The sequence below is a fragment of the Rana temporaria genome, chromosome 4, assembly GCF_905171775.1.
Source record: "Rana temporaria chromosome 4, aRanTem1.1, whole genome shotgun sequence".
Classification (NCBI taxonomy): Eukaryota; Metazoa; Chordata; class Amphibia; order Anura; family Ranidae; genus Rana; species Rana temporaria.
In genome coordinates this window covers 117,276,846-117,421,024 of record NC_053492.1, presented here as the reverse complement: position 1 = coordinate 117,421,024, position 144,179 = coordinate 117,276,846, and the positions used below count along the sequence as shown (strand labels likewise).

At 44.2% G+C, this 144,179-nt stretch overlaps 2 protein-coding genes across 2 annotated transcripts; one reads left to right on the top strand and one right to left on the bottom strand.

Moving 5' to 3' along the window:
• Positions 1-50,773: 50,773 nt before the first annotated feature.
• LOC120935316 lies at positions 50,774-54,479 on the top strand. Its single transcript, XM_040347447.1, has 2 exons — positions 50,774-51,223; positions 54,198-54,479. The coding sequence occupies exons 1-2, from the start codon at positions 50,841-50,843 to the stop codon at positions 54,427-54,429; spliced, it is 615 nt and encodes a 204-aa protein (XP_040203381.1). The 5' UTR covers positions 50,774-50,840; the 3' UTR covers positions 54,430-54,479.
• A 27,218-nt stretch (positions 54,480-81,697) lies between these two features.
• BOK (BCL2 family apoptosis regulator BOK) lies at positions 81,698-139,514 on the bottom strand. Its single transcript, XM_040348884.1, has 5 exons — positions 139,248-139,514; positions 114,132-114,475; positions 100,061-100,189; positions 89,818-89,981; positions 81,698-82,773 (listed from the first exon to the last, which is right to left on the bottom strand). The coding sequence occupies exons 2-5, from the start codon at positions 114,355-114,357 to the stop codon at positions 82,648-82,650; spliced, it is 645 nt and encodes a 214-aa protein (XP_040204818.1). The 5' UTR covers positions 114,358-114,475; positions 139,248-139,514; the 3' UTR covers positions 81,698-82,647.
• Positions 139,515-144,179: the final 4,665 nt, after the last annotated feature.

Sequence of the window (144,179 nt, the reverse complement as noted above, 5' to 3'; positions counted from 1 at the left end):
TCCTCCAATCAGCTGTGTCCCAGTGTAATGCAATACTACACTGCTACTGCTGCATAAGGAAGCGAAAATTCTAACACAATGTGCACTTTCTAAACAATAGATAGATCTGAAGACTTGTATGGAGATTTGTTTCATCTCTGTGTATCATCTGAGGCTGTTCACTTCACTGGAATAATGTTAGAGATAACATCCACTTTAAGGCCCTTCTATGTCACGCTTCTGCACAGTAATTTATCCTATTAATTAGCAGTAAACTATTTCCATGGTAATGCACTCCTCAGCCAGTTGCCATGTTGACAGGCACTGCCTTAGGGCTCTTTCACACGTCCGTTCAGTTTTTCAGATCAGTTTTTTTTTCATCAGTTGATCCGTTTTTCCATCAGTTTTTCGTCAGTTTTTGCATCAGTTTTTGCATCAGTTTTTCATCAGTTTTTGCATCAGTTTTTCCATCCGTTTTTTCATCCGTTTTTTTTTTTTTTTTTTTGGGGCTTTTTACATAGAAAAACGGATGTTAGCGGAACGGATGATAAACGGATCATCCGTTAACGTCCGTTTTTCGTCCGTTCCGTTTTTTAGACGGAAGAAAAATAGGGTTTTCTTCCGTCCAAAAAAACGGAACTGAACGCAGACGGATGCTAACGGACGTTAGCGGATGCTCATCCGCTAACGGACGCTAGCCCATAGGGAAGCATTGCGGTCCGTTAACGGACGTCCAAAAAACGGACGAACGGAACGGACGTGTGAAAGAGCCCTTATTTTCCATAGCAGAAACTCTGACTTTTAGCCTGTTAACCGTCCACATCTATTTAACCACTTAAGGACTTGCCTGTTTTTCAGATTTGGTGTTTACAAGATTTGCTAGAAAATTACTTAAAACCCCAAACATATATATATATACATATATTGTGTGTGTGTATATGTGTGTGTGTGTGTATATGTGTGTGTGTGTGTGTGTGTATATGTGTGTGTGTGTGTGTGTGTGTGTATGTATGTATGTATGTATGTATGTATGTATGTATGTGTATATATATATATATATATATATATATATATATATATATATATATATATATATATATACATATACTAGAGGATAAAATGGCGGTCATTGCAATACTTTTAGTCACACCGTATTTGCGCAGCGGTCTTGCAAGCGCACTTTTTTTGGAAAAATTCACTTTTTTTTTATTAAAAAAATAACATAACAGTAAAGTTGGTCCAATATTATTTTTTTTTTTTTTTTTTTAATATTGTGAAAGATAATGTTACACAGAGTAAAATGATACCCAACATGGCACGCTTCAAAATTGCGTCTGCTCGTGGAATGGCGTCAAACTTTTAACCTTAAAAATCTCCATAGGCGACGTTTAAAAAATTCTATAGGTTGCTTCTTTTGAGTTACAGAGGAGGTCTAGGGCTAGAATTATTGCTCTCGCTCTAACGATCGCGGTGATACCTCACTTGTGTGGTTTGAACACCATTTTTATATGTGGGCGCTACTCACGTATGCGTTCGCCTCTGTGTGCGAGCTCGTCGGGACAGGGCACTTTAAAACATTTTTTTTTTTTTTTCTTATTTATTTTTACACTGAAAAATAAATAAAAAATGGGTCACTTTTATTCCTATTACAAGGAATGTAAACATCCCTTGTAATAGAAAAAAGCATGACAGGTCCTCTTAAATATGAGATCTGGGGTTAAAAAGACCTCAGATCCCATATTTAGACGAAAATGAAAAAAAAAAAAAAATGTGTCATTTGAAAAAATGACAACAAGAAAATGTCACTTTAAGAAGCATTTAAGGGCCATCTTGCCCTCACTCGTATCCCAGCCGAGCAGGGGAGAGGACCCGATCGCCTCCGCCAACGGCTCCGGTAAGCAGCGGAGGGGGCGCCCCTCGCTGAGACCACCGTTATAGTTTACAGGACCGCTCAAAGAAAAGATGGATATCTCGGTTGTGGCAGCAGCTGCTGCCACAACCGAGATATCCATCTTTAAAGTACTGACGTATATGTACATGAGCGGTCCTTAAGTGGTTAAAAAAAAAAAACACAACCAGTTAAATTACTCTTTTCAATTCCACAAGAAGGGGTGGTGACGGTTACATTTGAAGAGGTGCAGATAATACAAATGGCTGCTTGCGTGGGCATATGGAATTACACTTGAGGAAGGTGAAGCGGAAAGCACCCTGTAGTAATATTAAAGCTTAAAAAAAATTATTATTGTAAAACCTATTCAATTAAAATCAAATTTATTCATAAATTTAGGCCAAATGTCTTTTAAAAAAAAATCCTAATGAGTGTTTGCGTGAAAGTTAAGCCTCATACACACAACCAGATTTTCTGACAACAAATGTGTGATGGCAGGGTTTTGTTGGAAAATCCAAGTGTGTACGTTCCATCGGACAATTGACGGATTTTCCACAACAAATGTGGGATAGCATGTTTTAAATTTTCCGACAACAAATGTGTGCTGCTGGATTATCCGATTGTTTGTGTGTGTGTGTACACACAAGTCCGTCTGCGGAAAAAAACAAACAAAGTACAGACACGCATGCTCCAGAAGCAATTCTAACCGTAGCACAACATTAGCAGAAGTTGCCCAAAGGGTGGCGCTAAAAAGCAGAAAAAAACACGTGGTTTCGTATTTGTTAGCTGATAAAGTTTTGCCGTCTGTATGCAGAACAAGTTCATGGCCAACGCCCTTCGGACAAAATTTCACGGATTTGTCTGATGGAAATCCGATCGTGTGTACGAGGCTTAATAGCATCTACAAACTATAGTGTGTGTACTGAAATTTAGTATTTATTTTTATACTAAAAATGGTGGTGATTAGTGACTAATAGTGTGGTGGGAAATCTGCCACGAATTTACACTGGGTGGGAACTGACACTACCAGTGACACTAATACAGCAATAAGCGCTAATGCTAATCACTGTACTAATGACACTGGCTGGGAAGGATTTAAAACGTATGTACCTTTCAACTTTCAAGATCCCAGGAAAAGCTGAAAACCCTGAATCTCGTGACTCCTGCACTGTTCTGGAGCATCCTCTTGCTACTCGACATTCCCTGATATCTTGTTGGTAGTAAAGTGATATCACTCTTTGCAGTACTGAAGTCAGGGGAAGGGTAAATATGTTATTATAGTTATCTTATCTTTTTAAGGTATTTTCAACAAAGTTGTCCCTTTTTAAACCTCAATACCTTTCATATTTAAACCCTTTACCTTGATACTGTGCCTGCATGAATAAAAGAACTGAAATCCAATTAATTATTGGGGTAGGCCGGGAACAGTAAAGCCTCATATACACAAAACGAATTTTCCGATGGGAATTGTGTGTTGACAGACTGTTGGCCGAAAGTCCGACCGTTTGTGCGCTCCATTGGACAATTGTCGGATTTCCCGCGGACAAATGATGGCTGGCAGGCTTTAAAATTTTCCGTGGACAACGGTCTGTTATGAGGATTTAGGCTGGGAAGGAAAGAACTAGATGAAGCTGAATGTCCTCTAGCCAGAAAATGAGTAAGGGCGCTTTCACACGGGCGGCCTGTTCAGGTCCGCCTGCCAGTTTTTTAGGTGGACCTGATCGGGCGCTCCATGCTCCTCTATGGAGCCACGGATGTCAGTGGTGACATGCCCGCTGACATCCGACCCGCCAAAGTGTGACGGAGGAAAAACCTACTTTTCCCATCCGTCTGACGGATCGGGTGAACACGGACAGACGGTCTGTGTTCATCCGATCCCCCCATAGGGGAGATCGGTGAAAAGACAGGGCGGTCCCTGCACAGTGTGCAGGGACCGACCTGTCATCCGCCGGCTCAGCGGGGATCAACGGAGCGATCCCCGCTGAGCAAGCGGAGGTTCACGGGGCGGATCATTGCTGATCCGCCCCGTGTGAAAGGGGCCTAAGGCTCCATCTAACTTGCTACAGCTTCTAATGTACACTGAGAAGCTCTGGAGACTGAAGGTAAGTCAAGAGTTTTTTTTTCCAATTCAGCCTTAAAGAATAAGTTCACTTTAAAAAATAAAAAAGTAAATGCACATTTTTTTTGCAGGTAAAAAAATTTGCATTTGCTTCTTTTTTTTTTTTTGGAGCCTGTAAAGCAGTGGTTCTCAACCTGGGGTCGGGACCCCCTCAGGGGTCAAATGATGATTTTCCAGGGGTCACCAAATCCTGGGCTGTTCCTGAAGCCTGCACTGTTCTCCCAGGAAGGGAGATAATAAGAGGTGGAGGAACAAAGAAAAGGGGAGAGAAAGGGGAAAAAAAGAGAGAGCAAGAAAGACAGAGGGAGGGATGGGGGAAAAAAACAAGGAATTAGGATAGAGAGATGAAAGGAAGAGCAAAGAGAAAGAGTTGTACATCCTAAAATGTACCATAAGGGGTTTTAATACTGTACGAGTGGAAGACAATCGGGGAACGCTAAATGTCCGCGGGTTAGGGGTGCAAATTACTTGTCTTGTCTTGGGTGCTTTCAATCCCCCCTATGAAAATAATTTTACTGTTAGGGGTCCCCACAACTTGGGAAATTTTATCAAGGGGTCACGCCACTAGAAGGTTGAGAACCACTGCTGTAAAGCATTGCACCAATGATCAGCAGATCGCTGGTGCCATACAGGTTTCCTCCAGATTTGTCAGTGTATCTGTACATCCTGTACGGGCAAGCAGATACACTGACGGGAAGAATCCATGAACTATGACGGCTCTCCAAAGCGCCGTGGTAGTACATTAACCGCTTGCCGACTGCCTCATGCACTTATACGTCGGCAGAATGACACCGGCAGGCAAAGCAACGTATTTATACTGTGAGGGTTCTGAACCTCAAAGGGGTTGAAATAGATTTCTACTGATGTTCCGAATTGTAGAGTGTAGATTTGCGTTCACGCCGGGAGTAACTCACCGACACATCTGTTCAGTTCAATCACTTCCTTATCTATGTTTATTACAGGCAGTACCAAGCTCTTTTTACACACAGCACGATACGTCACTATTATGTTAATGTGAATCTAAAAAGCACATCTGATTGGCTGAAATACAAGAAGAGTACAAAAACGTTATGGTCAAAGCTTGATTGTCCTCTGGTCTGTCTTCACTTCCGTATAGTTCAGGACGCGTGGGTACAAGGGGCAAGCGCCATATTTATCTTCAGTCATCCTTGACTCAGTGGGAGGGGGTGTTATTAGAGGCTCTCTTGAGTAAGGAAAACTTAAAGCAGTTGTGTACATACAAAAGCAATATAGACTTATAGTATAGAAAGTAGGCATTTTCTGGTTATCATTATACTCATCACATTCCTTCAAAATACGTTGCTTTGAATCTTCCGCCTAGTGGTCTCCGTGACCGTGCCTGTGGGACCCGCAAACTCAATGTCCATGTCGTGTTACAGTAAGGCCCCACACAGGTAGAATCACTTCGTAGGACACCCTTAACCCCTCCCCCGCCCTCTACTGGTTAACCCCTTCACTGCCAGTGTCATTTACACAAGTAATAAGTGCATTTTTATAGCACTGATCGCTGTATAAATGACTGGTCCCAAAATAGTGTCTGATGTGTCCACCATAATGTCGCAGTCATTATAAAAATCACAGATCGCCGCCATAACTAGTAAAAAAAATGATACAGTAAAACCTTGGTTTGCAAGCGTAATTCATTCCAGAAACATGCTTGTAATCCAAAGCACTTGTATATCAAAGCATTTTTTTTTTTACAGGGTATAAAAGAGAAGAGAGGCACCTCTAAGTGTAGCAATAAGTTGCTAAATGTTGTACCTTCATTAAATGTAACCATATTGCTACACTTAGAGGCTCCTCTCTTCTTTTTTTTTTTATACTCGGTTTGACATGACGCTACTCTTATATCAAGGCAAAATGTATTAAAACATTTTGCTTGTCTTGCAAAGCGCTCTCAAACCAGGTTACTCTCAAACCAAGGTTTTACTGTAATAATAAAAATGGCATACGCTATAACTTTTGTGCAAACTAATCAATATATGCTTATTGGGATTTTTTTACCAAAAATATGTAGAAGAATACAGATCAGCCTAAACTGAGGATTTTTTTATATATATTTTTGGGGGTATTTATTATAGCAAAAAGTATTACTTTTTTTTTTCAAAATTGCCGCTATTTTTTTTGTTTATAGCACAAAAAATAAAAACCGCAGAGGTGATCAAATACCACCAAAAGAAAGCTCTATTTGTGGGAAAAAACGGACGTCAATTTTGTCTGGGAGCCACGTCGCACGACCACGCAATTGTCAGTTAAAACGACGCAGTACCCGAATCGCAAAAAGTGACCCGGTCATTTGGCAGCCAAATCCTCCGGGGCTGAAGTGGTTAAAAACTTGTTTGTAGTTTATTCATACACAAAGCTCTGTGTATGAATGACGCATCCATGTGGACGGAGCTCCACGTGGCTGAGCTGATTTAACAAACTGACAGCTAGTAAGGGAAACTTCTCCCCATACTGCTGTCATGGGGAGGGTTGCGCAACGGCTGCAGCATTGGGAACATGTTACATGTTCCACCCTTAAAACAGGGGGAACATGTAACTTGTTCCCAAAGGTGAACTTATACTTTAAAGTGGTATTAAACCCCAAAACAAACATTTATTATCTTGCAGTCAGCTTACCATTTCTTAGACATAATGGCTGCATACATTTTATATTTTAGGCTTTCTTTTTTTTATTTTCATCTGGTGATCTGGCCAGTAAATTTGCATTTTTTCAAAAGAACAAGCTGTTCAGCAGACTATTTATCGGTTCCAGACATGACAGACCAATCTAACACTAGCGTTTTAGCTTCAATTTGTTTTGTATCTAAATCTTCTAGTACATCTAACACTTCCTCCCCCCCAGACTGACAATGCTGCTGTCCATTGGTGACCCCCTGTGCTCCTTCACCCACAGTAGGGGCACTCTAATACATGAGGTACTGTATGTTACTAGCCATATCACCAGGTGAAAACAGGGGGGAAAAGCCTATTAAAAGAAAACCAATGCAGCCACCACATCTACCGATTGGTAAGCTGCAATATATTTATGATTTTGGGTTTAATTCTGCTTTAAAGAAGTAGGGCCACAGGAGTGCACTTTGTTCTGCACCCTTGTCACCTGTCCTCAGCCGACAGCAGGCTTTTACATCACTGGAAAGATCTTGAATTTACAGTCAGATCCACCCAGATGCCTGTACCGGCATCTGACTCGGCTTCTCAGCAAGCGCCTGAGCCAGCCCCTCCACAGCCTGGCACTCCAGTGAGGGGCAGAGAAGAGAGCCAGTGACTGACAGTCACTGCTTTTTGTTGAGAGTGGAGGGGAGAACTGAGCGATCAATGCAAAGGTGGCTGGATCCGATTCTGCATCCAGCTAGGTGAGTAGAATTTTTTTTTTTTTTTTTTTTAAACTCCATCATTTTTTGTAAACTATACATTTAAATCAAAGTTCAGCCAGTAGGAGGCAATAGAGTCTCATAGTTGTGAATAGCTTTTTTTTCAGCGTGTCTTGGACAGTAAGAACTAAACTTCATACCTGGACAGTTTTTCAGTACATGGCATTTTTTGCCAGCACAATCTGCCTGCAAATAACTAATAAATACACCTATTGACTTTCTAACTGAATGTAAGTCTGTTAATCACTTTTAATAAAGCATATAATAAACATACAGTATATATCAGATATCACCTTGTATATCACCTTGGATGCTTAAAGGGGTGGTTCCCCCTAAAACAAATTTCTAACCATACATTCGTAAGACCCGTTACACTGCGGGTAGGCTGGCTTTTGTTTTGTTTTTTTAGTACATACCTCGATATCGGCGTTTCGTCCCTTGGCGGTGGGCGTTCCTAGTTGATTGACGTTCCTCCGACGGGCACATACGTGACGTCACGACTTTCCGAAAGAAGCCGAACGTCGCTGCGCAAGCGCTGTATAGAGCCGACTCTATACGGCGCCTGCGCAATGACGTTCGGCTTCTGTCGGAAAGTCGTGACGCGCAGTATGCGCCCGTCGGAGGAACGTCAATCAACTAGGAACGCCCACTGCCAAGGGACGAAACGCCGATATCGAGGTATGTACTAAAAAAACAAAACAAAAGCCAGCGTACCCGCAGTGTAACGGGTCTTACGAATGTATTGTTAGAAATTTGTTTTAGGGGGAACCACCGCTTTAAAAGTGAATGTAAACCTCAGACATGAGCATATTCCTCCTTTTTTTTTTTTTTTTTTTTTTAACAAAAAGTTTTTTTATTGATGTAAACACACAGAGCAAATATACAGTTGCCAGACATTGTACATACATAAATCAGCAGTAAATACAGCTTTGAGTACTAAAGAAGTCAAAGTGAATTAACACAGAAGGTGATCGTCTGTGCATGAGCACATTCTCCTTGTAATATAGCCAAAAAAAAATGTTTTTTTTTTTTTTTTCTCCTGCAAGGCAAAAGTCATAATGAGCTAATATGCACTGCATATTAGCTCATTGTGAAATACTTACCTCGGAACGTGGTGTGTAGAACTTACCTGGTCCATGCCGAGCGAGATATCATCTTGACTCGGCGTGTCTTCCGGGTATCGCCACTCCAGCGCTGTGATTAGTTGGAGCGGCGATGACGTCACTCCCGCTCATGCGCGCAGGAGATTTAAATTCGGCAAGGTCCGGCGGCGGCCGGTCCTTTCGCCGTAGATCCCCCCTGCGCATGCGCCACTGCAATCAGCGGTGCATTGCGAGGGGAATATCTCCTAAACCGTACAGGTTTAGGAGATATTCTTTATACCTACAGGTAAGCCTTATTATAGGCTTACCTGTAGGTAAAAGTAAAAAAAGTGGGTTTACAACCACTTTAAATGTTGCCTACACATTTTCTCTGCAATAAAGTTCCTTCGATTTGATTCATTTAGGAGTGTCATTGTTAAACTTTGACATTATTTTATGCCATTAGAGTTGCACTGTACCTCATCTTAGGCGGGATTTTTTTCTTTATGTCATTTAGCATTCACTGACCATTCAAATCTTTGAACACACTTTTAATAGACTTCTTCATACAAGTGTAAAGTTTGGCTGTACCATTGGCAACCTGCCACTAAATTAACACATGTGTGTCAAGATATTGTTATCTAGAATTGAGGATTTTGTTAAGAATGTAATGTTATATTTTTTACTAAGCATGTAAAGCAGCCATTCTCAACCAAGGCTCCACGGAACCCCAGAGTTCCTCCAGAGGTTGCTAGGGGTTTCTTGAGCTGTGGCTATTTTACCTCACACCTGAGAGTGCCGGTATATTTCTAAGTCTGATGCCACTTGGTAGAACCAGAGACGTGACACCAATATCCAGTGAGCGGCAGTCAGAGATCAGAGGACAATGAGCAGAACAGTTCGATCGGAAAGAAAGGCAACAATAACACAAATAACCACTCTTTACAACCAAGATATGCAGAATACCATCTCTGAATGCACAACACATCAAACCTTGAAGCAGATGAGCTACAGCAGCAGAAGACCACTCCAGATGCCACTCCTGTCAGCTGAGAACAGGAAACAGGCTACACTTTGCACTGGCTCACTAAAATTGGACAATAGAAGATTGTAAAAATGTTGCCTGGTCTGATGAGTCTTGGTTTCAGCTGCGACATTCAGATGGTAGGGTCAGAATTTGGCGTACACAACATGAAAGCATGGACCCATCCTCCCTTCTATCAACGGTTCAGGCTGGTGGTGTAATGGTGTGGGGGATATTTTCTTGGCACATGTTGGCCCCTTAGTACCAATTGAGCATCATTTAAATGCCACGGCCTACTTGAGTATTGTTGCTGACCATGCCCATCCCTTAATGACTACAGTGTACCTATCTTCTGATGGCTACTTTCAGCAAGATAATGCATCATGTCACAAAGCTCAAATTATCTTGCCACTGGTTTCTTGAACATGACAATGAGTTCTCTGTACTCCAATGGCCTCCGCAGTCACCAGATCTCAATCCAATAGAGCATGGGTGCTCAACCTGTGGCTCTCCAGCGGAACTACAATTCCCATGAGGCATTGCAAGCCGCTGACAGGTACAAGCATGTCTCCCAAAGGCTGAGGCATTATGGGAATTGTAGTTTTGCAACAGCTGGAGAGCCACAGGTTGAGCACCCATGCAATAAAGCATCTTTGGGATGTGGTGGAATGGGAAAATGGCATCATGGATGTGCAGCCAACACATCTGCATGATACTTGCTATCATGTCAATATGGACCAAAACCTCTGAGGAATGTTTCCAACATATTGTGGATTCACCTTGTGAATCTATGCCACAGAGAATCGAGGCAGTTCTGAAGGCAAAAGGGGGTCCAACCTGGTACTAGCAAGGTGTACCTTATAAATAAGGGTTTTCTGAGACCTAAAAATTCTTTTAGCAGTTCCCCTGACATAAAATGGTTGGAAAACGGTGCACTAGCCCAATATATTTAAGCTTTTGCTTTTTTTTTTTTTTTTCCAAGAAATTTTTTTATTGAGTATTTATGCAATACAGAATTGTTCATATTGAAACAGTACATAAAATAGTGAATATGTAATTTATCATCAACAAGCTTATAAAAGAACAATACAAATAAGACAAAACATCCTCAATCAGATAATACTTCAGAGAGTGAGAAGTGAGAAGTGACTCCCCCCATCCCACCCACCCCGTAAAGGGGACAATCTGTGGGTGACGAGTAGGGGAATGTATCTCTTAGTGAGAAGGTTTCTTTCTCAAAAATATCAGCACACGTTTGCCTAATGCTACTTTGTATCCATACTCAATGGTTCCTTTCTGCTCTTTGGGATTCAATTTAGGGACAACAAAATAGAACCCCCGCAGCGAAAACATTGATAGATTTGTTAGAAAAAATAAGACATAGGAATTAAGGTGACTGACCTATGAACCATATGAAAGAACCGTGAAAATAAAACCAAACATCCTTAATCAACCAATATTTCTGAAAGTGAGAAGCGGCTCCCCCCAACCCACCCACCCCCCAAAGGGAACAATCTGTGGGTGACATGTAGGGGAACACACCCTTCAGTAAGAGGGTTTCTTTCTCCGAACCATCAGCAGACCTTTGCCTAATGCTACTTTGTACCCAACTTACTGGTTTCTTTCTGCTCTTGGGAGGACAGTATAGGGAAGTGGTGAGGGGGAATAATGGCTAAGAGGGAGGTGAGAATACCGGTCAACCAACGTCACCCCTTCCCGTTGTCGATAAAGGATCTGTAGGACTGGGGACCGCTAGTTGTGTAAGGGAATCTATGTAGTGCAACCAGTTTGCCCATATGGGTCTGTATTTTCCATGTGAATCTTTAGCTTGATGTATTAATCTTTCCATTTCTTCTGTTTTATTTACCCTTTTCAGCCAGTCATCAATTGTCGGGGGGGTTTTGGATCTCCAGTACAGAGGGATGCACTGTGTGGCCGCATTTATTAGGTGGAGCGCCAGAGAATGTTGATATTTCGATTTTGTTATGGGAGAATGATGTAGTAAGAATTGTTCCGGAGAGCAAGCTATTGGCAGGGTGGTGACCTGGACTATGCGTTCGTGTACCGTTTTCCAGAATTGTGTCAATGAGGGGCATTCCCACCAAATATGTAGAAATGAGCCCTCTGCTCCCTCACATCTCCAGCAATTTGAGGACACAGTCGGGAAAATTTTATGAAGCTTGTCAGGTGTCCGATACCATCTAGTGCATATTTTGTATCTATTTTCTTGTGCTGTTACACTAATAGAGCCTTTATGTGTGTATTCCCAGGTAAGTTTCCAGTCCTCGTCAGATAAGCGTAGGGTAAGGTCGGTGTCCCAGGCAGTTCGGGTGTTAGTGATAAGAATTTTGTCCTGGGAGAGCAGGAAGTATAAAATCGAGATTAGATGGCGCATGGGTACCTTCGAAGTACATATCTGCTCTAGGGGTGACAGATCTCTACACCACGACGATTTTGACCGGGTAGAGCTAAAGAAGTGTTTAAATTGGAGGTATTTAAAAACAGAAATAGAGATGTGTGGAAGCTTGGTGACCAGGTCCGGGTATGCTAACAACTTGCCACTTTGGTAAAAATGGTGTGCTCGGAGTGTCTGAAGAGTCGGGTCCGAAACTGGGTGAGTAAAGGTTACGTTGGGAGGAAAGTCTGGGCTAAGTGATAGAGGCGTCAATGGACCAGGAGAGGGATTTATTTTGAGGGTTTTACAAGCTGCTTTAAAATTTAGTATCGTGGGCCCGATTAATGGATGTTCTATGCAGTTTTTGGGTATTGAACCAGGTTTTATCCAGGGTAAATGGGAGATGGGAAATTTAAGATATGCATTTTCCAATTCGACCCACTCTTTGTTAGCCCCATGGAGGTGCCAGTCAACAAGTCTCGTAAGAAGGCAGGCTTTGTGGTAAGTGGATATGTCAGGAACGCCTAGGCCGCCGCTGCACTTTGGTTGGATCAATTTGGCCCAGCTTAGTCTCGGAGCTTTACCTGCCCAAAGAAAGTTTCTGCAATGCCTCTTGAATGTGTTGAAGAAGGTCTGTGGGAGCTTAATTGGGATTGCTTGAAGAAGGTACAAAATCCGTGGGAGGACATTCATTTTAAGTACTGATGCCCTGCCAAACCACGAAATCTTACCCTTATTCCAGTCCGACATGTCTGTCTTAATAGACATCAAAGCGGGCAGAAAGTTGAGTTCGAACAGTTTATTTAAGTTTTTCGGGACTTTGATACCTAAGTATGTGATATGTTCTGTTTCCCATTTAAAGGGAAAATTCTTTTTACATAAGTCTGTTGTTGTGGTCGGCAGGGTGACGTTTAGCGCTGTTGATTTATCAAAATTTATTTGGAGATTAGATAATGAGTTGAAAAGTTTGAAATCCAAAAGGAGGTTAGGAATCGAGGTGATTGGGTCAGAGAGGAACATCAGGACATCATCCGCATACGCGGCAATCTTATACTGTTTCCCCCGGATCTCAATCCCCCTAATAGCGGCGTTGGCCTGCAATCTTCTGAGGAGGGGTTCCATTAAAAGGATGAAAATGAGGGGGGAAAGAGGGCAACCCTGACGAGTTCCATTGGCGATGGAGAAGGCATCCGATAGGTGGCCGTTAACCCTAATCCGCGCCGAAGGAGCAGAGTATAGCAACAGGATCATTTGGACAAGACGGACCGGAAAACCAATTCTATACAGCACCGCTGTCATGTAATCCCAGGCCACTCTATCGAATGCCTTCTCAGCATCCAGGGACAAAAAGAATCCAGCTTTATTAGAGGTTGTTAGCCAATGGTGTATGTTGAGAACTTTGGTGGTGTTGTCCCTGGCTTCTCTACCCGGGACAAATCCAACTTGCTCTGTTGAGATTAGACTGGGGATCAGTGGAGTAAGACGGTTGGCAATTATTTTGGCGTATAGTTTAATGTCCACATTTAGTAGTGAGATTGGGCGGTAGTTGGGAACGAGGGTAGTATCTTTACCTGGCTTGGGGATTAGAGAAATATGTGCCTCCAGGAGGTCTTTATTGTAGGATGGGGAGTCAATGACGTCATTAAAAGTTGTTAAAAAGTTTGGTAGTAGTAGGTCGGTAAAAGCCTTGTAGTAGCTGACTGGTAAGCCATCCGGGCCCGGGCTTTTCCCAGGTTTAAGTTGTTTTAATGCTTGGGTGGCTTCTTCCATGGTGATTGGGGAGCCAAGATCCTCAATATCTTCGGGTGTGGAGAGGGATGAACAATGCACAGCTAGAAAATCCTCGATCAAGGTTTTTCTATTTGGCGTTGTAAGTGATGGTGTTGGAGGATGTAGATTGTATAGGTTAGATAGATATTTTACGAACTGTTCAGCAATTTCATTATTGGTTACAATGGACTCTCCGGTCGCTGTTGTGATATTATTAATGGTATAAGAGGCTTTTTTCTTTTGTAGGGCGGCGGCCAAAAGTTTGCCCGACTTGTTACCGTGTTCGTAGAACAGTTTGTTAGTTAGGGTATATTTACGTATAAGCCTTTTTCCAATCTCCCCAAGAAGTTCCTCTCTTGCGTTCACTAAATCCTCCTGTACCTGGGATGCTAACGTGCGTTTGTGTGTAAGTTCCAAGGCTTTGATCCTGTCAGACAACTCAACAATCCGTGCTTTGCGTGCTCTAGCCCTTTTAGCCATTATGGAGATAAACGATCCTCGAACCACACATTTGTGTGCAGCCCACACCAGTGGAGAGGGGGAGTCTTCTATTGTGTTTTCTCGGAAGTAGTCAGCTAAGACCTTCGAGATGCTCGTAATGTTGGACTTGTCTAACAGGATGGAATCATCCAGTCTCCAGATGGGTGATCTAGCCCGGTGGGAGAGGATTGAAAGTGTGATGGTTATTGGGTGGTGGTCGGATAATAGCATGGGGTCTATGGTTGCATCCACCAGAGCTGTAAGGTCGGCCTGTGATACAAAGAAATGGTCAATCCTTGAGTACTTCTTGTGTAAGGGGGAGTAATATGTGAAGTCTTTTACATTGGGGTATAGGGTACGCCAAGCGTCGTGGAGGGACAATGTGGTTAGGCAAGATTTGATTGTCCTTAGGGCATTAAATTTAATGCATGAGGATCCATTGGACGTGTCTAGAAATGGCTGCAATGGGACATTAAAGTCTCCGCCTACGATAAGTGTACCTCTTCGAAAGGCCGTTAATTGGTATGTTACGGAACGAAAAAAGGCTACTTGTTTCGTGTTTGGCGCATATATGTTAGCGATTGTGTATGTTAAGTTGTGTAGAGATCCGCGGATAAAAATGAATCTGCCATTTGGGTCTCTTAGAGTTTCTTCGACCTGAAAGGGACAACGCCGTGAGATCAGGATCGACACTCCCTTAGATTTCGCTGTATTGTTAGGGGCGTGATATACCAAGGGGAAATTTTTATCGGTAAGTTTTGGAATTCCGTCAGATCGGAAGTGCGTTTCTTGTAGAAGTGCAATGTGAATTTTTTCCTTCCATAATGTATACAATAGGCGTGATCGCTTTTCAGGGGTATTCAGGCCGCGGGAGTTTAGTGAGTATAATTTGATCCGCTCTAAGGGTCCTCCCGTCCTATCTGTGGATGGAGGGTTCAAGGTTGAGATCATTTTGTATTATAGAGGATCCCCGATGGGGGGGGGGGTAAAACACTAGGAAGGATCTGGGCAGGATGGGGGGGACCCAAGAGGCCTCAGAGGGAACTGTAGTGTTACGCAGAGGTCTGATGGGGGGTCTCCAACCCCTTATATTTACAGTAACCGATTAAGTGGTGAAATGTACTTCACCCACTTCCTATATATACAAATTAATCGGATTAGTACGGTGAGCACCTCGCTCCCACCCTCCCAAGGGAGCCTAGAAGCACAGGTGCACCACCGCTGTGGGGTTGACCAATACCAAGACAATGGAATGAAACAGTACTGAAATACTAAAATACTTAAATATGGTTTCGAGAACTGATCTACGATTAGAGATAACAAAAATTCAAACATGTCCGTGCCACCCCAGAATAGAGTCATGCTGAGAGAAGGCAGATATTACGAGCATAAATTCGAATAGCACTGTGTGCAACAAAATTGAGTATTACTTTACCAACAAGCCGGGATTCGGTATGTTGTTTTGAGGGGTCTCTCAGAATGAGTCCATTTTTCCGAGGGGCATGAATAATGTGTATCCTTACTTAACATCTAAATGAGTATGTATATCCAGCCACTTTTATAACTTTTCAGGACTGACAGACCCTCCTTCTCCCTCCTAGGTTAACAACTCGGGGTGCCCTTCTTCCCCCATAAGGGAGGACGATTGCCCTGTATAATGTCAAATACATCTTCTCAGTACCCTTTGTCTATACTTTGAACCATGTGTAACCTTATTAAAAACTTATCTGTATGGAACGTCCATTCTCTAAGGCAGTCTTTGTGGCACAGCCATTCCGTTAGAGGAGTGTTTTACTCCCATCGAAAGCTTGTGTCTTCGATTGGGGTGTCATTCTGAAGAGTATCGCGTAGACCTTTCTTGACTAGTCTCTTCAATTGACGAAGGTCTAAAAGTTGGGTGTTCTGGCCTCAGAAAGTATTAGAGAGAAATGTTACTTCACTTATTCTCAGTTGTCGATCCTGGCCCTACGGGCATCCGGGGGGGTCGCCTGATCTTGGTCCCTTCTTGCACCACGTGAGCCTTGGGGATGTCTTGGGGTGGACGGGGATCTTCTCCTTCGAAAATTTGTCGTTTGGGTCTCCATAGGTGTTTCAGGCGGTTTGCCCCATCTGCCTACCGAGCGGCGGTATGGTGCATACCAATCTGGTACAGAAATTGGTGGTAGGCCGAGCGTTTCACAAAATTTAGGCAGGTCTTCCGGCACTCTTAAAGCGGCGTTGCGGCCTTGGTGAGATGCAGCTAGGCAGAAAGGGAATTTCCACTTATATCTAATTCCTCTCGATATTAAGGCTTCCAGGAGTGGCTTGAGGTCACGTCTGTGTTGAAGAGTTATTCCTGAGAGGTCTTGATACAATTGGACTGTGGTCTCTCCGCAATAGAGCCTTTGACCCCTTGCTCGGCGCAGTATTTCTTCTTTTAGCTTAAAGTCAATTAGGCAACAGATTATATCTCTAGGGGGATCCGTGTCTTTTCCCCGGGGACGAAGAGCGTGGTGGATCCGTTCGAAATTAATGGCTGTCTGTCTGGGTTTCTCTAGTATGGAGTTAAACAGGGCCGTAATTTCATTTTGGATTTGTTCTCCTTCGACTGATTCGGGTAGCCCTCTCACACGCAAATTTCGGCGGCGGCCCCTATTGTCTAGATCTTCCAGTTGACGGTTCACTTCCCTTAGCTGGAGGGTGTGGTCGTCGATTTTTCTTGTTGATTTCTGGAGAACTGTATCATGTTCATCCAGTGTCTGTTCGGTGCGAGTGACCCTATCAGAGAGTGAGCGCAGGTCAATGCGGAGCTCAGCAATGGCCGCCGATAGGGTGTCTTTGATATCTGTTGCCACCGCTTTCAGATCTGTAATACTGAGGTGTGAACCTGTAGTGGGCTGCAAATCACCCTGGCCTCTATCCGGTGGCGATGGAGGCACTGCATCTGATGCACTAAGCACTATGTCCGCTTGGTCCTGTGCGGTGTTTTGTATTAGGTCTTGAGGGGAGCCCCGGCGTGTCTGCGCCAAGTTTCCTCGGGGCGTGCGGAAAACTTCTGGAGTATTTTGGTTTTGTGGCCCGGTGTGACCTCGTGGGGAGCGGGACCGAGAACCTGAGGAACTATGGGAGGCGGTCCCCATGTTATCCAGTCTGTCAGGCAGTTTTACTTTCAATGACAGGCAGTTCTTTCCCTTAGGGCAATTAGGAATGATTCAATTGTGGGTATCCTGACAGTGGACTGCAAAAGTGTTGGGTGTTAGCAAGGAGGGGGGGCGGTATGGTAAATATTGGGTTCTCTGAGGGTGAATCAATATGGCCACCGACCTGAGGGCTTATATGAGTCCTTAGCCCTGTCTGCAATATGCTCCAATTGCTGATAGAGTCACTAGGGCCCCTTAATTGCCAGGTATCCGTTCTACTGGATGAGGGAACGGTGGGGAGTCTGGAGGAACAGGTAATGTGTGGGAGAAGTCACCCCTGAGAGAGCCAATATGGCTGCCGACTCTGGCTGCTGGCCGGGTTTGCGGCCCTTCAGGTGTCTGTTACCTGGAGAGAAAGTCTGTGGCGGCGTCCTCGGGTCCCTCTGTTGCTGTTCCGGGCGTTGGTGAGGCGTAGGAGAGCTAGGGGGAGTCTGTGGGGCCGTCCGGAGCTATTTAATCAAGGTGCAGTATGGCCGCCGTCCTCCGCTCCGCGACTAGGCCCAAGCCGCGGTGTTTCCTGAGGCGCTTCCCCCGGTCCGGAGCGCTGTTTACCGGCGGTTTCGGGCGGTGGCGGTTTGCGGTCTGGCGCTTCTCAGGGTGTATGGCGGGTAGTTGTGCTGAGCCTGTGAGGTGGTTTTGGGCAACCGTTGAGGCTATTAAGTGCCGTTTAATCCACTGTGCTTCTCTGAGGTGGCCGGAGAGCTGCACTTAGGCGTCCATCTCCATTGCCGGCTTGGCCACGCCCCCGCTTTTGCTTTAACTACACACTGTCACCACTTTATTTAACTTGCCATTTCCACCTTTTTCTATCTAGGGCAAGATCATATGAGACTTGCCTTTTATTGATGGAGACTGTGACGGTATTGGTATGATATCCCCGTCAAAGATTCCCTTCTTCCATAAGAACGTCACCCAATATTCCACTAGGAGGAATATTCCTGAGATCGCCCATTAAGCCACACATTAGTCCAGGCTTACTGCTAGAACAAGACAGAGTTTAATGTTATAACACACAGCTTATATGTCATTTCCAAAACTGTTACAATGACAAATCTCCGCCCCCCTCACACTGGGGCTTCCATACAGATGAGTAGGCAGACACGACGGAGCCGAGTCTGAAAACACATTTTCTTTAGACAATGACATCAGTGGAGTTGAGTACTAGTTGTACTGAATACATTAACTAGACAACTCGACCCCGCATATAGAGAGATAATTACCACAATGAAGCAATCAGAATAATTAACACAAGCCACATAAACACAGATCTCTTTCACACAACACAATAGATCAATTAACCTTTAGAAATAGTGAGGGGACATTAGCACTTCAATAACCGGATGGTAATCACAATGGCAAGCAGGGAGAATTAAACTGAGACATATAGGCAAATGTATCACAATGGCCCCCCTTTTTCTCCCTGCTCCGGAAAACCCGGTTGGACCTTCCCTGGTCCAGTAGGGTTGACGGGTTTAGAGCTTTTAGTCCGAGGTTAACTCCGTTTGGCATGACTGACCTCCCTTGGCAACTGGTTCAGACTCAGGTATGCCACCGGGTCGTCAGATCACACGCCGGTCAGTCCCCAAGTCTTTGTGCGATCTACAAAGTCACTAGAAGTCAGTGTGAAGACGGCGAATGGGTCTGTGCGCCGCCATCTAGGTGTCCCGCTATGGGAGGGGCAGGTTATGGCTCTGAAGTGACAATCACAGGAGATTCATAAAAAGAAAAAGTTATATTTGTTGAAATGCTGTAGCACTGGTGCTCAGAGTCCGGGGGGGGGGAGGGGACTCAGAGCCCCATAAGGTCAGCCACCCCCTGCTCCCTCCGCAGCCGCCGGTTCTCCTCTTTGAGCTTCTCCAGCTCCATCTCCAGTTCATGGAGCCTGGGGGGGTCAGCCCGCTGTGACCTCAGGTGGTTGTTCTCCTCCTCCATGCGGCTTATGCACTCCTCCAGCTCTATGTACTCACGGATCAGATCCTGCTTGCTCATGTCCTGCAGGCTTTCCACGTGGTCCTTCATCATCAGGAACTGGGTGGTGGTGTAAGGGGCCACCGGTGGGCCCTTGGCGAACATCTCGGCCCGCATCTGGGGCGCCCGCTGCGATTCCATCTCCTCCAGTCGCTTCTTCTCCTCCCAGGTCCGCTGGTTATATGACTTCCAGGACCTCTTCTTCTTGGAGGGTAGCTGGCGGTGCCTCTTTCTGCCCAGCTCCCTCCAAGGCCCCTCCGGCCCATGGCTGTCGCCCATGACCAGCTGACAATGGTGTTCCCTGTTGTCCGTAATAACAGATTGTACCATGAGGGCTTCGTAAGGGGTGCTCAATGGTTCTTCCTGACCCAGCTCCTGAAGATCCCAAGCCAAGTCTACACATTGGGTTGCTGCTGGTGGGCGGTATCCAGGTTGAGACCAATTTGACCTGGTGTTGTCATTCATGGGGCAATTCTGCTTGAAGTGACCCAACTATTTGCACCGGAAGCAGCGTTGTTCGTTGTCCTCCTGGCGTGGATAGTGAGGGCTCGATGTCATCGGTCTGTTAGGCGGTTGGTATCTAGCGGCTGGTGGGTGTGAGGGCGCCGTTGGTCGTGGAGGTTGTTCCCGTGGTGTGACCTGGTTTGTCTTGCGAGTATCCGCATATTCATCCGCCAACTTCGCAGCCTCTGGTAGAGTCATGGGCCTGCGATCTCTCACCCAGTCTTTGACATCCGTCTGGATGTGATTGTAAAATTGCTCCAGGAGCATTAGTTGCAAAATGTCCTCTGCGGTGGTGGCCTGGCTGCTGTTAACCCAGTTAGAGGCCGACAGGGACAACTGGCATGCCCATTCCGCGTAAGAGTCTTTCGTGGTTTTGCGTGAGTCCCTGAACTTCTGTCGGTGGGACTCTGGGGTTACTGCATAACAAGCCAGGAGCACTTCTTTAACCCTGGCGTAGCTATGGATATCCTGATCTGGCACGGTCCGGAAAGCATCAGAAGCTTTGCCTGACAGTTTGCCTGACAATATTGCAACCCACTCTCTTCTAGCTATTCGGTGCAGGTTACATTGTCGCTCAAAATCCGCCAGGTAGTTATCAATCTCACAGTCCTTTTCATCAAAAGCTTTAAAAGCGCTAAACGGAATCTTCCTTGCGTCTGCTGTGCTGTACTCACTGTTCGGAGAAGGTGCGGCTGCTTGTTGGACTGCTGCCAGTTTTAACTGTAGTTCTGCGTCCCTTATTTCTTTAGCCTCCTGTGGAGCCTCCTGGCACCACATCTGCCGTTGGGTTCGGGCCGAACCATGCTAGCTTCTCTCTCATTAGCTTGTTGGCTGGCGATTCCTCCTCCTGAATCACTGGTGTCTCCATCTCTTGTACCGCTGGCGTTGCTGCAATCCCGTTCTCCTGGTCTATCTCCATTGATTCTGCTATGATGACCCGTTCGGTTTTGTTGCTAGCAATCCTTCCACGAACTTCCAGTAGTTCTTCCAGTGTCTGCTTGGAATCCCAGGTGTAAAGCAGAGTAGAAGGGAAAATCCCGCTGCTGCCAACCAATTTGTGACGGTATTGGTATGATATCCCCGTCAAAGATTCCCTTCTTCCATAAGAACGTCACCCAATATTCCACTAGGAGGAATATTCCTGAGATCGCCCATTAAGCCACACATTAGTCCAGGCTTACTGCTAGAACAAGACAGAGTTTAATGTTATAACACACAGCTTATATGTCATTTCCAAAACTGTTACAATGACAAATCTCCGCCCCCCTCACACTGGGGCTTCCATACAGATGAGTAGGCAGACACGACGGAGCCGAGTCTGAAAACACATTTTCTTTAGACAATGACATCAGTGGAGTTGAGTACTAGTTGTACTGAATACATTAACTAGACAACTCGACCCCGCATATAGAGAGATAATTACCACAATGAAGCAATCAGAATAATTAACACAAGCCACATAAACACAGATCTCTTTCACACAACACAATAGATCAATTAACCTTTAGAAATAGTGAGGGGACATTAGCACTTCAATAACCGGATGGTAATCACAATGGCAAGCAGGGAGAATTAAACTGAGACATATAGGCAAATGTATCACAGAGACCATACAAAACTTTAATCTTGTCAGATAAGCAGACTTTGGATAAGATCTCATTGTCTTGCAGGACTGTAGTAATTAAATTGTGTACATCTTTGGCACATGTGGCGGGTGAATATAGGTAGGTACCCACAATCCCAACACTGCTTCAGGGAAAAAATATGCATAGAAGTAGCAGAAATCAACTCTGTAGGAAATAGGAAACATCTGACAAGCCTGCTTCTAGATTTGCATACTATTTCATAGAATTTATAGTATGTGTCAGTAACTGTTCCTGCACTGTTTACAGCAGTGGCCAAGGGCTATTCTTCTCAGCACATCTGAAATGTCACATGTCATTTCATTACTGTGCTGTCAAGGCTTTGATACTCCACTACCCTGCTGCAATATACCTTTTATCTGTGTAGTATGTGAAAAATGCTATCTTATTAGGTCCTTTAGTTACGAGGCCGTCTGGCTGCTGTGCGTCCCTCCCTAGAGTTTTAGTGCACCTGGGAGTGAAAGGTGCAACATCCAGCCCCGCTACCTACAGCCTATAAAATACTATGGCAGGCTGCAGCTCAGTTTTGCCAACCTATCAGATTGAAATTTACTGACACAACACCCATAATTTACTGGCAGTTCCAAAAGTTACACAATTACAGTTTTAAGTGCAAATTCCAACAGCATCTAGATAATAATAACCCATAATTTGCTCGATCCATTTCAATCGGCTTTTCGTCCCGGTCACAGGACAGAAACAGCACTGCTCAAAATATGGGATGATGCTCTAGAGGCCGCAGACGAAGGAGAATCTTGTCTTCTAGTACTGTTGGACCTAAGCGCAGCGTTTGACACGGTAGACCACAAACTATTACTGACTCGGCTAGCTGAAGTAGCCAGAGTCGCGGAATGTGATCTATCCTGGTTCTACTCCTTTTTGGAAAACCGATCACAAATAGTAAAATTGGGACGTTTCACTTCTGAAAAACGCACGGTGTCATGCGGATGACCCCCTGTCGCCGGTGCTGTTCAATATCTACCTCCGCCCTCTCTTTGAAATCATCAGTAGCCAAAAGTTACTTTACTACTCTTATGCAGATGACACACAATTGTACTTTCGCATCTGCAACAAAAAGGATCATCATCTAGATCTAGAGAAATGCCTCTCTTTGATAGAAAACTGGATGACAAAGAGTTATCTTAAACTCAACGGATCAAAAACAGAACTTCTCCTGTTTCACGCCAATCGAAAGAATCAACTTGCAACAACATGGACTCCCCCGCCCATTCTGGGTAAAACTATCACCCCCAGCACCAAAGTCAAAAGTCTCTGAGTCATCTTCGATACCCACATGACAATGAATGCACAAATAGGGTCAGTAGTCAGCGGATCGCACCATCTGCTACGCCTACTACGCAGACTTATTCCATTTATTCCTAAAGAAGACATAGCAGTTGTGGTGGGAACAATTGTTAACTCCAGACTTGACTATGCAAATGCCCTTTACCTCGGACTCCCAAAGTACCAAATAACTCGTCTGCAAGTCGTTCAAAATACGGCTGCTAGACTGGTGACTGGGAAAAAAACATGGGAATCAATCTCTCCTTCACTGAGAACCCTTCATTGGTTGCCAGTAAAAGACAGAATTACTTTTAAAGCACTCTGTCTGACGCATAAATGTGTTCAAGGAAATGCCCCCCAATATCTATGCGAAAAACTAAAAGCTCACAACACCAATCGCGTTCTGCGATCCACCAACCAAAATCTACTCCAAATACCCAAAGCCAGATACAAGTCCAAGGGAGAACGAAGATTTGCGCTCCAGGGCCCCAAGCTATGAAACGCTTTACCAACCAGCATTCGGTTGGAGGAGAATCACCTGACCTTTAGAAGAAAGATCAAAACCCATCTCTTTTTTTTTTTTTTTTTTTTTTCCAAAATCTTTTATTCATTTTTTTTATACAAAACAGTACAATTAATACAACATAAAATCAATATACAGACTAACATATATGGTCTCCAAATGTACCCTTTTCATTGAAAATTGAAAATATATTAAAGACTATATCTTCTTCTACCGATATTATGTACTACTCCTGGATTTCTCCATCCTTCCACCCCAGTGCCTATCCTTCCCTTTTCACTCTTCAAGGGAGATACCCAGGGATAGGACCCCACTACCTATACCTACAATGAGTGGAGGGGGGGAGGACGTATAAAAGAGAGAGATATGAGAGCGAGAGAGAGAGAGGGTAGGAGGGAGATATGGAGAGAGAGAGAGAGGGAAAAGAAGAGAGAAAAAAAAAAAACATTTTTTCCTATATTGTAGAGGAGGAAAGAAAAAGCAACACTTTCCCCTGTGTTGTGAAAGAAAAAAAAAAAAAAAAGAACACATTGAATCCAACTAGGATATAGTGAGAAGTGTAGGGGTTAACCCCCTTATTGTGTATTTACATGAGTGTACAAAACCCGGAGGGGGGTGTTAAAAAAAAAAAAAAAAAAAAAAAAGGGAGGAAGAATAACACTAAGTCTCTCTAAAATACAGTGAAAAACATAGGGGTTAATTCCCCTAATTGTGTATTTGCTTAGGTATAAGAACTAAAAAAAAAAAAAAAGACACTACATCCTACTAGAATGTAGTGAGAGATATAGGGGTAATTCCCCTTATTGTGTATTTACATAAGTGTACAACACCAGGCAGGAGTTGTAAGAAAAAAAAAAAAAAAAAAAAAAAAAAGAGAAGAAAGACCCTACGTCCCTCTAAAATTCTGTGGAAAATATAGGGGTTAATTCCTCTAATTGTGTATTTACTTAGGTATAAGAACAAAAAAAAAGGACACTACGTCCTACTAGAATATAGTGAGAAATATCGGGGTAATTCCCCTTATTGTGTATTTACATGAGTGTACAAAACCAAAAAGAAGTTATAAAAAAAAAAAAAAAAAAAGAAGAAAGACACTACGTCCCTCTAAAATATCGTGAAAAGTCTAGGGGCTAATTCCCCTTATTGTGTATTTACTTAAATATACAAAAAACAAGAAAGAGTTGTAAAAAGAAGAAGGAAAGAAGAAAAACAAAAAACAAAAAAAAAAAAAGAAGGACTCTAAGTCCGTCTAGAATATAGTGAAGGGTGTAGGGGTTAATTCCCCTTTTTGTGTATTCACATTAAGTGTCAAAGGTAAGAGGGTAGAAGAGAAAAAAAAAAAAAAAAAAAACGCGAGGGAACCAACGGTCTCCTCTATTCCCCTCCACTCTCTTCCTCCCCACCACCCCCCTCCCTCCCCCCAGCCCTAAAATCCCTCCATCCCTTCCAGGTCCTTTCATATCTTGGCCCAGACTCTACCTGAAAGGACCACAGCTCCTCCATCACTTGCATTTTATCAATTTCTTGGAGCCATTCCCCTATCGAGGGTACTCTTTTTTCCCTCCAGTTCCTAGGTATTAGTGCCTTGGCTCCGTTCAGTAGGAACGGGACCAAGGAACCTCTATATTTTTTCCTGGACATACTTGTAGTGTGGAACAAACATTCCCATGGATCATATCTTATCTCGTATCCACTGATTTTTTTTGATCAGACCTAGTATCTCCCGCCAATATACCTGTATGAGGGGGCATTGCCACCATATGTGGGCATGAGTTCCCTCCATCCCACACTCCCTCCAGCATAAGGGGGACGCCTCACTGTTCATTCTGTGCAGTTTAATTGGTACATAGTACCATTTAGTAAGTAACTTATAGTTGGTTTCTTTTACTTTTGCATCCATCGTTGTAGCCTGCACATATTCTAGCACCTGCCTCTTCTTCTTATTGGATATAGTTTGATTAAGTTCTATTTCCCAGCTTTCTATCATTTTCAATTTCCCTACCTCTATCTTGGTTGTCAACATCTTGTAGAGACTTGATATTCCCCTTTTCCCAGGTTCTTCTTGGGTCATAAGTTTTTCCCATTGATTTAGTTCATTCATAGCTCGCAGGGGCTTCGACAAAGTGCCAACAAAATGTTGGACTTGTCTGTGTCTCCACCTATCTCCTGGGTACTGTCCGTATTTCTCTTGAAGTTCTCCCACCGGACGCACTTCATTTCCTTTTATTATATCCTTTAATCTTGGAGTGTCTGAAGTTGCCCACCTCCGGAATAATCCCCCCTCCTTGCCAGGAGGAAAGAAATCCGTACCTGTAAGCGGCAACAGCGGACTATTATAGGGCAATTTATTTTTCTTATAAACCTTATCCCATATTCTAAAAGTTTCTTTTGTTATTACAGGAGTGTCCAGGGGTAGTCCTCTATATTGCCTCGGTACCCATATTATATTTCCCAGCTCTTTCTTACTTAAACTTTCTTCGACTTCTACCCACTTTTTTTTACTTCCACCCTCCCCCTGCGCCCAATCTGTAATCCTCCTCAGTACTGCCGCCTCATAGTACCTTCTGAAGTCTGGCAGCTGTATTCCTCCTTCCTCTTTAGATCTAATCAGAGTCTCCACTGCTATACGCGGCTTTTTCCCCCTCCATATGAAACCTCCTATTATCTTATCCAGGATTTTAAAATATATTTCTGGGATTTTTATCGGAAGTGTTTGAAAAATATAAAGAACTTTAGGCAAAATCATCATTTTTATAGTATTCACCCTTCCCCACCATGATACTCTATCTATACTATATCCTTTTAAATCTGATTTTACCTTATTCAGTAGTAGTATATAATTGTCTTCATAGAAGCACTTTTCCTTGCAAGACAAGTATATACCTAAATATTTCATCCTCCTTTGCTTCCATTTAAATGGATAGAGCCCCTCCAATTCCCTACGATCCTTTGGACTTAATGATATACTTAGTATCTCCGTTTTGTCTTTATTAATTTTGAGATTCGAGATCTCCCCATACTGTTCATATTCCGCCATTATTTTAGGCAGTGTCTCCCTAGGGTTAGATACAAACAGCATCATGTCATCCGCGAAGGCGGATATCTTGTGCTCTCTTCTCTCTAGTTTTATCCCTTCTATATCCTGATTCTTCCGTATTGTTTCCAATAAAGGCTCCAATGACAGGACGAATAGGATAGGCGAAAGCGGGCAACCTTGCCGGGTTCCATTATACAGTGAAAAGCTATCAGAAAGGGTGCCATTCACCCTCACCTTAGCCGAGGGATCCGAATACAGAGCCCCTATCCACCTAAGCATACTTGGACCAAATCCTATGTGGGATAAGTTTGCAAGCATAAATTCCCATTCTAGCCTGTCAAACGCCTTTTCGGCGTCTAAAGACAGGAATACTACTGGTTCTTTGTTCTTTTTAGCTTTTTGCAACAGAAATATTACTCTTAAGATGTTTTCTCTCGTTTCTCTCCCGGGTACAAACCCTGCTTGATCGTTATCTATCAGGCCTGTCAAGAGCGGCCTAATTCTCTCGGCAAGAATTTTAGAATAAAGTTTTATGTCCACATTTATTAAAGATATCGGCCTATAGCTGGCACACAAGGAGGGGTCCTTATCTTCCTTCCCTATCAAAGTTATGTGAGCGTTCAGAGCTTCCTTGCGTATTGCCAAGCCCCCCCCTATTGAGTTCATATACTTCTGAAAAAAAGGCACTAGTATCTCCCCAAACCTTTTATAATATAGTGACGTAAACCCATCGGGGCCGGGACTTTTCCCCATTTTGATGCTCCTAATCACTTGACTTATTTCTTCTTTTGTTATTTCTTTCTCTAAGTCACTTATTACTTCCTCTGCTAGGCCTGGGGTCTTCACCTTTTCTAAGTATTGTTTAATTTTTTCCCTTCTATTCTGAATTTCTATGTCCCCTTTCCCCTTGTTGACATTATATAGGTTTTGGTAGTACTCATAGAATGTTTTAGTTATCTCACTAGTGGAGTGTCTCATTTCTCCATTTCTATCTTTTATTTTCAGAATAGAGTTCAGTGTGTTTCTTGGTTTTAAGGTCCTTGCTAGCAAACTCCCTGGTTTATTACCTAAAGCATAGAATTTATTATTCACATTATTAAAGATCCATTTCGTTTCCTGCTCCAGGAGGTCCCGGAGCTCTTCTCTCTTGCTAGTTAGAGCCCTTAGAGCCTGCTCTGCCTGTATTTTTTTATGCTTCCATTTGAGGACCTGGATTTCTTCTAATAATGTTTGTTTCCGTACCTGTCTAATCTTCCTCCTCTTGACTTTCTCTGCTATCAACCGCCCTCTCACAAATGCCTTGTGTGTTTCCCAGAGCGTGGCTGGATCGATATTTTCTATATCATTTTCTTTGAAGAATATACTCATATCCCTACCTAGATCATCGGCTGTCTTGGTGTTATTTATTAGGGACTCATCTAATCTCCACACTGGACACCCAGCCGGGATCTCCCCTACGTCTAAGGATAGTACCACTGGGGCATGATCTGACAGTGTTATAGATTTTATTTCTATCCTTATCAGTCCTTCAAGCAGCCGATGATCTAGGAGGACATGGTCTATTCTTGAATAAGACCCATGGACCCCTGAGAAATATGTATAGTCCTTATCTTTTGGATGGAAGATTCTCCAGGCGTCCACCATTTGCATCTGATATAATTTATGTTTAACCATTCTGAGATATTTCCCCTCTGATCTCAATGAGATCGGTTGAGTGTCTAATAGAGGATCAAATACAAAATTTAGGTCGCCTGCCAGAATCACCATACCTTCTCTAAATCCTTCTAATTTATTTAAAATCTTTCTCAGATAGACGGCCGGCCTTACATTAGGACAATACACATTTACCAATGTGTACCTCATATTCATAATTGTACCCTTGACAAACAGGTATCTTCCATCGGGATCTACCTCTGTGGCTTCTAGGGAGAACCCTGTGTTTCTATCGAACCCTATTGCGACTCCCTTTGCCCTTTTATTCGGGGAGTAGCTATGAATCCAAATGGGGAATTCCTTTGAGTTTAATCTAGTTTTTGATGTTATTTTTAGGTGGGTTTCCTGAAGGAACACTATTTTGGCCGAGAGTCTCTTCATCTCCTGTAGTATTTGATACCGCTTACTTGGGCTGTTTAGCCCTCGTACATTGTATGTAACAATCTTTAATGCAGCCATTTCCTATATTTCGCTTTTTTTTCCCCTCCTAAATAGGGAGGACATATCATATCTCCACAGGACATGAGAGACTCAAGGCCCTTTCTCAATATATATAAAGACCAAACCAAACATCAAACTCATATCAAAATAGGAAAACTTAATCCGAGTACCTTGAGACCATATATATAACATATACCCCCCACCCTCTCCCACCCTACCCCCAACACATTGAACCTCAATGCTAAGACTCACTCGGTCTGTGCCCATCCAGGCCACTTGCCGAGTGGGCCTTACTTTGGGATGTCTATCATGACCCCCCATTACCCAGGCCTCGTCCACTAAGTTGGGACGGCTCCTGGTCCAGGGACGGCATATCAGCTCCATATTACCCCCTCCCCAAGTGACAGCCATTTATTCTTTCTCTAGACATTAAACCTACTAAGATCCTTTAGCAAGAGGGAGAACGGGTAATGGGCAGGTAGAAGGCAGAGGGCAATCCCCGCGGGTACCTGATAACCAGCCACCCTTGTTCCCCAGCCTCCCACCCCACCCCCCCGCATCCCCATGACCCACAGCATACGTCACCCCTCATACATAAGTTTAATAGTCTATGCCCTATTCCATTCCTGTTCCCTCCATCTTCTCCATGCTGGAGGTCTCTTTTCCCAATTATCTATTTGCATTGGCTGAATATTCAGCTTGTTACAGAATTCCTTTACATCTTCAGGAAAACGAATAACTGCTGAGACCCCCTGATTCTTAACCGACAGGCAGGCTGGGAAGCCCCATCTGTACGGGATATCCTTTGACTGTAGATGACTGGTTAGTGGCTTCAGTGCCCTCTTTCGTGCTAATGTCTCTGGTGCAAGATCTGAAAACAGGAGTAGCTTGCCTCCCTTGTATTCCATAGTAGCAGAGTTCCTTGTGCTTTGAGATACCAGTTCCTTTTGGTTATATTCTAGGAATCTGACTATGGTGTCCCTTGGTAGGTCTCTCTGTGTGTTATACAGTTTTTGTATTCTGTGGACCCGTTCAAAATGCAATGGAGCTGTCAAGTCTCTTTTTAAGGCTGTATTGAATATCCCTCGCAGCACCTCCCCCAGTTCTATATCTTTAACTTCTTCTGAGAGACCTCTTATGCGCAGATTTTTTCTTCTGCTGCGATTCTCGTGGTCTTCTAATTTATAACGAGCGTTTCTTATTTCTATCCAATCCATGTCAGCCCTATCTCTTAATTCCATTATTGCATTTCTATGGTCCTCCAGTTGTTCCTCTATCCCTTCCACTCTCTGTAACACGCTCTGTATATCTCTTCTAGTTGCTCCCATTTCCCCCTTGATGGTTCCTTCTAGGCGTAGTATCATTTCTGTCATGTCCATCATATCCTGCCTAGTTGGTGGGGCTTGGGAGTCTTCAGGGGAGGTATTAGGATACAAATTGGGCTGTTGTTGACTCTCAGGGGTCTTTAGGACTTTACTCTGGCCTTTTACCACTGGGGATTGATCTTTATTTTTCTCCTTCTTTTTCCCTGAGACCTCCCCCTCAGACTGTCCTTTATTCTTTATAGGTGTCCCAGATATACCATTTTCGCTGTCTCCTTTAGGGCTATCCAATGTACTCTCCAGACCTTCAGACACAAGATATGATCTCATTGTGCTGCGGCTTGATCCCCCCCCCTGCGTGTTTTTTGGGGCCTTCCGTACCATCTCTGCCCTTTTTCCAAGAACCTGTTTATAGAGATATTAATGAGCTGTCTAACCTTCACAGGCTGACCAAATGTGTAACAGAGGCTAGTGGAGTGTGTGACCAGGACTGACAGGATGTGTGTAACTGCTCACCCACCTGGGCACCCCTTTCCCCTGGCCCCTAATTTTTTAGTCCTGCCGTTGGGGCGACAGGGAGCAGCCAGGAAAAAATAGAGGATTCTGTAAATAAAAAAAAAAAATATATATGTGTCCGTTTTTTCCGACCTTACAGCCCTGCTTCCTTTATCAGCTGGAGCTGGGGATGAGACCTCTGTAGACTTAGAACAATATCTCATGGGAACATTCAAGTTAAATAGGCAAACGGTTCAACAGGCAACCTTCCCCTTGCATCAATCTGTCTCTTCAAGAGCTGCTGCTTATCTCATACAGATTAGAACTCTTATTTCAGTATAATTTAGACAGTCCTAGGACCACTTCAGCTCAAACAGACAGACTCTTTCCCATTCCACTTTCCACCTCTTTCCATCCCTCCAGGGGGCTTGTGTTCGCCTGAGAATGTGCCTAAAAGGTTCTTATCATTGCGTTACTATGAGACCTTAATCAGCATTTTTCCTTTAGCATCAGCAAGTAACCGCAAGAAGATGGCAAAATATCAGTTCAGTTCAGTGGTGCAAAAGCCAGCTAGCAGTATTATTCACCTTACCATCTCCTCGCTGTCAGCTTCTCACTCACCTCCCCTCTTATTCCTACACAGTCCAAGGCGGGCAATGGAAGGGAGACCTTCCTCCGTTTTTGTGGAGACAGCAGGGGTTGAGCGTGCTCATTCCGCTTTGTCCAGCCGGTCATCCCCCGGGTCCCTAGCCTCTGCAGCCTCTCATCTGTAGTGGGGCACAAATCGGCGTCGGCGTCCTGGAGCGGCTCCCTGCGAGACCTCTTGCAGTACTCGGCTATCTCCTTCGTCTCCTCCTCCTCTTGCGTCACTCCATCTGATGTCCAATCACTGGGTGCTTTGGTCCCCGAACACCAGGAACACAGACGCTCCCCTTCAGTGCAGCGGTTGCTTGCCGGGGATTCCCCCCAGCCCTGCGCACGGAGGACGCCGAACGCACCGGACCAACGGCGCACACCGCAGCCAGGCACCCACGCCGTCAGCCTCCCCAGGTGGGTCAGTACAGACCGGGATTAGCGATGGTCTGGGATAGTTTCTGCTTCAATTTCCCATTGTCTCAGTCACTTAGAGAGGAGCATGGAGCTGCTGCTGCTGCCGCCCTGAATCCTTACGGCGCCATGTTGTTGCTCCGCTGCTTCCTAGTGTTCAAAACCCATCTCTTTTGAGTTCAAAGGAGAAAGGGACAAACGAGCGCCCAGAGGCGATTTAGTTTGCATGTGTAGTGCTATAAGTTTTTCACTCACTCACTCAAATTCCAGTATTTATGATACAGTACAATATGCAATTAGCAATGTGATTTAAGGTAGATATTATGGCAAAAAAGTATATTTATTGAATTTTTTGGTAATAGTAAGTAGCTAAGGGACAGGACTCAGGAGGTCAATAAATTAGAATGGGCGATGCACTCATGAAATTGACTCTCACAGTGATTCTGACAGCAGTGTGCAGCAGCATAGGTGATGCTGACACCTCACCGACACGACACATAGTTTCATAGTCAGGTTGAAAAAAGACACAAGTCCAATTAAGTTCAACCATAACAAATAAAATAATAATAATATCGTACAATCGCATATACCCAATTCTATACCCACAGTTGATCCAGAGGAAGGCAAAAAAAAAACCCCCAGCAAAGCATGATCCAATTTGCTACAGTAAATTCCTTACTGATCCCCCAAGAGGCAATCGGATTTACCCTGGATCAACTTTACCTATAGATGTCAGTACCCAGTTATATTCTGTACATCTAGGAAAGAATCCAGGCCTTTCTTAAAGCAATCTACTGAGCTGGCCAGAACCACCTCTGGAGGGAGTCTGTTCCACATTTTCACAGCTCTTACTGTGAAGAAACCTTTCCGTATTTGGAGGTGAAATCTCCTTTCCTCTAGACGTAAAGAGTGCCCCCTTGTCCTCAGTGTTGACCGTAAAGTGAATAACTCAACACCAAGTTCACTATATGGACCTCTTATATATTTGTACATGTTGATCATATCCCCCCTAATTCTCCTCTTCTCAAGAGTGAATAAATTCAGTTCCTCTAATCTTTCCTCATAGCTGAGCTCCTCCATGCCTCTTATCAGTTTGGTTGCCCTTCTCTGCACTTTCTCCAGTTCTCCGATATCCTTTTTGAGAACTGGAGCCCAAAACTGAACTGCATATTCCAGATGAGGTCTTACTAATGATTTGTACAGGGGCAAAATTATATCTCTGTCTCTGGAGTCCATACCTCTCTTAATACAAGAAAGGACTTTGCTCGCTTTGGAAACCGCAGCTTGGCATTGCATGCCATTATTGAGCTTATGATCTACCAAGACCCCCAGATCCTTCTCCACTACAGATCCCCCCAGTTGTACTCCCCCTAGCATATATGATGCATGCATATTCTTATTCCCTAAGTGCATAACTTTACATTTATCAACATTAAACCTCATCTGCCACTCAGTCGCCCAATTAGACAGAGCACTGAGGTCGGCTTGTAAATTGGAAACATCCTGCAAGGACGTTATTCCACTGCATAGCTTGGTGTCATCTGCAAAGACAGAAATGTTACTTTTGATCTCAGACCCAATATCATTTATAAAGGTCTTAAAAAGTAAGGGTCCCAGCACTGAACCTTGGGGTACACCACTGGTAACCTTGGACCATTCAGAGTAAGAATCATTAACCACGACTCTCTGAATTCTGTCTTTCAGACAGTTTTCTATCCATTTACAAACTGATGTATCCAATCCTGTAGACCTTACCTTACACATGAGCCGTGTGTGAGGAACAATTTTTTCGAACGCTTTTGCAAAATCCAAATATATCACGTCCACAGCCACGCCTCTGTCCAGGGTTTTACTTACCTCTTCATAAAAGGAAATCAGGTTTGTCTGACAACTTCTGTCTTTCATGAATCCATGCTGTCTGCTGCTTAAATCGTTTTTTTCCAGCAAGAACTCATCCATGTGGTCTTTTATTAAACGTTCCAGTATCTTCCCAACTATAGAAGTTAAACTAACAGGTCTATAGTTACTTGGTAAAGACTTTGTGCCCTTTTTAAATATGGGCACCACATTGGCCCTGCGCCAATCCAGTGGTACTATTCCTGTCTTTAATGAGTCCCTAAATATTAGATACAGTGGCTTTGAAATTACAGAGCTCAACTCATCTAGGATCCGTGGATGGATGCCATCAGGTACAGGTGCTTTATTCACCTTTATTCTGTCTAAATATTTCTGGACCATATCACTTTTGAGCCATTGTGGATTTGGTTCTGTGTCACTCCCACCCCCATTATGGACACAAGCTCCCCCATGCTCCATTGTATACACAGAGCTGAAGAAAGCATTTCATAAATTTGCCTTCTCTTTGTCCCCAGTCACCCACTCTACATTATTTTATGAGGGGGCCTACATGCTCAGACTTCACCTTTTTACTCTGGCTGCTCCGCTCGGCTCCCTTGCACCATGACATCACACAACACGCTCCGACACCACCTCCACCAGACCCGCCCCCCCACGTCACTGCCCGAACACACTGTAGCAGGCACTTGGATGGTCTCAGCTGCTCCAGACCCGAGCTGCATACGCACAGTTCTGAGCCGAGTGTTACAGCCATATTTTTTACTGGCAACCTTTTTCTCTTACTGCCATTTACTTGCAGCAGAAAAGTGCCCATTTTTTACTGGCTGCCAGTAAAAATACTGGCGGTTGGCAACACTGTTGCAGCTGGAAGGGGCTGAAAGCTGTATTAAGTGGTTTGGGGCCCTATGAGTACGGTTAAGGGCTGAATGCCTGGAATGAGAGAAGATCACACGGTACAATGCTCAGACCCATCCATTTACAGCCTGCCATAAACTTTAACAGGTTGCCGGCAGCAGGGCCAGACGCTGCACCTGTCCCTCCTGGTGCATTAATGTATCATGAGGGACACACAGGAGCTAGGCAGCCCCATGTCCAATGAGCCTTCATTTAAGTGTAAAAACTAATGTACTATCCTTCACATTTCAGGGACTGAGATGTAACAATTACACATTTAACTTTTCCAGTAGACTGATCGCCACACACGCAGTTCTTTCATGGCAGAATGATGTTGAATTTAAGAAGATACACGCAAGTGTTGTTTTTGCCAACTTTTAGTTTTTACTGACGTAAAACATTTAAACACTGTTGTGTCTTAAAGGGGTTGTAAAGGTATTTCCCCCCCCCCCCCTAAATAGCTTCCTTTACCTTAGTGCAGTCCTCCTTCACTTACCTCATCCTTCCATTTTGCTTTTAAATATCCTTATTTCTTCTGAGAAATCCTCACTTCCTGTTCTTCTGTCTGTAACTACATGCAGTAACGCAAGGCTTTCTCCCTGGTGTGGAGAAAGCCTCTTGAGGGGGAGGGGGCGAGCAGGAGTGTCAGGACATTCTCTACTTTGCAGATAGAGAAAGGAGCTGTGTGTTAGTGGGCGTCCTGACCCTTCTGCTCGCCCCCTCAAGAGGCTTTCTACACATTACGGTGTGTAGTTACAGACAGAAGAACAGGAAGTGAGTATTTCTCAGAAGAAATAAGGACATTTAAAAGCAAAATGGAAGGATGAGGTAAGTGAAGGAGGATTTCACTAAGGTAAAAGAAGCTATTTAGGGAAAAAAATAAATTCCTTTACAACGCCTTTAAAAATAGGTGTTTTGGACCCTGTAAGTTCAATAAGGTTTGGGACCTTTGGCAGGACTCAGATGCCACCACTGGTTCCTACGTGACCCCCTCCGCTCCCTTAACCGAGCTGCCCTTTTTGCATGTAGTGTTGAGACAGTTTGGTCTCCCTCCTGCGAGTAGGACCCTAGTATGACTATGTTCTTTGAATTCTTCCTGCCTAAGGAATGTAATTATAACTGTATGAAGAGAGGGAAGATTGTTTTATTGCTCTTGAGTCCTATGCCTGGAGTTGTAGTTTGATTTACCTTGTAAATGTCCTTCACATTGGTACTGAGCACTGGTTGTTCTGTTTTAGTAGTTAAGTTGTATTGCAACTGTGATTGTAGAACTGTCCCTCTGCCCCGTTGGGCTTCAAAGCGGAGCAGGTAGGGCGGGCTGTGTGGGAGGACCCCCTCACACACCCACCATTGCCACCCAGGGCATGGAGAAAGGTGGCAGATTGCCTCTGGGGAGGCCTGCCTACTCCCAACTCCTGCAGTCCGGCTCCTCTCTCGAGTACACGCACAAAATACACTTTAAAAAAAAAGAAAAGAAAACACTTACCTCAAAACTTGCGGCGGCGTATCGTAAATCCCCCGGCGGAATTCAAATTCCGCGGCTAGGGGGAGTGTACAATTTAAATCAGGCGCGTCCCCGCGCCGATCGAACAGCGCATGCGCCGTTCGCGATTTTTCCCAGTGCACATGCTCGAATTTCCGCCGCAAGGACGTCATTGGTTTAGACGTGAGCGCAACTTACGTCCAGCTCGTTTCTGAATCGACTTACGCAAACGACGTAAAAATTCAAAACTCAGCGCGGGAACGACGGCCATACTTAACATAGGATACCCCTCACATAGCAGGGGTAACTATACGCCGGAAAAAGCCGAACGCAAGCGACGTAAAAAAAATGCGCCGGGCGGTCGTTCGTTTCTGAATCGGCGGAAATCGTCATATGCATATTCGTCGCGTAAAAAAAACCGAAGCGCCACCTAGCGGCCGGCAGGGAATTGCAGCCTAAGATCCGGTGTAAGTCACTTACACCTGGCGGATCTTAGGAAGATCTATGCGTAACTGATTCTATGAATCAGTCGCATAGATACGACGGCCGGCCACTCCCCTCCCTCGCATGCGTCGTAATGATTCGACGCATGCGTGGAAGTACTTACCTTCCAGCGTCGCGCACGTCGCCGCGTCATCGTCGTTTATCCACGGAGATTCGTCCGGCCGGTCCATTTCAAGCGGATAGAAATTTCTTAGCATGCTAAGAAATCTATCCGCTTGAATCGGGACCAGCGGATTGATCCGGTGGTCTGTACAGACTCACCGGATCAATCCGTCCGCTCCCCTCCCTCGCATGCGTCGTAATGATTCGACGCATACGTGGAAGTACTTACCTTCCAGCGTCGCGCACGTCGCCGTGTCATAGTAGCGGCGACGGCGTGACATGTCACCGAGGAGGAATTCCGCACGGATTTTGATCCGATGGTGTGTACACGCCATCGGATCCAAATCCGGAGGAGGAATCTCCGCTGGAAACGGTCCAGCGGACCGTTTCCAGCGGAGATCCAATCGTGTGTACAAGGCCTAAGGCAAGTAAAGCAACAATTTACAATCACGAGAAGCTTAACTTCATTTGGATAAGGATTAGCAGATTAAAGTCTAAAACTAAAAAAAGATGTAACTCCTTGACTTTTAGTAAGAGAGAGTGGATCTTCGCTGTTGTCCACCACACTTGAGACACTAATGCCGCGTACACACGATCGGTTAAACCGATGAGAATGGTCTGATGGACCGTTTTCATCGGTCAAAACCGATCGTGTGTGGGCGCCATCGGTTATTTAACCATCAGTTAAAAAAAGCCAACTTGTTTTAAATTTAACCAATGGATTCCTAACCGATAGGACAAAACCGATCGTTAGTAGGCACGACCATCGGTTAAAAATCCACGCATGCTCAGAATCAAGTCGACGCATGCTTGGAAGCATTGAACTTCGTTTTTTTCAGCACGTCGTTGTGTTTTACGTCACCGTGTTCTGATACGATCATTTTTTTAACCAATGGTGTGCAGGCGCGACGGACCATCAGTCAGCTTCATCGGTTTTTCGATGAAAACTGTCCATCGGTCCGTTCTCATCGGATGGACCGATCGTGTGTACGCGGCATAACATCCAACAATGAGCTCCACAAGTAATGATGCTATTAGTATTTTGGGAACAACACCAAACAAATGGTTTAAAGATATCAAATCACTGGAATATGAGCATACTAGGGATTCACCGATACCACTTTTTTGGCAACGAGTACAAGTAACGATACTTTTTTTCAAAGTAAACGATAACACTTTTTTGGCAATGAGTACGAGTAACCATACTTTTTTTTAAGTAGTCGTCGATACCAATTAGTGATACCTATTTCATTGCAGTCGTGGTGGGAACAATCATCAATTCCAGACTCGACTACGCAAATGCCCTCTATCTAGGACTCCCCAAATACCAAATCACTCGTCTGCAAGTCGTTCAAAATACGGCCGCTCGACTAGTGACTGGGAAAAAAACATAGGAATCCATCTCACCTTCACTGAGATCCCTTCATTGGTTGCCAGTAAAAGACAGAATCACTTTCAAGGCACTCTGCCTAATACATAAGTGTATTCAAGGCAACGCCCCCCAATATCTATGCGAAAAAATAAAAGCCCATAACCCCAATCGCATTCTGCGATCCACCAATCAAAACCTCCTCCAGATACCCAAGGCCAGATACAAGTCCAAAGGAGATCGAAGATGTGCAGTCCAGGGACCTCGCCTGTGGAATGCACTACCAACCACCATCCGACTGGAGTCGGACCACTTGGCCTTCAGGAGAAAGATTAAAACCCATCTCTTCTTAGGTCAAGGGGTTCCTTACCCATGAAATGGATACAGCGCCCAGAGGCGATTCAGTTCGCATGTGTTGCGCTTTACAAGTCTCTCTCTCTCTCTATTTCCGGCATTTAGAGAAATCAAGAGATCAAGGAAGAGCAGGGTGGGGGTCTCCATCATCTATGAGTGTGCTTTCTAATATTACCATCTGGATGAGACCAAGTGATGACTAAACACAGCACTCCCAACACTCGGCACCGTTGGCCCCAAAACTACGAGGACCATGCGGTAATCCTACGTCCTCATCCTTCTCTAATCCCGCTGACAACTGAACCAGAAGGTATTGGTTTCAAGTATCGGTGCATTTTCACGACCACCAATACTTGTGTAAATGCCTAGTATCGGCACCGATAGAGCACACTATGCAGTTTCCAACTGGCTGAACAAACCCTTAATGTCCTGGCCCAAACCTGGCCCTGACCCTCAACAAAACTCTTATGCCGCGTACACACCATCACTTTATGTGATGAAAAAAAACGACACTTTCTGTGAAGTAAAAAATGACATTTTTGAAACTTCAATTTTCAAAGGCGAAGTTGCCTACACACCATTGTTTTCTCACAATGATCTTGCAAAGTGAGGTTACGTTCCACCACGTTTTACCATTGAAGCTTGCTTCATAAGTAGCTTCTGGGCATGCGTGGATGAAAAAACGTCTTAGAAAACGACGTTTTTTGCTACACATGGTCAATTTCTGTGAAGTAAAAAGTGCACTTTTGAAAAACGACACATAAAATTGAAGCATGCTTCAATTTTTTTTGGTCGTTTTTTACAAGACATAACGACGTTTTCCCCCACACACAGTCAATTAAAGTGACGTTTTTAAAAACGTCATTTTTTTTCATCACATAAAGTGATGGTGTGTACGCGGCATAAGGCCTAAAGCTCAGTTGAAATTTATCCTAAACCATTATCAGTGAGATACAGTAAAGTCTTGGCAATACTAGCACAAATATTACAACCGGGCTTGTATAATAAAACACATTTGTTGTAATATGGCAACATCAAAAATGTTGGCTCCCATATGCAGTGCAATAAAAAAAAAAAAAAATCCACACCCAGATCAGCTTATGCCATCTGTAAAGAAATGCTGAATTTCAAACAAAACAGGACTTGAACCCAGGATCTGAAGTTCAGGAAGACGGAAGTCTTTTTTAATGAGGTAAACAGAGCATCTGGGTAGAAGCAAGATTGTGTATATATTTAATGATGTCAATATGCAGGGTATGAGCCTGTAATTATAAAGCTGGGAAGTAGCTGCATGTTTATTTGTGTCTAGAACGTATGTGACACCAGCAATTACTACATGCTATTTATTGCCAACTGCTGTGATGTACAGTAGTCAGGGCTCAAAATGTCAAGTCCTGAGCTACTAGCCATGCCTCAAGGGTTACTCGCCACCATTTGCTCCACCCGCCCCTAAACATGCCCTCATAAATGATCTCATGAAATGACACGTAAATGTCTTATGCAGGATTAAGTTATAAAAATAAATATTAACAACCCCACCTGCCTGTGCCCACCAATGCAGCCAGCCTGTGCCCTCCATGCAGCCTACCTATGCAGGCGAGGAGAGGAACAGGAGAGCCGTCCGAATGATCAGAGAGCAGTGAACACAACGATAACAGCTTTTTTTCCCCAATTGATGTGTTCCCGCCGCACAACGTCACATACAGCCCTGGCCGAGGGAATTTTGATTAACAGATCGTCCGTCCCAGGATTGGATGGGCGATCTGTCCATCAATGTCCCGGGAACAGGAGGAGGGGCTGTATGTGACAGTGAGCAACGGGAACACAACAATTGAAATTAAAGCTGTTATTGCTTGGAAGAAGGTCTCACATTCAACCCAGATTGCCAGGAAGGGCTCGTCCCCGTCCCCCCCGCTCCCAGGCAACCGATAGCTCGCCAACTCTCAAAATCCACTCGCAAAATACGAGCAGGCGAGTGGAATTTTTGAGGGCTGCAGTAGTCATGATTTTTTTTCAGCGGAAACATGGGGGACGCAACGCTAATTGTATATAATGGCAAGGGGTGCTGGGGTGGCCTGCAGGGTCTATTTATAATGACTCCTGGGAAATCTATTGTCGCCGGAGGGGATCTATTAATGCGATGGGTCTATTGTTGCTGTGAATGTCCACTGTTGCAGGCGGGGGATCTAATGTTACTAGGAGGGATCTACTGTTGAGGGAGGGGTCTATTGTTGTTGGCTGCTGGAGGGTCTATTGACACTGGCTGCAGGGAGATTTGTTGCTGCCAGGGGTCTGTTGTTGCTGGCTGGAGGTAGCTATTTTTACTGCTTTTCTTGTCATCATTAACAAATTCCATACAAATTACATACAAAAGTAACTTGTTACTTGAATCTGTATTCTCTAAATAGGGCAGTACTAGGAGGTGGGTAGGGGATGGAACCAAGGAATGGTGCTCCGAGGTGGGTAGAGGGCAGAGAATAAGGGGTGACATGGAAAGGGGGAGTTTCTGCACCTGACAGTAGTGTATTATTTATCTTCCAAGTATAATTATTTAGTGTAAAGTGGAAGTCCATTATTCATTTTCTGTATAGCTGATTTGCCAAGCTTAGAAAGTCTGATTAAAGCCAAACAATCAGCTTCTTCCTGTTCTTCAGAGACAACCTTATTTCCTTATTTCTGAATTCTGCAGGCTGCCTCTCACTTCCTGAAAACGTTGTCCTTCTCTTCTACACATGCACGCCTTCTGTTCATTCTTACCGCCAGTCTTGCCCAGCCCCACCCCCATCCCTCCTCTCCTTCACAGATCTCCTCCTGTCATCATAGCCTCGTTTTGGATAGCAGTTTCTTCAGAGAGGGGGAGGGGAGGCTTTGGAAGTAGGTTATGTTTGTTAGAAACTATAAGATAGAATACAATGCAACATGCTGCAGATTTTCTACAGTGTAGAACCACGTGGTTGTTTCTGCATGGCACTGTGGTGGCACTGTGTGCATGGTGTGGCACTGTGATGGCACTGTGTGCATGGTGTGGCACACGCCCAGCTGAGGGAGCTACATGTGAGTAATGAGTTTAAGGCTCCGTTTCCACTAGTGCAACGTGTAATGCGACTTTGCATGCGCGAGAACGTGCGGTGCATGCTGGTCACTCAGTTGCACCGTGACCCGGAAGATAGTGCTTGTGGGCTTCACATGCCCACAAGCAATATAGAAAATGCCAGCAAAGCAGAATATAAGTCATCTTACTTTATAAAATCGGCAATCGAGCGGCGAGCCATCCGTAAAACGTGAGTGCTATTATTAAGAGAATTAAAAGAAACGATATTAATGAAACATTTTTTTTTTTTACACAGTTGGAAATCCGCTTTAACCACTTGCCGACCGTATAACTTGCATATACGGCAGAAAAGTGGTACTGCTGCGCAGGATCACATACCTAGTATATGATCCTGCACTTCCGATTAGGGGGAGCTGATCGGCGGGTACCGCGGACTTGATGCACCCACCAATCCTTCGGTATTAAGGGAGATTGGCGGTGTGCCTATGTTAACAAGGCAGATCGTTGTTCTGTCAGTAGTGAAGGCATGGATCCTGTGTTCCTGCAAAGCATGGAAGCATGGTCGCACCGATTCAGAGAGTGCCGTTGCTGGCAAAAGGCGGCGATTTGACATGCGATTTGACAATCCGCAATGTGTGGCAGGTGACGTGACAATCCACATCTGCTGACAGGTGACATGGCAAGTGACAATCTGCAATTTGTGGCAGGTGACGTAGCAAGTGACAATCTGCAATGTGTGGCAGGTGACGTGGCAAGTGACAATCTGCAATGTGTGGCAGGTGACGTGGCAAGTGACAATCCGCATCTGCTGACAGGTGACGTGGCAAATGACAATCCGCATCTGCTGACAGGTGACGTGGCAAGTGGCAATCTGCAATGTGTGGCAGGTGACGTGGCAAGTGACAATCCGCAATGTGTGGCAGGTGGCGTTGTGGCAAGTGACAATCCGCAATGTGTGACATCGTGGCAAGTGACAATCCGCAATGTGTGGCAGGTGGCGTTGTGGCAAGTGACAATCCGCAATGTGTGACATCGTGGCAAGTGACAATCTGTAATGTCTGGCAGGTGGCATTGTGACAAGTGACAATCCGCAACCTGTGGCAGGTGGCAAGTGACAATACGCAATGTGTGGCAGAGGATGTCGTGGCAAGTGACAATCCACTAAGTGTGGCAGGTGGTGTCGTGGCAAGTGACAATCCACAATATGTGGCAGGTGACGTCGTGGCAAGTGACAATCTGTAACGTGTGGCAAGTGACAATTTGAAATGTGTGGCAAGTGACAATCTGTAACGTGTGGCAAGTGACAATTTGAAATGTGTGGCAAGTGACAATTCACAACGTGTGGCAGGTGACAATCCACAGGTGACGTGGCAAGTGACAATCCGCATCTGCTGACAGGTGACATCATGGCAAGTGACAATTCTCAATGTGTGACATTGTGGCAAGTGACAATCCGCAACATGTGGCAAGTGACAATCCGCAACATGTGGCAAGTGACAATCCTCAACATGTGGCAAGTGACAATCTGCATCTGGTGGCAGGTGACGTGGCAAGTCAAACACACGGGGCTCCCACTTATTCTGCATTATGGTGAGTTTAACTATTTTATTTTATATAACAATGTAATAATAGAAATAATGCGCTTCAATATTTTTTTTGTGATTCGACACTGCATTTTACTGACAATTGCGCAGTTGTGTGATATTGTACCTAAACAAAATTTACGTCCTTTTTTCCCCACAAATAAAACCTTATTTTGGTGGTATTTGATCACTTCTGCATATACAAAATAGAGGATAGATTTATGGCATTTTTATTATTATACTTTTTTTTACTAGTAATGGCGGTGATCTGTGATTTTTAGCGAAATTGCGATGGACAGATCGGACACTTTTGACACTTTTTTGGGACCAGTGACATTTATACAGCTATCTGTGCTATAAAAATGCACCGATTACTGTGTAAATGTCACTGGCAGGAAAGGGGTTAAATGTGTTCCCTGGGAGGTGTTTCTAACTGGGAGGGAGAGATCTCTGGTCCTTATCACTAGGAACAGCAGATCTGTCTTTTCTCCCCTGTCAGAATGGGGATCTGTCTGTTTACATTGACAGATCCCCATTCTGGCTCTCTGGAGCGATCGCGGGTGGCCGGCTGACATCGCGGCCACCGGCCAGGCACAGGTCCTTTTATACTCCTATATACATGTATAGAGCCATGACAGGTCCTCTTTATACTCCTACATACATGTATAGTGCCATGACAGGTCCTCTTTATGCTCCTATGCATTGTATAGAGCCATGAAAGGTCCTCTGTATACTCCTACATACATGTATAGAGCCATTACAGGTCCTCTTTATACTCCTATATACACGTATAGAGCCATGACAGGTCCTCTTTATACTCCTAATTACATGTATAGAGCCATGACAGGTCCTCTTTATACTCCTACATACATGTATTGAGCCATGACACGTCATTTTACACTCCTATACACATGTATAGAGCCCTGACATATCCTTTTATACTCCAACATACATGTAAATAGCCATTAACGGTCCTCTTTATACTTCTATATACATGTATAGAGCCATGACTGGGCCTCTTTATACTTATAGACATGAATAGAGCCATAACAAGTCCTTTTTATAGAGCCATGACAGGTCCTCTTCATATTCCTACATACATGTATTGAGCCATGACACGTCCTTTTACACTCCTATACACATATATAGAGCTATGACATGTCCTCTTTATACTCCTACATACATGTAAACAACCATGACAGGTCCTCTTTATACTCCTATATACATGTATAGAGCCATGACAGGTCCTCTTCATATTCCTACATACATGTATTGAGCCATGACACGTCCTTTTACACTCCTATACACATATATAGAGCTATGACATGTCCTCTTTATACTCCTACATACATGTAAACAACCATGACAGGTCCTCTTTATACTCCTATATACATGTATAGAGCCATGATAGGTCCTCTTTATATTCCTATACATGTATAAAGCCTTGACAGGTCCTCTTTATACTTATATATACACGTATAGTGCCATGACAGGTCCTCTTTATATTCCTATACATGTATAAAGCCTTGACAGGTCCTCTTTATACTTCTATATACACGTATAGTGCCATGACAGGTCCTCTTTATACTTCTATATACACGTATAGTGCCATGACAGGTCCTCTTTATATTCCTATACATGTTGTCACCATGAGAAAATATAACGGATCTATTGGCAGAATAAACAGGTAATAGAACTCTATTATGGGGGAGCTCAAACAAAAGCTGCTGTGTTAATTCTAGTGGCAAGCTGCAGCAAATATATTATATTTATCTTTGGCCAGAATTACACATAAAAGCAGGCTCAATTATGGGGCATTGAAGAGGCAGGAAAAAATATCTGTTGACTCAAGTGCCTGTGAGCTGGTCATGTGACCTCCTGTCACATTAGCCACTCCCCCTTTTGCCTGTTGATGACCTCACAGTGGGGCTCAGCCTATATAAGCCTCATCTCACGGGTTCCTCTCACTTGTGCTGGAGACAACTGAGAGTTCACAGTGTTCACAGCATGTGCTTCAAAATGCTTTTCAAATTCGTATTATTTGTTCTGCTTATTCTACCATTCTCATCAGGTATGTACATGGATTGGATTCTAGAATTAACCACCACAAAATGACTTTCATTTAATATCATTTGGGACATTTTCCACTGGATTTGTGATGAGTTCACTTTAGAAGCATTGCTAAGTGCTACTAACTGCAGTTAGTTTTGTATGTTATATAGGCTCAATCTCACAAGCTTTTCACAGCATAATAGCTAACATTATTATTTAAAAAAAAAAAAGTCAGTTATTTTTAGCCGGGTCTAATGAGATTTGAATATTTCAGTTACATGGCTAAAATAAAAATGTGAATCTTTGTGTTTCTGTTTGTTGAATTGAGCTCTATGTGTGTGATCAGGGCTAAAAACAGATGGTCACCAGTCATCTCTATGACCGTCGGAGGCCCGGGCGCGACGTTATGACGTCACGCCCGGTACCCGGAAATAAACAAAGCCGCAATCGCGGCTGTCGGCATCTGATCTGTGATTTTTTTTTTCACCGATTTCATGCTTGTAAGCCTGGAGGAGAGATGTGGGGTCTTATTGACCCCACATCTCTCCATAAAGAGGACCTGTCACACTGATTCCTATTACAAGGGATGTTTACATTCCTTGTAATAGGAATAAAAGTGATAAAAAAAATGTAAAAAAAGTGTAAAAATAAAAAAAATTAAGTCAAATATATATTTTTTTTTTTCAAAACGCCCCTGTCCCTGTTATCTTGCGCGCAGAAGCGAATACGCATGCAAGTCCCGCCCACATATGTAAACGCCGTTCAAACCCCACATGTGAGGTATCGTCGCGTGCGTTAGAGCGTGTGCAACAATTCTATCACTAGAACTCCTCGTTATACGTCCTCACTTTAAAGATGAATATCTCGGTAACGGCAGCAGCTGCTGCCACAATCGAGATATTCATCTCTTCTGTGGGAGGCCGTGTAAACGATAATGGCGGTCTCCGCGGCGGATTCGCTGCGAGATCGCCGTTATCGGTGGCGGGAGAGGGCACCCCCCTCCCGCCGCTCTCCCGCGCCCTCCGCCGCTTACCGTAGCCGTCGGTAGCGGCGGAGGGGATCGCGACCGTTCGCTAGCTGAGCGGGGACGAGACTGAAGGAAAAATCTCCTTCGCCCATCCCCATAGCTCTGCTGGGCGGAAGTGACGTCAAAACGTCAGTCCCGCCCAGCCTCTTAAAGAAACATTTTTTTTTTTGTCATTTGAAAAAATGACATTTCCAAATTTTTTTTTTTTTTTTTGCATTTAAGCCTAAATATGAGATCTGAGGTCTTTTTGACCCCAGATCTCATATTTAAGAGGACCTGTCATGCTTTTTTCTATTACAAGGGATGTTTACATTCCTTGTAATAGGAATAAAAGTGATAATTTTTTTTTTTTTCAGTGTTAAAAATTGTAAAATAAATAAAAATAAATGCGAAAACCCCCAAAAAAATTTTTTAAAGCGCCCCGTCCCGACGAGCTCGCGCGTAGAAGCGAACGTATACGCTAGTAGCGCCCGCATATGAAAACGGTATTCAAACCACACAAGTGAGGTATCGCCGCGATCGTTAGAGCGAGAGCAATAATTTTAGCCTTAGGCCTACTCTGTAACTCAAAAAATGCAACCTGTAGAATTTTTTAAACGTCGCCTATCAAGATTTTTAAGGGTAAAATTTTGACGCCATGCCACGAGCGGGCGCAATTTTTAAGCGTGACATGTTGGGTATCATTTTACTCGGCGTAACATTATCTTTCACAATATATAAAAAAATTGGGCCAAATTTATTGTTGTCTTATTTTTTAATTTAAAAAAGTGAATTTTTTCCAAAAAAAGTGCGCTTGTAAGACCGCTGCGCAAATATGGTGTGACAAAAAGTATTGCAATGACTGCCATTTTATTCTCTAGGGTGTTAGAAAAAAATATATATAATGTTTGGGGGTTTTAAGTAATTTTCTAGCAAAAAAAAATGGTTTTGTCTCGTAAACACTGACTGAAAAACAGGCCCGGGGCTAAAGTGGTGACATTTTTTGTTTTTGTTTTTTATTGCATTTTAGTGTAAATATGACATCTGAGGTCTTTTTGACCCCAGATCTCATATTTGAAAAGGTCCTGTCATGTTTGTTTCTATTACAAGGGATGTTTAAATTCCTTGGAATAGGGATAAAAGTGACACATTTTTTTTGTTGTAAAAGAACAGTGTAAAAAAATAAAACAAAAGGTAACATAAATAAGACATTTTTAAACGCTCCCTGTCCCGCCGAGCTTGCGTGCATAAGCGAACGCATATGTGAGCAGCGTCCGTATATGAAAACGGTGTTCAAACCACACATGTGAGGTATCGCCGCGATCGTTAGAGCAACAGCAAGAATTCTCGCCTTAGACATTCTCTGCAACTCAAAACATACAACCTGTAGAATTTTTAAAACGTTACCGTTTACCGTTGCAGGTTACCTTTCGTTGGCTCTGATAGGCACTTCCGTACAGCCAACCAGCTGCCGTTATTCAGATGGCCGGACATGAGCGCCGACCATCTGAATAGAACAGCGGCAGCGGAGATAATAACATAGATTTGTGCAATGCATGAATCGATGTTATTAGACTCAGTGGCGGTGAGAGCCAGAGGGGGCGGCGCTCCAGCGCCCTCTATGGACGAACCGCCACTGGCGGGGATCGCTCCGTAGATCCCCGCTTAGCCGTCGGATGACAGGGCGCTCTCCGCACACTGTGCAGGGACCGCCCTGTCTTTTCTCTGCTCTCCCCTATGGGGGGATCGGATGAACACGGACCGTGTGTCCATGTTCATCCGATCCGATCAGCAGACGGAAGGAAAAATAGGACATTCTTCCATCTGCAAAATCGGATCTTTGCGGAGGCGGGTGATTACGGGTGTCAGTGGATGTTTATGCGCTGTCACCCGCAATCACATAGGGACCGATGTATGTCCCTTTTTCATCCGCAAACGGATGGATGAAAAAGCGGACATACGGTCCGCACGTCTGAAAGGGCCCTAAGAGAAATATGGAAATAAAAAAATAAATAAAATGCTTCGGCCCTCCTTCTCCTTAACCACTTCCATACAGGGCACGTATACACCTTCCCGCCCAAGCCAATTTTCAGCTTTCAGCACTGTCGCACTTTGAATGGCAATTGCGCGGTCATGCTACACTGTACCCAAACAAAACTGGCGTCCTTTTTTTCCCACAAATAGAGCTTTCTTTTGGTGGTATTTGATCACCTCTGCGATTTTTTTTTGTGCACAACAACTAAAAAAAGACTGAAAATTTTGAAAAAAAATATGTTTTTATTTTTTTCTGTTACTTTTTTTGTAAATAAGTACGTTTTCTTTCAATTACGGGCACTGATATGGCGGCACTAATGGGCACCGATGAGATGGCACTGATGGACATCGATGACGTAGTACTGATGGGCACAGATGAGGTGGCACTGATTGGCAGAGCTTGTATGCGGCACTGATGGGCACACATAGGCGGCACTGATGGGCACACATAGGCGGCACTGATGGGCACACATAGGCGGCACTGATGGGCACACATAGGCGGCACTGATGGGCACTCATGGGCGGCACTGATGGGCGGCACTGGGCACTCATAGGCGGCACAGATGGGCACTCATGGGCGGCACTTATGGGTGGCACTGATGGCTACTTATGGGTGGCACAGATGGGCACTGATAGGTGGGCACTGGGCATGGATGGGCACTGTGGGGTGGCACTGATGGACACTGTAGGGTGGCACTGATGGACAATGTGGGGTGGCACTGATGGACACTGGGGCGGCACTGATTTAGCTATGTTGCCAGTCAGTGCCCATTTGTGGGCACTGATTGGCATCTTTTTTTTTAATGCTTTTTTTTTTTTTTTTTTTTACAGACTTTTTTTTTTTTACAGACTTTTTTTTTTTTTTTTGCCCACCCTAGTGGTCCAAGGTGGGCTTCCCTGGTGGTCCATGTGGCGATCCGAGGGGGGGCTGCGCTGATAAACAATCAGCGCGAGCCCCCCCTGTCAGGAGAGCCGCAGATCGGCTCTCCTATACTCGCGTCTGTCAGACGCGAGTGAGGAAGAGCCGACAACGGCTTTTCCTGTTTACATCGTGAACAGCCGTGATTCGACACGGCTGATCACGTGGTAAAGAGTCTCCGTGAGAGACTCTTTACCGAGATCGGTGTTGCGGGGTGTCAGACTGACACCCCGCAACAACGATCGCCGCGATGCGAGCCCCCGGGGGCGCACAGCGGCTCAGAATCCTGAGGACGTCATATGACGTCCGGTCAGGATCAGACAACCACTTTGCCGCCGTCAATATGTCATTGGCGGGCGGCAAGTGGTTAAAGCTTTTTTCCTTAAAAGACTTTATTCCATATCACTTTCCCCCACATTTCTGCCTCTGCTGACATATAGGTGGAAATGACCAAATCGAGGCAGGATATGCTAGGCCGGGAGGGGTGGGGTTCAGAACTGTACAGTGTTTGATATAAAGGTGGGAGGCAGGGCTAGTTATTTGCTAGTTATGGGCAGATGTATGTCTTCTGTAGTAGTTTTGGGGCATTTTAATTGATTATGTTTTTTTCTCTCAACAGCCATGAAAATTACGAATATTCAAATGGACGATAAACTCTACATTAGTACCGGATCACAGCTGCTTATCCCATGCAGCTTTTATGCAGATGAACCCGTCCAGAGGAGCGCCATCACTCTGGAATGGGGAAAAACAACAGAAGAGGGTGGGATGTACACCCGCCTAATCTACCTAACTGTAACCACCTCCAATGTTATCCTGAGAGAGCAACACCATGACACGAGGGTGCAATTATTTATCTCTCGCGTGCCCCAAGGGAACTGCTCCTTGGTCATAGACAACGTCAATGAGGAGGACGGTGGAATATATGAACTTCATCTGAAGATCAAGGGGTTCACAAACAATCAAATTTCAAAAGTCAGAATCATTGTCTTCAATCAAAATGAAGTGACAGGTAAGTCTTACAGAATAAAGCCAGCCATACATAGAATGAAATTTGGCCCAATCAGCAGGGACTGGCCTAATTTCAATCCATGTATGGGCATTGTGATTGTACAGAAGTTGATCTACCGACCGCTATAGCCTGCAACACTAATCAGTGTATTCTGATGGTAGGGAAGTCTCCCCGCTGTCAGAATACAATATCTCATTGGGGGGGATTCCCCCATCTACCATGAAATGTGCAGATGAGGGAATCGTGTCCGTTTTTTTTGTTCAATCAGCAGGTTGAACAAAAGAAAGATCTATCTATAGGCTGCTTAAAGCTCAACTCCATCTTTTGACGTACTTTACATAGTTTGTTTGTGACACCTTGGCACAAATGAACTATGTCCCTCACTAACATGTGAGGCCGCTAGATGTGCGGTATAAACTCTATGTAGCATATAGAATACCGTGCTGTGTTTTCTGGGTTCAAGCCAAGACTTTCTGTCTCATACTTCAAGCTTCCTCTGATTGGCTGAGTCAATATCAGCCAATCTGAGGAAGCTTTGTATGCATTGATAGAATACACCGCTTTCTGTGAATAGCTTAGCGTCGCTGTGATAGAATCTACTATGTTCCGGGCATGAGACAGGAAGTCTTGGCTCGAACCCGGAACAGCCATGGCTATATACAGTTTATACCGCACATCCAGCGGCCTCACATGTTAGTGAGAAACATAGTTGGTTTGGGCTAAACTGGCCCAATTGGAATGTAAATGTAAAGTGTGTCCAAAGATGGAGTTGAGCTTTCAGGCTTTAGAGATCATAAATAAAATGTAACAGGAAATTGTCTGTTTTGGCAATAGCAGCCAAAGGCCAGTTTACATTTGTGTGGTGCGTTTACATGCGATTCAGGTGCATTACCATTGAACGCTTGATAATATGCATTTTCCTAAAACGCACAGGAGTAAATGGGGCCTAAAAGTGCAGTATTAACAAACTGTGGAAACCATACAGACTTCACACACTCTAGCTGCATATACCCCCTTCCTTTACCAAAGTTACTTAGAAGGATAAATGCAATTTGAACTAATGTCACAATACATATACCAAGCATAGTTACAGAATGTTTTGCATCTTTAGAAAGAATGCAATGCATTCTTTGATTGGATGAGGTGCAGAGCATGACGTCACCACCCTACCTAGTCCAATCAGAGAACACTTTGCATTCATTCAGAAAATGCAAAGTATTCTGAGTGCAAAGCATTCAGGAAATTGTTACTCAGACTGCGGACAGATAGATGTGAAAGGATCACTATTACCAACTTTTCTTACCATTTGTGAATTTACTATTTAGAGGATGCCCAGACTAATTCTTCCTTTACCACTTTTGTTTTTTTTTATTATCCCCACAGGAATGCTTCCAAGAGAAACAGAGAACCTGAGATCCTTGGTGAATTCTGACGCCGATGAGAACACACAGGCCTCATTGGACCAAGAGGGCTCTACTGACGCTGTCACTGGGACCAGCCAGACAGTGACCGAAAAGGAAGTTCACCATGAAATGGCCACTAATGGCGAGATCCTTCCGTCAGACACTCAGAACCATAATGGGGGTGCTCTGTATTTTGACATGCTTTTACACAGCATGGTTAAAAGCGGAAAAATCGTTTACATCGCTATCCCAATGGCAATCGGCCTTGTTCTTGTAATAGTGGCCTGTATAGGAGGATGCTGCTTAGGGTAAGTGCAACACTTTCATACTTTTATCTTGCTATAAACATATAGCCAGATTCAGAGAAGTTTACGCCGGCGTATCAGTAGATACGCCGTTGTAACTCTGAATCTGCGCCATCGTAAATTTAAGTGTATTCTCAAATAGAGATACACTTAAATCTAGCTAAGATACAACGGCGGGCGCCGTCGTATCTTAGCTTTCTATTTAGGCCGGCTGCTAGAGGCGTGTACGCTGATTTACGCCTAGAATGTGTAAATCAGCGAGATACGCCTATTCACGAACGTACGCTTGCCCGTTGCAGTAAAGATACGCCGTTTACGTAAGGCATTTTCAGGCGTAAAGTTATTCCACCAAAAAGCTGGCCTAGCCAATGTTAAGTATGGACGTCGGTCCCACGTCGAATTTTGAATTTTTTACGTAGTTTGCGTAAGTCGTCCGTGAATGGGGCTGGGCGTCATTTACGTTCACGTCGAAACCAATAAGTCTTTGCGGCTTAATTTGGAGCATGCGCACTGGGATATGTCCACGGATGCGCCGTTCGTAAAAAACGTCAATCACGTCAGGTCACGATTCATTAGCATAAAACACGCCCACCTCTTCACAATTTGAATTAGGCGCGTTTAGGCCGGCACATTTACGCTACGCCGCCGTAACTTAGGACGCAAGTGCTTTGTGAATACAGCACTTGCCTCTAACTTACGGCGGTGTAGCGTAAATGAGATACGCTACGCCTGCCTAACGTTAGGCGCGTCTTTTTGAATCCAGCTAATAGTCTTATGATGGCCATAAATTAAACAATTTTGTATAGAATCATATTTTTCATTGATTTACTGTCTGATTGGAAATATGACCTGAAGTATCCAAAAGATTGTTTAACTACTTGCCGTCAATTACACGCACTTTTTACGTCGGCAGAATGGCACAGACAGGCAAATGGGCGTACAGGCACGTCCCTTTAAATTTGCCACCGGAGTGCCCCCTTGCCGTGAGCTCCATGACCGTGCCGCTGGATGTCATGAAGTGGCAGAACGGGGGGGGTGCCTGTGTGAACAAGGCATCTCCCTGTTCGGCCTAGTGAAAGGACACTGATCGTCTGTAAGCCCAGCCCCCACACAGTTGGAAGAACTCCCTAGGACACACTTAACTCCTTCCTAGCCCCCTAGTGGTTAACCCCTTTCCTGCCAGTCACATTTATACAGTTATCAGTGCATTTTTATAGCCCTGTTCGCTGTATATATGTGAATGGTCCCAAAATAACGTCAAAAGTGGCCGATGTTTCCGCCATAATGTCGCAGTCACGATAAGAATCGCTGATCGGCGCCATTACTAGTAAAGAAAACAAATATTAATAAAAATACCATAAAACTATATCCTATTTTGTAGACACTATGGTCCGGATTCACAAACAGCGGCGCATATTTATGCCGCCGTAGCGTATCTTCTTTACGCTACGCCGACGCAGTGCATAGAGGCAAGCACTGGATTCACAAAGCCAGTGCTGCCAAATCTGCGATGGGTTTCCTAGGCGTAAGTGGGCGTGAGCCATGCAAATGAGGCGTGACCCCATGCAAATGATGGGCTGAGTCTCAGACAGATACGTATAATTAACGGCGCATGCGCCGTCCCGTGGATGCATCCCAGTGCGCATGCTCATAATCACGTCAGAACAACTGCCTAAGATACGACGGATCACTGCCTACGGCGTGAACGTAACCTACGCCCAGCCATATTCACGTCCAACGTAAACAAAGTAAAATACGACGGCTTGTGTTCCCTGGTCCATACCTTTGCATGGGTTGCACCTCATATATGGGGAATAACTTTACGCCGGACGTACGACGTACGCAAACCGCGTATATTATGCGCCGGGCGCAAGTATGTTCGTGAATCGGCGTATCTCCCTCATTTGCATATGTGCATAGAAAATCAATGGGAGCGGCAAATGCGCCCAGCGTAAATATGCGCCCACTCTACGCCGGCGTAGACAAGTTACGTCGGTCGGATGAAGCCTGTTTTTAGGCGTATCTTAGTTTGTGGGCACAGCGCATAGATACATCGGCGCATATTTACACTTACGCGGCGTATCTGGAGATAGTGGCCGGTCAATTGGCAGCCAGATCCTCCGGGGCTGAAGTGGTTAATGCACCATATGCTTAAGAATCATATTGCGTTTTCTACTTTCCTACAATTGGATTTTCCTGCCCAGGCCGATCAGCATAATTTTGATAAAATTGATCGGTTTTACTTAAATTTGTTTGGTGAACATGTGTCTTTCACAATGAATAGATCCAATCATATTATCCGATTCTGTGAAGAAGTTTTCAATCAGATCGTTACGCGTATGACCATATTGTCAAGCATATCAGCTTTCTCCTGGAGTCTTTGATGTATATTCCGTCATGACAGATTCTCATTTTGTAGTTACAGAGCTTGCAAAACAATACATATAATAATAATATAATAATGACTATTTAGCACTAAGCTTCCCAATCCCACAACTGTCAATGACATAACCTCAGGGAAAGTAGAAGCTCTGGCACTGGAGAATGGAGAGTTGAGTGTCAGGAAGACTAGTGTGGGAGGGCTCTGGTTTATTTTCAAACTGGGTTGGGACTGTTCATGTACTGACCAAGCCAAGGATCCAAAGAGGCTGTAGAGTAATAAATTCCACCTAAGCACTGTTGCTACCCTGGAGATATTTTAGACCAGGTAAAATTTATATTAAAGAACCCACGGCCCACGCAAAACTGATTTCTCAGTGTGTGCTAGATATTATAGAGTTAGATGTGACAACTTGGTATAAAAGCAGCTTTTAGACAATTACACGGGCTAATTTGGGAAAAACGTTTTGGGGACTTTTAAAGGAATAAATAACTGCAGTTTTTATAAAGTTTCTTAATTTCTTAATTTTTAGATTTTCTCTACACATCGTTAAACATTAAATTAAACTTATTTTTTTCGTCCCTTCTTTACCCACAGAATTCAGTGCTACAAACGCTGTAAAAAGCCTGAAGATAAGTACAAGGCTATGCAAGAGAGACGCCCGGTTAGAGATTCATCAGACCCAAGTGGATCAGAAGAGACCACAGGAAGAGTGTCCAAAGATCTATCTTCAATACCACCAGAAAGGACTACTGTCATTAATATGTCATCGCCTTCCACAGCCTCAGCTTCCTGCCCGTCATACACCATCACCATGCCTTTAGAATAAGATTGACATCCTGCCCAATGTATATGTAGTGGCAGGGCATGTGTGACAGGGGGGGGCAGTATGTCAGAGGGGCAGTGTGACAGGGGGACATTATGATGGGGAAGTGTGACAGGTGGGGGGCAGTGTAAGAAGTGGCGGGGCAGTGTGACAGGGTGGGGGCAGTGTGGCAGGGGGACAGTATGGTGGGGAAGTGTGACAGGTGGGAAGGCAGTGTGAGAAGTGACGAGGCAGTGTGAGAGGTGGTGGGGCAGTGTGACAGGGGGACAGTATGGTGGGGGAAGTGTGACTGGTTGGAGAAGGGGGCAGTGTGACAGGTGGGGGGCAGTGTGACAGGTGGGGGGCAGTGTGACAGGGTGAGGGGCAGTGTGACAGAGGGACAGTATGGTGGGGGAAGTGTGACAGGTGGGGGAGCAGTGTGAAAAGTGGCAGGGCAATGTGACAGGGTAGGGGGCAGTGTGACAGAGGGACAATATGGTGGGGGAAGTGTGACTGGTTGGGGGCAGTGTGACAGGTCGGTGGGCAGTGTGATAAGAGTAGGCAGTGTGATAAGAGTAGGCAGTGTGACAGGTGCAGGGGGCAGAGTGGTAATAGGGGGCGTTGTTACAGTAGGACACACAGTATACTCATTCTGGTGCTAGGCACTGCTATGGCAGATAATATATTTTCTTCTAGGGTACCAGGGGAGTGGCTTTGGGGGAAGCAACTCTCTTGCCTTACCCAGCAGAAGAAGCCTAAAGGCAAAAAGCAGGAGTCGGGGGGGGGGGGGGGGGGGGACAACCGTTCTAGCAGTTGACGACTGCCAGAAACTGCCTAGCACCAGGCTGGATAGGAGGGGTGGCGGGACAGCATATAGCGTAATCAATGCCCTGTGCAATCGCGACCTGGCCCCATAACTCAGGAGGCCCATGTAGCCCCCCTGTCACATTTGTCTACACCTGAATGAGAGGGGCAGCAGGGGTGGTGGCAAATAATGGAACTGATGCCCTGTATTTTGATCCTGCAGCCGCTAAATGTCTGCAGGAGGGAGAGGAGGAGAAGCAGGCACTACAGGGGAAGTTGGGATGGCAGGGGAGGATGTAGTTTGATTATTTGTTTCTCTGTGGATCCCCTGCAGCATCAAAAACTGGGGGAAGGTCAGAGGAGGGAACCCAGAAGCTGCAGGGAAGGCACAGTGGATCAGTTCTGTGGCATGCAGGATCGGTGCGGGGGTGTAGAGAGAATTGGTGCTGTGGGGATTGGTGCGGTGGGGAACAGGGGAATAAGAGTGCCAGAGGGATGCATTTTAGGTGACTGCGGGGGGAGAAATGTCAGTGAATTAGCAGTGGCAGCGCGGGATGGGGTGGTCACATTTTAGTTTAGAAGTTCTGATCAGCGGATTGTCATATAATCCACCTTCTCATGAGGCCCAACAAATATGCCGAAGCATGGGGGCAGGGGTGGAGGGGCGATTTGTACCTAACATTAGGGGCGGATTGCCCCATGCTTCGGAATATATTTTTTAGGCACAGATTGCGTTAAAAAATGTTTTATTTTTACTATGTTTTATTGTATTTGCTTTGCAGGTATGGTATGTCTTAGGCCCCATACTCACGAGCAAACATGTCTGCTGAAACTGGCCCGCAGGCCAGTTTCAGCAGACATGTTTGCTCGTGTGTAGGCGCGAGCGGGCCGAATTCCAGCAAACATTTGCCCGCCGGGCCTTTTCCCAGCAGACAAATATTCCTGGACTTGTTTTAAAACAGTCCGCTGGAATTCAGCCCGCTCGGACATGTACGGTCGTCAGTACAGACCTACCGTACATGTCCAGGCGCCCGCCGTCCCTCGCATGCGTCGAATGACTTCGACGCATGCGTGGAAGCATTTTAAAGGCGGGCCGCGCACGTCGCCGCGTCATTGTCGCGGCGACACCGCGTCATCGACGCGGCGACACCGCGGACACGCCCCGCGTATTGTTTACGCGCGGACTTCTGTACGATGGTGTGTACAACCATCGTACAGAAGCCCTCTGGCAGACATGTATGGTGAAAACGGTCCGACGGACCGCTTTCACCATACATGTTTGTCCGTGTGTACCCGGCCTTACTGTTATACTGTAATGTTACTTTGTTTTATTGTTAACCATCATTTGCTTAGCAGGTACGCCATTCAGCTGCAGCACTGATTTATATATCTTGACAGCAACAGCGTTTGCTCCCACGATACGTAAATCAGTGACTCCAGCGCTGTAGGAGGTGATTTCACCATCACAGTTAAAAAAAAAGAGCATGTATGCCGAAGCATGGGGGCAGGGGTGGAGGGGCGAATTGTCCCTAACATTAGGGGCGGATTGCCCCCATGCTTCGGCATATATTTTTTTTAGGCACAGATTGTTTTAAAAAAATATATATTTTTACTATGTTTTATTGTATTTGCTTTGCAGGTATGGTATTATTTATCTTGACAGCAACAGAGTTTGCTCCCACAATACGTAAATCAGCGACTCCAGCGCTGTAGGAGGTGATTTCACCAGCATAGTAAAAAAAAAATGGCCATTATTAGAAGTGGGTGGATGAAGGGCGGTATTCTAATGGTGGGCATACCCACCGATCAACCTCTTTTTTTCATTTGGTCCACAGGCTGCATGAAAAAAAGAGCATTATAATGTATGCCCAACAAGGACTAGCAACGTACTGGTATGTTGCTGGGCCTTGAGTGGTTATACCAGAATGATGACTGCGGGTTTAGGTATCATCTTGGTATTATTCATTCAGCCAGCGGTCGGCTTTCATGTAAAAGCGACCTGGCCCCATCACTCAGGCGGTATGATGGTGCAGACACAAGGGACACTGACATGGTCACCTATACCTGGCAGTTAGGTAGTAGGACTCTCCTGCAATCCTTTGCTTGTGTCAGTTGTACATATTAAGGAATCTTAATGTTATTTCTGTTGAATACTAATGAACGTTTATTTACTGACACACTGTAATGGCATGCACTGACCTACACTAACAGAGGACGTCCAGATGTACATAAACTGACTGGTCCATGCTTTAGAGAGATGCACACAGACAGACAACCCAAATTAGGAGAGAGTAGATGGCGCACACACAGATTATAGGATGAGGCCTACTACAAACATACACCCAACATTAGAAAAAGGATGACTAGCATCCAGTAGGGTATCTTTGTGTAGTTAGTGTAGGTCCTGCCCTAGAAGAGTCTACCTTGCCGTGGTGGGCAGGCTTGGAATCTCTTGGTCAAAAGTGTGTCAGCGAATGGGCGACAGGAACACTAGATCTTCACTTCAGGCCAACTGATTTTACCAAATGACTCTTGGTTTATTCAGAGTATATATAGTTGAAAAATGAAACAAATGTGTATAGGTCCATAATTATACTTTCATAAACACACAATACAAATTTGGTATATTTACATTTGAATTTCTTCCTCTTTTATTTAATCCTTTCATGACTGGGGCTCATTACCACTTGGATGCACTGGCCACATTTGCAAGGCTGGAAGGGGCTCTATGGCTACTTCTTCCTCTTCTGGTGTGTGTGTAGGGTTGTGTAATTGATAGGGTTACAACGGATCAAAAAACTCACGGTTTGGATCGTTCCTCAGATCAGAGTCACGGTTTGGATAATTTTTCGGATCACCACCATATATAGTCCCCACTGTAATGTCCACATCTCCCCCACTGTAATGTCCACATCTCCCCACTGTAATGTCCACATCTCATCTCCACCACTGTAATGCCCACATGTCCATCTCTCCCACTGTAATGTTCACATGTCCATCTCCCCCACTGTATTGCCCACATGTCCATCTTCCCCACTGTAATGTCCACATGTCCATCTCCCCCACTGTAATATCCACATGTCCATCTCCCCCACTGTAATGCCCACATGTCCATCTCCCCCACTGTAATGTCCACATCTCCCCCGTCAGTGTGCCGCTCTGGGGAGCTCACCTAGGCCGCCGCCGGGTGTACCAAGATGGCCACAGCTCCGGAGCTAGGCCGAAGCCGCAGCCTTTCCTATGGGCTCAATCGCGTAGTGTGTCGATCCGCGGATGTTGACCCATTCGGATCAATGATGATCTGTTGCATGTGTCCTAACCATGTATATATTTATGTACTGACAAGCCCCTTATGTGACAGTAGTGACAACAATGTCCTCTCAATGGAGACATCAGGGGTCTTCTAGCTTCACCCCAAGAATAGGAGATATGAATAAATCCTCACAAAATATATAGGGAATTCTTTCCTGATTTCCAGGGCTAGAGGATCTGCTTTATTCAGAAAAAGTGTTTTTCTGCCCTCACAATCTAAACTTCTGCACTTGGTGACTATTAACAGTGAAAATAATTTTGACTCTCAGAGAAAGCAACACTCTAAGATGTGTTTAAATACATCAACACCCAAAGAAATGTCACTATAGCTGGTTGGGTGCGCTGTCTCTTAAGAGAATACATTTCTTTGCATTTAAAAAGTGTCTGGCGCCAATGAATCTACCCTGCATTACACCCACCATGCCTCGGAACCCACTCTACATAGAAGGATGTTAGATCTCCCTTTAGCTGAGCTGTTTAAGATCAGCCCGCAACTTCTCTAGATTTTGCGCATCTCCTGGCATTAAATGGGCCTTATGTTTGATTTCTATTTTATGTATCTCCTCTAAATGTTAGTTCTCCCTGACTCCCTGACTCCCTGACTCATAAACCATAGTTTACTTTCTTACTTTATGAAGTCAGCAATCGAGCTGCGATCCATCCGTAAATGCTATTAATAAGAGTATTAAAAAAAAAATGATATTAACCACTTAAGGACCGCCGCACGACAATACAGGTCGACAGAATGGCACGGGTGGGCACATGGGCCTATATACGTCCCTGCCTTCCCGCGGGTCGGGGGTCCGATCGGACCCCCCTCCTGTGCCAGCGGCGGTCCGTTCTTCTGTGGGAGCGATCTGAGGTGATGGGGCGGCCATTGGTTTCTGGCCACCCCCTCGCGATCGCTCCCAGCGAATCATCTGCTTCCTCTGCCTGTGTAATATAAACACAGGCAGGAGGAAGTGATGTCACGCTCCACGAGGCAGTCTTTTTGACCGGAGCTTGTGGAGAGAAGACATCCAAGTAAGTGCACCAACACTACACTAACATGTAGGTACACATAGGCACACAAATCACCCACCAGATCACCGCCAGCACCCCCAGTCACAGTGTCACTGATTTCAGTGATCATTTATTTACTGATCACTGCATTTAGTGTAATTTGTGACTATAAAAAGTGTCAGGGCAGTTAGTCTTAGACCCCTTTAGGTCCAGGGTAGCCCCCTACCCCCCCAATAAAGGTTTAACCCCTTGATTGCGCCCCCAGTTAACCCTTTCACCGCCTATTGCCAGTGTCACTAAGCGATCATTTTTCTGATCGCTGTATTGGTGTCGCTGGTGCCGCTAGGTAGCCAGCTATTTTTTTAGGTTCGCCGCCAGGTTTTTATAGCGTCAGGTACCCCCATGAATTTTCTAATAAAGGTTTTAACCCCCTGATTGCCCCTAGAGTTAACCCTTTCACCAGTGATCACCGTATAAGTGTCACTGGTGACGCTGGTTAGCCAGTTAGTTATTTAGGTTCGCCGCCAGTTTTTTTTTATAGTGTCAGGTACCCCCATATATTACCTAATAAAGGTTTTAACCCCCTGATTGCCCCCTAGTTAACCCTTTCACCAGTGATCACCATATAAGTGTTACAGGTGATGCTGGTTAGTTAGTTTGCTGTTTATAGCATCAGGGCACCCGCTGTATATATAACCCAATAAAGGTTTAACCCCCTGATCGCCCAGCGGGTGATATCAATACGATTTTAGCGTCAGTCAGGGTCTGCGTCGCCCCAGGCATCGTTAGGTTAGTGCCAGTAACGCTTACACCCACGCGCAAAGCATACATCCCCCTTAGTGGTCTAGGGCCAGATTCACGTAGAGCGGCGCAAATTTAGTTTGTCCTAACGTATGTCAGTTAAGTTAAGGCGGCTGAATTTTGTGACGTAAGTGCCGTATCCACAGAGCATTTGCGCCCAAATGTGCGCCAGCATAACGTAAATACCGAGGCGTAAGGCGGGGTTATTGCAAGTGGGAAGGAAGTGGGCGTGCTCCATTGAAATGAGCCGTGACCCCATGCAAATGAAGGGCCGGCCGTACTGCGCATGCGCGCAAGAATCTGCACCTCACTGGGCATGCTCAGAACTCGGGCCGGCGCAATCAGTGAGATAGGAAAAAGGCCAAGCAGACTCAGGCCCCGTACAGGCGAGAGGATCCATCCGCTGGAATTGATCCGCGGACCGGCTCCAGCGGATAGATCCCCTGGTGTGTACAATCCAGCGGATCTGTTTCCGCGGATTTTTATCCCCTGGGATGGATTTCCAGCGGATAAAAATTTGAAGACATGCTTTCAAATCTATCCGCTTGAATCCATCCCAACGGATTGATCCGCTGGTCTGTACAGACTCACCGGATCAATCCGTCCGAATGAATCCCCCGCATGCGTCGTAATGATTCGACGCATGCGTGGAATTCCTTATATGACAGCGTCGGGCACGTCGCCGCGTCATCATTGCGGCGACGGCGCGACACGTCATCGCGATGGGATTTCGGCGCGGATGGTGAGTACACTCCATCGGATCAAAATCCTCGCAAATCCTCGAGAGGATTTATCCGCGGAAACGGTCCGGTGGACTGTATCCGCGGATAAATCCTCTCGTGTGTACGGGGCCTCAGTGAGATCCACCATGTGTATAAATAGCCCCACACAAACGCACTTCCATTGCAAAAGTACATCCATGTGTTCCCCTTTCCTAAAGCAAGTTGCTTTTGCTCTGTTGTCTGTTGGTGTTTGTTGGTGAGTGTATTGTTAGCTAAAAGATTTATTGTAGTAGGAGGTTGTAGTAGTTGTTTCTGTTTTTTTTCTGAGTGTTTTTTCTGTTTGTTTTTTCTGTGTTTGTTTTTGAATTTGTATTAGCTGTCTGCTTGTGTTGTTTGATATTGCTGTCTTGTGTTTGCGTTTGGATTTTTGTGTGTGTTTGTTCTGTGTCTTTTTGTGTGTGTTTGTTCTGTGTATTTGTGTGTGTTTGTTCTGTGTGTATTTGTGTTTGTTTGTTGTGTTAGATTTTTGTGTGTGTGTGTTTGGTGCTGAGTGTTGGGTGTTATGGCACCAAAGAGACGTAAGCTTAATTTTTCGGTGAGAGAAAAGCAAATACTTGCCAGGGCCATCACCCGATTTGGGCGATATTTGCATGGCCCTGAGAGCCGGGACACCCCCCCGGCCAGGAAGAGGGCCATCATCCAGGAGATAACTGATCAGATCAATGCGGAGGGGGGGGAGACGAGGACCCCCAGTGGGATAGCCAAGAAGATAAATGACTTGAGGAGCCTGGTCCGTGACAAGATGGCCAAGATAAATGCCCATGCCACGGGCACTGGCGGAGGACCACCCTGCTCTGTCAGGCTGACTGAGGAGGAGTGGGCAGTGGCCCGGTGCTTCCACAGACAACAAGTGGTGGGCCTGCCTGGCTTTGACTCCAAAGAGGGCGTGAGGACAGGTACGTTTTTTTATTTGATTTCTATCTGGTGAGTAGCATGTGTGGGTGGGGGAAGGGAATATGTGCCAAGTGTGTGGATCCTCCAACCTGTGAATGTTTTGTGTCTTCCACAGATGGCCAGGAGATTGCTGGGCCATCAGGCTAGGCTGCACCACCCCCAGGACAACAGGCTGCTGAAGAGCCCCAAGAAATGCAGGAGTCCTCAGGGGAGGGGAGTGGCCACACCTCCCCTCATGAGGAGGTTGAGGGGAGGAGGATGGGGATGATCGGATGGACCTTGCCAGGGAAATCCTTTTAACTATGGATGTGGTTCCCCCTGAGGCTACCCCTGAGGCTGGCAGCAGTCAGGCCTCCATCAGGGGTAGGCCCTCCCACTCCTCCCCCAACAGGGCTCCCGCCCCAAGGGTCTCTCTCTCCCCTCCTCCCAGGCCACAAGCCTCTGCTGCAGGCAGGAAGGCTACCCAGAAGACCAGGGGGGTGGCCGAGTGTCTGCCGGCCAATCTGCGAAGGGACCAGGCCTGGCAGACCCAACATCTGGGTCAGGTCTCCCGGACTTTGGCCCAGATGCAGGACAGCCTGGGCTCAATTAAGGACTCGGTCAGTGATGTGGGCACAAACTCCTTGGCGGTCATAACTTGCATTTGTGACCTGCAGACCGCCACAGCAGGCGTGTCCCTGGAGGTGAGTGCCCTGACCCAGGCTGTCCACGCAAACACCCAGGCTGTCCAGGCCAATACGGCTGCCCTCACTGTGGGTCTGACCAGGATCGCCGTGGCCTTGGAGGGCAGGCCAGCAGGAGGACAGTCACCAGGGGAGGCTCCTCCTTCCCCTGCTCCCCCCCATGAGTCTCCCCTGGTTGGCCGTGGCCGGCCCAGGCGTAGCTCACGCCGCCGCCGTTAATTTTGGTTGTACTTTTGTTTTTTTATTTTTATTATTTGTTTTATTATACTGTGATTATGATTTGGTTTTTGTGTGTGAATGATGTATGAATGTGGGGGTGACATTCCTGGTGAAAAAGGGTGTCACCCTCAGTTTTGGTGGATTAGGGATGCCCAGGACCAGGGAGAAGTGATCCCAGGTCCATGTGAATGGTTTATGAATGCACAGTGACATAATTGGAGCCGTGGCGTGGCGTTGCTGCTCCCTAGTACCATCGGGGGGGGTACTTGGGTCTAATCCAATTCGATGTGCATGTGATGTGTCTGTGCTAGGGACCACAGTGGGTGTGCATGCATGCATTCTCATTGTGCCATGATTATGTGTGTTTACTGTGCAAAGATGCATTCTGCGAGGCGTCTCCTGACTGCTGTTCCCTCAGAAGAGGGGGTACCCTCGGTTACTAAAGTCACTAGTATAGCTATGAGCATGGATGCCCCTGCCATGTTGGCATACAGATTGTTGTCCTGCAAGTGTGTGTGCTCAGCTCTTCCCTAACGGTGTTGCTTTAGCTGACATTTACACGGCTGGTGTAAAGTTAGGGCAGCTTTTATAAGGTGTAATTTTACACCGTGAAACTAGCAGATGCGCACAGGGCGTAGTCTACGTCGCACAAGCGTACTTTTGTGGATCGCCTTATCTCCTTCATTTGCATATGAGCATAGAAAATCAATGGTGTGTCTAGCGTATTTTGCGCTTCAAGATGCGCCGGTGTAATCGTTTTACGTATAACGGAAAAATCTGGTTTGCAGGCGTATTTCGTTTTGAGGATCAGGCGCAAAGATAAGCGCGGCGCATTTTTCAATTACGCCGTGCATCTCTAGATACGTCAGCGTAAGTGCTTTGTGAATCTGGGCCATAGTATCTGAGCAGATCAATATCTGATCTGATCAGATCTATACTAGCATACCCAGCAGTTTAGGGTTCCCAAAAACGCATTGTTAGCGGGATCAGCCCGTACACACGACCAAACATGCTTGCTGGCCCGCCCACATGCCCCGGGCAGACATGTGCGGTGAAAACGGTCCGGCGGACCGGTTTCATCGTACATGTTTGCCCGTGTGTACACGGCCTAACAGTTACAAAAAAAGTAAAAAAAAAAGGAAAACATAAAAACACAAAAAAAAAAAATTGTTGTCATTTTATTGTTCTCTCCCTCTCTATTCTCTCTCTATTGTTCTGCTCTTTTTCACTGTATTCTATTCTGCAATGTTTTATTGTTATTATGTTTTATCATGCTTGCTTTTTAAGTATGTAATTTACTTTACTGTTTTCAGGTACGCCATTCAGCTGTTGCGCAGATTTATTTATCTTGACAGCAACAGTGTTTGCTCCCACGATACATAACGCCATGACTCCAGTGCTGTAGGAGGTGATTTCACCACCACAGTTAAAAAAAGAGCTATATATATGCATAGATATATGCCGAAGCATGGGGGCATTAGAGGCGGAGGAACGATTTTGCTCCTAATGCCGCGTACATACGGTCGACATTCGGACGGAGGCTTGCCCGTCGAAAAGTCCGACTGTGTGTATGCGGCATAACTTTTTATGCTGCGTACATACGGTTGAAATTCCGACAGAGGCTTGCCCGTGGAAAAGTCTGACTGTGTGTATGCTGCATAACTTTTTATGCCACTTACATACGGTAGAAATTCCGACGGAGGCTTGCCCGTGGACAAGTCCGATCGTGTATACGCGCCATAACTTTTTTTGCGGGAGGATGCCCCCATGCTTCGGCCTATATATATTTTAGGCACAGGTTGCGTTAAAAAATGTTTTTATTTTTTACTATGTTTTTTTTGGTATTTGCTTTGCAGGTATGGTATGATCTTACTTTTATACTGTAATGTAACTTTGTTTTAATGTTAACCATCATTTGCTTAGCAGGTACGCCATTCAGTTGCATCGTGGATTTATTTAGCTTGACAGCAACAGCGTTTGCTCCCACGATACATAAAGCCACGACTCCAGCACTGTAGGAGGTGATTTCACCACCACAGTTAAAAAAAGAGCATATATGCCGAAGCATGGGGGCATTAGGGGCGGAGGAGCGATTTTGCTCCTAATGCAGCGTACATACGGTCGACATTCTGACGGAGGCTTGCCCGTCGAAAAGTCCGACCGTGTGTACGCGGCATAACTTTTTATGCCACGTACATACGGTTGAAATTCTGACGGAGGCTTGCCCGTGGAAAAGTCTGACCATGTGTATGCGGCATAACTTTTTATGCTGCGTACATACGGTCGAAATTCAGACAGAGGCTTGCCCGTGGAAAAGTCCAACAGTGTGTACGCGGCATAACTTTTTTTGCGGGAGGATGCCCCCATGCTTCGGCCTATATATATTTTAGGCACAGGTTGCGTTAAAAAATGTTTTATTTTTTACTATGTTTTTTTTGGTATTTGCTTTGCAGGTATGGTATGATCTTACTGTTATACTGTAATGTTACTTTGTTTTAATGTTAACCATCATTTGCTTAGCAGGTATGCCATTCAGTTGCATCGCAGATTTATTTAGCTTGAAAGCAACAGCGTTTGCTCCCACGATACATAAAGCCATGACTCCAGCGCTGTAGGAGGGGATTTCACCACCACAGTTAAGAAAAAAGAGCATATATGCCGAAGCATGGGGGCATTAGGGGAGGAGGAGCGATTTTGCTCCTAATGCCGCGTACATATGGTCGACATTCTGACGGAGCCTTGCCCGTGGAAAAGTCTGACCGTGTGTACGCGGCATAACTTTTTATGCTGCGTACATACGGTCGAAATTCCGACGGAGGCCTGCCCGTGGAAAAGTCAGACCGTGTGTGCGCGGCATCACTTTTTTGCGGGAGAATGCCCCCATGCTTCGGCATATATAAATGGTGCATGTATGCCCATCATTAGAAGTGGGTGGATGAAGGGAGGTATTCTAATGGTGGGCATACCCACCGATCAATCTCTTTTTTTTGTTCAGCCAACAGGCTGCATGAAAAAAAAAGATTACAATACATGTCCAACAAGAACCATCAACGTACTGGTATGTTGCTGGACTTTGAATGGTTATACCAGAATGATGCCTGTGGGTTTAGGTATTATCTTGGTATCATTCTTTTCAGCCAGCGGTCGGCTTTCATGTAAAAGCAATCCTAGCGGCTAATTAGCCTCTAGACTGCTTTTACAAGCAGTGGGAGGGAATGCCCCCTCGGATGTAAACAGTGCCATTGGGAAATTGGGAAAGTATTTTATCACACCGATCTTGGTGTGGTCAGATGCTTTGAGGGCAGAGGAAAGATCTAAGGTCTAATAGACCCCATTTTTTTCAAAAAAAGAGTACCTGTCACTAACTATTGCTATCATGGGGATATTTACATTCCCTGAGATAACAATAAAAATGGTAAAAAAAAAATGGAAGGAACAGTTTACAAATAAAATAAAAAAGCTAAATAAATAATAAAAAAAAAGCATCCCTGTCCCCCCTGCTCTTGCGCAAAGGCGATCGCAAGCGTTGGTCTGGAGTCATATGTAAACAGCAATTGCACCATGCATGTGAGGTATCACCGCGAGGGCAGTCATTTTAGCAGTAGACCTCCTCTGTACATCTAATGTGGTAACCTGTAAAGGCTTTTAAAAATGTATGTAGTTTGTCGCCACTGCACGTTTGTGCGCAATTTTAAAGTATGTCGTGTTTGGTATCCATATGATCAGCCTAAGATCATCTTTTTTATTCCATCAATAATTTGGGCAATATAGTGTGTTTTAGTGCATTAAAAAAAATAAAAGTTAATTTTTTCCCAAAAAAATGCTTTTGAAAAATCGCTGCGCAAATACTGTGTGGAAAAAAAAATGGAACACCCATGCTTTAAAAAAATATATAATGTTTGGGGGTTCAACTTAACTTTCTTGTGACATAAGCTTCTAAATGTTGTGCATAAAATGCCAGGACAGTTCAAAACCCCCCCAAATGACCCTATTTTGGAAAGTAGACACCCCAAGCTATTAGCTGAGAGGCATGTTGAGTCCATGGAATATTTTATATTTTGACACAAGTTGCGGGAAAAAGACAATTTTTTCTTTTCCTTTTTTCACAAAGTTGTCACTAAATGAAATATTGCTCACACATGCCATGGGCATATGTGGAATTACACCCCAAAATACATTCTGTTGCTTCTCCTGAGTACGGGAATACCACATGTGTGAGGCTTTTTGGGAGCCTAGCCGCGTACGGGACCCCAAAAACCAATCACCGCCTTCCGGATTACTAAGGGTGTAAATTTTTGATTTCACTCCTCACTGCTTGCATCACAGTTTCGGAGGCCATGGAATGCCCAGATGGCACAAAACCCCCCCAAATGACCCCGTTTTGGAAAGTAGACACCCCAAGCTATTTGCTTAGAGGTATAGTGAGTATTTTGCAGATCTTGCTTTTTTTAACAAAGTTTTACAAATTTTAAAAATATTTTTTTTTATTTTTTCTTTCTTCATTTTCAAAAACAAATGGGAGCTGTAAAATACTCACCATGCCTCTCAGCAAATAGCTTGGATGTCTATTTCCAAAATGGGGTAATTTGGGGGGGTTTTGTGCTATTTTGGCATTTTATGGCCTTCGAAACTGTGATAGTGAGGAGTGAAATCAAAAATGTATGCCCTTAGAAATGCTGAAAGCGGTGATTGGTTTTCGGGGCCCCGTATGCGGCTAGGCTCCCAAAAAGTCCCACACATGTGGTATCCCCGTACTCAGGAGAAGCAACAGAATGTATTTTGGAGTGTAATTCCACATATAACCATGGCATGTGTGAGAAATATATCATTTAGTGACAACTTTTTGTACATTTTTTTTTATTTTATTTTGTGGTCATTATTCAATCACTTGGGGGGAAAAAAAAATATTCAATGAGCTCAACATGCCTCTCAGCAAATAGCTTGGGGTGTCTTCTTTCCAAAATGGGGTCATTTGGGAGGTTTGTTTGCCATCTTGGCATTTTATGGCCTTCGAAACTGTGATAGGTAGTGAGGCGTGAAATCAAAAATGTATGCCCTTAGAAATCTTGAAGGTGGTGCTTGGTTTTCGGGGTCCCGTATGAGGCTAGGCTCCCAAAAAGTCCCACACATGTGGTATCCCTGTACTCAGAAGAAGCAGCAGAATGTATTTTGGGGTGTAATTCCACATATGCCCATGGCATGTGTGAGCAATATATCATTTAGTGCCAACTTTTTGTAAATTTCTTTTTTTGGTCATTATACAATCACTTGGGGCAAAAAAATAAAAAATATTCAATGGGCTCAACATGCCTCTCAGCAAATAGCTTGGGGTGTCTTCTTTCCAAAATGGGGTCATTTGGGGGGGGGGGGGTCGTGTGCCATCTTGGCATTTTATGGCCTTTAAAACTGTAATAGGTAGTGATAGGTAGTGAGGATTAAAATCAAAAATGTATGCCCTTCGAAATCTTGAAGGTGGTGCTTGGTTTTCGGGGTCCCGTACGCAGCTAGGCTCCCAAAAATTCCCACACATGTGATATCCCTGTACTCAGGAGAAGCAGCAGAATGCCTCTCAGCAATTTCCTCGGGGTGTCTACTTTCCAAAATGGGGTCATTTGGGGGGGTTTTGTACTGCCCTGCCATTTTAGCACCTCAAGAAATGAGATAGGCAGTCATAAAATAAAAGCTGTGTAAATTCCAGAAAATGTACCCTAGTTTGTAGACGCTATAACTTTTGCGAAAACCAATAAATATACGCTTATTGCAATTTTTTTTACTAAAGACATGTGGCTGAATACATTTTGGCCTAAATGTATGACTAAAATTTAGTTTATTAGATTTTTCTTATAACAAAAAGTAGAAAATATCATTTTTTTTTCAAAATGTTCTGTCTTTTTCCGTTTATATCGCCAAAAATAAAAATCGCAGAGGCAATCAAATACCATCAAACGAAAGATCTTTTTGTGGGAAGAAAAGGACGCAAATTTTGTTTCAGTACAACATTGAATGACCGCGCAATTACCAGTTAAAGCAGCGCAGTGCCAAATTGTAAAAACACCTCGGGTCCTTAGCCTACATATTGGTCCGGGTCTTAAGTGGTTAAACCCAACACCAAAAATTTAATATATTGCAGCTTACCAATCATTAGATGTGGTGGCTGCATTCGTTTACATTTTTTTAGGTATTTTTCCCTTTGTTTTGATCTGTTGATCTGGCTACTATTAAGCCGTGGACAAAGCTGTGGAATTTTGTGCGAAGGGTGTTGGCTGTGAACTTGTATTGCATACAAACGGTAAAGAATTGTTGGCCAACTTACATGAAACTACATGGTTTTTCAGCTCTTTAGCGCCACCCTTTGGGCAACTTCTGCTAATGTTGTCTTATGGTTAGCATTGCATGTTTGTACTTTGGATTTTTTTCCCGACTCACTTCTGTACACACAATCGGATAATCCTAAAACACACACATTTGTTGTCGGAAAATTTTAAAGCATGCTATCCCACATTTGTTGTTGGAAAATCCGACAACAATTGTCCGATGGAGCATACAAACGGTCGGATTATCCGACAACATCCTGCCATCAAACAAAATCCGAACATGTGTACGGACCTTTAGAGTGCCTTGACTTTGGGAGCTCAGAGACACCTTTGGTCAGCAGCATTGTCAGTCTGAGAGGAGGGGAGTGTAAGATGGACTGGCAGATTTAGATACACTAAACAAACTAAAGCAGAACTCCAGCTAGCACTTTTACAAATATTTCAATGAGGATCCCAGCATAGGAAAAAAACGATTTAATCTCAGGGGGGGTGTAAGAGGACACAGTGACACACAATGTGATTGAAGGAGAAGCGATTTAACCTTAAACAGCGCAGTGTTTTTTCACTGTCAGGGCGGTGAGAATGTGGAACTCTCTTCCACAAGTGGTGGTGTCAGTGGGGAGTATTGATATTTTTAAAAGACTCTTGGACGTGCATCCTAGACAACACAACATACAGGGATATGGGAAATAATTATAGACACTGACACATGACACGTGCACCAATATAGGTTGAACTGGATGGACTGTTGTCTTTATTCAGCCTTACCTACTATGTAACTATGTAACCTTATAAGCAGTTGCAGCAAACTGTTTTCCTTTTTGGAATAAAAGTTTTACATAAATGAATAAAAGCTGATTTAATTTTTTATCATTGTAAGCACCCCTGTCAGTGGTAAATGGTTTGTCTCAACCTTCAAACTGCTACATCTGCAGGATAGCTTGTTCTGTTGAAAAACAACAGACTTACTGGCGGGATCACCAGGTGAAAGTAAAGGAAAGAAAGCCTAAAAAATAAAACTAATGTAGCCACCATGTCGAAGAGATGGTAAGCTGCAATATGATAAATGTTTTCTTTTGGGTTCAACGCCGCTTTAACCACTTAAGACCCGGACCTTTATGCAGGTAAAGGACCTGGCCAGTTTTTGCGATTCGGCACTGCGTCGCTTTAACTGACAATTGCGCGGTCGTGCGATGTGGCTCCCAAACAAAATTGGCGTCCTTTTTTCCCCACAAATAGAGCTTTCTTTTGGTGGTATTTGATCACCTCTGCGGTTTTTATTTTTTGCGCTATAAACAAAAATAAAGCGACCATTTTGAAAACAAATTCAATATTTTTTACTTTTTGCTATAATAAATATCCCCCAAAAAGATATAAAAAAAACATTTTTTTTCCTCAGTTTAGGCCGATACGTATTCTTCTACCTATTTTTGTAAAAAAAAATCGCAATAAGCGTTTATCGATTGGTTTACGCAAATTTTTTTAGCGTTTACAAAATAGGAGATAGTTTTATTGCATTTTTATATATTTTTTTTTTTTTACTACTAATGGCGGCAATCAGTGATTTTTTTCGTGACTGCGACATTATGGCGGACACATCGGACAATTTTGACAGTGACAGTGCAGTTTAGGAGTTAACCACTAGGGGGCGCTGAGGGGGTTATGTGTGACCTCATATGTTTTTCTAACTGTAGGGGGGCGGGGCTGGACGTGCAACGTCATTGAACGTCTGCTCAATGTAATCGGGAGCAGTGATCAGTGTCGTGTCACAGTAAGCCCTGCCCCCACACTGTTGGAATAACTCCCTAGAACAAACTTAACCCCTTCCCACACCCTACTGGTTAACCCCTTTACTGCCAGTGTCATTTACACAGTAATCAGTGCATTTTTATAGCACTGATTGCTGTATAAATGACAATATTCCCAAAACAGCATCAAAAGTGTCCGACGTGTCCGCCATATGTCACAGTCACAATAAAAATCGCAGATCGCAGCCATAACTAGTAAAAAAAAAAATGTATAATAAAAATGCCATAAAACTACCCCCTATTTTGTAGACGCTATAACTTTTGCGCAAACCAATTAATGTACGCTTATTGCGATTTTACCAAAAATATGTAGAAGAATACAGACCTAAATATGTTTATATATATATATATATATATATATATATTTATATATTTTTTTTCTTTTTTTGGGGGGGGGGGATATTTATTATAGCAAAAAGTAAACAAATATTGCTTTTTTTTCAAAACTGCCGCTCTCTTTTTGTTTACAGCGAAAAAAAATAAAAAGCAGAGGTGATCAAATACCACCAAAAGAAAGCTCTATTTGTGGGGAAAAAAAGGATGTACATTTTGTTTTTGGAAGCCAGGTCGCACAACCGCGCAATTGTCAGTTAAAGCGACACAGTACCGAATCACAAAAAGTGTCCCGGTCATTTGGCAGCCAAATCCTCCGAGCTGAAGTGGTTAAGTAAGGGAAATTGGCATTGAAGCCTTCCAGCTTCACAGACGGATTAATATTACACATGTGCGAGTCACACTGCGCTTTATGAATGGTCCTGCAGTCTTCTGGGACCTGTAATGCGTCCCAGAAGGCTGCAATGAGAAGGGGGTGGAGCAGACTTTTGTTCAGATTGACACAGCTATCTGACCAGAAGTGGGAGCAGATACCTGTCAAAACCAGGTACCCGCGTCCCCCAAAAAAGTGGCAGTGGAAGGTGCATTGGATGTTCCCGTAGGTATCAAATGTTTGTTGGCGCTGTCTGGAGTCTGAGGGCACCCTTTTACATATATTTTGTTACAGGTGTGTCTCTTGGAGAAAACCTGGCAGCTTTCTTATTACATGATACCCCTCTATCCATTAAAAAATACATAAATTCACTCCTAAAACATCTCTTAACTGCAGCGAAGGCGTGTATCTTGGCATTGTGGAAGTGTACCACCCCTCCAGCTAGATCACATTGGCTTGCTAGGATAACAGAAATCCAACAAATGGAGAATCTTACTATGGTGCTGAAAGAGCAAGATAAGAAATATTGGAAAGTCTGGACTCCCTATTTAATTTTTAAGGAACAGTCCCCTCTAGCCTTTCAGCAGTGGTTGGTCCCCTAACCCGCCCCATTAGAGCTCAGCCAATAGGGGGGCGACTAGGTGTGTTTTGTTTTTCCTTTCTCTCCTTCTTATCCTCTCTCATTCATTTTTGTTCTACTTTTCTTTCTGCCTTCTGGACATCCAGGGCGCTACTTGGTTAAGAAAAATATAATAAAAGGAGAAACGGTGTTGCTTCCTTGTTCACAAAGTGATTTGGTTAAACCAGGTGTCTGCAACCCGCGGCTCCGGAGCCGCACGCGGCTGTTTTGAACCTTTGCCGCGGCTCCGGGGCACCTTTTGAGGGTAACGAGTAATCTACCTGATTACTCTTACCCTTGCGGTATTACTTGGGCGGCGTTACCGCAATTACATCTACCGTGCGGGGGGGCAGGGGGGGTCATGTGGCCACAGGCCTGAGCTGGCCTGTGATTCGGTCACGGCGCGTCATGTGACTGGCCACAGAGCTGGCCTGTCTGTGTTCGTGGCCCGGGTGGCGCTGGCGCATGCACGCGCTCGCGCCTGGAGTCTCCCGCCCGCCTCAGCCTGTCACAACTCAAGAGCTCTCAGCTCAGCCGCCGACATATCCCCCGCGGGGGCTCCGCTCCGGATCAAAGACCGTGGCCCTGCGAAGAGAGAGAGAAAGACGACGAGTGACACAGACAGTAAGAGCACTAGAGCAGGCAGCGCAGGTGAGGACCGGCATCATGTGTGGATTGGAAGTGTCTGGGACTGGGGAGCGGCCTAGTCTAGGGCTGGGGGCTGGGGCCAGCCTGGGCATGTGGAGGTGGAATCTTATCTGATATTGTACAGTATTGCATTTGCTGGGCATGTGGAGGTGGAATCTGACTGCACGATCCTGTATATAGCATTAAGGTAAGAAACAATATATGCAGTGTTATATTTGTTTTAAATGTCGCAATGGTTTTGCGGCTCCCAGTTTTTTTTTCCTTCGGAAACGGGTCCAAGTGGCTCTTTATGTCTTAAAGGTTGCAGACCCCTGGGTTAGACCACTATACAATTTAATGACGCTATAGCATAGCAGTATTTGTAACAACAAATCTTGTTAGCCATGTGATTAGCAATTTTCATAATGAATGATATGTCATGGTTGTGAACTGTTGACTTGTGGAATTGTTTCTGTGAAAATAAAGAATTTATAAAAAAAAAAGTGGCAGTGGAAGGGATGAAGATGCCACCAAGCAGAACTTCCACTTTTCGGTGACGTTCCGGTTTAAATTCTGCATTAGAATTGACAATTGGTACATGATTGTTTTGTATGCAAAGTTCCTAAAGAGAAAATTATGACAAAAACAGGGCCTGTGTTTTTTAAATGATGGGGGCGTTAGTTCAACAGACCTTTTTTAGTTGATGTTTCCAAACTAGTTGGGTCTTGTTTCTAAAATATCATAAAAGCTTTTTGATTTGGGCTCAGGGGGTCATTGTACAATTAAAATCCAGCAATATATCACAAAATCCTCTCTACTTTACAGCATGTTTATAGCAGCAACATTGTTTTCCAGCAACATTTTGGCAGAGTCAGATGTTTTGTTTGGAGTGGGAGTCTTTTAATGAGATGGAATCTTGGGTTTTCATTTCATGCCTTTAGCTCTTAGTAATTTCTTCGTTGTAGGAAAGGTCATGTGACACAGTTGATCCCTATGATGAGGTAGAATTCATGATCTTTTTAGACTGGCTGGCTGATGCCCAAAGTATTTTGGGCTAAAACAACAACATGAGGACATTACAGTACTTCACTAATTTATAACAATTTCATTGGGCTGAAATGCTTTCCTGTACATTATGAACAAACTCACTTGAACTGATTCTTGGTATTTCCCAATTCAGCATTTTGTAGCTTTTTGCTGACCCTAATAACCACTCCTTAACCACACACAGACTTACGCACTATTGTTTCAAAGAGTTTACTTCATATCCATGCTGCAATATTGAAAATGCTGATTGCTGCATCTTTAAATTGAGACTCTCATTGGACAGCAGAATGGCAAATGGTGGAGTTTAGACATGAAGTTAAAGTGGATGTAAACCCAAAAATGTTTATCATATGTTATGTTATGTTTATCATAATATGAGGTGATCCACAGTATAAAAAGTGAGAAATCCACCCCTCCCCCATATAACACATCCTGGTAACATACAATGACCTGTGGATCACCTCGTATTATGATAAACATAACATAACATATGGTAAACATGTCCAAGCTCGATATGTAAATAACCTTTCATTCAAAGCGAGAGAGGAAAGGACTTTGGCCTGGATTCAGATAGAATGCTCTATCTATCTGCGGGCGTAACGTATCTTAGATACGTTACGCCGCTGTAACTTTGGGCGCAAGTTCCGTATGCAGAAAGAACTTGCGCCCTTAGTTACGGCGGCGTAATGTATGTGTGGCGGCGTAAGCCCGCCTAATTCAAATGGGGACGTTGTTGGCGTGTATTATTTAAATTTAGGATGACCCCGCGGTTTTTATGTTTTTTTTAAAAACGGCGCATACGCCGTTCGTGAAATATCCCAGTGGGCATTGCTCCACAGTACGCCGCAAGGACGTATTGGATTCGACGTCCAGCCCTATTCGCGAACGACTTACGCAAACAACGTAAAATTTTCAAAACTCGGCGCGGGAACGACGTCCATACTTAACATTAGCTACGCCTCATATAGCAGGGGTAACTATACGCCGAAAAAAGCCTAACGTAAATGACGTAAAAAAATGCGGACGTACGTTTCTGAATCGGCCTAAATACCTAATTAGCATATTCCTCACGTAACTATACGGAAGCGCCACCTAGCGGCCAGCTTGAATATGCAGCCTAAGATACGACGGTGTAAGACGCTTACACTAGTCGGATCTTAGGGAAATGTATGCGTAACTGATTCTCTGAATCAGGCGCATAGATACGACGGCCCGCACTCAGAGATACACCGTTGTATCTTGTATCTGAATCCGGGCCTTTGTATTTAGACAGGGTTTTATCTGGAAGTCTGTTAATTTTCACTGAACAATAAAAGAGGATTGCTCAGAGCTGGATTAACTCTGTGTGGCAAGATGATAGGAAATCTTATACTCTACATTGTGACATCAAAAAATTAAATAAAAAATTTGGGGTTTACATCCACTTTAAGGAAGGCAATGCTCTAGTCACAAAGTAAAACCAAGGGGCCCATTTAGGAATGTTTTCACCCAATATTAACATATTTTTTACATATGATTGAATTAGAAAAAAATTTACATTTTGTAAGAGACGTACATTTTGATGAAAATCAGATTAATCAATAGAACCCGAAATCATAGATTGGCACAGAAGAAGATATTGATCTTTTGAACGGAACAGCAGTAATTGCATGGAAACTCATGGAGGATATGATATTTTATACAGCAGGGTGTCAAAACTATAATTCAGAATCATTGGGGTTATCATCCACCTGAACAGTCTTTTATATCACAATGAGAAGGAAAACGCAACTTGACAATAAGCATATTCCCAGACATGTAGACCTTTGTGTTTGATGCTAAATTTGATGATCAGCTCCTCAACTGCATGTAGGTTTAATCCAATTTTGATCCTCAATGAGTTGCACTCATAAAAGTATCTGAAAGGCAAACCTTCTCTGTTACCTACAACAATCAGAAAATTCCATATGTTGGAAATCTGCATAGGTAAAACAATAGAAGAATCAAACTGCTACGAGTCAACTCAGATAGGTGTTTTATTTGATTTTCTTTATAGATAAATCTATTTATCAGCCCTCAAAATTGCACTCGCCTCCTCGCATTTGGCGAGAGAATTTATGTGCAGTGCGAGTGAGGAGCAGGGGTGGACCAGTCTGACAGCTTCCTGACTGAAGCAGTGCAGGCTTTTTTTTTTTTTTTTTAAATGACATCAGAGCGGCCAGAGGGGGATTCCCTGATCGATACCGCAACCCCCCCCCCCCCCAGGGGGGGCGGGGGGGCGTGCCGCTCCAGGTGCCACACACTGGGGGGTGTCAGGCCGGCTTCCCCCCCCCGCAAATGAAAAAAGACAGCGCCGCCGCGGGTTTAACATTGCGCCTCTGATAGACTACATCTGTAATTGAGAGCCCGAGCGGAGCAGGTAGTGGCTTTGCGGGGGGGCGGGGGGGGGGGGGTGCGAGCTGTACCCCAGCCAGTCGGCACATCTGAGACTGGCGCAACGATCCCCTTCTCTCACGTCTCAGTCTCGGGCAGCGGCTGTCAGCAGAGAAGCCGCCTCCCCCGCTCCTCCTTTATGTCTATACTGTGCTCTGCATGCAGGAGGAGGGGGAGGCGGCTTCTCTGCTCGGCTGACAGCCGCTGCCTGAGACTGATCAGAGCCGTGAGAGAAGGGGATTGTTGCGCCAGTCACAGATGTGCCGATGTACCCCCCTCCCCCCCCCCCAAGCCACTACCTCTGGCTCTCTGTCTGCAGTGTGTGTTCTGAGCCAGGTACGTTATAGGTCTGAATGGGGGGGGGGGGGTCTGTATGGTAGGAAGGGGGGGGTCTGTATGGTAGGAAGGGGGGGTCTGTATTGTAGGAAGGGGGGGGGGGGCTGTATGGTAGGAAGGGGGGGTCTGTATGGTAGGAAGGGGGGGTCTGTATTGTAGGAAGGGGGGGGTCTGTACTGTAGCGGGGGTCTGTACTGTAGAGGGGGTCTGTATGGTAGGAAGGGGGGTCTGTATGGTAGGAAGGTGGGGGGTCTGTATGGTAGGAAGGGGGGGTCTGTATGGTAGGAAGGGGGGTCTGTACTGTAGCGGGGGTCTATACTGTAGCGGGGGTCTGTACTGTAGAGGGGGTCTGTACTGTAGAGGGGGTCTGTATTGTAGGAAGGGGGTCTGTATTGTAGGGGGGTCTTCACCGTAGCGGGGGTCTGTACTGTAGGGGATTCTGTACTGTAGCGGGGGGGAGGGTCTGTATGGTAGGAAGGGGGGGTCTGTATGGTAGGAAGGGGGGTCTGTATTGTAGATGGGGTCTTCACCGTAGCAGGGGTCTGTACTGTAGGGGGGGCCTGTACTATAAAGGGGGTCTTCACTGCAGGTGGGCCTGCACTGTAGCCGGGGCCTGCACTGTAGGGAGGGGGTCTGCACTGTAGGGGGGTCTGTGTAACATGTAGCGGGCCCAGAACTGTTAAGGGGGTTGTCTGTGTAACATACAGACATCTAGAGGTGCAGGGTGCTGTGTAATGTAAAGGGGTCCAGAGGTGCAAGGTGCCATGTAATGTAAAGGGTCCAGAGGTGCAAGGGCTGTGTAATGTAAAGGGGTCCAGAGGTGCAGGGTGCAGTGTAATGTAAAGGGGTCCAGAGGTGCAGGGTGCTGTGTAATGTAAAGGGCCCAGAGGTGCAGTGTAATGTAAAGGGGTCCAGGGGTGCAGGGTGCTGTGTAATGTAAAGGGGTCCAAAGGTGCAGGATGCAGTTTAATGTAAAGGGGTCCAGAGTGCTGTGTAATGTAAAGGAGTCCAGAGTGCTGTGTAATGTAAAGGGGTCCAGAGTTGCAGGGTGCCGTGTAATGTAAAGGGGTCCAGAGGTGCAGGGTGCTGTGTAAAGGGGTGCAGGGTGCTGTGTAATGTAAAGGGTCCAGAGGTGCAAGGGCTGTGTAATGTAAAGGGGTCCAGAGGTGCAGGGTGCAGTGTAATGTAAAGGGGTCCATAGGTGAAGGGTGCTGTGTAAGGTAAAGGGGTCCAGAGGTGCAGGATGCAGTTTAATGTAAAGGGGTCCAGAGTGCTGTGTAATGTAAAGGGGTCCAGAGTGCTGTGTAATGTAAAGGGGTCCAGAGGTGCAGTGTAGTGTAAAGGGGTCCAGAGTGCTGTGTAATGTAAAGGGGTCCAGAGGTGCAGTGTAGTGTAAAGGGGTCCAGAGTGCTGTGTAATGTAAAGGGGTCCAGAGGTGCAGTGTAGTGTAAAGGGGTGCAGGGTGCTGTGTAATGTAATATTGTTGTTAATATTTATTTTTGTAACTTCATTCTGCATAAAACATTTAACAATGTAATTTAATGAGATCGTTTATGAGGGTGTGTTTAGGGGCAGACTTAGGGGCGGGGCAGGGGAGGGGTTGGGTGGGGCAACTGATGGCGAGTAACTTTCAAGGCCTGGCTAGTGGCTCGTGACTTCAAATTTTGAGCCCTGTATTTATTATTGTAATATTTTAAGAAGCTGATCTGACTTGCATATTAAAATCCAGCACAGCCAATTTAGAATAAAGTGGAGAAGGGTCACATCTTACATCTTTTATTTGTCTGAGCCTCCACTGAAGATATTTCCATTTGTGTCCCAAATTGACATTTGTGTATCACCAGGGAAAGAATTGATGGACCAGGGGTCACTAGGACAATGCAATACCGGCATTAATTTCTGGTAAGTGGAATCCATGACCAAAAACTACACTGGGTATGTGATGACATTATTATATAAGACTGATCCAGTATAAAAGTCTGGGACATTTATAATCACATGCTACTACTACTACTACGCAGTACTACACTAAGTAATGTATCATTAGTATTATGTAGGATTCTAACTTAATTGCCAATTCAATTCACTTTGCATAGAGCAATCAAATGTTTAGAGGATGAACTTTTAGTTCACTTAGTTTTTTCCATCCCTTGTCTCCCCCAGGGTAATCCCAGGGTGTCACCGAACTGGGCCTAGTCCCAGTGCCAAGTGCTGGAACAAAAACCCAGACACTGTGGGATTTTTCTTTTCACTGAACCCTGACACTGGTGCATTTTTTCCCACTGATACCAACCCTGGTGTATTTTTTTTCCTCCCACTGACACCAATGCCAGGGCATTTTTTCCTTTCACTAACACCAATTGCATGGCATTTTTCCTCCCACTGACACTGATGTCAGGGCATTTATCCCACTAACACCAGGGTATTTTTTCTTTTTGACACCAATGTCAAGGAGTTTTGTCCTCTCGCTGACATTACAAGACATTTTTTCTTCCCAGTGACACCAATGCCTGAGCATTTTTTCCCTTCAACTGAGATCCTTGTTTTCTACCCATTAACACCAACACCAGAGTATTATTTTTCCTCACTGTCACTGACACCAAAGTATTTTTTTTCTCCAACTGATACCAGAGCATTTTTTCCTCTCACTGACACAAGGGTATTTTCGCCACCTTATGCTGTGTACACACGATCATTTTTCGTGTTGTAAAAAACTACGTTTTTTAAAAATGTCATTTAAAACCTGTGTGGGCTTCAGAGCATTTTTCGGGTTCTGAAAAACGTGCAATTTTTTTTTCGAACATGCTCTATTTTTTCACAACGTTTTAAACGTTGTCGGTTGTAAAAAATGGTCATGTGTGGGCTTTAACGACGTGAAAAATCCGCGTATGCTCAGAAGCAAGTTATGAGACGGGAGCGCTCGTTCTGGTAAAACTACTGTTCATAATGGAGTAAGCACATTCATCACGCTGCTAGGTCTTGTACACACGGTCGGACCAAACCGATGAGAATGGTGCGAGGGACTGTTTTCATCGGTTCACCGCTGAAGTGGCCTGATGGTCTGATGTGCGTACACACCATCGTTCCAAAAACCGATCGATGTTCAATATGCTTCCAAGCATGCGTCGACTTGATTCTGAGCATGCGCGGGTTTTGAACCGATGCTTTCTGTACTAACCATCGGTTTGGACCGATCGGGCAGCGGTCCATCGGTTCGGTTTTGAAGCATGTTTTAAAATTTTGGACCGAAGGAAAACAGACCGATGGGCTATACACACGGTCGGTTTGGACCGATGAAACTGAACCTCTGTCCATTCTCATCGGTTTTGTCCGACCTTGTGTACGGGGCCTTACAGACAGAAAAGTGCGAATCGTCTTATACTAACACAAAATCAGCTAAAGCAGCCCAAAGGGTGGCGTCATCCAAATGGAACTTTCCCTTTATAGTGCCGTTGTACGTGTTGTACGTCACTGCGCTTTGCTAGAGCATTTTTTTTTTCATGATCGTGTGTAGGCAAGGCCGTTTTAATGATGAAGTTGAAAAAAATGTCGTTTTTTCTAGAGCCTGAAAAACGTCGGTTTTTTACAACCCGAAAAAATATCGTGTGTGCGCGGCTTGACACTGAACTCATTGCATTTTTTTCTCCAACTGACGACAATGTTTTTTTTTCTTTTCACAGACTCCAGTGCCAGAGTGTTTTTTTTTCCCACTGACTTTGGTTTAAGAGCATTTCCCACCCATTGACCAGTATTCTTCCCCCCAATGATACTTGATCATTCTCCCCCACGCCCCCCCCCCCCCAATCCCCCGTGACACCATGTCTCCCTTCCACCTACTGACCACAGACACCAGGAGAATCCTTTCTCTCACTGATGCTGGGGCATTGGTCCCACAACTAACCCCAATGATATGGCATTCTTACTCCCACAAAGTGAAGATCCTATAGACCAGTGGATGTCAACCTTTCTAGTGCCGTGACCCCTTGATAAAATTTCCCAAGTTGTGGGGACCCCTAACAGTAAAATTATTTTTGAAGCATGCGTTGTCAGCACCCAAGGCAAGACAAGTAATTTGCGACCCTAGCCCACAGACATTTAGCGCTCCATGAGTCTCTTTCACTTGTACAGTATAAAACCCCCTTCTGGTACATTTTAGGATGTATGACTCTTTCTCTTTATTCTCCTTTCTATTCCTTTATCTCTCTCTATCCTAATTTCTTGATTTTTTCCCCATCCCTTTCTCTTGCCGTCTTTCTTGTTCTCTCTCTTATTCTTTCTCTCCCTTTTTCTTTGTTCCTCCCATTCTTTTCCTCTCCCTTCCATGTATTCTCTATTTTATTCCTTCTATTACTCCTTGGTGGGAGTTGGGATGAGTGGCAGTGCTGGGGGGAGTTCTGATCAGTCAACTTAAGTGCTCTTGATCAAGGTCATCTGCTGGTCTGAGAACTGTAGTGGGGACTTTTAATGGCAACTATAATCACAGGTAGTGTTACTCACTGTGTCTCTGACTTTGTGGTGTCTCACACCAGTGACTTCTATGTCAAAATCAGGAGACAGGGTTTAACCTCTAGTCTCTGCCCCCCAGCCATGTGGTGAACTAAATGGGTGGCTGCAAAGAGGCTGAGTGGGCGCCACAGGCCCCAGGGACAGCCCAGCTGGTCGGTCGCAAAAAGGCTGAGAGAGCGGTGCGGGCTTCAGGAACAGCCCAGGATTAGGTGACCCCTGGCAAATCATCATTCGACCCCCAGGTTGAGAACCACTGCTATAGACAGTGATGTTGAAGGCAATTTTCCCCTTTGGTCAAAGTGGTAAACTATTTTTTCTTTTTTTTTTAAAGGATATGTATAATATAAATGCATTACATTTCTTTAATTCTTCCTAGTATAGGACATGTGAAACTTCCACATCCTCACAACTTTTCCACAATGCAGAAGAATAATAGCATGCCCTTTAATGTGAAGTGGAACATTAGAAAAACTGGGCTTATTTTATTTGAAAAACAACATTTTTCTGATTTCATCATAACTGTATCCAAGGACTATACAAACAACAAGGGCATGCTGGCTCTGTATGAAGGGCAGAGGATATCATAATCAGTGTGTAGAAAATGGTTCTTTCTGCTAAGCTATGGGATGATCTGCTATATGAGGTAGAAATGGCAAAAATAAAAAACAGAATTTCAAAATGAAGTTGGTAATTGTTGTTTTATTGTATGCACAGTTATAATTACTAAGAATGATGTGTTATTTTTTTGATCTGACTACTTTGTATACTGGAGAGGAGCCATTTTTCCACATAGTTGTCCCAGGGGTTTTTGATTTGCCTTCCTCTGTAACAAAACCGATGGCGCTGATAAGCTTTTAAGATGTTGAACCACTTTCTAACCAAACTGATTATATTATTTGGGTACCAATGACATGCCTGCTTTTAGCTGCCATTTTCTTCTAGGCCATTGCAAGTTGACAGGTAACATATTAAAGCACACCTATATGAAAATATGTAACACCAGAAGTTTCTCCGTATATATCTTCTGTAATACTGACTCTGTTCTTCTAACAGTCTGGAAATATACAATAAACTCTGGTCTAACCACAGTAACGTCTGGTGAGTTTATAAAAGGTCCCGACTGAATGAGAGGAAGTTGTACACTCAGCCTGACTGCGGGAACGTCTCTGATGTGCTGGAGACAAGGGAAATAGCGCAGTTTGGGTTGATCTTGATTTTACAAAGCACAATCTGGGCCAAGTCTAGTTCATGTTGTCACAGATGTTCCATTGAGAGTTCACTGAAGAACAGTTTGGACCCAGCCACAGGAAATGAAGGAAAGCAATGTCTGCCTGGTGACGTTTAACGGACACGCAGCCTGCCACAGAAGGTTATCGTTCACGAAGCAGAAAGAATATCACTGCCTTTAAGAAGTGTCCTAAGTTGTAGGCGCTGGAGACCAACCAGTGGGATCGCAGGCTTGATTCAGAAGTGATAACACACTTTGTTACATCTGTCTGTAAAGAAAAGAAAAAAAAAATCATTTAGACTTAATCCTACCAGTTAGCAGACTTAAAGGTTACCTGTATAAGCAGTTATAAAATAACTCCACGAAAGTGACTTAAAGTGGAGTTTCCATCCCAAATATTTTTTTTCATTATTGTGCTCATTAGATCTAAAAAAGTAAAAAAAAAATTTTTTTTTTTTACTCATCTGGAAATGCCTGTTGCTATGCGTTCCCACAAAATCTGCCTTTGAAACCACCTAGGATTCTGACATCATCTCCCTCTAATGCTCCTGGGAAATGTGTGTCATCATTTCCCAGGAAGCAGTGCTCTGTCCAATTATCACTCCCCATCCAAGACTTCCAGGAAGTAAGTGCTTGTAGGCTTCACAATGCCCACAAGCAAAATGACAACGGTGTGGACAGTTTTATAAACTATCTTTTTTAAATATCTATGCAGATCGGCGCCGGATTGTAAAATAGTAAGTGACTGGATTTATATTATAAAAACGCAGGATGAAAGGACATACATTTAAAAAATGCTAATTGTAGTTGGAACTCCGCTTTAACCTGGAATTAAATTATGTAATTTGTCTGATGCATACAGGAGAAGGCATTTCTTTAGTTGTGTGCATACTAATGGAGACTGAGTAGCACCTCTACCCATCCCACACCAGCTCTTTTCTCTTTATAGTATTTCTATAGTCTCCTCTACTGCAGTGATCAAGCCTCACAACCATGTTATGCAAACACCACTGCCTTTGTTTTCTTTGTCTGAATTTCTCAATTCCTGTTCCTCCTCAGTAAGCTGTTCTGGCTGACTAATATCCATGGATGATGGGGGCAAGCTTACTGAGGAGGAACAGGAAGTGAGAAATTCAGACAAAGAAAAAAAACATTTAGAAGGTAAATCGAAGGAAAAGGTAAGTAAACCAACAATGCACTAGCTTAAAGCGGGAGTTTACCCGAAAAACAATTTTTAACATTAGATTGATGCTCGTTTTGTCAAGGGAAATCGGGTGTTTTTTTTTAAATCGAAGCAGTACTTACCGTTTTAGAGATAGATCTTCTCCGCCGCTTCCGGGTATGGTCTTCGGGACTGGGCGTTCCTATTTGATTGACAGGCTTCTGACAGGCTTCCGACGGTCGCATACATCGCGTCACGAGTAGCCGAAAGAAGCCGAACGTCGGTGCGGCTCTATACGGCACCTGCGCACCGACGTTTGGCTACTTTCGGAAAATCGTGACGCGATGTATGCGACCGTCGGAAGCCTGTCAATCAAATAGGAATGCCCAGTCCCGCAGCCCATACCCGGAAGCGGCGGAGAAGATCTATCTCTAAAACGGTAAGTACTGCTTCGATTTAAAAAAAAACACCCGATTCCCCTTCACAAAATGAGCCTCAATCTAATGTTAAAAATTCAGTTTTTGGGTGAACCCCCACTTTAAAGGAACCTAGTTAGAAAATAAAAAACAAACCTTTACAACCCCTTTAACCGTACCTAAAACATGTAGAATTTTTTCTGAATTATAATAATAAATCTATATATATAAAACTCAACACGTGTGTGTGTATGTATGTATGTATGTTCCAGCATCACGTCCAAACGGCTAAAGATATTAACATGAAACTTGGCACACATGTTACTTATATGTCAGCAACAAACATAGGATAGGTGGTTTAACCCTTACCCACCCCCATTTTCCATGGTCGGGGTTTTCCTTTAAAGTCCCATTTAACTCTATGGGAAATACATGTTACTTCATAACTTCCAAACGGCTGTAGATATTTCGATAACACTTGGTCACATGTTACTTATACGTCCACTTAAACTATAGGATAGTTAATTTATCCCTTAACTACCCCCATTTGTGAGGGTCGGGGTTTTTGTTTAAAGTCCCATGCAAATCAATGGGAAATGTATGTTCCCACATAACTTCTGTACGCCTGGAGATATTTCAATAATACCTGGTACACATATTACTTATATGCCAAATAAAAATATATGACAGTTAAATTAACCCTTACCTACACCCTTATATAAAAGATGGGTATATTTATATTACTATGATTTTCCTCCCCAAAAGGTTAAGATAGGAAGACCGGGCAACGCCGGGTATTCAGCTAGTGTATTTATAATATACAAAACACCACACTTTTAAGAAACCTGTGATGGAAGAAGTCATTATGTAGTCTGCCATTGCCATTAGTAGAGACAGATCTCATATTCTGAATATATGTTCCTTTTTCAGCGACTTAGAAACTTTTGAAGCCAGAAAATCAGTATGATTTTGAAGCGAGACACTAAAACTTGTGTATTTCTCTCAGCACGAGTCTGATTTGAATTATGAACTTATATTGTGGTTAGATGTGACCATTTAAATCTTCTTCCAGTCTGTTAACATATAATGTAGATGAAACCAGATTGCAAAAATAACTGCAGAGATGTATTATGTAGCATTGATGCTTGTGCATCTGAATAAATCCCACTTTTCTTTTTCTTTCTTTCTTTCTTTTTCTTTGTGCAACATCCTAAGCAATTCAAAGAGCAAAGTAGATATATAAATTGGTCCAACCAGGAATTAATTATTCTACATTATAAGAAGAGTTATTTTGGCTGTCCTCGGGCTGCTAACACTGATCCCAAAATGACCTTACTCCAGTAATAAAAGCCAAGTAATCCTAACATTATCAAAAAAGAAAACCAGAGACTGGAATTGTTTTACTAGTGAATTCCTGGTATTTAAGCTGCGTCATATTCCCTTTAATCCGGCTTAAGAGATATCTGGAGTCTGAGTTCATTATTAAAATATGGTCTGATGCTGTTTTCCATAAGCTTGTCTTAAGAAATGTAATAAAAACACAGCTATAAATTTTGGATACAGAACAGGTTGCAGAGAGCAGCTAGTTATCCTTGCGGTTTGCATATTATTAATATTAATTAATAAAGAAATGAATAAATGAACAAAAGCATACTAGGGGACTGCTTGTAGTGCACAAACTGGACTTGAAATAAATGTATGATGTCTTACCGAGTGCTTTTGTAGCCTCAGCACGACTGAACATAATATACGGTAAGTGCCCTCCAAAAGTCGGCAACACTTTTGGCCCCAGGCTGAGCAGAATCTGCAGACCACTTGAAACAGCAGCCTGGGCAGTGGATTACTTATTTTTCATTATATTCCATCTTTGGTGTCTTTCAGGATAAAAAACAGCCAAGTATCAACAAAATATTGGTCAAGTGAGGCCTGAAGCAAAGCAGTAGGCTTAAAGCCAAACTCCTACTTTACTCATGGTGTGCTTTGTTTATAGTATTTCTTTCAGATCTATAGAGTAATCCCATGTAAAACTTTGCTCTGTGTAATAAAGACTGGTCACTGCTGCTCTCTTTCCTTGCAGGGAGACTGGTCTTGTCCCAGCCTGTAGTGGGTGGGTCTGCCAGGTCCTTTCCACACCTTTACCCTCTGTACAAGTTTAATGCAGCACAGTGATGCATCACTGCTACTCAGGGCCGATCCGCCCTATAGGCTCACTATGCAAGCCGCTTAGGGCCCCGCAAAGCTGCAAAGGGCCCCCCCAAATTACTAGAGGCCCCGCCTGGTGAGAAGTCATTTTCGCCCCCCTCACCCCGCTTCTCAACTCGCTGGCTGCATGGGAGAAGAGGTAAGAAGTCAGCACCCCCTGCTTCTCAATTTAATGTAAGATGTCATTTCCGACAGCAGAACACCCCCTCCCCCGCTTCTCAACTTTCTTTAATGTGACATGTCACTGTCGTCAGCGCCCCCCGCTTCTGTGCCATGTCATTTTGCTTAGGGCCCCAGGGAGGTCAGGATCGGCACTGCTGCTACTTTTAGAAAGGTAGTAATGGAGTTTTCAAAGGCATTTGTGCAAACAAAGTGGTTTTATATAATTTGTGGCTTTTGTGTAATATATTTAAATGAATGTTTTTGTGTCTGGAGTTCAGCATTAATTGTAAAGCCTACAAGACTGGAGATAGGGGGGAATTGGGAGTGGAGTTAACCACTTCCCGCCCGGCCTATGGCCGATTTACGTCCGGGAAGTGGTTATGAAATCCTGACAGGACGTTCTAGAACGTCCTGCAGGATTTCATGCCGCGCGCGCCCGTGGGGGCGCGCATCGCGGCGATCGGTGATGCGGGGTGTCAGTCTGACACCCTGCATCTCCGATCTCGGTAAAGAGCCTCCGGCGGAGACTCTTTACCACGTGATCAGCCGTGTCCAACCACGGCTGATCACGATGTAAACAGGAAGAGCCGTCGATGGCTCTTCCTCACTCGCGTCTGACAGACGCGAGTAGAGGATAGCCGATCGGCGGCTCTCCTGACAGGGGGGGTTAGCGCTGATTGTTTATCAGCGCAGCCCCCCCTCGGATCGCCACACTGGACCACCAGGGATGCCCACCCTGGAGCACCAGGGTGGGCAAAAAAAAAAAAAATGCCAGAAAAAAAAAAAAAGTCTAAAAAATAAATAAAAAAAAGCATAAAGAAAAAAGATGCCAGTCAGTGCCCACAAATGGGCACTGACTGGCAACCTGGCAAAAATCAGTGCTGCCACCCCAGTGTCCATCAGCGCCACCCCAGTGTCCATCAGCGCCACCCCAGTGTCCATCAGTGCCACCCCAGTGCCCATCCATGCCCAGTGCCCACCTATCAGTGCCCATCTGTGCCACCCATAAGTATCCATCAGTGCCGCCCATGAGTGCCCATCTGTGCCGCCTATGAGTGCCCAGTGCCGCCCATGAGTGCCCATCAGTGCCGCCTATGTGTGCCCATCAGTGCCGCCTATGTGTGCCCATCAGTGCCGCCTATGTGTGCCCATCAGTGCCGCCTATGTGTGCCCATCAGTGCCGCCTATGTGTGCCCATCAGTGTCGCATACCAGCGCCGCCAATCAGTGCCACCTCATCTGTGCCCGTCAGTACTACCTCATCGATGTCCATCAGTGCCATCTCATCGGTGCCCATTAGTGCCGCCATATCAGTGGCGGCACTAATGAAGAATAATAATAAATAATAATAATAAAGAGAAAACTTATTTACAAAAAAATTAACAGAAAAAAATAAAAACGTAATTTTTTTTCCAAATTTTCAGCCTTTTTTTAGTTGTTGCGCAAAAAAAAAAAATCGCAGAGGTGATCGAATACCACCAAAAGAAAGCTCTATTTGTGGGGAAAAAAGGACGCCAATTTTGTTTGGGTACAGTGTAGCATGACCGCGCAATTGCCATTCAAAGTGCGACAGTGCTGAAAGCTGAAAATTGGCTTGGGCGGGAAGCTGCGTAAGTACCTGGTATGGAAGTGGTTAAATAAAAAAACTGAAATGGTAAAAAATGGGGGCTGACACTTACATGATTGGTGAACAATTAGAAGGAGATTCCAGTAGGCAGTCAGAGATCACTTGGCATGGGTCGAACATTCCTACCCTCTCATTTAAAATCTTAAAGGGGTTGTAAAGGAAAAAAAAATCCCCTAAATAGCTTCCTTTACCTTAGTGCAGTCCTCCTTCACTTACCTCATCCTTCCATTTTGCTTTTTAATGTCCTTATTTCTTGTGAAAAATGCTCACTTCCTGTTCTTCTGTCTGTAACTCAACACCTTAATGCAAGGCTTTCTCCCTGGTGTGGAGAAAGCCTCTTGAGGGGGGAGGGGGCGAGCAGGCAAGTCAGGACACACTCTACTTTGCAGATAGAGAAAGGAGCTGTGTGTTAGTGGCAATGCTGTATCCTGGCCTAGGCCAACAAGGCCCAGGCCTAGGGCAGCACTTTGCAGGGGGCAGCATGGACAGTGTCCCCACCGGCTTGCGCTACACTGTTAGGCAAATTAGTTTAGCACCCCCATAAATCGGCCGCACTGCTTCCAGTATGTGGGCGGTTGGCATTCTGCAACTGTGGGGGGGGGTCGCTTCAATTTTTTTTACCATACCTGTCCCATTGCAGAGATTTCCCTTCACTTCATGTCCCATAGCCAAACAGGAAGTGAGAGGAAATCTATGCAAAATAAGGGAATCCATTGCCCCCCCCCCCCCCCAGGCCATCAGAACTAGTGTCCCCACTTAAAAATTTCAGAGTGGGTTTTAAACCCCAAGGGGTGTGGCCTTGACAGGAAGGGGTGGGTCATATTTAAATTAGGGGGTGCACAAGTTTAGTCAGGCCTAGGGCAGCACAAAACCTAAATACACCCCTGGTTAGTGGGCGTCCTGACACTCCTGCTCTCCCCCTCAAGAGGCTTTCTCCACACCAGGAAGAAAGCCTTGCATTACGGTGTGTAGTTACAGACAGAAGAACAGGAAGTGAGGATTTCTCAGAAGAAATAAGGACATTTAAAAGCAAAATTGAAGGATGAGGTAAGTGAAGGTGGACTGCACTAAGGTAAAGGAAGCTATTTAGGGAAAAAAATGTCCTTTACAACCCCTTTAAGTATAATTTTATTTATGCCATGGCAGCTGGCAGGGGCATAGGGTTTTTGAAGGTAATCTAATGTGATGTGGTTAGGGATCCAGCTGAGGTATGGACCCCCTTCAGTACTATGTTTTTAGTTAAAAAAAATTGATTTGTTGTGTCTGCTGTTATGATCCAGAAAAGTCTCTTGGTTTGGAGCTTGTATTCATTTTAGTGATGTGTAGTGTTTTTCACATTTTACTGTATAGAAGATTTAAGACATAAATGAAAGTCTGTTGTGGCCATTTACATCCAGACAGTGAGTGTGGTGTTTTTTTTTTTTTAAGGGGGGGGGGGGGGGGTTAAATGTGGGGTGATAACTTTTTTTCATGTCTATAATCTCCACAATACCATAGTCAAATAAATCATTCCATTCCTCTTACCTTCCCGTCCAACAGTACCTGCTTATGGAGGCTGTTGTGAGTGCCTATTTCACCCTCACTGCTCACTAACATTCTATAGGCAGCAGCTGTAAAAACTCTTTGTAAAAATACACTTTACTTTGGCTTCCTTTATTCTAGAAGGAGCAATAAAGAGCTTTCAACAGCTTTTGCTTTGTGAAAGATTCTGTTTTAAAAAACGTAGAACATAAAAGTAATTTACCCATCCTCCTCTCCTCTTCAGCCACGTGACCAGCGTTGTTCGTATAAACTCTCCCACACAGTCTACTATGGTTAGAACAAGAGCAGGCTGAGAGTGTTTCACACAGTCCATTGCAAGGCCTGCTGCTACTGCATATAGTGATACCACTTTGCCCCATGTAATACCTGTAGAAGTAGAAGAGAAGCACTTAATATAATCAGTACAAGCACTACAGCTTTAAAGAAGAATTCTGGGTAACCCTTACTAATCTTAAAAATACTCTCTCCCTACTCCTAATACCTATGCTTACAGCGGAGGTCCCGCAATATTTTTTTTTTTATTAAAAGCCAGCAGCTACAAATACTGCAGCTGCTGACTTTTAATAAATGGACACTTACCTGTCCAGCGCACCCGCGATGTCAGCAGCAGAAGATGAGCAATCGCTCATCTCTCTGCTGCCCCCACCGCCATCCTCAGTGAGGGAATTATGAAGTAAAGCCTTGCGGCTTTACTGCCCGGTTCCCTACTGCGCATGTCCGAGTTGCATGGCACTTTCCCAGTGGTCCCTGCTGTCTCCTGGGACCAGTGTGTTTCCCAGAAGGCAGTGGGGGGGGGGGCGGGAAGTGGAATGACACCTGTGGGAGTCTCTCCCCGGAAGTGGGTGCAAATACCTGTATTATACAGGTATCTGCACCCCCCCCCCCCCTGAAAGGTGCCAAATGTGACACCGGAGGGGGGGAGGGTTCCGAAAAGCAGAAGTTCCATTTTTGGGTGTAACTCCGCTTTAACAACCTGCGAAAGACAGATGAGGATACCTATTTTCATGCTGTTCCAGTCCAGTCACGTGATCACTCCTGTGTCTGCCAGTGGCTGGCTACAGGGGAGAGGAGAGGGTGTTTAATAATGGATGGGAAAACCTGGGCAGTGACATCACCCATAGGCTTACTATGGCTTGTGTAGTGTCAGTGCTCTCTCCTCCCCCCTGCAGCAGCTGACACAGGGGAGCCTGATCACATGACCGTACAGGTACGGCATGAAAATAGATAAGTGCACATATTGTTTCAAACAGGTTAGTAACCATAGGTGTTGGGAGGGGAATTTGTCTTATCTACTGTACATGCTTGTTCCATGTTAGTTCCTTAAAGTATTGAAGCCAGTGAAAGAAAAAAAATTGGTATATTTCTATAAATGTCAGCAACGGCAGCCTTTTAATTTCTGCCTGTACATCTTCCTTTAAAACTACACAAGAAAGAACATTTAAAATACTATGAAGAAGAAGTTAATATAGTCTCAACATTTTTATGCGTATGTCAGGGCAAAATGAAAAAAATAAAAATAAAAAATACATGCACATTTCCCCACGGTTTATACCTTTAAAACATTCTGCAAGTACAAAAAAAAATACCGATTGGTCTGTCTGAAATACACTTAGCTCATACGCCCTATTGGGGGCTTACAACACACAGCATTTTTGTGGACTGAGTGGTGTCAGCCCTGCCCAGTGTCTTTTGTTAAACTACTCAACCACTACCACTCTGAGATTTCTACAACATAAAGACTAATCATTCTATAGTCTATGATAAGAACTAGGAGGGCTCTTTGCTATTACACAGGAAGTGTGCAGAGGGCGCAAGACAGCTCAGAATTTCTGACAAGATCAATATGCGTTTTTTTGCACTTCTCAAACAAATGTAACACAATTCTTCCAGCATTATATTTGACAGACTAAAAGGGAACAAATGATAGAAGTTCATTGTTAAGATTTGCATACACTTCAAATCTAATTGAAGTAAATCTAAAGCCAAAAATCATTTGGTTCTGTATAGAAAAGGGAATAATCAAAACCCTTGTATGTTTTTTTCTATCCTTGTCCCATTGGGGAGAATTCTCTCTACTTCCTAGCAGTGTAGAGTCATGATGAAAGCAGGCATATAACATAGAAACTTGGTTCACTAAACTTTTTATTTGGGTTGACAAGAAGATTAATGCCGCGTACACACGATCGGAAATTCCGACAAGAAAACCGTGGATTTTTTTCTGACTGAATTTTGACTCAAACTTGAGTTGCATACACACGGTCACACAAAATTCCGACCGTCAGGAACGCGGTGACGTACAACACTACGACGAGCCGAGAAAAATTAAGCTCAATGATTCCGAGCATGCGTCAAATTTATTCAGAGCATGCATAGGATTTTTCTCCATCGGAATTGCATACAGACGATCGGAATTTCCGACAAGAACTTTTTCCGTCGGAAAATTTGAGAACCAGCTCCCACCGACAGAAAAAGTCCGATGGTTCCTACGCACGGTCAGAATTTCCGACCAAAAGCGCACATCGAACTTTTCTTGTTGGAATTTCCGATCGTGTGTACACGGCATTAGAAATCTTCATCTTACTGGATATGTTCTTTTGGTGGTCTCTGCTAAAAAGTGAGCATAACATTTTCATAACTAGTCATATAAACAACAGAGGGTATTTGGTCTAAAAGCATAAAATATGTTCTTTGCATACAACATATTCTGGGCTAGATTCAGATAGCCCGCCGTAACTTTGTGCGGGCGTAGCGTATTTCAGATACGCTACGCCGCCGTAACTTAGTGAGGCAGGTTCTGTATTCACCAAGAACCTGCGCCCTAAGTTACGGCGGCGTAGCGTAAATCTGCCGGTGTAAGCGCGCCTAATTCAAATTGTGAAGAGGTGGGCGTGTTTTATGCAAATAAAACATGACCCCATGTAAATGAAGTTTTTGTCTAACGGCGCATGCGCCGTCCGTGAACGTAACCCAGTGCGCATGCTCCAAATTAACCCGCAAAAAGCCAATGCTTTCGACGTGAACGTAAATTCCGCACAGCCCTATTCGCGAACGACTTACGCAAACGACGTAATCGACGGAAAATTCGACGCTGGCCCGACGTCCATACTTAACATAGGATACGCCTCATATAGCAGGGGTAACTTTACGCCGGAAAAAGCCTAACGTAAACGACGTAAAAAAATGCACCGGGTGGACGTACGTTTCTGAATCGGCGTACCTAATTTGCATATTCCTCGCGTAAATAGACGGAAGCGCCACCTTGCGGCCAGCGTAAATATGCAACTAAGTTACGACGGCGTAAGAGACTTACGCCAGTCGGATCTTAGCCAAATTCCGGCATATCTTGTTTTCTGAATACAGAAAAAATATACGCCGGAGCATCCTAGAAGTTACGCGGTGTATCAATAGATACGCCAGCGTAACTTCTTTATGAATCTACCCCTCTGTGTAATAAAATTTGGCCAGGTATAGTCATGTATACCTTTTGTACCAGTCTTTCATATTTTGGTGAGATAATCTTGATTATTGGATCCTTCCAGGTTGTGGACTTTGCCTAAACTGGATATTGTTTCACAGACATGGACAGGGTTTAAAATTACCTGGTCTTATGCCGCGTACACAGGGTCGGAATTTCCGACAACAAATGTTCGATGTGAGCTTGTTGTCGGAAAATCCAACCATGTGTATGCTCCATCGGACATTTGCTGTCAGAATTTCCGACAACAAAAATTGGAGAGCTGGTTCTCAAATTTTCCAAAAACAACTTTTCCGGCCAATTCCGATTGTGTGTACACAGTTCAACGCACAAAAATTCTACGCATGCTCGGAATCAATTAGACGCATGCTCGGAATCACTAAACTTATTTTTTCTCGGCTCGTCGTAGTGTTGTACGTGACAGCATTGACTTTCGCAATTTCCGACAACATTTGCATGACCGTATGTATGCAAGACAAGTTTAAGCCAACACCGTTGGCAAAAAATACACGGTTTTAATGTCGGAATGTCCGATCATGTATACGCGGCATTAGACTACAAAATGCTGAAAGGTGTGGATAAACTGTATTTATCAACCAATACAGAGAGTAAAATGTGCTTAGCCAATAATAAAGATCTAAAACATTGAATGATAGGATCCATTGTGTAGACTAGCAAATGCGTACCCCTTTGGGAACAAGAAGGACAATTCCCAGTGTGCCTTTGCAGATATCACTTCTGGTGTGCGCACTTTCTACACACCCAGCAGACTCCTGCTGGGGCACAGTTACCTTAGCTGCTAAGGAGACTAACAAACGTCTTTACATAATATGTTTTCTGAATGTCATAAGCAAGGACTCTGTAGCTTGCCGCTGTGCTTGTACTACAGATGACATTCTCTGATAATGAAATTTAAGAGGCAATTATGTTAACTAGTCTTGTACCAATTATGTGAAATGACATGAATCAAATCACATGGTCAGGTTCCCATAACACTGCTCCTGATTGAACATAAACTTTATGGGCCAGATTCACAGAAAAAGTACGCCGGAGTATCTGCTGATACTCCGTCGTACTTTCAAATTTGCCACGTCGTATCTATATTTGGAATTCTCAAACAAAGATACGACGGCATTTGGCTAAGATCCGACAGGTGTACGGCTTCGTACGCCTTTGTATCTTAGGATGCAATACTTCGGCGCCCGCTGGGTGGAGTTTGCGTAATTTTCCGCGTCGGGTATGCTAATTAGCTGTTTACGGCAATCCACGAAGGTACGCGCGTTCGTCGCGTTCTCTTACGTCGTCGCTAGTCGGCTTTTCCTGTCGTAAAGTTGCGATTGCTATTTAGGTGGTGTAAAATTAGACAGCCTATGTTAACCACTTGCCCACCAGGTAAATTCTGGCACTTCTCTCCTTCATGTGAAAATCACAATTTTTTTGCTAGAAAATTAATCAGAACCCCCAAACATTATATATTTTTTTTTAGCAGACATCCTAGGGAATAAAATGGCAGTCATTGCAATACTTTTTGTCACACCGTATTTGCGCAGCGGTCTTACAAGCGCACTTTTTTTGGATAAAAATCACTTTTTTGAATTAAAAAATAAGACAACAATACATTTTGCCCAATTTTTTTATATATTGTGAAAGATAATGTTACGCCGAGTAAAATGATACCCAACATGTCACGCTTAAAAATTGCGCCCGCTCGTGTCATGGCGTCAAACTTTTACCCTTAAAAATCTCGATAGGCGACGTTTAAAAAATTCTACAGGTTGCATTTTTTGAGTTGCAGAGTAGGTCTAGGGCTAGAATTATTGCTCTCACTCTAACGATCGCGGCGATACCTCACTTGTGTGGTTTGAATACCGTTTTCATATGCGGGCGCTACTCGCGTATGCGTTTGCTTCTGCGCGCGAGCTCGTCGGGACGGGGCGCTTTAAAAGATTTTTTTTTGGTTTTCTTATTTATTTTTATTTAGTTTTATAATTTTTTACACTGAAAAAAAAAAAAAAAAAAATTGATCACTTTTATTCCTATTACAAGGAATGTAAACATCCCTTGTAATAGAAAAAAGCATGACAGGTCCTCTTAAATATGAGATCTGGGGTCAAAAAGACCTCAGATCTCATAATTAGACTTAAATGCAAAAAAAAAAATAAAAAATAAAAAATTTCATTTTTTCAAATGACAAAAAAAAAAATGTTTCTTTAAGAGGCTGGGCGGGACTGACGTTTTGACGTCACTTCCGCCCAGCAGAGCTAGGAGGACGGGTGAAGGAGATTTCTCCTTCAGTCCCGTCCCCGCTCAGCTGCCGGACACATCGGATCCCCTCTGCCGCTACCGACGGCTCCGGTAAGCGGCGGAGGGCGCGGGAGAGCGGCGGGAGGGGGGGGGCCCCTCTCCCGCCACCGATAACGGCGATCTCGCGGCGAATCCGCCGCGGAGACCGCCGTTATCGTGTACACCACCGCCCCCTGAAAAGATGAATATCTCGGTTGTGGCAGCAGCTGCTGCCGTTATCGAGATATTCAACTTTAAAAAGGAGGACGTCTTTTTGACATGGGGCGGTGGTCAAGAGGTTAAAGTATGGCCGTCGTTCCCGCGTCGAATTTCAATTTTTTTTTTTTTTGCGTAAGTCGTCCGGGAATACAAAAGGACGTAACGCACATCATTTCGCGCAAAGCACGGTGGAAAATTTCAAAACGGAGCATGCACAGTACGTTTGGCGCGGGAACGCCCCATTTGAATTAGGCGGGCTTGCGCCGGACGGCTTTACGCTACACCGCCGCAAGTTTACAGGCAAGTGCTTTGTGAATCAAGCACTTACGCTGAAAACTTGCGGCGGTGTAACGTAAATGGGATACGTTACGCCGCCGGATTTCTACATGAATCTGGCCCTATGTTTTTTTTTTAAATGTCTCTTTTTCTGACTAGTAAACTGCTACATGTTCAAGCTTTTCTGTTGGTGACTATTTTGTAAAGCCCGAGTCACATATGCAGATAGATATTGTGCTAACAACCTCCATTTTTACAGCCTTCATTCTCCTAGTATAGCAGTTGTGCATGGTGTCGTAATATGACCATGCAGTGCATAAGACACCAGTGTTAGAAAAGAAAGGGATCACCGCTCCAGGTGGGTGTATGGAAATAGAACTCTTGGAAGTAGCAGGTGCAGGCAAAGCATGTAGCAATTTGGAAAAGGGAAGTTCTGGAAAGCCGCACTCCAATAAAAACGCCTTTATTGTGCAAACTGACGCGTTTCACATTTTCAACAGTGCTTAGTCAACGCCTTTATTGTGAAAACTGAAACGTTTCACACTCTCAACAGTGCTTAGTCAACGCCTTTATTGTGAAAACTGAAACGTTTCACACTCTCAACAGTGCTTAGTCATAGCTACGACTAAGCACTGATGAGAGTGTGAAACGCGTCAGTTTTTTATCCTGTACCCTGCTGTGGCTTGTACTTTTGTCATTTTGCACAACAAATGCGTTTTTACTGGAGTGTGGCTGTCCAGGACTTCCCTTTTCCAAAACACCAGTGTTATGCCACATACACACCATCACTTTATGTTATGAAAAAAAACGACATTTTCTGTGAAGTAAAAAACTACGTTTTTGAAACTTCAATTTTCAAAGACGAAGTTGTCTACACACCATCGTTTTCTCACAATGTTCTAGCAAAGCAAGGTTACGTTTACCATGTTTTTCCATTGAAGCTTGCTTCATAACTAGCTTCTGGGCATGCGCGGGTGTAAAAACGTAGTTTTAAACTACGTTTTTTGCTACACACGGTCAATTTCTGTGAAGTAAAAAACGACGTTTTGAAAAGCGACACATAAAATTGAAGCATGCTTCAATTTTTTTTTGTCGTTTTTCAGAAGACATAAAACAACGTTTTCCCCCACACACGGTCATTTAAAGTGACGTTTTTAAAAACGTCGTTTTTTTTCCATCACATAATGGTGTGTACGCGGCATAACACTGTCATAGTCCCTCTACTCCTCTGCAATACAAGTCTGTGTGTGAACACTTTGGAAGGTGTGTGGCTTTTACTCAGCTATGTCAGCACAGACAGCATTTTAAGGTGTTTTAAGGTATTTTCCAAAAAAAAATCAACCAGTTACAAATTATACCACATTGAGGAGGGGGGGGGGGGGGGGCAGAACTTAAAATAGATAAGAAAGTGTGAGACTTCTACTGGGCTTTAAGCCTTGTAGTAATAAACTCTACCACACCATGCATACTGTGAACTGGAGGTGACCTAATAAGACAAAGCATTGACAACACAAGCAGCTGAAAAAATCAAAAAGGGTGAAGTTTGAATTGAGTCTAAAAGAGAACAAGCACTGGAGTATATTTTATGGCTTTGCACCCAAGTTGGTCTTGCCAACATTCCTCTGCTTCATTGAGCAGTCCATGTTTATAAGAATGTAAACATAAACTATAGTCAAGGCCTGGAAGATTCCTAGACTCTGCTTTACCACATCTCAAAACAGAGTCACTTAGGCTATGACACGTGAAAAAAATCAAGGCCACACTACAAGATAGGATTCCAAAGTACAACAAAATATGGCAGCCCTGGACAGATAAATACCTCTTGCCTGGCCTTGCCTCTTCTATTCTTAGACCATGAAACAGATTTTTTTAAATGAATGGGCCCCCAGGAGCTTTATGCCATAACGTGCTAGTATGCACTGCATGTTAGCACATTATGGCAGACTTACCTGTCAAACAATGCCCTCCAGCGATGTGCTGTAAGTGCTCTCGCTGGTCACGGGTGCCTCCATCTTCCTTCTGTGTCTGCTCTATTTGGCCACTTAAGTGACCAGGCCACAATGACGTCAAATCATCATGATACAAAGTGGTGCCCTAAATGTATTCTGAACTGGGCATGCGTAGCATTTTCGGCAGAAGAGACTAAAGGGGTATATTCCCCTTTCTGATCCAACACTTGCTGTCTTTAACCACAGAACCCCATGGTGGTTCGTCCACTGCTCTAAACCCCCCTGGGATTTCCACTCACGCCTACCTCTACCCAGTGCCGGGACAAGGTAATCTAGAGCCCAGACGAACATGCTAAATTGAGCCCCCCCTCAGTTGTATAATTATGTGTCAACAAAGATCACCCCCCCCCCCCCACAAAAAAATTGAGCCCTAATCTGTATACTCCCCCCATAGAATATATTCCCCCTTCCTCCCAGTACAAGTCCACCCCCTCCTGCTGAAATTCCCCCTCCTGGCACAAAAGTTTTTGCCCCCCTTCTTCCCAGCTCAAATCCTCTCTCTCCCTATATGCCCAGATGCACAAATCCACCCCCCAAAAAAACTTTCCCTCCTAGCACATATTCTCTACCCCTCAAATTTCCCCTCTAAGCACATATCCTCTCCCTCTACTGAAAATCTCCCTCCTAGCACAAATACCCCCCAATCTTCCCTACTAGCATAACCCCCCCCCAAATACATTTTTGATCTCAGCACAAATCTCCCCCTTACCAACCATGTTACCACAAACCCCTCAAATCCCCCCTCTCAACACAAATTCCCCAAATCCCTACTTTACTTCTAGCACACCTCCCTAAATTTCCCCTCCTAGAACAATTCTTACCCCCCCCCCTCCCCAGTTCGTCCTCCCAACACAAATTTCCTCCCCTCAATCCCCTCTTGGTGCCCCCCCACCTCACATGATACCACAGTGCCCAGGGCAGCTGTTCCTCCTGCCCACCCCTTATCCCGGCCCTGCCTCTACCCACACCATGCCCATCCCTTACCCCCCTATTCTCAGGTACACCTCTTTTAGTTTGATTCACAGGTACAAACACTTGTGTCCTCATATCATGCTTTTTCTAAGAAGTGACAGTATGCGGCCGTTTGTACACAAACATTGTGGAACAACAGAGCACAAGCTCTTGCATTCAGCACCTGTTACACCCCAGATTGGGAAGGAAAGGTTTGTAGCAGCGCTTAACAGAGTGGATGTTCTTAACAATATGAGAAATTATACTGTGGACCTTTTGCTAAATTTGTAATTACCTTTCTGTACCTTCAATACTGCGGGGCAGATCCTCAAAGAAATTACGCCGGCGTATCTGTTGATATGCCGCGTAATTTCAAATTTTGCGCGCCGTATCTTTGTTTTGGTATCCACCAAACAAGATACGACGGCATCTGTGTTAGATCCGACAGGCGTACACCTTAGTACACTGTCGGATCTAAGATGCAATTTTCCTGGTGGCCGCTGGGTGGCGTTCACGTCGTAATCTGCGGCGAGTATGCAAATTAGCTATTTCCGACGATCCACGAACGTACGAGCGGCCGTGGCATTCTTTTACGTCGTTTCCGTTCGGCTTTTTCCGGCGTATAGTTAAAGCTGCTATCTGGTGGCGTACTCAATGTTAAGTATGGCCGTCGTTCCCGCGTATAATTTTGAAAAATTTTCTTCGTTTGCGTAAGTCGCCCGTGAATGGGGCTGGACGCCATTTACGTTCACGTCATTTGGAGCAATGCACCCTGGGAGTTTTGACGGACGGGGCATGCGCAGTTCGTTTGGTGCGGGGACGCGCTTCATTTAAATGAAACACGCCCCCCTACTCGCCGCATTTGAATTCCGCGCCCTTACGCCGCGAGAGATACACTACGCCGCCGTAACTTACGGCGCAAATTCTTTCTGGATTCAAACCAAAGCCAGGTAAGTTACGGCGGCGTAGCGTATCTCAGATACGCTGCGCCGGTGCAGATCTTTGTGAATCTGCCCCTGCATATGTAAAATTGTAAACCTGCCCATGGTTCTCCATAAAAAAAAAACTGAACCAGAAAATTGTGCTTTAATAGCATGTAGTGAGTTTTTTAATCCTTTTTTTTTTTTATATATATATACATAACAAGTGCGATTCAGTGATTTTTATTTGTATGCTGCTCACCTATAGAACATCTGCCTGTACTGTGTGTAATTACGTTATTCTTTTTATACCTGCTGTGAATATCTCTGAGGCAACCGCCAGCAAAGCATCAGACAGAACGGTCTCTGAAGACAGGGAGATGTTCAGCTGTCGGGCAATGTTCCTGTATACAGCTGGTCTCATGTACTCCAACTCATCCCCTGCAATGCAGCAACATCAGGAAAACCAATGTTAACACATTTCACAGGAAAGCAAATCAGCTTCATTTAGGAAAAAACAAAAACATACTACAACGATGCTTTGTTCAAGTCAAGTTGTGTGTAATATATCATAGGGGATTATCACACTGCAGATACAATGGGGTCTCAATACGTCATCACTTTGTACATAACGTAGAAATGTTAATAGAAACATTTAACCAACCTGAAAAACGACCCAAGGATGAGATGAGGAAGTAATTATAAAGATTTTAGAAATTACTTTGGAGGACGACCAAGCTCAACTCTACTTATAAGGTGTGGTATCCTTTTTCCTAAAGGGTCATTAGATTATAAGCACATTGATAAATACTTTCATGTCCTCACCTCATCCTTATACACACGACCGTTTTTCATGACGTGAAAAATGCAATTTTTTTAAATGGTCATTAAAAATGATCGGGGCAGATCCACAAAGAAAGTACGCCGGCGTATCTATTGATACGCCGGCGTGATTTCAAATTTCCCGCGTCGTATCTTTGTTTTGAATCCTCAAAACAAGATACGACGGCATCTGGGTTAGATCCGACAGGCGTACGTCTTCGTACGCCTTCGGATCTTAGATGCAATTCTTTGGCGTCCGCTGGGTGGCGTTCACGTCGTATTCCGCGTCGAGTATGCAAATTAGCTATTTCCGACGATCCACGAACGTACGAGCGGCTGTCGCATTCTTTTACGTTGTTTCCGTTCGGCTTTTTTCGGCGTATAGTTAAGTATGACCGTCGTTCCCGCGTAGAATTTTAAAAATGTTATTTCGTTTGCGTAAGTCGTCCGTGAATGGGGCTGGACGCCATTTACGTTCACGTCAAACCAATGACGCCCTTGCGACGTCATTTAGCGCAATGCATGGCGGAAAATTTAGGGACGGCGCATGCGCAGTTCGTTCGGCGCGGGGACGCGGTTCATTTAAATGAAACACGCCCCCTACTCGCCGCATTTGAATTCTGCGCCGTTACGCCGCGAGAGATAAACTACGCCGCCGTATCTTACGGCGCAAATTCTTTCTGGATTCGAAACAAAGCCAGGTAAGGTATGGCGGCGTAGCATATCTCAGATACGTTGCGCCCATGCAATTGTACGTGAATCTGCCCCATCGTGTGTAGGCTCCAGAGCATTTTTCTCGACGTGAAAAATGGCCATTAAAAATGTAGAACATGCTCTAATTTGTCTGTGAAAAGCGGTCGTGTGTAGGCTTTAACGACCGGAAAAAAACGTGCATGCTCAGAAGCAACTTATGAGACGGGAGCACTCATTCTGGTAAAACTAGCGTTTGTAATGGAGATAGCACATTCGTCACGCTGTAACAGACTGAAAAGCACAAAAACTGAAAAGCGCGAATCGTCTCTCACCAAACTTTTACTAACACGAAATTAGCAAAAACAGCCCAAAGGGTGGCGCTATCTGAATGCAACTTCCCCTTTATAGTGCCGTCGTATGTGTTGTACGTCACTGCGCTTTGCTCGAGCATTTTTTTTTGACGATCGTGTGTATGCAAGGCCGGCTTGACAAGAATCACGTCGAGAAAAACGTTGTTTTTTCTAGGACATTAAAAATGGTCGTGTGCACGTGGCTTTAGGCTGAATCAATGTTTCTGTTTAAATCTCTACATTTTGTACAAAGTGATGTAGCACTGAGCTTCCCTCTAACTGCAATATGATAACCATCTCTGAGCTGAGTTTTGAAGACGTCAAGCTCATCTCTATTAATAAGCTTTAATGGTAAACTATTATTTGCATTTGCTACAGCTATTAGATATGATCCTATCATCTAATCAGCATAAATCTTACAAATGGTGTTGAAGGTTAAAGACAGTGTAATAAGAAAAGAGCACTGTGAATAGTACAGAAAAAAACATAACAACCGCTGAGAATTATTTTTTCTCCAATCAAACCCTAGTGAACTAAAATCTGTCTGGTAGCTACGGGGTAGGAGATAGGCAGGGCTTTTTCTCAGGGGGAACTTGGGGGAACACAGTTCCACCACCTCTGGCTCAGACCCTTTGGTGCCTGCTCATCACAATCACTTGTAAACACAGAAGTCTGGTTTCTGTGTTTACAAGTGACAGCTCTGCACTCTGTGTGTAACCCCCCCCCCTGAACTCTGCATTCTGTATGTAATGCAATCCTGGTATTTATTGCCCCTTTAAGACCCTTCTACTGTTTGTGAAATCTGAACGGGGTCGTGGTTGAGTTCCTGCACCTATTTTCTGAGAAAAAAAGCTCTGGAGATAGGAAATCCAATGTTCAGGGTGGTTGCTGGAAGAGGAGTCAAGGAGAATAAACCTCCTAGAGGGGATATCAGTTTTGGTAATAGTTGTCAAAGTTCAAAGGCATTTCCCCTCACTTTGGGAAGATTTCCCCTCATTTCCCCTTTTTGTCTCTAAGAAAAGAATAAGGACAAATTTACCAGGGGGTCAGCGAGAGAAATAAAAACCCAAAAGAAGTCCTGTTTCAGTCATCAAAAAGTTAAAGGGGTGTTCCAGCCTTTTTTTAAGTTTATTAAAAGTCAGCAGCTACAAAAAGTGTAGCTGCTGGCTTTTAATAAACAGACACTTACCTGCTCCACGGTTCCAGTGACGTGCCGGCCCTCCTGGCTGCGACCTGTTGTTCCTCCCTGGGGACTTGCCCGGAAATGCTCTCTCCTGCTGTCCTCTCCTTGCTCCCATGCCACCGGTCCAGGACACCTCCATGTGTTGTGAGAAGGGTCCCCTTCGCACCCGAGTCCCAGGCCCAAGGTCACCCCACCCCAGACTGGGGAGCTCTCTTGAAGGCCACGCCAGCCTAGCACTCCATCTCCAGCTTCCACTGGAACAACTCCCCCCAGCTGGGCTGACCATGGATATTTAAGGAGACCTGCCCCCTGCCAATCCAAGTTGGGGATTGGTCAGGGCTCCTCAAAACACTTCAAGCAGCTCCACCTCCCCTCTCCTCCTCCCTTTCCAGGATATTCTAGAAGGCTCTGGAAAGACGTGAGAGGTCTTGGTGACGCTGCCTGTGAGTCACCAGCTCTGCTCTAAATCATTCCCACCCAGATCAAAAAACACCCAAGCTTTACTGCCAATTTACCTACTCTCACAAAAAAAACATAGTACTATACTTCTAGTACACCAGAGGGTGCTACATATGTTTTAGCAGTTTTTTTGTTGTTTTTTTTAAGTGGGGGGTGCAGGTTCGGCCCCCTCCTCCTTCCCCTGCAGCTTTCTGGGACACATCACAGGTCCCAGAAATCTGCAGGACCATTCACAAAGCACATTGCGGCTTGTGCATGCATAGTGGGAAGCAGGCTGTGAAGCTGCAAGCAGTCGCAGCCTGCTTCCCAAAGTAAGCAAGTAAGCATGTCAGTGCCTGGACCTGAAGACGGACAAAAAAGAAGGCTCGGAAAAAATAGGTTATCAGTAAGTATCTCTGTAAGGTGCCACATCCAAATAATTTAGACAGAAAGAAAGTGTATCCATCCCCTGAGGCCACTATTAGTGATCATCTTTATACGACCTTAGACCAGCATATCCAGGACACAACTCTGCTCGACTTTTCTTGTTTTTAATTTTTTATGGATTGTCATGCATAAGTGAGTTTTATTAAATATATACATGACCGATTCCTCCATATACTCCTGAAGAAGGAGACTTGATTTTCCGAAATGTTGGGTGGCAAACCAAGAAATCGTTAAGAAATATAATATTCTGATAACTAGAACAAAGTGGCCTCAGAAGCAGAAAATTAACATTACATTTGACTTTCCCCACTTTATACAAAACATGGAAAAATGTTTTTGATAGGTAAACTTGAATATGTTCCTATTATTAACTAAGGCCCAGATTGATAGATGAGATACGACGGCGTATCTTCAGATACGCCGTCGTATCTCTGCGGCCGGCCAGTCGTATCTATGCGCCTGATTCTTAGAATCAGTTACGCATAGATATTTGTTAGATCCGACAGGCGTAAGTCTCTTACGCCGTCGGATCGTAACTGCATTTTTACGCTGGCCGCTAGGTGGCGCTTCTGTCGAATTCCGCGTCGAGTATGCAAATTAGGTAGATACGCGAATTCCCGAACGTACGCCCGGCCGACGCAGAAAAGTTACGCCGTTTACGTTAGGCTTTTCCCGGCGTATAGTTACCCCTGCTATATGGTGGCATAAGTGCTGCGTAACAATGTTAAGTATGGCCGTCGTTCCCGCGTCGAAATTTTAAAAAGTTACGCCGTTTGTGTAAGTCGTCCGTGAATGGGGCTGGACGTCATTTACGTTCACGTCGAAACCAATGACGTCCTTGCGGAGTACTTTGGAGCAATGCACACTGGGAAATTCCACGGACGGCACATGCGCCGTTCGGGAAAAACGTCAATCACGTTGGGTCACAGTACATTTACATAAAACACGCCCCCCTGATCCAAATTTGAATTAGGCGGGCTTACGCCGGCCGATTTCCGCTACGCTGCCGCAACTTACGGAGCAAGTGCTTTGAGAATACAGCACTTGCCCGTCTAAGTTGCAGCGGCGTAACGTAAATCGGATATGTTACGCCGCCGCAGAGATACGCCGCTGGACGAGAATCTGGCCCTTAATAGAAAAAAAAATCAGGACCCTGAGGACTCTTCTAAATATAATGCAAGACTCCTTCATAGGTTTGCAGTAGACTTTCATATAAATCCTTTTATCAAATAAGCCTCTCTATTTAGCATGTGACAATCAATTCTAGTGCCTGTGAGTTAATCCAGCAACAGCAGGCCATGTTATGTGAAGGCTTCCTTCCAAACTTGAAGGGGCTCTCTAAAAGTCATTTCTCACATCCTGCACACTTATCACCATCCTGGCAGCTGTTGGCACACAAACCACTTGTCAATCAACTTTATATATTATCTCTGTACAGCAACAGTTCCCATAGCTGTTTGATTGAACATATTTTTTATACTCTGTACAATATTTATTGTGTTATTGAGCAATTATTTGTCTAATACAATAGTTTTTATGAGCAATTGTTTTATACCTTCATGGAATGTATCTCCTCCTTTCAAGAAAAAAAAATAAAAAATCTAAAGACAGGGCAAAAACTCATAAGCACAGTAACTGGTAATATTACTATTTCTGAAGTATACATTGTGCCAATGCATCATATAGCTCTTTCCTTTCCAGCTTTAAAATGGCCATAGTTAGATCAAAATTCACCTGGTTCGACAGGGAGAGGCCAAATTTCAATCTATGTGTGGCCATCCCCAATCTTTAGATCAACTTCTGTCGAATGGGAATGTTAAAAAACTTTTCTTGATGTATTATGACAGCAGAGGAGTTCTGCTATCCAAATTCAATGTGCCAACGGGGAGGATTCCTCCATCTACCTCACTTCTGTGCTGGATGATGGAAAAAAAAGAACCATCCATGGCAGGGGTGCCCAACCTTTTGAAGAGTGAGGGCCACTTAAGCAACTTGGTGACCAGTCAAGGGCCACAATGAGCGGACGGATGACAGGTCACGGCTACTCTATAGGCCCTCTAATCCGCCCAAATAGAAGGGGACAAATGTTTTTCGGATTGGAGGTAGGCTGGTGTAAACGGACATGTGTCGCTCTGTAGAGGTGAATTGAGGGTCCCATTTGGTCGGGCTGATCATGTGAAAAGGGCCTAAGACTGCTTTTAGACTGTTGTGCTGCGGGTTACCCACACCGCGAGTGCTGCTGTGTCTTTCCTGCGGGTTAGCTGAACTTTGCCTTAGACTCCACCTGTGGCAAAAGCTGGCGTTGTAGAGGAAGCATTGGCTTATGGGGCTCTGCTCTGCAGCCGTTTTCTTCCTCTACCATCAGCTTCATTCACAACACTAATGCTGTGGTATGGCGGGTCGGCAACCTGCGATCTTTGCTTGCTAACCTGCCATTCCAGAGCAGGAGGTCGCGGGCCACATCAGAGGGCTCCGCGGGCCACATGTGGCTCCCGGGCCACTGGTTGGCCACCCCTGATCTATGGCTAACTTTACTATCCCTGGGTCACCCCTTTCATTCATTGATTTTCCTAAATCATGGAGGCACAACATCACATGCACATGCAGCCTGGTTTGAAATGCACACTCCTTCAGGCTGACACCCATCCATCAAGATATTTTGATATTTGCATAACTATCATAACTTGCATCAGGGTCCAGGACTCTTGTAAGGAGTTTTGAGATAGGGTGCTGTGATGCTTTTTGGAAGCTGTACAAAGCACCTTGCTGGACCATCTAACCAGCCATATTTGCATAGCAATGTATCGGCAATGACATGGGTCTAAAATAAGGAATTTTATTAAAATGTAAAGGTCTTATTTAAAACAGGAACTAGGAAGAGAAAATATTAACAGATTAAACTTCAGCTTTAATATTTTTCACTGACCATAACAGCCAATCCAATAACCTGTAGACCAGGGGTGGGCAATTCATTTTTCAAAGGGGGCACATGAAAAACTGGGACTGTTGTGGAGGGACAATTAATTTTGGACCTGGGAAGCTCTGTAAGTAAGTAAACACATAGAAAACAAACACCTGGCGTTAGGAAAATTAGGTACAACTGCTCATAAAATAGGTCTCTTCCACATAGGCGGTTGAGGGTTGGTAAAAATGGGCACGTTTTACCACCCACTGGCCACCCAAAAAAAACAGTTAAATACAGCCAGATGAGGCTGTTCACATGCCACAGCCACAGTATTTTTAACATGGGCTGCAGAATTTGACAAGTGGCACCACTTGTCAGACTCATCCAATGAGTTCAATAGAGCTGTGCTGGAAACCTGTACAATGCACATGATTACAGCACAATAGTATGGCATTAGAGGGTTAAATCAGGTGGTAAGAATGTAGATGGGGGCAGATGATTGGTACTCCAAGATGGAGGAAAGGCACACAGATACTACAGAAAATTGCATGAAGCACGGCCCACTAGAGGACTTCCTATAGTTACCTGCTCATGTGCACAGTCGTGACATAGTGAACATTCCAACCCATTTGACCCTCTGGGTTCAGACATCCTGGTATGCTGTAGAGTAATAAATCAGACACTTTGCGTATTTAGTTCCTAAGAATATTTTAGTGAAACCAATAAAAAATAAGGTTACAAAAGGGAAGGGGATGTAATGGATCTGCTGAGTTTTGGCAACAGCGCCAACTCAGCAAAATAATTCCTCCAAAAAGACACAAGTCAATTTTAATAAAGACAATACTGTGAAAACACTTACTTGAGAAATAGGGTTACCCCCCTTAAGGATGTTACAGCTAACTGCCTGTACTGGCACTCTGAAATAGATGGAACCTGGCCAGCCTATACTGCTATCATAAGGAGGGAGAGCATCTTCAAGAATGATAATATAAGGAGGGGCCCTTTTATCAATAATGGCAATAAAGTCCACATTGCAGATATGATGTTCTTCACCGGTATGTGGGAGCTCGTTAATGGTAATCCGATTAGGTGTGATAGTAAACAGTGGATTTCTTGTAGTGTGGAAGTATAGAGTTGTCTTATGCACAATATTTAATAGGTTAAGTAAAGTATTCCTGGCATGAAGGTGATGTGCAAGGTGTCCCTTTGTAACTGTGACAAAGGATGAATAAAGGTTGGGCGACCAGACCGCTCTGATGTCTTCCAGACAGGAACTTGTGTAGCGACACTCATGCAGTGGATCCGCTGTCTCGATCTCCCGATGTAAAGCTTGACCCACACCGAAAGGCAGGGGACTTGAGTGGTGCTGGAAGGATGTCCGAAAGCAAACGACAGAGCTAGGCTCCTCAGGTTACAGGTTGGAGGGTGGAACTCTGCGTGGTAGGCCGCAACCTCCCCTCCTGTGTTTCACAAAGAGGTCCGTCTTGCGCCAGGCCCGGAAGCAAGACAGCATCGCACAGACTTTCCGCTTCTTTTGTAGCTACTCCCAGCAATCTTCCTAACAGGAGCAAAGATCCCTGGGATATGTAGTCCGAACACATAATTAGGTATAGCAATTATCTGGCAGGAGAATTACTCATCCCACAGTCCTTTATGCTGGGCACACAAATATGATGTCACCTGATACACTGAGCACTAGAGGGACAGGTGAGACTTTGAAAGACCCAGGATACAGTGATTTACAATTGTAGTCCATTTTGCTACATGCACAATTATTATTTGGTTCAGTGGAAATAACAATTGACACTTGGAGAACAGTGGGAAGGTGCTAGCTTCACAATCCCAAAGTAATGCAATGTTGGAATCTCATTATTGCAGGTAACACAGGTGCAAGAGCTCTCAGCAATGTTAGGGGCACATTGGAGTAATTCCAGTACTAAAAGTTGCTACAGAACAAGGCTTATGCTACCGGAGAAGCATATGAGTAGTGGGGTGGCTGATAGGCAGGGCAGCGGTATAGGCAACATTTAGAAAACCAATGACCGGATCTGTGTTTCAGCTGTAGACACCCAGGAATGGTTCAGGCCGCAGGAATATCTCTATTATGTCCCTCTTTATCAGAAACCTTTCCCTATTTCCCTATGTCCCTATTCAGTGTGGATCCTGTCCTTACACTATACACTTTGCAAATGGGAGCCAACTGAAGTGGGGCAGTGCTATTTATTAGCATTGCCCTCACGAAAGATGGCTGCTAAGGTCATACAGTGTTGCAGCATCCAATCGAACTGCTGCTCCCCTGGTGACACCTACAGAGGCTTCAGAGGAACAAAGTTCCTCTCATCCTACTTTCTCTCTGTACAGCCAGCAACACAGCACCACCTACAAAGGGGAGGGTAAATTTCACCAGCCTACAAGGAAAGATATAACACCTCCTTACTGCAAATGTCCTCTAAGGCCCCTTTCACATTAGCGGACTGTTCGTCCGTTTATTACAAGTCCGTTTACGGACTTGTAATGCATCCCTATGGGATCGCGTCCGTTAGCGGATGGAGCATCCGCTAACGTCCGCAACCATCCGCGTCCGTCAGGATCCGTTTTTTCGGACGGAAGAAAACCCTATTTTTCTTCCGTCCGGCAGAACGGATCGGATGAAGACGGACAGACGGTCCGTCTTCATCCGATTCCCCATAGGGGAGAGCGGAGGAGAGACAGGGCGGTCTCTGCACTGTGTGCAGGGACCGCCCTGTCCGCCGACAGCTCAGCGGGGATCCCCGCTGAGCCGACGGACACACACGGAGCGGACACAAAAACGGTCCGCTCCATGTGAAAGAGGCCTGAAAAGCACTGTGACTGGAAGAGGAGAGCCTGAGGTCGATACAGCTGGGATTTCTGCAGATCCTGACCTGGAGTAAAGAAGAGGTGCATGGCTCCTGGGGTTTGCAGCAGTCAGATGCTAACACAGGAAGAACTTGGCCAGGAAGAAGAGTGGCCTAGAGCGTCAGGACATCTCATAGGCAACTCTCTCCCACCAGAACTGAGCCTCCCGATGTAATAATTAGCTCCCCAGGCTCCCTCCTTAGGCAGGCCATGCACTGTTTGAATCCCGTCCAGTTCAGCAGGAACTGGTCGAGATTTGAACAGTGTATGGGCAGGCTGAATGTACCAAGTTAATTGATCAATCAACTTGGGTACAACCAGTATGCTGTGTTTTACCTGTGATTATCGCTAACGGCTATAGCCCGTCGGGAGAAGACAATGGCCCAGCAGGAGGGATTCCCCCATCAACACTGTGTGTTGATGGGGGAATCCAGCAAATTTCTTTCTAGCTATTTGCTCAGTGTATGGCCAGCCTTGCAGTTCCTGCAGCTCTTTACACAGACATTTATCAGCATGCCTCTCTGGGAATGTCAGCTTCCTTGGTGAGGAAGCTAACAGGCTCAGAGATGCACATTAACAGTGGAAGCATCAAGGGCTGGATAGGGACAGCCAAAGGCCCAGATGTGACCCAGGGGCCACAATTTGCCAAGATCGGCTGTAGACTCATAGCAGGACAATAGAGGTAACAAAGTATAGATTTACATACAACCACAGTTTTCAGAGTATAATTGGGACATTAAAATTGTTCTTCTCACCCCCGTTACTAAACCCGATGGGGAAAAAATGTGGCATTCATTGAATGGTATCAATTGCTTAAATAGTATTAAATATAATACCATTTATAATTTTCAGTTCATGTAAGCTGACTTTTAGGAGACTGGAAAGTTAGAATTGTTTTAAAAGGCTGTTTTTTTTTTATTATTATTGTAAAATGAACAAGGTTTGTTACATGTATAAGTAAAACACAATTATGTGGTCACTTGTGGAAACAGGAAAATGTGCCTAGAATACAAACAGCAATGCAAATACATGTAATATTCCCTTGTGCCTGGGCTTTCCCAAGACAGTTTGGACATATGCCACAGGAAACCTCTATAAAAGTAGGCATTCAAATGATAAAGAATTAGTGGAAATATATTCTACATCTGTTCTATTACCAGAATGAACTGTTGGTCTTTCTCAGAATACTTCCTATCACATGGGTGTCCTGATTTTTTGCATGCACTTTCTTTAAATTACGCTTGTCATGCAACACTGACTAATCTGCTTTTAAAGAATTTTTCCATCAACATAGGGAAAGTTGGAAATCACACGCTATTCCAAGCCAGTATGCTGTTTTAGGGCTGCATCAGAGTAGTTCCAGCCACAATTCCTAACCCTTGGAGAGAAAATAAAACTGAAGATTTTATCCACTCAGTTTATAAAAATATAAAACCCTTTAAAGTGTTGTTAAGGTAAAAACCTTACCTTAGTGCAGTCCTCCTTCACTTACCTCACCCTTCCATTTTGCTTTTAAATGTCTTTTTTTCTTCTGAGAAATCCTCACTTCCTGTTCTTCTGTCTGTAACTACACACCATAATGCAAGGCTTTCTCCCTGGTGTGGAGAAAGCCTCTTGAGGGGGTGAGCAGGCAAGTCAGGACGATCTCACCTTTGCAGATAGAGAAAGGAGCTGTGTGTTAGTGGGCGTCCTGACACTCCTGCTCGCCCCCTCAAGAGGCTTTCTCCACATCAGGAAGAAAGCCTTGCATTACTGTGTGGAGTTACAGACAGAAGAACAGGAAGTGAGCATTTCTCAGAAGAAAAAAGGACATTTAAAAGCAAAATCGAAGGATGAGGTAAGTGAAGGAGGACTGCACTAAAGTAAAGGAAGCTATTTAGGGAAACAATTTTTTACCTTTACAACCCCTTTAAGGTGGCCCATGTACCTTCTGCTGTGTTTACTTTTTCTTTACAGTGCATAGGTGTCCTCAGAACCACGTAGGTGCTCAATTAGCATCCTAAATGCCTGTACTTTGGCTGGCCATAGTAGCCTTAATTGATATTCATAAATTTTTATATCTGCTGTCAACCCGATAAGTACCCATGATAAGGTGGGAATTCCTAGGTAATGCATGGACCATGACCACAAACGAAGTGGCCACAAAGCCTTACATGAGTCTGAAGTAACCCAACAATTTATCAATATAATCCAAAACCACCCCAAAGTGGGGACTACCAAAAATTTAACTCTAAGGCACCGTACACACGAAAAGGAACTCAACGGGCAAACCACATAGTTTTGCTCGTCGAGTTCCTTGTGAAGCCGCCGAGGATCTCGACGAGCCAAGTTTCCTCATTGACTAACGAGGAAATAGAGAACATGTTCTCTATTTGGCCCGACGAGATCCTCGTCGGCTTCCTTGGCCAAAAGTGTACACACCACCGGGTTTCTCGGCAGAATACGGCTCCGATCGAGTTTCTGGCTGATTTCTGCCGAGAAACTCGGTCGTGTGTACGGGGCCTCAAGCAATCTCAATGATTGGACCACCAAAATATAAATGTGTACCGCTCTCCCTGTATTTAATGAATTTTCAAGTTAGGCATGTACACAAAATTAAACTTTAATAATAAAATACATGTTAAAAGAATATGTACATGCATTAACTGATACAACAATTGATTCCATAGGGGTACTATAAAGATGACTAGAGATTGGTGCTTTTTTAGCATGTATCCATAGGCATATGCATGGTGTGTGATGGAAGTACCTGGGCACACCTTAATCACCCTGTGCGGCACGGATTCCCCCTGCTGAACGCCCTTTTATGGCAGCTGAGGCTACAGAGAAAAGGACTGGGGAATATCTGTCCTCTGTCCCTTTCTCTGCTATTTCTTTTTTTTTAAAACTTTGTTTATTAGTTTTCTTAATTTTCTTTCTCTGCTATTTCACCAAAGACCCCCAATGGGGCTCCTTACAAAATGTAAACAAATAATAATAAAAAATAATATAAAAAAAACACTTAAAACAAAATTGTAAAATTAATAAATAAATCCAATTGTAAAAAATAATAACAAAATAAAATAATAATAAAAAAAACACCATCCACTTTCCTATTGAAACCAATCTCTGCCCTACTGACAAAGTCCACTGCCCTACAGACACTGTCCACTGCTTTACTGACAGACATCATTCACTGTCCTACTGACACCGGCCTCTGCCCTACTGACACTGTCCACTGCTCTATTGCGCATGTGTGTTTGAGCTTTGAGGTGCACACTCTAATGCAATAGGGCTGCACACACCTATGCATGACTTTTTATAATAAAGTATCATACTGTGAGCATGCATAGCTCTCAACTGTCCCTGATTTTAAAGGAAATGTCCCTTATTTGGAACAATGTCCCTCTGTCCAGGCCCATCGCTTCAGGACAGGCAAAACAAACAATTGCTTGGGGCCCCCGAGCTGGTCTGGGGCCCCCAACTTCCCCTTCCCAGGCTGTAGCGTGGCCAAGCTCCTCTTCCTTTTACCTGGAGTCCTGTCAGTCTGACCGAGTACCGCGTGTGGTACAGGAGATTCAGTTTCCTGTCCCCGGCCGGACTGACAGGAAGTGCACACTGAGTGCTCACTTCCTTTCAGTCCGGCCGGGAACAGGAAACTAAATCTCCTGTACCACATGCGGTACCCGGCACTATCTGATAGGGGACTGGGGAAGAGGCAGGGGGAAGAGGAGCTCGGCCACGCTACAGCGGCAGCCTACAGGGAAGAACGGGAGGTAAGAATAGAAAACAAAATTAGTGTAGCGTTAACATAGGCTTTGCATGCGGGGGGGGGGGGGGGCTTGGGGGCCCCCATTTTGCTTGGGGCCCCCAAATTCCTTCAAACGGCCCTGCCTCTGTCCCTCTTTCCTCCTCATTTGTCCCTCATTTTGGTCTGATCTATATAGTTGTATTTGTATATACAATGCACTATTTATCTTTCAAAAAGCGTTTCCCTAGTGCTAAACCTCTCATCCAATTTCTAAATTGCTGCATTTGTACATTTTAAACGCAAATATAAAGGAAAAGAAGTGGTAATAAAGCACTTGTGGGTTTAGCCAAACCTTTTTTCCATATAATTCTCCTTTAAGGGGGTGTGGTAGGGGGTGTGTCCTATGCCTACATACTTTTGCTAATAGGTGTCCCTCATTCCCATCTCAAAAAATTGGGAGGTATGAGCATGCATAGCTTGACTGCTAATTAAATACAGTTTTATATATAAAATACAGACAAGTGTAAGGCCCCGTACACACGTCCGAGAAACTCGACGGGCAAAACACATCGTTTTGCTCGTCGAGTTCCTTGTGAATCCGCCGAGGATCTCGGCGAGCCAAGTTTCCTCATTGACTAACGAGGAAATAGAGAACATGTTCTCTATTTGGCCCGACGAGATCCTCGTCGGTTTCCTCGGCCGAAAGTGTACAGACGACCGAGTTTCTCGGCAGAATACGGCTCCGATCGAGTTTCTGGCTGAATTCTGCCGAGAAACTCGGTCGTGTGTACGGGGCCTGACTCATTTACATTTTGACATCTTTGGTAGTTCAAACATTGAGATGGTTTTACAGTGATATTAAATTATTTCAATTTTTTTTAAATACTGCCTTTATATGGATTTAATGGATTTTTGTGTGCGAGTTCCCTTTTACTGACCTAGCCTCAGGAAGGTGGCTGATACCTCCACCATACGTCCTCCTACTGAAGAAGAGATCCCATGTTCTGGTTTGTTCCAACCAAGACCAGCACGCTGGAGTCGGGCCTGGATAAAGTCTCTGCACAATGCTTTCCCCTGTGCCACCAGCTCCTTATCAGTGGGGGATCTGTCAAACACCTCAAATACTTCTGCAGCAAAAACAGAAGAGCGACGTAGCATCTCCATTGTTACAGTCCTGACCTTCAGACGTGGGCAAGAGTCTCTATAAGTATTTAAAGATACATTTAAGTCCAACGTAGATTGTGGTATACAGCGTCCTGTGAGTCCACGCTTGGGTTGCAGCCTGGAAGAAAGCACATGACATGACTTAAAATAACAGCCATATTTATGCCTTGTATTTTTTTTTCATAAAAGAAGGATTTTATAGTCATCCAGAGATTTTTGTTTCCTCAACTGTAACCAAAATCATCTCTACAAATCTCATAATACAGCTACATCAGCATACTTTCACTGTTCCATTTTATACTTCAGACAAAAGCCAACTAGTGTAACGTGATGCTATGTAAAGTTATTTTTGGACTGTCCATGTTCTGGGAAAAGTTACGTGTTTATTTTAAAACTGTCAACGCTGTTTCAATAGTGTTCCACATTATCTATAGCCCATGGTCAGGACAAACATAATCACAGGCTGTGTGTATTTTATTTGTACCTCAGAGTTTTAGCTGATATGAAGGTTCCTCATTTCTGAGTGCTTGCTGCTAATTACAAAAGTTTGTAATAAAAATATGAGGGTGGGGGGGGGCGGCATGGTGGGGGTCCCTGGTAAATTTGATTACCGATTTATCTCAAGGAAAACTGATGTGACTGTTTTAGACATTGGAACCAAAAACTGGGTAAATCAGCACTAATAACTTGTACATAAGTACAATTACTGCAGTGCAGAACTTTAGTTGTTAGTAGGGTTGTCCCGATACCACTTTATTAAGACCGAGTACAAGTACAGATTACCGATACTTTTTTTTTATCACATGTGACAGTGGCACATGTGTCAATAGTTTTATTTTTTACAATTATTTTTTTAATTTTTTACAATATTTTTTTTATTTTTTACCATAAATTTTATTTATTTTTACAATGCTTTATTTATTTAAGGGGGGGGGGGGGGGGGTGGACAGTGTCGGTGTGTTTTTCTTTAAAATTTTTATTATTTTTTACAATTAATTTTTGTATTACATATTTTTTTTAATCAGCCCTGTTGGGGGACTTTGGTGAGATATCAGGGGTCCTAACAGACCTCTGACATCTCCCCTTTCAGACAGGAAAAGGGACTAGGGACACAGATTCCCCAGTCCCTTTCTTAGCAGCCTCAGCTGCACTGAAAATGAATGGAGAGAAGACAGCGGCTCCTCTTCATTCATAAACTGAAAAATTGTAAACACAGTTTACGATGTTTCAGTTATGTGATTGGACAGAGTCAGTGATCACTGACTCTGTACATTCCGAACAGTAGGGAGCCGGATTTACCAGCTCCTACCTCCGCTCTCCATCCTGACAGATCGAGGGGGCGGAGGAGGAGCATGGAGGGGGACAGCAGCACGGAGGGAGACCGCAGCATTGAGAGGGACACGGAGGGAGACCGCAGCATGGAGGTATACACAGAGGGAGACCGCAGCATGGAGGGGGACATGGAGGGAGACCACAGCACGGAGGGGGACACGGAGGGAGAGGGCAGCATGGAGGGGGAAACGGAGGGAGGGAGACAGCAGCTGAATGGAGGGGGGCTGAAGGAGGATGCAGGGACAGTCACTAAAGCAGCTGAAAGCCACGGGGAGGGGGGGAGAGAAGCGGAGAAATGGCTGTCAGACTTTTAAAGCTATACAGCGGTGATCTGTGCTTAATAACCAGTGGCGGCCCGTCCATAGGGACGCACGGGCGCCGCCCCCCCCCCCCCCCTCTCACAGTCACGCAAAAAAAAAAAAGGGCCCTTTAAGAACTTTTATTCAGCTAAAATGTAATTTTGACATTTTAACCGCAGTTCTGGCAGCCGTCTATAGAGGGCGCTGCAGCGCCACCCCCTCTCGCAAATAACACACATTCGTGCATAAATGCACGAATGTATGTTATTGTTGGTTGCCAGCTGCCTGGTCTATTCATATAACCGGACGTGGGACGCCGGTTACCCGAATAGCGGCAGCTGGTTGGCTGAGGGGAACTGCCTATCAAAGCCAGCAGCTCTCATAGGCTTTTCCAGTACCACCCTCCGGCTCTCGGATGTCTATACTCGGAGCGCAGGCAATCTGCGGTCCTTGCATAAGACAAACGGCCGTTTCAGCCAATCAGGTTCCCGGATTCTGGTTATCAGGAACCTGATTGGCTGAAGCTTCACCACAGCGGCAGAAGACATCGAGGGAGGACATGGAAGCTTCAGGTAAGTGGTTTTTACAGGGAAAGGGGCGACAATGTGCACAGTGGCATCATGGGGCACAGTGGTGACAAAGGGCACAGAGGTGACAATTGGCACAGTGGATTTATGGGGCACAGTGGTGACAATGGGCACAGTGGCATCATGGGGCACAGTGGTGACAATGGGCACAGTGGCATCATGGGGCACAGTGGTGACAATTAAAGGGCACAGTGGTGACAATTGGCACAGTGGCAACAATTGAGGGGCACAGTGGCTGCGTTTGATGGCATGGCACAGTGGTGACAATTGATGGAACAGTGACTGCGTTTAATGGCATGGCACAGTGGTGAAAATTGATGGCACAGTGGCTGCGTTTGATGGCACAGTAGCTGCGTTTGATGGCATGGCACAGTGGTGACAATTGATGGCACAGTTGCTGTGTTGCATGGCACAGTGGTGACAATTGATGGCACAGTGGCTGCGTTTGATGGCATGGCACAGTGGTGACAATTGATGGCACAGTTGCTGTTTGATGGCATGGCACAGTGGTGACAATTGATGGCACAGTGACTGCATTTGATGGCATGGCACAGTGGTGACAATTGATGGCACAGTTGCTGTGTTGCATGGCACAGTGGTGACAATTGATGGCACATTGACTGCATTTGATGGCATGGCACAGTGGTGACAATTGATGGCACAGTTGCTGTGTTGCATGGCACAGTGGTGACAATTGATGGCACAGTGGCTGCGTTTGATGGCATGGCACAGTGGTGACAATTGATGGCACAGTTGCTGTTTGATGGCATGGCACAGTGGTGACAATTGATGGCACAGTGGCTGCGTTTGATGGCATGGCACAGTGGTGACAATTGATGGCACAGTTGCTGTGTTGCATGGCACAGTGGTGACAATTGATGGCACAGTGGCTGCGTTTGATGGCATGGCACAGTGTTGACAATTGATGGCACAGTTGCTGTTTGATGGCATGGCACAGTGGTGACAATTGATGGCACAGTGGCTGCGTTTGATGGCATGGCACAGTGGTGACAATTGATGGCACAGTGACTGCATTTGATGGCATGGCACAGTGGTGACAATTGATGGCACAGCGGCTGCGTTTGATGTCATGGCACAGTGGTGACAATTGATGGCACAGTGACTGCATTTGATGGCATGGCACAGTGGTGACAATTGATGGCACAGTTGCTGTGTTGCATGGCACAGTGGTGACAATTGATGGCACAGTTGCTGTGTTTGATGGCATAGCACAGTGGTGACAATTGATGGCACAGTGGCTGCATTTGGTGGCATGGCACAGTGGCTGCGTTTGATGGCACAGTGGCTGCATGTGATGGGCACAGTGAGGCTGCAATTTTTTTTTTTTCGTTTGCGCCCCCCCAAAAAAATTTGAGCACCAGCCGCCACTGCTTATAACTCCCCCACCACACTGATCAACGCTGACTGTACAAGTATTGGGTGAAGCATCGGGAGCATCTCGGTATCGGGACAACCCTAGTTGTTAGTACTACTACCTTGCAGTGCTAAGGTCCTTGGTTTGAATACCAGCCAAGATACTACATACATAGAGTTTGCATGTTCTCCCTATGCTCTTCGTCTGCTTACTCTGGTTTCCTCCCACACTTCATAAGACATGTTGGTAGTAGGTTATTGGGCTTCTGCCTAAATTGGCCTTACTATGTGTGTGTATGCATGTAAGGAAGGCACCATAGATTGTAAGGTCCTTCAAGACAGAGACTTATGTGAATGTACAACATGTAGCATGCTGCATAAAAAGTGTTGGACCTATATAAATACCTGTAATAAAAACACTTTTATCATTGCTATGAAAGTGCTTTTACCTCTCGCTTCTTTGGCACACATTTATCACTCCCAAAAACTGACACTAATTATGCTACTTACATGTAGTTCCAAACTGAAATCCAAAAATAGCTCCGAAGCTTATCCAATCCCTTAAACCTTGGCCTAACCTTTAAATCTTACCCTTTATCTCAGTTTAAGTCCCAAGTGTAAAGCCCTGTACACACAATCGGTTTGTCTGATGAAAACCGACCGATGGACCGTTTTTATCGGACAAACCGATCGTGTGTGGATCGGTTTGTTTTTCATCAGTGAAAAAAAATAGAACATGTTTTAAAATTTTCCTATGGATAAAAAACTGATAGAAAAAAACGATCGTCTGTGTGAAACTCCATCGGAGAAAAATCCATGCATGCTCAGAATCAAGTCGACGCATGCTCGGAAGCATTGAACTTCATTTTTCTCAGCACGTCGTGGTGTTTTACGTTACTGCGTTGAACACGGTCGGATTTTTGACTGATGGTGTGTAGGCAAGACTGATGAAAGTCAGCTTCATCGAATATCCAACGAAAAAATCCATCGGATAAGATTCCATCAGATATCCGATCGTGTGTACAGGGCATTAGTCTAAACTTAAAGCAGCATTTGTGCTATAGTGGTAATAGACACTATTACAGAGATAGCAATGCCAACAATACTATCAAAAAATGTAATGCCACAAAACTAAAACGTAATATACTATGCTATGTATGTTGAGGCACTAGCTTTGAAGTAAAGTGTAAAATAAAAATAACAGTAAAACCATATAAAACCGTGCCGACTTCCTGATGACGCCTATCGGTGAAATGTATTGAGGTCTAACTACTGGCGGAAATTCTGAGTCTCTATCGATGTCATGTCCGGTCCGGGTATAACACACGCTAGGCATGTGCAAAAGGGAAAAATTTGTTTTGTTTCATTTTAATTAGTTATTTAATTAATTTTGTTAAGTTAGATTCGTTACATGTGTTAAATTCGTTTTTGGAATTTGTTCGTTTTCGACCGAATTAGAAAAATCCGGTCGAATTCGAAAATATTTCGACCGGATTCGATAATATTTCGATCGGATTCGAAAACAAATTCTATTCGAATCGAATTCGAAAACAATTTAATTCGAAAACAAATTCGAATGAAGATTGAAAGCAAATTTGAATCAAAATCTAAAAAATATAAATCGATTTCTAAAAAAAGAGTACAATAAAATAGAATATAAAATAATAAAACAATAGAATGAAAATCAAAGAATAGTAAAGAACAGAATGGAATTTAATAGAATGTACCGTATTTATCGGCGTATACCGCGCACTATTTTGCCCTGAAAATCAGGGCAAAATCGTGGGTGCGCGATATACGCCGATACCCGCTTTCCCGCCACGAGTTTTGAATACTGCGCCGGCATATACCGAGCACAGTACACTCGTGTAACTTCGGGCAGTCTCGGCGCCTCTCGCACTGACGTCCTGAGCGTACAGGACGTCAGCGCGACAGTTGCCGAGCCTGCCCGACGTTACACGAGTGTACTGCGCTCGGTATATGCCGGCCCAGTATTCAAAACTCGTGGCGGGAAACGAGCGGGGAGGACGCCGCGAGGACGCCGGACCCGCCGAAGAGGACGCCGGACCCGCCGAAGAGGACACCCGACCCGCCGAAGAGGACACCCGACCCGCCGAAGACGGACGCCCGACCCGCCGAAGACGGACGCCCGACCCGCCGAAGAGGACACCCGAAGCCGCAGATGGACATCGGACCCGACGAGGCCGCCGATGAACGCCGCGCAAGACACCAAAACTGTAAGTACAAAAAAACAAAAAAACTTTTTTCCACAGGAATTCGGGCCACTTTGGGGGTGCGCGGTATACGCGGGAGCGCGTTATACCGCGATAAATACGGTAATCAAATACAATAGAATATGACCTGGCTTCTTCTATCTATCTTCCATTTTCTGAAATTCGAAATTCATATAGAATGAACTCAAATTCGAATAGAGAAATATTAGAAGTGTAGAATAATAAAATATATATATATATATATATATATATATATATATATATATATATATATATATATATATATATATATATATAAATAAATAAATATATTTTATTCTACTCTATTCTAATATTTTTCTATTCGAATTTGAGTTCATTCTATATGAATTTCGAATTTCAGAAAATGGTTATATATATAAATGTAATTATATATATAATTATATATATACTCTGTAGCTCCTGCTGGATTTTGCTTCTAATCCTCTTGTGGAGGCTTCCATTTGTGGATGGACATTTTATGGTTACACACCCTATTACATTGTATAAACTGAAGGACTTATAAATAAATGGTTGTGGAATGAATTATTTGAGTCTCCATTATTTCTTATAGGGAAATTCGCTTTGATATACAAGTGCTTTTTCCAGAAAAAATTATGCTCGCAATCCAAGATTTTACTGTACATTTTAATGAATTTGGTTTTTAAAAAAGTTTTGCACGATTATCACGTATTGTTTTCTCATTCTGAGATTTTCCTGGTGGAAGCATTGAAGGTTGAAAGTTGAATGAGAGAATGCCAAGGATTCACCTAATATAAAGATTTGATCTTCCAAACCGGTGACCCAAAAGGATCTGGTGAGGGGCCCCCTTACACTAGGTGTTGGAGAACATTATATAAGAAGAGCATAGAATACTAAGGGCACTTACACACTGGGGCGGTGAGAGCGGCGGCGGTAAAGCGCGTTTTAAACCACGCTAGCTCGTGAAGAAATGGTTAATAGCACCCGCAAAGCACCGCTGCCCATTGATTTCAATGGGCAGGGCATTTTAAGAGCAGTGTATACACTGCTCCTAAACCGCCCCAAAGATGCTGCTTGCAGGACTTTTTTTTAACATCGCACTAGCGCACTGCTCCAATGGGAAAGCACTCTGGCTTTCACACGGGAGTGACAGGAGATGCGCTTTGCAGGTGCTATTTTTAGTGCTAAAACGCATGTAAAGTGTGAAAGTTACCTAAGGAAAGCACGCATCACTAATGCGCATGTGGTGGCAAGCAAAGAAGTAGATTTGAAGATAATAATTTGTATTATACAGACTTTTTTCTTATATGTTCACAATTGGTGTTGGCAAGTGCTTTTCATATTCAAACTGTTGGAGGTTGTGATTGACTTTAGCTGCACGGTTTTATATGATTTTATTATCATTTTTCATTTACACTTTACGTCAAAGCTAGCGCCCAACATACATAGCAGAGAATATTCGTTTGGGCCGATGCCTGAAATTGATGACAGTGGCTGATTATTGATTGAAACTGCACACTAGGGGCGGCGTTTTCATAATATAATATAAAACATAATATATATTGATGAAAATTCATCGGACACATACACTACATCATTGTAATATGATGAAAAATCCACACCAATATGTCCTTGCTCTACAGGTCAATTTTCTGTGCTTCTTACATCTCTAATGATATATCCATATGTGCATTACTGAAATGTATTTAACCTTATATTAATCATCTCCAGTGGTTATATCATATAGGGAGGAATTACCTTTCATGTATTCATGCAGCTTAATTTAGAACAAGGTCATAATCATTTTCTCCACCATCTAAAGTAGACATTAGAGTACATTGTGTACTACGTGTTTACGCATGTCACTTGTACAACAATTTTAGTTGATGTACTGAAGTTAAACAACCAGGGCTTGGTTTATAGCTGAATGTTCTTGGCTGGAAACAATTAGCAACTGGCATTTTATTGGTGACAGCTCCACTTTGCAGGGTGACTTGGCTCCGTTGAGTTCTCTGAAAATACACTCACTATTTTTAACAGTTTGGGTGACAAATGTAGCAAGGGACTCATGAAAAGTCTACATAAATAACACTTGATTTGGGGATTTTTCTGCACTGTGTGCAAGTAAGTACCATTGTTCAAAACCACTTTCCATTTAGTATAGAATTTATGTATATTACATTAAACCATTTCCCCATTAGCATAAATTAATATTTTTTAAAACCATACTCAGAGGCAGTGTCAGCCTGTACAGTAGGGGGGCACGGGCGCCACCCCTCATTCATGCGTACGGCCCCCTAATCTACATGCAGGGTGCCGGATGCATGGATTCCAATGGGGAGGGTGTTTTTGAAGCACATGATTAGAGCCAGAGGCTTGGGGTGCAGAGCACTGTGCTCCGAGCCCACCAAGTTGTGTGACAATACCAAATGAATATTCACTATTTTCACACTGATTCTCCTCCCAGATAATCAGGTCGTGAGACCCGTTTCTCGATTGGCTGAAAGTAGAAGAGACCCTATTAGCCAACTGATCCACCAGCCGCCATAGTCAGACTCCAGCAATGGCTCACCATCCAGCATCCGGCTCAGCCATCCAGCACTCCCTGGCTCGGACAGGGGAGGGAGGAGGAGGGGAGGTCGGAATCATCCAGCCTCCTAAGGTAAGAAGGCCATCCATCTTCCATGGCGGGGTTTGGAGGGTGTTCAAGGTACAATATGGATTACTGCACATATCTGACACCATACCACATACCAGGGAAAATCAAAAACTTGATGGTGGCGCGATTAAGTAATTGTAAAGGTTCTTATTTTTTTTTAATAACAAACATGTTATACTTACCTGCTTTGTGCAAGGGTTTTGCGCAGAATGGCCTTGATTCTTCTTTTTCTGGGATCCCCCAGTGGCACTCCCTTCTCCTCATCTTCATAGAGTGCCCCCACAGACAACCGCTTTCCATGGGGGCACGCTCCCAAGTCCTGCTGCTGCGTCCATTGACACAGACAGCAGGACTCGGCCTCACCCCCCCCCCCCCCCCGGATCCTGTGTCAATGGATTTGATTGACAGCAGTGGGAGACAATGGCTTTTGCTGCTATCAATCTATCCAATGAGGACCTGAGACAGCAGCTGGAGCTGCTGGGCTTGTGCACGTCACTGGAACGGTCAGGTTCAGGTAAGAAAAAGGGGGGCTCTGGGGGGCAGCTGCAGCACAGATGGTTTTTCACTTTAATGCAGGGACGTCCATTTTGCCTGACATTCTTTGAACCTTTAAAATTTGGTCTAAGTGTGTGTGTGTTCGTCCAAGCACTAATACACTGCCCTACAAGAATTCTCTTGCCTTTGTGGTTGTGGGTGGTGAAGAGATGAGCTTGGGTGTGTTATTGGGATATAACGTATTTATCGGCGTATAACACGCACCTTCACTTTAAGATGGAAGTTTCAGGAATTATTATTTTTTTTAAATAAAGAACTGTGAAGCAAATTAGGGGGTCAGTGCCCATCAATGCAGCCTAATTAATGTCCATCTGCAGCCTCACCCTTGCCATGAATGCAGACCCACCATTTCCATGAATGCAGACCCACCATTGCCATCAGTGCAGCCTGATCGATGCACATCTGCAGCCTTAGAGGGGACAGGGAGGGGGCAGGAGGAGCGCCAACAGATTACATACAGGAGAGTCTCCTGTTTACTCGGTGGCCTATTTAATACGAAGTCCCACCTCCTATGATAGACAGAACAGTCGTCCAATGGCAGCCCAGGAGACGGGACTTCCTATTACAGATGCCACTGAGTAAACAGGAGATTCTCCTGTATGTAATCTGAAGGCGCTCATCCTGCCCCCTGTCCCTGTCCCCTCCGATGCAGTGCCGATAAATACAGTATATATATTTTGTGGCCCTGGGAGCCACAAAAGATATACATATCCAAATCCCCAGGGGGGCCGTACTAAACTGCAACGCGGGCCGCATTTGGCCCGCGGGCCGGACTTTGGACATGCCTGCTTTAATGCATAGAATGCATTAAGGTGAAAAACCAAGAGACTTTACAACTCCTTTAAAACTAAGAAGGAAATCATTTTCACACTGCCTTACTACAGGGAGTGCAGAATTATTAGGCAAGTTGTATTTTTGAGGATTAATGTTATTATTGAACAACAACCATGTTCTCAATGAACCCAAAAAACTCATTAATATCAAAGCTGAATATTTTTGGAAGTAGTTTTTAGTTTGTTTTTAGTTTTAGCTATTTTAGGGGGATATCTGTGTGTGCAGGTGACTATTACTGTGCATAATTATTAGGCAACTTAACAAAAAAAAAATATATACCCATTTCAATTATTTATTTTTACCAGTGAAACCAATATAACATCTCAACATTCACAAATATACATTTCTGACATTCAAAAACAAAACAAAAACAAATCAGTGACCAATATAGCCACCTTTCTTTGCAAGGACACTCAAAAGCCTGCCATCCATGGATTCTGTCAGTGTTTTGATCTGTTCACCATCAACATTGCGTGCAGCAGCAACCACAGCCTCCCAGACACTGTTCAGAGAGGTGTACTGTTTTCCCTCCTTGTAAATCACACATTTGATGATGGACCACAGGTTCTCAATGGGGTTCAGATCAGGTGAACAAGGAGGCCATGTCATTAGTTTTTCTTCTTTTATACCCTTTCTTGCCAGCCACGCTGTGGAGTACTTGGACGCGTGTGATGGAGCATTGTCCTGCATGAAAATCATGTTTTTCTTGAAGGATGCAGACTTCTTCCTGTACCACTGCTTGAAGAAGGTCTCTTCCAGAAACTGGCAGTAGGACTGGGAGTTGAGTTTGACTCCATCCTCAACCCGAAAAGGCCCCACAAGCTCATCTTTGATGATACCAGCCCAAACCAGTACTCCACCTCCACCTTGCTGGCGTCTGAGTCGGACTGGAGCTCTCTGCCCTTTACCAATCCAGCCACGGGCCCATCCATCTGGCCCATCAAGACTCACTCTCATTTCATCAGTCCATAAAACCTTAGAAAAATCATTCTTGAGATATTTCTTGGCCCAGTCTTGACGTTTAAGCTTGTGTGTCTTGTTCAGTGGTCGTCGTCTTTCAGCCTTTCTTACCTTGGCCATGTCTCTGAGTATTGCACACCTTGTGCTTTTGGGCACTCCAGTGATGTTGCAGCTCTGAAATATGGCCAAACTGGTGGCAAGTGGCATCTTGGCAGCTGCACGCTTGACTTTTCTCAGTTCATGGGCAGTTATTTTGCGCCTTGGTTTTTCCACACGCTTCTTGCGACCCTGTTGACTATTTTGAATGAAACGCTTGATTGTTCGATGATCACGCTTCAGAAGCTTTGCAATTTTAAGAGTGCTGCATCCCTCTGCAAGATATCTCACTATTTTTGACTTTTCAGAGCCTGTCAAGTCCTTCTTTTGACCCATTTTGCCAAAGGAAAGGAAGTTGCCTAATAATTATGCACACCTGATATAGGGTGTTGATGTCATTAGACCACACCCCTTCTCATTACAGAGATGCACATCACCTAATATGCTTAATTGGTAGTAGGCTTTCGAGCCTATACAGCTTGGAGTAAGACCACATGCATAAAGAGGATGATGTGGTCAAAATACTCATTTGCCTAATAATTCTGCACTCCCTGTATACTATGCGAAATGAGAGCAACGGAGTTTGGCAATTCATTTAAGGACTGGCAGATCTTAATGTCATCTGTATGATCTGCTTATGTCTGTTCTTAGAACAAGACATGGTAGTAGAAGAAAGTAGCAGCATGGCACAATCAAGTGTCTGAATATTAAAGCAGTATTAAAACCCAAAAACAAAAATGAAATATATTGCAAATTACCCATAAGATCATTTTTGGCTTTTTTCCTTATGGTTTCAACCAGTGATCTGGCCAGTAGCACACCTCCTGTATTAAGGAAATACCGCTATGACAATTTGAAAGTTGCTGCGGCTGGACATTGCACTGAGCGGTAATAACATTTAGGTCAGTATGCACCCAGGATAGAATGCTTGAAACATAGACTGATTGTGTTTGGGGTATTCATCCCTGGATGCATAATGCTCTAGACATTAGTACCGCTTGGTGCCTCATACAGCTGCAGCAGCTTTCAGCCAGCCAGCAGCAGGGCAAGACAGTGCACATGTCCATTCTGCCTGCACCTAAATTACCAGGGTTTCATGCACTGGGGCTAAATGCCCAGTGTGCATGAGACCTTAAGGCCATCATAAACAGTCCCCCCACATTCCCTACTCAATGCTTATTATCACATTTGGGTTAGGGCAATTTATGCCTAATGAGGGGCAGAATGAGTGTTTCCATGAGAAAATGAGAAGTAATTGTTATTGCTCACTTTTTTAATTCAACTTGTTAGAAAACCTCTGTGTGATCTTACTACTAAAATATGGGTGTGCTGCTTTCTCCAAGGAGGCAAGACACTAAAGAAACTGCAGAGGGTCCCAGTGCTACATTCTTGGGTAGAGACAGGGTCTAAACTGTTGGGGGGAGGGGACACGTGCCCCCTGAGCGACACATTGAGAGGGCGCCGTCAGTGGTAAGAGCAGGTGGTGAGTGCAGCCGATGGGGGAAAAAACTGGAACCAATCTTCTGTATAGCTCTCCCCGCAACAGCTGTAAGCCGGAAACTCCTCCTCCCGCCAGCTTTCAGCTGCTGCAAAAAGAGCCACACAGAAGATCAGTAATTTCTCCAACGGGCCGCACTGATAACCCACTCTGTCCACATACAATTCCCCCTACTGCCCGGGCCCCTGCTGTGTGCCCCTGCCGTGTGCCTGCCACGCAATGTGCTAAAAACACCTCTTGCTAAAAGATATGTGCTTGATAAAATTATTAAATGTGTTACTCACTAAAAATAGTGAAAGTACCTAATTATGTTTTCAAATCAACATTCTGTAATCCCCTGCACACCATTGATTTACTAAAGGCAAATAGGCTATTCACGTTGCAGGGGAAATTTCCCTTAGCTTAGTGAATGTGCTGAAAATTCAGTTTGACAAAAAATATCTAATCATGTGAAAGTGAAATAATAAAAAACAATAAATTTGATTGCACATGTTTGGATGATGGAATATATTGCAGCTTAATAATTGTCAGAGTGGCGGCTGTGTTAAGCCTTGTACACACGATCGGATATCTGATGGAATCTAATCCGATGGATTTTTTCGTCGGATATGCGATGAAGCTGACTTTCATCAGTCTTGCCTACACACCATCAGCCAAAAATCCGACCGTGTCCAAAGCGGTGACGTAAAATACTACGACGTGCTGAGAAAAATGAAGTTCAATGCTTCCGAGTATGCGTCGACTTAATTCTGAGCATGCATGGATTTTTGATTGATGGACTTCTACACAGACGATCGTTTTTTTCTATCGTTTTTTTATCCATAGGAAAATTTTAAAACATGTTCTATTTTTTTTCACCGATGGGAAAAAAAAACGATGGGGCCCACACATGATCAGTTTGTCCGATGAAAACGGTCCATCGGTCTGTTTTCATCAGACAAACCGATCATGTGTACAGGGCTTTAATGTTCTTTTTTTTCCTTTATTTCTATTTGTTGATCTTATTTTTCAACTTCCTTTAGTAGACCAAGATGTCCAACAAAAAAAGGAGTTAGAGGGTTGTGGCAAACCATTAAACACTGACAGGTGTCAGTTTAGATGTAAGTGTGCGCGTAGAGGAGTGTTTTTGTAGCATTAGGTAGGTGGGCTGTCATGTATCCACGTTTACTTTGTGCAATTACACGTTATTGATGCAATGCTGTTTCCAGTGCATTTTTTAATTCATATTTTGGAGTGTTTAGAGTTAACAGCCATTGACTAAGGCTCGTTAATCCTGTTGATAAAGTATAAGAAAACATCGAAACGCATTCAGATTCGCTATTTGGTGGGATATGAAAACAGAACTTCAGGACTACAAAGCCAAAGTACTTAGATTTGTATGTTATTGCTTATACCACACATACAAACAAACCTAACAAAAGAGGTCTGTACTAATAAAAGCAAAGCTGTTGCACACAGCAACCAGGAAAGTGGAATTTGTTTTGATTCACTAGGAAATTAAATGAGTAATTTTACTGGGCTGGATTCAAGAAGCAATTGCGCCTGTGTAACCATAGTTACACAGCGCAATTGCTTACTTGCCCACGGCGTAACGAATGCTCCTGTGTCAGGAACCTCGTTACGCCGACTGCAGCCTAAGGCCTGGTACACACGATAGGATTGATCCGCGGATACGGTTCGCCGGACCGTATCCGCGGATAAATCCTCTGAGGATTTTAATCCGATGGAGTGTACTCACCATCGGATCAAAATCCGCGCCGAATTCCCATCGCGGTGACGTGCCGCGCCGTCGCCGCGATGATGACGCGGCGACGTGCGCGACGCTGTCATATAAGGATATCCACGCATGCGTCGAATCATTACGACGCATGCGAGGGATGGGTTCGGACGGATCGATCCGGTGAGTCTGTACAGACCACCGGATCGATCCGCTGGAGCCGATTCCAGCAGATAGATTTGTTAGCATGTCTACAAATTTTTATCTGCTGGAAATCGGAAATATCCGCGGATAAATATCCGCAGGAACGTACACACCAGGGGATCTATCCGCTGAAACTGATCCTCTCGTGTGTATGGGGCCTTAGATATGCGTGGCATAAGGCTCTTATGCCCGCATATCTTAGGCTGCATTCTTGCAATGGCCGCTAGGTGGCGTTCCCGTTGTGCTCAGCGTATAGTATGCAAATTGCATACTAGCGCCGATTCACAACGTTACGCGAGCCCTGCGTACGCAGTTTACGTCGTTTGCGTACGGCGGTTTTCGCGTAAGGCTGCCCCTGCTATTAGCAGGGGCAGCCAATGTTACGTATACCCGTCGTTCCCGCGTTGCGAAATTTCAAATTTACGTAGTTTGCTTAAGTGATTCGTGAAAGGCGATGGACGCCATTCACGTTCACTTTGAAGCAAATGACGTCCTTGCGACGTCATTTGCCGCAATGCACGTCGGGAAAGTTTCCTGACGGAGCATGCGCTCTACGATCGGCGCGGGAACGCGGCTAATTTAAATGATTCCCGCCCACTACGGGATCATTTAAATTGCGCGCGCTTACGCCGGGCAGTTTGCCGGCACGCCCACGCAATTTACGGAGCTGCTGCTTGCCCTGCGCCTCCGTAAAAAAAGCGCAAATCTACCTGAATCCAGCCCACTGTGTTTTGCTATTAAACTGTTTGTTAATAGAATAGAATGTCCAAAATCAACCCCATGGCTTTGGACTTTTTCCTTCCCAGGCAGATGTGATTCATTCAAGTATTACATTTTCTTGGCCTTTAAACTGTGACTCAGGCGCATTTCGTGGCCAACGTGGAACAAGTCAACATTTTAATGATGGAACTCAGTATTACATCTACATATTTCTATTACAGCATGGCATATCAAAGTAGGGCAGTTCATAGGTTATGATGAGTGACTCACCTTGGAATGTTCCTATTGCATTGTTGTAAAGTTTTATAATAGCCTATTACCTATGTGGGTGATTTTAGGGATAATATTACATTTGTATCTTTACCTATCACCAATGAAGAGTACTAGAAATGAGTTAATGAAAGGTCACTGGAGCTAGTATTAAAAGCAACAAGCAGAAAGGTGGCAACCAAATCTCCTCCTCTTTCTTGGCACAATATGAGTTCTAGAGCTTGCCTATTAAAACAAATATAATATAATTGCTCATAATAAAAATATACTGACGTGTCAGCCCAAAAAGAAAAAAGGCAACCATGCACTTTATGACTAAAGATTTTAGAAGAGAAATAGACAAAGGCATATAGCATGAGCAAAGGATGTAGTCATACTGCATTAAAACGGAGGTTCATCTCAATTTTTTTTTTAAAAGCCAGTAGCTACAAATACAGCAGCTGCTGACTTTTAAAAAATGGACACTTACCTGTCCAGGTCGCCCGCGTCGTCGGCAGCCGAAAGCCAAGCGGTAGCTCGGCTCTCGGCTTCCCCCGCCGACATCCTTGGTGAGGGAATCGGGAAGTGAAGCGCTGTGGCTTCACTGCCTGGTTCCCTACTGCACATGCACGAGTCGCGCTGCACCATTCTCACTGGTCTCCGCTGTGTTCTGGGAGCCCTGTGTTTCCCAGAACACAACGGGGGGTGACGAGGAGGGGCGGGACTACCGCGGGAGTCTATACCAGGAAATGGTAGGTGTGAAATGTGACACCGGAGGGTTCCAAAAAGCGGAGGTTCACTTTTGGGTGAACCTCCGCTTTAAGTCAGAATGCGTATAAGCCTATAAAGGCAAAATAATTGTCATAAGCAGACATATGTGATAATCAAACATAATGTAGCGAATGGTTGCTACTAGTTACTAACATCCACCATATACACATGTATCACCTCAGAGACAATGAACAGTCAATTTTTTTTTCTTTTTATTGGGGAATATAACTTGGTTGGGGGAAAGGGAATATGGGATGCCCATAGAACAAGTTGCTTTGCAATCATATTTAAGTAATTTAAAAAAATAGATTGAGCCTTGAAGAACTGATGAACCCTAACATTTACAGTCACTTCCCTGCATAAACTTATGCAGACTATTGCTCCTCCTCTGCATAGCTCCTGCAGACTGTTGCTTCCAGGACTTCTTTCCTATTGCACAAAACTTCCACTGTAAACTGTTAGCCTTTCTGTCCCATCATCTTCACTTGACAAAAAGGGATCACTCTGAATAATCTCAGATTGCTGGCTGTAGTTAGTTGTACTTGGTGGTAATTTGCTGCGCGTTTGCCGTGCATGTGCTGTGGTTCGATGGGGAGACGTACACACAGCGCGCACCTTTGTCAAGCTCTTGACAAAGGTGCGCGCTGTGTGTACGTCTCCCCATTGAACCACAGCACATGCACGGAAACGCGTCGCACATTGCTGTCCCCAGGCGATGACGTCATCTTTCCCCCCGCAACCATAGCATCCACAAGCGTGCGCTTCAACGTGCGCTCCGGCGTCTCCATTGGCACATCTGTGCACCTACAATCCCTACAACCAAGCACATGGACCCAGCAAGGTTACACCTACAAACACAGCACAACACCAGCGCTGTGATAGAGACCCAAGGATACTCACATCTATCGGTTGGACCTGGACGAATCGCAGGACAACAACTACATGCCTGAATTCCATAACTTCATGTACTTTTATTTCAAACATTGAGTAAAAGCTGTACAGTTCACCTAGTGGCGCCTGCTTCTTTTTTGTTGTTTCTTTTATCATCTAGACAAAGTTGTTGCCATCCTTCCAGAGAGAAAAGCAGATTAAGGCATTGTAAGTGGGAGTACTGTAATCACTGTAAAGGACTAGCATCAAATGTAGGGCTTTAAGGACACCACCACTCACTGGTTCTTCTTTTTAAGAGCTTTGTTTGCCCATTTTTATTATAAGCAAGTTCAGCAAACAAACATAGGTTTCCCTCGCAGGGGTTTTCAGCATTCCTTTGTTCATCAACAAAATGACATTCAGCCTAGTTGGCTATCTCTATAGCTAGCAGCCTCTTGCTGCACTGGCTCCTCCATGGAGCCCTCCTGACAGGGCTCTAGTCCTGCGGGAACGCGTGGGAACGGAGTTCCTGCACTTTTTTCACAGCAGGAACGCAGTTCCCTTTGCAGGACTAGAGCAGCCGAGCCGCCCGAGCCGATCCTTCACTAAGCGGCGATGCCCAGCTCCAGTCACTGTCAGGGGCAGGCGAATCTTAGTAATCCTTTATGTTACTGGCCGCTTCCTGTATATGGATTTATCGGGTAGTGTGCGGGTATTCCGTCACTTCCTCAATGCCGCAATGTCTCCTGGGAGCTTTTGTCATTGTTCCCAGGAGACATTCCGGAGGTCTTCTGCGAGTTATCGGGGATTTAGAAAGAACTTGCTTAAAAAAACATGCGGTTTAGTAATTATGCATATGAGCGTATCATTTTTTTTTTTGGTGGGGGAGTGGATCTTGGGTGGGAGTTCCCACACTTTTTTCCCCAGCACTTGACCCCTGCCTCCTGACTCCTGGTACTCCTACTTCCTATCTGCCGGGGTGGAGCCCAGAACTATGGTCAGGTTACCACTAAAAGCCCAGCACACACCTGACCAACCAGTATGCTGGCTGTTTTCGAAAACAGGACCCAGCATCCCACCCGAATCAATTCCGTGGGCTCCAGTTCCCAAAATGGACCTTTCTTAGGAAGGAGGGAACTGAAAAGCCAGTTTCCTCTTCATGTTACAAGCTCCCTGGAGCCCCTCAACATTTCCGGTTGAGAATTCTGGGTCACGACCTCCTTCTAGTCCCTGGCAGGACAACGCTCTGCCACATCACTTATAGAGGTAATAAATGCCTGGGTTACATTTATTGCACACATTGCTTAATATATTTGCAGTTAGCATGAAAATTCTGATGCAAAGCCCACTTTAATTGGAATTCAGAAATCAGCTTGTGGTAAAGGTAGGAGGTATTATACTGTTTTGTTAATGTTTCTTTCATGAATTGTATTCTCCGAAACAGTGCTCTGGCCTACAGACTGCCTGGATCCATTGAGAATACACAACAGATACATTTAGCTTGACATGAGCTAAATCACAAAGCAGCTGTGAACATTGTTATGTTATGAGATAGTTTAGGGAAAACAATTATAAAGTCTGGAGTCTTGAGCCAAAAAGCAATTTCTACATAGCGGGTGGTTTATAGTTTATTATAGTTTATTGTTCCATGTGCTGCAGAACTCTTGATAGGAAGCAGAACCCAGCTGTACAGATGCATCAGAGCAGAGCTCTCTATTGCTCAAAGGACTACATGTGAGTCCTTCAAAAGTGATTTTATTTTACTGTGAGGAACAGGTGCTGATTTATCTTTTTCGGTGTGTTAACCTGTTTCCCCAAAAATAAGGCCTACCCTGAAAATAAGACCTAGCGTCATTTTCCAGGAGGGCTGCAATATAAGACCTACCCCTGAAAATAAGCCCTAGTTAAAAATGTTTGTAAAATCCTATTATTCACTCTATTACAGGAGTATATAATGTACAATGTGTGTGTTTCTGCAATATAATTGCGGGGAAGAGAGCTCCGGCGGGTAACAGAAGTGCAGAGCGGCCCTATAACAAATGTATTTGGCACAATTATATTACAGAAACACATACATTGTACATTATATAATACTGTAATAGAGTGGATTATAGGATTTTACAAGCATTTTAACTCAGTTCACACTGGGGATTCCTGACAGGCAGGGAGGGAGAGTGGGAGAGAAGACAGCACATTACATGGTAAGACCTACCCCGAAAATAAGCCCTACTGTGTCTTTTGTTGCCAAAATTAATATAAGACCCGGGCTTATTTTCGGGGGATACACGGTAGTACTGTGGTTTCCAAACTTAGGCTTGGGGGCCGGATGCCCTCTGCCCTATCTGGCCCTTGGGGCACTTTTCCTTCCACCGATGCATAACACTGACACCAACAAAGGGGTGTAATTCCTGTTCCTTACATCGACAACAGGGCATTATTTCTCCCACTGACACCAACAATGGTGCACCATTCATGCCACTGACACCAACAATGGTGCACTATTCATGCCACTGACACCAACAATGGTGCACTATTCATGCCACTGACACCAACAATGGTGCACTATTCATGCCACTGACACCAACAATAGTGCACTATTCATGCCACTGACACCAACAATGGTGCACTATTCATGCCACTGACACCAACAATGGTGCACTATTCATGCCACTGACACCAACAATAGTGCACTATTCATGCCACTGACACCAAACAATGGTGCACTATTCATGCCACTGACACCAACAATGGTGCACTATTCATGCCACTGACACCAACAATGGTGCACTATTCATGCCACTGACACCAACAATAGTGCACTATTCATGCCACTGACACCAACAATGGTGCACTATTCATGCCACTGACACCAACAATAGTGCACTATTCATGCCACTGACACCAACAATGGTGCACTATTCCTCTCCCTAATGCCAAAGATGCATTATTTACTCCAACTGTCACCAACACAATTTCTACTCCCAATAAGACAGAGACAGAGACAGAGATATAATTTTGCCCCTGTACAAATCATTAGTAAGACCTCATCTGGAATATGCAGTTCAGTTTTGGGCACCAGTTCTCAAAAAGGATATAGGAGAACTGGAGAAAGTGCAGAGAAGAGCAACCAAACTGATAAGAGGCATGGAGGAGCTCAGCTATGAGGAAAGATTAGAAGAACTAAATCTATTCACTCTTGAGAAGAGGAGAATAAGGGGGGATATGATCAACATGTACAAATATATAAGAGGTCCATACAGTGAACTTGGTGTTGAGTTATTCACTTTACGGTCATCACTGAGGACAAGGGGGCACTCTTTACGTCTAGAGGAAAAGAGATTTCACCTCCAAATACGGAAAGGTTTTTTCACAGTAAGAGCTGTGAAAATGTGGAACAGACTCCCTCCAGAGGTGGTTCTGGCCAGCTCAGTAGATTGCTTTAAGAAAGGTCTGGATTCTTTCCTAAATGTACAGAATATAACTGAGTACTAAGATTTGTAGGTATAGTTGATCCAGGGTAAATCCGATTGCCTCTCGGGGGATCAGGAAGGAATTTTTTCCCCTGCTGTAGCAAATTGGATCATGCTCTGCTGGGGTTTTTTGCCTTCCTCTGGATCAACTGTGGGTATGGAGTTGGGTGTATAGGATTTTACTGTGTTTTTTTATTTTGTTTTTTGTGGTTGAACTGGATGGACTTGTGTCTTTTTTCAACCTGACTAACTATGTAACTATGTAATAAGGATTACCAAATGTCAGTAAATTCATGGACAGTTTGTGAAATCCGTGATTTTTACAACTGTCCGTGAATGTCCATAACAGACACGCAGGGGTAGATTCAGATAGATTAGCGGATCTTTAGATCCGCGTAATCTATCTGATTTACGATCCGCCGGCGCAAGTTTGAGAGGCTAGTGCTGTACTCAGAAAACACTTACCTCGAAACTTGCGCCGGCGGATCATAAATCCCCCGGCGGAATTCAAATTCCGCGGCTAGGGGGAGTGTAGTATTTAAATCAGGCGCGTCCCCGCGCCGATTTAACTGCGCATGCGCCGCCGGCTAAATTTCCCAGCGTGCATTGCTCCAAATGACGTCGCTAGGACGTCATTGGTTTCGACGGGAATGTAAATTACGTCCATCCGTATTCGCGACCGACTTACGCAAACGCCGTAAAATTTCAAAACTCGGCGCGGGAACGACGGCCATACTTAACATAGGATACGCCGCATATAGCAGGGGTAACTATCCGCCGGAAAAAGCCGAACGCAAACGACGTAAAAAAAAAGCGACGGGCAGGCGTTCGTTTCTTAATCGGCGGATCTCATCATTTGCATATTTGTCGCGTATACAAATGGAAGCGCCACCTAGCGGCCGGCGGGAGATTGCAGCCTAAGATCCGACGGTGTAAGTCACTTACACCTGTCGGATCTAAGGGAGATCTATGCGTAACTGATTCTTATGAATCAGTCGCATAGATCCGACCGTCGGATCTCAGAGATACGATGGCCTATCAGGAGATACACCGTCGTATCTCTATCTGAATCTGCCCCGCAGACTGCATGTCTATAATGGACATTCATAGACAGATGTAAAAATCATGGATTTCACAAACTGTCTGTGAATTTACTGACAGTTGGCAACCCTGTTCCCAATGGCCACAATCCGCCCCCCCCCCCCCCCCCCCAGTGTGAAGGACAGTAAACTGGCTTTGTGCTTCTAAAATTTGTTTGTTTGTAGTACGTCTGTAGCTTTGTTGCAATTGGTAGCTAAGTCATAGATTTTTGGCATAAAGCAACCTTTTTCAACCCTTTTACCATGAAGAAACCCTTGAAATAGTTATCAGGTCTCAGGGAACCCCACTCAAATTATTGGATCTTCAACTCGTGGTACATTAGCGTGATCAGTAGGCTGTATACTGTAGACTTTTAAATGAAGAAATTAAAGAATGGGGTTTAATTAATAATCATGAATTTAAGTAAATGATAATAATGGCCAGAAAAAAAAAAATTGTAGTGAATCCTTAGTGGTCAGTGTAGAAATGACCTCTTACATTGGTGGTCAATGTAAAAGTCACCCATTACATTGGTGGTCAGTGGAGAAATTACCTTTTACATTGGTGGTAAATGTGAAAGTGAAATTACATTAGTGGTCAGTATAGGAGTGACCTCTTTCATTGGTGGTCAGGGTAGAAGGGACCGTCTACATTGGTGGTCAGTGTAGAAGTGACCTCTTCAATTGGTGGTCAATGTAGAAGTGACTTATTACATTGGTGGTCAGTGTAGAAGTGACCTCTAACATTGATGGTCAGGGAAGAAGGGATCCTCTACATCAGGGGTTTAATCTGCCTGTGGGAGTCATGCTTGTAACTGTGAGCCTTGCAGTTCCTCATGGGACATGTAGTTTTGCAACAACTGGAGGGCCACCAGTTTGAGACCCCTGCTCTACACTGATGGTCAGTGTGGAAGTGACCTCTTAGGCCCCGTACACACGACCAAACATGTATGCTGAAACTGGTCCGCGGGCCAGTTTCAGCATACATGTTCGGTCGTGTGTAGGCGCGAGCAGGCAGAATTCCAGCAAACATTTGCCCGCCGGGCCTTTTCCCAGCAGACAAATATTCCTGGACGTGTTTTAAAACCGTCCGCTGGAATCCTGCCCGCTCGGACATGTACGGTCGTCAGTACGTGGAAGCCTTTAAATGGCAGGCCCGCCCACGTCGCCACGTCATCGTCGCGGCGACGACGCGGACACGCCCCGCGTAGTGTTTACGCGCGGACTTCTGTACGATGGTTAGTACAACCATCGTACAGAAGCCCTCTGGCAGGCATGTACGGTGAAAACGGTCCGACGGACCGCTTTCATCGTACATGTTTGCTCGTGTGTACCGGGCCTCACATTGGTGTTCACTGTAGACATGTGGACAGGGATCCACAACCTAGGTGCCATATACGGTTGGGCGATGCTCCTTTCGTCCTTCAAGCTGAGTAGCTATTTGGAACTGTGCATAGATTGGGAGCGGCTAAGTATAAACCTGTTTGTTTTTAAAAAAAAATAATAATAATATTTACAATCACTTTAAATCTTTTGTTTCTATAATTTCTACACTGACCACCAATGTAATGGGTGACTTTTACATTGACCACCAATGTAAGAGGTCATTTTGAAACTGACCACTGACTGTTCACAAAAGATGACAAGGGAAATTTTTTTTTTTTTTTTAACAGCACGTAAAGGGCTCAATCACACCATTTGCAGTAAACTGCATTTTTTGTCATTGGATCAATGCAGGTCACTGCAAGGGTCTAGAAAACAATGGTTTTCTATGTGACTAGTTCATGCTATAGTGTTCTTCAAATACTTGCATGCATTTTAACGCAACACAATGCAGCAAAAATGATAGTAAACATATAAAAAAATTGTTAGTGTTTTGACCCTTCTGGGGAACTGTCACTTCATAATAGATGACATGAAAACGCATACCAACGCGCATAAAAACTCAATTTAGCGCAACACAATGCACAGGAAATTTCATGTCCAATGCACATCAAGGCACATGCATTTTTGATGCGCTGCAGAGAGTTTTTCATTATTAGTAGCTACAGCAGTACATACTACCTAACTAGAGATTATGGGCTAGATTCATAAAGCCCGCCGTAAGTTTGTGTGGGCGTAACGTATCTGAGATAAGTTACGCCGCTGTAACTTAGTGAGGCTGGGGCTGGATTCACAAAAAACCTGCACCCTAAGTTACGGCGGCGTAGCGTACATCTGCCGGCATAAGCGCGCCGAATTAAAATTCGGAAGAGGTGGGCGTGTTTTATGTAAATAAAACATGACCCCACGTAAATGACGTTTCTCACGAATGGCGCATGCGCCGTCCGTGAATGTATCCCAGTGCGCATGCTCCTAATCACGTCGCAAATAGTCAATGCTTTCGACGTGGACGTAATTTACGCAAAGCCCAATTCGCGAACGACTTACGCAAACGATGTAAAATTTTCAAAATTCGACGCGGGAACGACGTCCATACTTAACATTGGCTATGCCTCATATAGCAGGAGTAACGTTACGCCGAAAAAAGCCTTACGCAAACGACGTAAAAAAATCCGCCGGGCGCATGTACGTTTCTGAATTGACGTATCCAGCTCATTTGCATATTCTACGCTAAAATCGGCGGCAGCGCCCCCTAGCGGCCAGCGTAAATATGCAACTAAGATACGACGGCGTAAGAGACTTACGCCAGTCGGATCTTAGCCTAATTTCGGCGTATCTTGCTTTCTGAATACAGAAAGAAGATACGCCGGCGCAGCTTTGAATTTACGCTGCGTATCAATAGATACGCCGGCGTAAATTCTTGCTGAATCTAGCCCAGTATGTTTTCCTATTGGACAGCATGTCCTTATTTTTGATCCACTTGTTTCACACACTGAATACAGTCCAGTTTCATAAATGTTATAATGTAGTATCTCACCATACCGTGTAGATTGGTATCTGTGCATCAACGCTAGATATTAAACACCTCCACAGCGCATTAAATTAACTTCATGACATTTCACCAAACCGGATTACAAAATGATTTGTTTACATTTTAACTGCACCTCTTCAAACATACTAAATACAATAAAGCAGCACAGATAATACAAGCTGAATTTAGCTTTCCTAAAATGATGGATTTTGACGTTCATTTATATTCAAAACCATACACGTTTCCAGGGACATGAATTATTTAAGGACAAATGTACTGAGGCTGTTCTTGGAAATCAATGGGCTTTGTGTTTCTACAACACATGTAAGCCTGTAATAGATATTTTGATCATATCATAATTAGCAAGGTGCAAACAAAGAACAAAAAAAAAAAAAATCTGTCTAATCTTATCTGTGCGCTCACACATATAAGTAATGAATAGAAGTGGAAATAAAAGTCATTACTCACCAATCTATTTCTCCAGGAGCCGGAATACACTATACAACCACCCTCTACCTAGCAGTGAATTGATTGGCTCACATCCTTGAGTCCCCTCTTTCTCCAGGTTGTGGACCTGCAGTTTCTCCTGTGTGTGGCTCCTGCGGCACTGCTTGTTCCTCAGCACTGTGCACTTGATCTGGCAGAAGCAAGCATAACCAGAAGCTTTGAGACAGAAGGAGGGGGTGGGAGGAAGGAGGGAGCCAGCAGCCTTTATCCTTCTAAGGAAAATAGCAAGAATGCAATGGAGGAGGGAAGAGCGTAGCTGTTCAGAGGTGCAATATGTGCCAATCAGAGCCACAGGTCCCTATTGCTGCAGATCTTATCTTTTTTTTTTTTTTTTATGTTTTATGTAAATCTTAGCACACCGTTTACCTGTGATTCACTTAATGCTGGTGCGCTTTGTAGCAAATTTTTTTACAACTATATTTTATTAAAGAAATTGACGTAAGGAAATAGAGGTGTGCCAAGGGGGTAAATGTCTGCCAAGGTCCTGGTTTGAATGCCAGTGTCTGAGCCTGGCTTCTGCTACTATTAGAAGTGGATGCACCTGTTGTATTACAAACAGCGGTTTGGCCTTAATAAGGGATTGATGGTTGGATACCGCTAACAGACACGCTCAAGGGTGGTCCGAAAAGAACCAATATGTCATTTAAGGCCTGATGTACCAGCCAGGGTTGCCAACTTTCAGTACATTTACGAACAGTTTGTAAAATCTGTACTTTTTGCATCCTTGATTGTCCATTACAGACACATAGGGCCAGATTCACATAGAACTACGTTACGCTGCGGCGGCGTTACGTATCCCATTTACGTTACACCGTCGCAAGTTTACAGCGTAAGTGCCTGATTCACAAAGCACTTACCTGTAAACTTGCGGCGGCGTAGCGTAAATCCGCTCGGCGCAAGCCCGCCTAATTCAAATGGGGCGGGCACCATTTAAATTAGGCGCGTTCCCGCGCCGAAGGTACTGCGCATGTTCCGTCCATAAAATTACCCGACGTGCATTGCGTTTAATTACGCCGCAAGGACGTCATTGGTTTTGACGTTAACGTAAATGGCGTCCAGCGCCATTCACAGACGACTTACGCAAACAACGTCAAATTTAACATTTCAACGCAGGAACGACGGCCATACTTAACATGGGTTACACCACCTAGAGGGCACTCTTAGTTTTATGCGACGCATCTCTACGGAGACGACGTAAATTTAGATCGACGGGCAAAACGGACGTTCGTGAATCAGCGTAACTAGTCATTTGCATATTCCACGCCGACCGCAATGGAATCGCCACCTAGCGGCCCGGCCTAGAATTGCAGCCTAAGATCCGACGGTGTAACACAGTTACACCTGTCGGATCTTAGGGCTATCTATGCGTAACTGATTCTATGAATCAGCCGCATAGATACGACAATCGTATCTCAGAGATACGACGGCGTATCAGGAGATACGCCATCATATCTCTTTTGTGAATCTGGCCCATAGGCTGCATGTCCGTAACTGACATTTATTACCAGATCCAACAATTATGGATTTCACAAACTGTTTGTACATTTTCTGAAAGTTGGCAACCCTGGTACCAGCCTAGGTAGCACTGCACATCTTACACCTGTAACAGCTTTGTAGTAACAATAAAGATACGTTGTAGAAGAAAGAGCTGACAATATCTAAAAATCAGAAAAAGTGATATAGGCACCACTATTATTATTATTATACAGGATTTAGATAGCGCCAACAGTTTACACAGCGCATTACAATAAAAAGTGGAACAGCACAATTTACAATACAGTTCAATACAGAAAAAAAATTGTATTCCCAAACTCATAGTATTTTATTATTTCTTCAATGAAAAATGTTTTTTTTTTATTGGTAGAGAGGGTGTGCTTTCCTTGTTTTTCTTTCTTTCTTTTATATTTTGGATTGAATACTTAATAAAATATTATCTGTTTGGGAATACTCCAGGGGTGCCCAACCAGTGGCCCGCGGAGCCCTCTGATGTGGCCCGTGACCTCCTGCTCTGGGATGGAATAAAATAGAATAGAATACTGTTATTAAAGGTAAGTTTATTACTAATATCATAGTGTATAAATGGGCATATCTGTTCTGCAGTGGTTACTGGGCTGCTTTCATACTGATCCTCAGGTGCAGAGAAGTGCACCTGTGGGTTACCTGCACTGAGCCATAGACTTCTATTACCTGTGAGTTTGGTGTGCTGAGAGTAGAGTGGGCTCTATAGAGCCGAGTGGGCTGTCATCCACCCGCTCCGCTCATTGTGGCCCGCAACTGGTTACCAAGTCGCTTAAGTGGCCCTTACTCTTCAAAAAAGTGGGCACCCCTGGAATACTCAGTAGTTGTTCCCATATCAAATAAAGGCACCAAATCCTGTCGATCGCTGATCTCTTTTATGTTTTTCAGGTAGAGCCCAAACTCTCAAAGGTTGCCTACCTCTGGATTACAGGAATTATTTGCGAAAGCTGTGTGAATGCTGAGACATTTGCACAGTGATTTTTTTTATTATATATAAACCAGTCTAAAATAGTTCACCCAAAAGTGATATTTCTGTTATAGGTGGATCCTGATGGGGTGTAGTCAGCCCCTGGATTCTTAAGGTCTGGCACACTCTAGTAATAAGATCTCCCTGCTATAATCCCCAGCCCTGTTTCTCTCTACCTACCCGCATACCTTGCAAATACATTTTCTTACAATGGAAAAATGCATGGAGAAATACAGAGTGGAAGAGGAAGTTCAGGATGGAAAAGACAAACCTGTCTGATCAATCTTTATCTCTGTGTAAGGCCAGCCTGCAGGTACTTGCTGTTGACTTAAAGTGGTTGCAAAAGGCACAAGGTTTTTTTTACCTTAATGCATCCTATGCCTAGCTCCAGGGCAACTAGAAAACCCTGGGCATCTACTTACTATGGGGGTAGCACTACATATAAATGCATGTACAATGCACGTGTTGATCAGTTTTTCAAGTTTCCTGTGCAGGTTTTTCTACTATTATACTTTCTGGAACAGGCTGGAACCATTGAGATGAACTATAGTCACAGTATCAATACATGTCAGATGAGTAATAGCCCACTGAAGGTGGGGTTTTACTACTGTAACGCTTTTCTTAAAGCCAGACTATTGCATCTTTTCAGCTGCCAGGAGAACTTTGGTCGGGAAAAGTGGCCGCGTGTATGCTCCCTCACAGTGTTTCCCATAGGAAAACTGCGGGAAAAAAATGCTGCGATTCATGGCGAGAAAAAAGAGAACATGTTCTCATTTTTTAAACCGCAGTTTTCCTGACGGGAAAAACTATCGTGTGTACTAGGCATTAGTCAAAGAGCCATCAAAGTGAACAGTGACGGAAGGGCCATCTCTAGTTTAGTCTAGCTCATATATTCACCTAATAAAACAATCATTATCCAATACAGTTGTGTTAAAGGGCTTGTAAAAGCTTGTGTTTTTTCACCTTAATGCATCCTATGCCAATCAGGAGTGCAAGACCCCAGAGAGCCAAGACTCTTGTGGACATTACTGGATTGAGAGTGGGCTCAGGTAAGTATTAGGAGCCAACTTTCTGCACAAGTAAATGATGGACTGAGCATAAAAAGATAAAACAAAATTATGAACTAAGCATAAAAAGATAAAAAAAAATAAAAATTATGGACTGAGCTTTGTAGTAGCAACCTGAAGAGGTTAATCACCCTCTTGGAAATCCAAGCAAAGTCCTTTCACTAAGAATTAAATGAGGAGGACACCAGACACAATGCCCCCATAAACCCGCTGACTCTATACTGATGGTATAAGAGGGATGGCAGCAGCACACAGTCTGTAGGATCTTTCACACCAATCTGTACACACTAATGTCCTTGGATAATTGGCTGCCTCCTTCCAATATCTTTCAGACACTTTCTCCCTGTGATACCAGACTAGATCCTCAGACAACAGCCCCTCCAGTGGCGGCTGGTGCTCCATTTTTTTGGGGGGGGCGCAAACAAAACCCCGGCCAACCCCCCCCCCCCCCCCCCCGCCAACGTCACTCGCAGACAATGGGACCTGCAGACAGACAGACAGATATTCCGATAGATAGATAATTGGATAGACAGACAGACAGATAGATAGATAGATAAAGAGAGAGAGACATAGATAGATAGAGCTATAGATAGAGAGATAGATAGATAGATAGATAGATAGATAGATAGATAGATAGATAGATAGATAGATAGATAGATAGATAGATAGATAGATAGATAGATAGATAGATAGATAATTGGATAGACAGATAGATAGATAGATAGATAGATAGATAGATAGATAGATAGATAGATAGATAGATAGATAGATAGATAGGATAGATAGGATAGAGAGAGAGAGAGAGAGACATAGATAGATAGAGCTATAGATAGAGAGATAGATAGATAGATAGATAGATAGATAGATAGATAGATAGATAGATAGATACAGAGATAGATAGATAGATAGATAGATAGATAGATAGATAGATAGATAGATAGATAGATAGATAGATAGATAGATACAGAGATAGATAGATAGATAGATAGATAGATAGATAGATAGATAGATAGATAGATAGATAGATAGATAGATAGATAGATAGATAGATAGATACAGAGATAGATAGATAGATAGATAGATAGATAGATAGATAGATAGATAGATAGATAGATAGATAGATACAGAGATAGATACATACAGAGATAGATACATACAGAGATAGATAGATAGATAGATAGATAGATAGATAGATAGATAGATAGATAGATAGATAGATAGATAGATAGACACATAGATAGATAGATAGATACATAGATACATAGATACATAGATAGATAGACAGACACATAGATAGATAGATAGATAGATAGATAGATAGATAGACACATAGAGAGATAG

Bases quoted from the DNA above. Each gene is read 5' to 3' on its own strand.
- LOC120935316 (XM_040347447.1), top strand. From the start codon at position 50,841: ATGCCCAGACTAATTCTTCCTTTACCACTTTTGTTTTTTTTTATTATC. The intron at 51,224-54,197 runs GTAAGTGCAACA...CTTTACCCACAG, and splicing joins ATAGGAGGATGCTGCTTAGG to AATTCAGTGCTACAAACGCT.
- BOK (XM_040348884.1), bottom strand. From the start codon at position 114,357: ATGGAGATGCTACGTCGCTCTTCTGTTTTTGCTGCAGAAGTATTTGAG. The intron at 100,190-114,131 runs GTCAGTAAAAGG...GCTGCATTGCAG, and splicing joins AGCCACCTTCCTGAGGCTAG to GGGATGAGTTGGAGTACATG. The intron at 82,774-89,817 runs GTAAATTACTTT...TTTTCTTTACAG, and splicing joins TGAAGAGGAGAGGAGGATGG to ACAGATGTAACAAAGTGTGT.